The sequence below is a fragment of the Melanotaenia boesemani genome, chromosome 16 (genome assembly GCF_017639745.1).
Source record: "Melanotaenia boesemani isolate fMelBoe1 chromosome 16, fMelBoe1.pri, whole genome shotgun sequence".
NCBI classification, from domain to species: domain Eukaryota; kingdom Metazoa; phylum Chordata; class Actinopteri; order Atheriniformes; family Melanotaeniidae; genus Melanotaenia; species Melanotaenia boesemani.
This window is the reverse complement of record NC_055697.1, coordinates 32,909,401-33,053,579: the sequence shown is the minus strand read 5'-3', so window position 1 is coordinate 33,053,579 and position 144,179 is coordinate 32,909,401. Positions and strand designations below refer to the sequence as shown.

At 43.7% G+C, this 144,179-nt stretch overlaps 2 protein-coding genes across 6 annotated transcripts; one reads left to right on the top strand and one right to left on the bottom strand.

The window, feature by feature from the left end:
• Positions 1-23,428: 23,428 nt before the first annotated feature.
• LOC121655151 (5-hydroxytryptamine receptor 7-like) lies at positions 23,429-34,487 on the bottom strand. Its single transcript, XM_042009598.1, has 2 exons — positions 33,619-34,487; positions 23,429-25,353 (listed from the first exon to the last, which is right to left on the bottom strand). Exons 1-2 carry the CDS (start codon positions 34,200-34,202, stop codon positions 24,447-24,449), a joined length of 1,491 nt encoding a protein of 496 aa, XP_041865532.1. The 5' UTR covers positions 34,203-34,487; the 3' UTR covers positions 23,429-24,446.
• Positions 34,488-49,374: 14,887 nt separating this feature from the next.
• arfgef3 (ARFGEF family member 3) lies at positions 49,375-139,663 on the top strand. Of its 5 annotated transcripts, none has more exons than XM_042010346.1 (42): positions 49,375-49,816; positions 56,535-56,586; positions 68,271-68,352; positions 68,438-68,572; positions 68,682-68,750; positions 80,332-80,448; positions 81,429-81,474; positions 84,450-84,534; positions 84,913-85,017; positions 85,248-85,372; positions 85,627-85,877; positions 85,981-86,093; positions 86,191-86,323; positions 86,875-87,464; positions 89,617-89,969; positions 92,911-93,077; positions 93,154-93,319; positions 93,425-93,532; positions 97,616-97,831; positions 98,448-98,558; positions 100,035-100,185; positions 100,290-100,604; positions 103,541-103,674; positions 103,962-104,107; positions 106,650-106,829; positions 106,916-107,057; positions 107,156-107,278; positions 111,055-111,158; positions 111,242-111,386; positions 111,468-111,596; positions 111,675-111,851; positions 113,163-113,277; positions 114,611-114,713; positions 124,826-124,957; positions 125,814-125,944; positions 127,426-127,434; positions 130,242-130,460; positions 130,583-130,754; positions 133,275-133,376; positions 136,720-137,093; positions 137,165-137,648; positions 138,623-139,663. In XM_042010346.1, exons 1-42 carry the CDS (start codon positions 49,732-49,734, stop codon positions 138,812-138,814), a joined length of 6,888 nt encoding a protein of 2,295 aa, XP_041866280.1. In that variant the 5' UTR covers positions 49,375-49,731; the 3' UTR covers positions 138,815-139,663. The 5 variants fall into 5 exon arrangements, with proteins under 5 accessions (XP_041866280.1, XP_041866279.1, XP_041866282.1 ...); XM_042010345.1 differs by having other exon boundaries at positions 86,875-87,470; XM_042010348.1 differs by lacking the exon at positions 127,426-127,434.
• The last annotated feature ends 4,516 nt before the right edge of the window (positions 139,664-144,179 follow it).

Below are 144,179 nucleotides of genomic sequence, written 5' to 3'. Positions count from 1 at the left end.
CTGGGATTAAAAGCTGCTACAGACTGGTTTATACTGGGATTAAAAGCTGCTACAGACTGGTTTATACTGGGATTAAAAACTGTTACACACTGGTTTATAATGGGATTAAAAGCCGCTACAGACTGGTTTATACTGGGATTAAAAGCTGCTACAGACTGGTTTATACTGGGATTAAAAGCCGCTACAGACTGGTTTATACTGAGATTAAAAGCCGCTACAGACTGGTTTATACTGGGACTAAAAGCTGCTACAGACTGGTTTATACTGGGATTAAAAGCCGCTACAGACTGGTTTATACTGGGATTAAAAGCTGTTACACACTGGTTTATAATGGGATTAAAAGCCGCTACAGACTGGTTTATACTGGGATTAAAAGCTGCTACAGACTGGTTTATACTGGGATTAAAAGCTGCTACAGACTGGTTTATACTGAGATTAAAAGCCGCTACAGACTGGTTTATACTGGGACTAAAAGCTGCTACAGACTGGTTTATAATGGGATTAAAAGCCGCTACAGACTGGTTTATACTGGGATTAAAAGCTGCTACAGACTGGTTTATACTGGGATTAAAAGCTGCTACAGACTGGTTTATACTGGGATTAAAAGCTGCTACAGACTGGTTTATACTGGGATTAAAAGCTGTTACAGACTGGTTCATACTGGGATTAAAATCTGTTACAGACTGGTTTATACTGGGATTAAAAGCTGTTACAGACTGGTTTATACTGGGATTAAAAGCTGTTACAGACTGGTTTATACTTGGATTAAAACTTGCTACAGACTGGTTTATACTGGGATTAAAAGCTGCTACAGACTGGTTTATACTGGGATTAAAAGCTGCTACACACTGGTTTATACTGGGATTAAAAACTGTTACAGACTGGTTTATACTGGGATTAAAAGCTGCTACACACTGGTTTATACTGGGATTAAATGCTGTTACAGACTGGTTTATACTGGGATTAAAAGCTGTTACAGACTGGTTTATACTGGGATTAAAAGCTGCTACAGACTGGTTTATACTGGGATTAAAAGCTGCTACAGACTGGTTTATACTGGGATTAAAAGCTGCTACAGACTGGTTTATACTGGGATTAAAAACTGTTACACACTGGTTTATAATGGGATTAAAAGCCGCTACAGACTGGTTTATACTGGGATTAAAAGCTGCTACAGACTGGTTTATACTGGGATTAAAAGCCGCTACAGACTGGTTTATACTGAGATTAAAAGCCGCTACAGACTGGTTTATACTGGGACTAAAAGCTGCTACAGACTGGTTTATACTGGGATTAAAAGCCGCTACAGACTGGTTTATACTGGGATTAAAAGCTGTTACACACTGGTTTATAATGGGATTAAAAGCCGCTACAGACTGGTTTATACTGGGATTAAAAGCTGTTACAGACTGGTTTATACTGGGATTAAAAGCTGCTACACACTGGTTTATACTGGGATTAAAAGCTGCTATAGACTGGTTTATACTGGGATTAAAAGCTGCTACAGACTGGTTTATACTGGGATTAAAAGCCGCTACAGACTGGTTTATACTGGGATTAAAAGCCGCTGCATACTGGTTTATACTGGGATTAAAAGCTGCTACAGACTGGTTTATACTGGGATTAAAAGCTGCTACAGACTGGTTCATACTGGGATTAAAAGCTGTTACAGACTGGTTTATACTGGGATTAAAAGCTGCTACAGACTGGTTTATACTGGAATTAAAAGCTGTTACACACTGGTTTATACTGGGATTAATAGCTGTTACACACTGGTTTATACTGGGATTAAAAGCTGTTACAGACTGGTTTATACTGGGATTAAAAGCTGTTACAGACTGGTTTATACTGGGATTAAAAGCTGCTACACACTGGTTTATACTGGGATTAAAAGCTGCTACAGACTGGTTCATACTGGGATTAGAAGCTGGTACAGACTGGTTTATACTGGGATTAAAAGCTGCTACAGACTGGTTTATAATGGGATTAAAGGCCGCTACAGACTGGTTTATACTGGGATTAAAAGCTGCTACAGACTGGTTTATACTGGGATTAAAAGCTGCTACAGACTGGTTCATACTGGGATTAGAAGCTGCTAAAGACTGGTTTATACTGGGATTAAAAGCTGCTACAGGCTGGATCATACTGGGATTAAAAGCTGCTACAGACTGGTTTATACTGTGATTAAAAGCTGCTACAGACTGGTTTATACTGGGATTAAAAGCTGTTACACACTGGTTTATAATGGGATTAAAAGCTGTTACAGACTGGTTTATACTGGGAATTAAAAGCTGCTACAGACTGGTTTATACTGGGATCAAAAGCTGTTACAGACTGGTTTATACTGGGATTAAAAGCTGCTACAGACTGGTTTATACTGGGATTAAAAGCTGCTACACACTGGTTTATACTGGGATTAAAAGCTGCTACAGACTGGTTCATACTGGGATTAAAACTTGCTACAGACTGGTTTATACTGGGATTAAAAGCTGCTACAGACTGGTTTATACTGGGATTAAAAGCTGCTACACACTGGTTTATACTGGGATTAAAAACTGTTACAGACTGGTTTATACTGGGATTAAAAGCTGCTACACACTGGTTTATACTGGGATTAAATGCTGTTACAGACTGGTTTATACTGGGATTAAAAGCTGTTACAGACTGGTTTATACTGGGATTAAAAGCTGCTACAGACTGGTTTATACTGGGATTAAAAGCTGCTACAGACTGGTTTATACTGGGATTAAAAGCTGCTACAGACTGGTTTATACTGGGATTAAAAGCTGCTACAGACTGGTTTATACTGGGATTAAAAGCTGCTACAGACTGGTTTATACTGGGATTAAAAGCTGCTACACACTGGTTTATACTGGGATTAAAAGCTGCTACAGACTGGTTTATACTGGGATTAAAAGCCTGCTACAGACTGGTTTATACTGGGATTAAAAGCCGCTACAGACTGGTTTATACTGGGATTAAAAGCCGCTACAGACTGGTTTATACTGGGATTAAAAGCTGCTACAGACTGGTTTATACTGGGATTAAAAGCCTGCTACAGACTGGTTTATACTGGGATTAAAAGCTGTTACAGACTGGTTTATACTGGGATTAAAAGCTGCTACAGACTGGTTTATACTGGGATTAAAACCTGCTACAGACTGGTTTATACTGGGATTAAAAGCTGCTACAGACTGGTTTATACTGGGATTAAAAGCTGCTACAGACTGGTTTATACTTGGGAAAAAAAACCTGCTACATACTGGTTTATACTGGGATTAAAAGCTGCTACAGACTGGTTTATACTGGGATTAAAAGCTGCTACAGACTGGTTCATACTGGGATTAAAAGCTGCTACAGACTGGTTTATACTGGGATTAAAAGCTGCTACAGACTGGTTTATACTGGAATTAAAAGCTGTTACAGACTGGTTTATACTGGGATTAATAGCTGCTACAGACTGGTTTATACTGGATTAAAAGCTGTTACAGACTGGTTTATACTGGGATTTGAAGATGCTACAGACTGGTTTATACTGGGATTAAAAGCTGCTACACACTGGTTTATACTGGGATTAAAAGCTGCTACAGACTGGTTTATACTGGGATTAGAAGCTGCTACAGACTGGTTTATACTGGGATTAAAAGCTGCTACAGACTGGTTTATACTGGGATTAAAAGCTGTTACAGACTGGTTTATACTGGGATTAAAAGCTGCTACAGACTGGTTTATACTGGGATTAAAAGCTGCTACAGACTGGTTTATACTGGGATTAAAAGCTGCTACAGACTGGTTTATACTGGGATTAAAAGCTGGTTTCAGACTGGTTTATACTGGGATTAAAAGCTGCTACAGACTGGTTTATACTGGGATTAAAAGCTGCTACAGACTGGTTCATACTGGGATTAAAAGCTGCTACAGACTGGTTTATACTGGGATTAAAAGCTGCTACAGACTGGTTTATACTGGGATTAAAAGCTGTTACAGCACTGGTTTATACTGGGATTAAAAGCTGCTACAGACTGGTTTATACTGGGATTAAAAGCTGTTACAGACTGGTTTATACTGGGAATTAAAAGCTGTTACAGCACTGGTTTATACTGGATTAAAAGCTGCTTACAGACTGGTTTATACTGGGATTAAAAGCTGCTACACACTGGTTTATACTGGGATTAAAAGCTGTTACACACTGGTTATACTGGGATTAAAAGCTGCTACACACTGGTTTATACTGGGATTAAAAGCTGCTTACACACTGGTTTATACTGGATTAAAAGCTGCTTACAGACTGGTTTATACTGGGATTTAAAGCTGCTACAGACTGGTTTATACTGGGATTAAAAGCTGTTACAGACTGGTTTATACTGGGATTAAAAGCTGCTACACACTGGTTTATACTGGGATTAAAAGCTGCTACAGACTGGTTTATACTGGGATTAAAAGCTGCTACAGACTGGTTTATACTGGATTAAAGCTGGGTATACTGGGATTAAAGCTGTTACAGACTGGTTTATACTGGGATTAAAAGCTGTTACAGACTGGTTTATACTGGCATTAAAAGCTGTTACACACTGGTTTTATACTGGGATTAAAAGTTGTTACAGACTGGTTTATACTGGGATTAAAAGCTGCTACAGACTGGTTTATACTGGGATTAAAAGCTGCTACAGACTGGTTTATACTGGGATTAAAAGCTGTTACAGACTGGTTTATACTGGGATTAAAATCTGCTACACACTGGTTTATACTGGGATTAAAAGCTGTTACAGACTGGTTTATACTGGGATTAAAAGCTGCTACAGACTGGTTTATACTGGGATTAAAAGCTGTTACAGACTGGTTTATACTGGGATTAAAAGTTGTTACAGACTGGTTTATACTGGGATTAAAAGCTGCTACACACTGGTTTATAATGGGATTAAAAGCTGTTACAGACTGGTTTATACTGGGAATAAAAGCTGCTACAGACTGGTTTATACTGGGATCAAAAGCTGTTACAGACTGGTTTATACTGGGATTAAAAGCTGCTACAGACTGGTTTATACTGGGATTAAAAGCTGCTACACACTGGTTTATACTGGGATTAAAAGCTGCTACAGACTGGTTCATACTGGGATTAAAAGCTGTTACAGACTGGTTTATACTGGGATTAAAAGCTGCTACACACTGGTTTATACTGGGATTAAAAGCTGTTACAGACTGGTTTATACTGGGATTAAAAGCTGCTACACACTGGTTTAAACTGGGATTAAAAGCTGTTACAGACTGGTTTATACTGGGATTAAAAGCTGCTACACACTGGTTTATACTGGGATTAAAAGCTGCTACAGACTGGTTCATACTGGGATTAGAAGCTGGTACAGACTGGTTTATACTGGAATTAAAAGCTGCTACAGGCTGGATCATACTGGGATTAAAAGCTGTTACAGACTGGTTTATACTGGGATTAAAAGCTGCTACAGACTGGTTTATACTGGAATTAAAAGCTGTTACAGACTGGTTTATACTGGAATTAAAAGCTGTTACACACTGGTTTATACTGGGATTAAAAGCTGTTACACACTGGTTTATACTGGGATTAAAATCTGCTACACACTGGTTTATACTGGGATTAAAAGCTGTTACAGACTGGTTTATACTGGGATATAAAGCTGTTACAGACTGGTTTATACTTGGATTAAAACTTGCTACAGACTGGTTTATACTGGGATTAAAAGCTGCTACAGACTGGTTTATACTGGGATTAAAAGCTGCTACACACTGGTTTATACTGGGATTAAAAACTGTTACAGACTGGTTTATACTGGGATTAAAAGCTGCTACACACTGGTTTATACTGGGATTAAATGCTGTTACAGACTGGTTTATACTGGGATTAAAAGCTGTTACAGACTGGTTTATACTGGGATTAAAAGCTGCTACAGACTGGTTTATACTGGGATTAAAAGCTGCTACAGACTGGTTTATACTGGGATTAAAAGCTGCTACAGACTGGTTTATACTGGGATTAAAAACTGTTACACACTGGTTTATAATGGGATTAAAAGCCGCTACAGACTGGTTTATACTGGGATTAAAAGCTGCTACAGACTGGTTTATACTGGGATTAAAAGCCGCTACAGACTGGTTTATACTGAGATTAAAAGCCGCTACAGACTGGTTTATACTGGGACTAAAAGCTGCTACAGACTGGTTTATACTGGGATTAAAAGCTGTTACACACTGGTTTATAATGGGATTAAAAGCCGCTACAGACTGGTTTATACTGGGATTAAAAGCTGCTACAGACTGGTTTATACTGGGATTAAAAGCTGCTACAGACTGGTTTATACTGAGATTAAAAGCCGCTACAGACTGGTTTATACTGGGACTAAAAGCTGCTACAGACTGGTTTATAATGGGATTAAAAGCCGCTACAGACTGGTTTATACTGGGATTAAAAGCTGCTACAGACTGGTTTATACTGGGATTAAAAGCTGCTACAGACTGGTTTATACTGGGATTAAAAGCTGCTACAGACTGGTTTATACTGGGATTAAAAGCTGTTACAGACTGGTTCATACTGGGATTAAAATCTGTTACAGACTGGTTTATACTGGGATTAAAAGCTGTTACAGACTGGTTTATACTGGGATTAAAAGCTGTTACAGACTGGTTTATACTTGGATTAAAACTTGCTACAGACTGGTTTATACTGGGACTAAAAGCTGCTACAGACTGGTTTATAATGGGATTAAAAGCCGCTACAGACTGGTTTATACTGGGATTAAAAGCTGCTACAGACTGGTTTATACTGGGATTAAAAGCTGCTACAGACTGGTTTATACTGGGATTAAAAGCTGCTACAGACTGGTTCATACTGGGATTAAAATCTGTTACAGACTGGTTTATACTGGGATTAAAAGCTGTTACAGACTGGTTTATACTGGGATTAAAAGCTGTTACAGACTGGTTTATACTTGGATTAAAACTTGCTACAGACTGGTTTATACTGGGATTAAAAGCTGCTACAGACTGGTTTATACTGGGATTAAAAGCTGCTACACACTGGTTTATACTGGGATTAAAAACTGTTACAGACTGGTTTATACTGGGATTAAAAGCTGCTACACACTGGTTTATACTGGGATTAAATGCTGTTACAGACTGGTTTATACTGGGATTAAAAGCTGTTACAGACTGGTTTATACTGGGATTAAAAGCTGCTACAGACTGGTTTATACTGGGATTAAAAGCTGCTACAGACTGGTTTATACTGGGATTAAAAGCTGCTACAGACTGGTTTATACTGGGATTAAAAACTGTTACACACTGGTTTATAATGGGATTAAAAGCCGCTACAGACTGGTTTATACTGGGATTAAAAGCTGCTACAGACTGGTTTATACTGGGATTAAAAGCCGCTACAGACTGGTTTATACTGAGATTAAAAGCCGCTACAGACTGGTTTATACTGGGACTAAAAGCTGCTACAGACTGGTTTATACTGGGATTAAAAGCCGCTACAGACTGGTTTATACTGGGATTAAAAGCTGTTACACACTGGTTTATAATGGGATTAAAAGCCGCTACAGACTGGTTTATACTGGGATTAAAAGCTGTTACAGACTGGTTTATACTGGGATTAAAAGCTGCTACACACTGGTTTATACTGGGATTAAAAGCTGCTATAGACTGGTTTATACTGGGATTAAAAGCTGCTACAGACTGGTTTATACTGGGATTAAAAGCCGCTACAGACTGGTTTATACTGGGATTAAAAGCCGCTGCATACTGGTTTATACTGGGATTAAAAGCTGCTACAGACTGGTTTATACTGGGATTAAAAGCTGCTACAGACTGGTTCATACTGGGATTAAAAGCTGTTACAGACTGGTTTATACTGGGATTAAAAGCTGCTACAGACTGGTTTATACTGGAATTAAAAGCTGTTACACACTGGTTTATACTGGGATTAATAGCTGTTACACACTGGTTTATACTGGGATTAAAAGCTGTTACAGACTGGTTTATACTGGGATTAAAAGCTGTTACAGACTGGTTTATACTGGGATTAAAAGCTGCTACACACTGGTTTATACTGGGATTAAAAGCTGCTACAGACTGGTTCATACTGGGATTAGAAGCTGGTACAGACTGGTTTATACTGGGATTAAAAGCTGCTACAGACTGGTTTATAATGGGATTAAAGGCCGCTACAGACTGGTTTATACTGGGATTAAAAGCTGCTACAGACTGGTTTATACTGGGATTAAAAGCTGCTACAGACTGGTTCATACTGGGATTAGAAGCTGCTAAAGACTGGTTTATACTGGGATTAAAAGCTGCTACAGGCTGTATCATACTGGGATTAAAAGCTGCTACAGACTGGTTTTTACTGTGATTAAAAGCTGCTACAGACTGGTTTATACTGGGATTAAAAGCTGTTACACACTGGTTTATAATGGGATTAAAAGCTGTTACAGACTGGTTTATACTGGGAATAAAAGCTGCTACAGACTGGTTTATACTGGGATCAAAAGCTGTTACAGACTGGTTTATACTGGGATTAAAAGCTGCTACAGACTGGTTTATACTGGGATTAAAAGCTGCTACACACTGGTTTATACTGGGATTAAAAGCTGCTACAGACTGGTTCATACTGGGATTAAAAGCTGTTACAGACTGGTTTATACTGGGATTAAAAGCTGCTACACACTGGTTTATACTGGGATTAAAAGCTGTTACAGACTGGTTCATACTGGGATTAAAAGCTGCTACACACTGGTTTAAACTGGGATTAAAAGCTGTTACAGACTGGTTTATACTGGGATTAAAAGCTGCTACACACTGGTTTATACTGGGATTAAAAGCTGCTACAGACTGGTTCATACTGGGATTAGAAGCTGGTACAGACTGGTTTATACTGGAATTAAAAGCTGCTACAGGCTGGATCATACTGGGATTAAAAGCTGTTACAGACTGGTTTATACTGGGATTAAAAGCTGCTACAGACTGGTTTATACTGGAATTAAAAGCTGTTACAGACTGGTTTATACTGGAATTAAAAGCTGTTACACACTGGTTTATACTGGGATTAAAAGCTGTTACACACTGGTTTATACTGGGATTAAAATCTGCTACACACTGGTTTATACTGGGAATAAAAGCTGTTACAGACTGGTTTATACTGGGATATAAAGCTGCTACAGACTGGTTTATACTGGGATTAAAAGCTGTTACAGACTGGTTTATACTGGGATTAAAAGCTGCTACACACTGGTTTATACTGGGATTAAAAGCTGCTACAGACTGGTTTATACTGGGATTAAAAGCTGCTACAGACTGGTTTATACTGGGATTAAAAGCTGCTACACACTGGTTTATACTGGGATTAAAAGCTGTTACAGACTGGTTTATACTGGGATTAAAAGCTGTTACAGACTGGTTTATACTGGCATTAAAAGCTGCTACACACTGGTTTATACTGGGATTAAAAGTTGTTACAGACTGGTTTATACTGGGATTAAAAGCTGCTACAGACTGGTTTATACTGGGATTAAAAGCTGCTACAGACTGGTTTATACTGGGATTAAAAGCTGTTACAGACTGGTTTATACTGGGATTAAAATCTGCTACACACTGGTTTATACTGGGATTAAAAGCTGTTACAGACTGGTTTATACTGGGATTAAAAGCTGCTACAGACTGGTTTATACTGGGATTAAAAGCTGTTACAGACTGGTTTATACTGGGATTAAAAACTGCTACACACTGGTTTATACTGGGATTAAAAGTTGTTACAGACTGGTTTATACTGGGATTAAAAGCTGCTACACACTGGTTTATAATGGGATTAAAAGCTGTTACAGACTGGTTTATACTGGGAATAAAAGCTGCTACAGACTGGTTTATACTGGGATCAAAAGCTGTTACAGACTGGTTTATACTGGGATTAAAAGCTGCTACAGACTGGTTTATACTGGGATTAAAAGCTGCTACACACTGGTTTATACTGGGATTAAAAGCTGCTACAGACTGGTTCATACTGGGATTAAAAGCTGTTACAGACTGGTTTATACTGGGATTAAAAGCTGCTACACACTGGTTTATACTGGGATTAAAAGCTGTTACAGACTGGTTTATACTGGGATTAAAAGCTGCTACACACTGGTTTAAACTGGGATTAAAAGCTGTTACAGACTGGTTTATACTGGGATTAAAAGCTGCTACACACTGGTTTATACTGGGATTAAAAGCTGCTACAGACTGGTTCATACTGGGATTAGAAGCTGGTACAGACTGGTTTATACTGGAATTAAAAGCTGCTACAGGCTGGATCATACTGGGATTAAAAGCTGTTACAGACTGGTTTATACTGGGATTAAAAGCTGCTACAGACTGGTTTATACTGGAATTAAAAGCTGTTACAGACTGGTTTATACTGGAATTAAAAGCTGTTACACACTGGTTTATACTGGGATTAAAAGCTGTTACACACTGGTTTATACTGGGATTAAAATCTGCTACACACTGGTTTATACTGGGATTAAAAGCTGTTACAGACTGGTTTATACTGGGATATAAAGCTGCTACAGACTGGTTTATACTGGGATTAAAAGCTGTTACAGACTGGTTTATACTGGGATTAAAAGCTGCTACACACTGGTTTATACTGGGATTAAAAGCTGCTACAGACTGGTTTATACTGGGATTAAAAGCTGCTACAGACTGGTTTATACTGGGATTAAAAGCTGCTACAGACTGGTTTATACTGGGATTAAAAGCTGTTACAGACTGGTTTATACTGGGATTAAAAGCTGTTACAGACTGGTTTATACTGGCATTAAAAGCTGCTACACACTGGTTTATACTGGGATTAAAAGTTGTTACAGACTGGTTTATACTGGGATTAAAAGCTGCTACAGACTGGTTTATACTGGGATTAAAAGCTGCTACAGACTGGTTTATACTGGGATTAAAAGCTGTTACAGACTGGTTTATACTGGGATTAAAATCTGCTACACACTGGTTTATACTGGGATTAAAAGCTGTTACAGACTGGTTTATACTGGGATTAAAAGCTGCTACAGACTGGTTTATACTGGGATTAAAAGCTGTTACAGACTGGTTTATACTGGGATTAAAAACTGCTACACACTGGTTTATACTGGGATTAAAAGCTGTTACAGACTGGTTTATACTGGGATTAAAAACTGCTACAGACTGGTTTATACTGGGATTAAAAGCTGCTACAGACTGGTTTATACTGGGATTAAAAGCTGCTACAGACTGGTTTATACTGGGATTAAAAGCTGTTACAGATTGGTTTATACTGGGATTAAAAGGTGCTACAGACTGATTTATACTGGGATTAAAAGGTGCTATAGACTGGTTTCGATTAGAACAAACAATAATACAAAATGGATTTAATTTTAAAGGGTTAAAGACTTTTGTCTTTGCAGGAAATACTATAAATTAAAGGTGGTTATTTATTAGAAACACGGTTGTGTGGAACCTGTCTGGTGATATCTCTGGAAAATATTTCAATCCACAGCCATTGATCAGTAATATGCAGGAAGATGATGATTAACTTGTTGCCTTATGTTAAGTGTGGAAATTAATACCTAAACTGTGACCACAGAATAATGGACGAGCTTCTTTATGACTGTTACACACATGTAGTTTCATGTTGATTTAATTTGATTTTATTTCAGTCTTGTGATGAATTACAATGATATCTCATCAGAAAAACAGCGAACAACAGCGTTAAAGTTTGGATGGAAGGTAGGTGGTGGTGTACAGGTAGGTGACGCTGGTGGCAGGTAAGTGACGCAAATGCTGTAGGTGACGTAGTTCCGGGGAGACGGCAGATTCAAACTAGGCGCGCCCAAACATTTATACTTTCATTCAATTGTATTTTGTGCCAGCCTAATCAAAATATTCTTTAAAGTAGGAAAATAGTGTCTTTAAAAGGTTAACTCTGGAGCACAGCGGGGAGGATTTGGCCAGCCTGACAGATTTTATAGATCGTTGTTACGACAGGATCGTCATGGGGAAACCAAACAACACCTCCACCCCCTCCACCGCATCTAAGTCCAAGAGACAGCGAAATGAGGATTCACCTGGAGCTATTTCACCAACGGGGAACGACTCAACAGATGTTCTGATCTCTATAGATAAGAAACTCAGTAGTTTTGATGCGCGTTTGAGTCTGGTAGAAATTCTCCACAAAGAGTTCCAGGCGCTACGTGAATCATTAGAATTCAGCCAGAAGCAGGTGGAAACTCTGGCTGTAGAAAATGCTGGTCTCAGAGAGTCGGTAAAATCCCTCACCGAGGGCTTGACCCGTCTCTCGGAGGAAAATAAGAAGATGAAGGAAACGGTGATCGATCTGCAGGCGCGGAGCATGAGAGAGAACCTGGTGTTTGCAGGGATTCCAGAGCAGACGGAGGAGGACCCCGAGACCACGGTGAAAAACTTCATCAAAACCCACCTGAAGCTCCCGGAGGAAACGGTGGAAAACATCTCCTTTCACAGAGTCCATCGGCTCAGCGGGAGGAAACCCGGGTCCAGCAGACCAAGACCCATAGTAGCGAAGTTCGTCAGCTTCAAACAGAAGGAGCAGGTGAAGAACCAGGGCCGCGAACTGAAGGGAACGAACTTTGGAGTAAACTACCAATATCCGAGAGAGATTCTGGACCGACGGAGAGTCCTGTTTCCCATCAGGAGGAAATTCATCACTGAAGGTGCTCGCGCTGTCATCGCGGTGGATAAATTATTTATTAATGGACAGCTGTACCGCGACCCGGACATCACTCCGTGGCTCTACTGACTTGGTATGTGTTTTAATTTTCCTGTTTTCTCACTAGATCATGTTATATCCATAAAACTGCCATAAAAGATAATTTAGTTAACAGTAAATCCACTGCCCGTCTCCACTACACTGCTCTCAGCACAGATGCGTTTTTTAAATTACTTTTTTCATTTGGCACTGTCGCTCTTTTCACTCTTTACACTTCTTCTCTCCGACCCTTTAACGGTTAACGGTAACACTTGTCATTATATTATATACACATCAGCACTTTTCATGATTCACAGGAACACACACAGAACAGCACAAGCGCACACACATCCCTGTCACAACCAGCTGGCACATACACATGCACGCAGAGAAACAGTGGGATGCACGCACACACGCTTCAGTAATATGCATATAGCCCTCATTTCTGTGGTTGGTTCATGAACGAACTCACATTTGTCACTTGGAATGTGCGTGGAGCTGGCACAAGGGAAAAGAGGTTAAAAATTTTTAATCGTTTGCAAGAAATGAAAGCAGATATAATATTACTCCAAGAGACTCATTTATCAAACTCAACAATAGATCTTCTCTCAACAACCCAGTTTCCATACGTGTATTCAGCTTGTTATAATTCTAGGCAGAGAGGAGTAGCAACTCTTATTAATAGAAGGTTAAATTTTGATATAGATAATACAATCATAGATCCAGAAGGCAGATTTATAATAATTACATTATCTATTAAAAATGTTAAGTTATGTATCGCAAATATATATGGTCCAAATGTCGATGATCCGTCCTTCTTTCACTCCCTCTTCACCTCTATGGTCACTCAGATAACACACTAATTATAGGAGGTGATTTTAACATTATACTGGAGAAAAAAAGTACCACAGGAGCTCATCGAGTCTGGAAATCCTCAGAAACTGTAAAACATGAAGGATTTTGGTCTCTGTGATGTTTGGCGCTCTCACCATCCCACACTAAGAGAATACACCTTCTTCTCTTCAGTTCACCATTCCTATTCTAGATTAGATTATTTCTTAACTAGCAGCTCGCTGATGAATGACATGTCAGAAATCAAAATCCATCCTATTTGCATTAGTGATCACGCACCAGTATCATTCACTCTGAGAAGTAAGAGCAATAAACCAGCAACTAGAAACTGGAGATTTAATACGTCATTACTTAAAGATCCTGAGTTTATCAGCTACTTTAAAAGAGAATGGTCCTTATATCTAGAAAATAACGACTTGCCAGAAACTTCAGTGTGTGTTCTTTGGGAAGCAGGAAAAGCAGTAATGAGAGGGAAAATAATTTCCTTTTCTTCTCATAAGAAAAAGAAGGAAACTTTGAGAATTTCAGAGTTAGAACTCAGAATTAAATCCTTAGAGGAGCTTACCATGTCCCCCCAGAAGAACACACACTAAATGCTATAAGGAAAGCTAAACTTGAACTTAATGAAATAATAGATAAAAAGACGCAATTCTTGGTGCAAAGACTTCGCTTGGAGAATTTTGAGCATGGAAACAAATCTGGAAGGTTCCTGGCTAATCAGTTAAAAACAAACAAGGAGAAAACAACCATCTCCTCTGTCAGAGATCCAGAAGGAAACATCAGCCACGACCCTGACAAGATAAATAACACTTTCAAAGAATTCTATAAAACATTATATACATCACAACTAACTACAACAGATGACAATATTGATAAATTTCTTAGTAACATTAATCTTCCACAATTAAAACATGAAGATAAAATGGTCTTGGATTCCCCCCTTTCAGTCGGCGAACTCCATGAAGCTCTCCAGCATATGTCCAACAATAAAGCTCCAGGTCCAGATGGTTACCCAGCAGAATTCTACCAAGAATTCTGGACAACGTTGGCACCCACTTTCTACAATATGATATTAGAAATAAAAGAAAAACAAAAAATACCTTCAAATATGAACCTAGCCAATATTACTCTACTATTAAAACCAGGTAAAGACCCGACACTTCCATCCAGTTACCGTCCAATTTCATTAATAAATGTAGATCTCAAAATAATTAGCAAAGCTTTGGCCAGAAGAATAGAAAAAATAACCCCTCTAATAATACATCCTGACCAAACAGGCTTTATTAAAGGTAGACATTCCTCTACTAACATGCGTAGATTAATTAACATCATAGATTATTCTACTCTACATAATCTGGAATCCACAGTAATTTCTTTAGACGCAGAAAAAGCTTTTGACCGAGTAAACTAGAAATTTTTATTTGCAACGTTAAACAAATTTGGGTTTGGGTCATCTTTCATAGATTGGATAAAAATATTATATAACAACCCAAATGCATGTGTGAAGACCAATGATCAAACTTCTCCAAGCTTCTGTTTGCAGAGAGGAACCAGACAGGACTGCCCGCTTTCTCCATCACTCTTTGCTATTTTTATTGAACCCCTAGCTGCTGCCATAAGACAAAATAAAGAGATTAAAGGAATCCATGCCAAAAAAATATAGAACACAAGATAAGTCTTTATGCTGATGATGTATTACTTTTTCTCCAGAACTCACCGACATCTCTCCCCCAGACAATCACACTTATTAACAAATTCTCATCAATATCTGATTACTCTATTAACTGGTCTAAGACTATTATTATGCCCATCAACTGTGACCTACAAAACATACCCAATACTACAATACAGTCTGGAAACATTAGATATCTAGGCATAAACATTTCCCCCAGGCTATCAGAACTAACAAAGCTAAATTATGTCCAGCTACTTAAAGCAATAGAGGATGATCTCTCACGGTGGAGGCGCTTACCCATATCACTCATGGGGAGGGTTGCCACAGTTAAAATGATGGTTCTATCTAAAGTAAACTACCTGTTTTCAGTGATACCCACTAAACCATCCTCCAGCTGGTTTAAGTCACTGGACTCACATATATCTAAATTTTTATGGAAAAATAAGCCATCACGTATCAGTCTAAAAACTTTACAACAGACTAAAGATAGAGGCGGATTGGAGCTACCCAACTTTAATCATGTTTTCTTAGCTAACAAGCTGCAGTATATCTCCAAATGGCTTAAACCTAGCAGTCTGGATGAATCATGGTTAGATGTAGAGCAAGCATTGTGTGAGGATGTGTTTATCTCTGACCTGCCATTCATCAGCTCAACCATCAAAACACATCAGTGTTTTAAAAGCATCAATATCAGTTCCTCCTTAGTGGCTTGGTGGGATTTTCTAAAAATAACCAAATCCTCACTTTTTCCATGTAAGTTTACACCCCTCTGGAACAACCCTGACATCCTGCAAAACAAAAAGCTTATCAATTTTACTCAATGGAAAAATAAAGGAATAAAACAGTTAGAAGATATAATAGAAAATGGAAACTTCTTATCATTTAATATTCTCACTTCACAATATGGAATCAGTAGCAAAACATTTTTAGAATATCACCAGCTTAAATCTATTATATGTAAAAAATATACCATTAATCAATTAAACTTACAGCTACCTATTAGGGTGGCAGAATTCATGAATCTCAATGCCCCAAAGCTATTATCAAAAACATATAGACTATTATCTAAACTAGAAGACTCAATCTGTCTTCCAACTTCAAAATGGGAGGGTGACTTATCCAGTAACTTTAATAAAGATAAATTGTCACAAATATGTTTAAACACCTTTAAAATGACTAAAAATTCAAATATGCAACTAATACAATTCAAAATTCTGCATAGAACTCATTATACAGGACAAAGGATGTTCAGGATGGGTCTGTCATAATCAAACATCTGCACACACTGCAATGAAAACACACCAGATAACTACCTCCATGCCTTGTGGTCCTGCACACCTGTCCGCAGGTTCTGGCTTCAGGTATGTGTGGACATGTCAACATGGTTTAAATGTAATATTCCTACAATCCCCGCACTATGTCTACTAGGTGACTTGGGTGACATTAATATGGCAATTAACTCTGCACACATGATAAGCACAGCATTATGCATCGCAAAGAAAACTATCCTTGTGAACTGGAAAAACAAAAATAATCTGTGTATTCAGCAGTTTAGGAATCTCTTAGTTGACCACATCAGTAATGAGACAATGTCTGCCTCCTTAAATAACTATTCGGCTGAATCTCATTCCTTCTGGTCCCCTGTGCTTAGTTCCATCACTTAGTGTAGGTGGAGGACTGTGACCTCGTTGTTATGGGGGTTTGAGAAATGGCCAGGAGTGACTGGTGGTTGCGGGTTCTTTGTGGTTGCCCGTGGTGCGGGACCGGGCTGCTCTGCGGTGGGGGTGGCTCTGAGTCTGTCCCCGTCGGGGGCTGTGGGGGCCAGCGGTTGGAATCGCCTCGTGGCGGGGGTGAGGCCACTGGTGGTGCCTGGGTTGGTGGGCGTCGGTCCTGAGCCGGGTGGCCGGGCTATTCTGGGGCGGGCTGGGCGGGGGTTCTGGGCTCTGGTGCCTGGGGGTGGTCCTCCTCCCTCCGGGGTGGTGGGCTCTGTATGTGCCTGGGGTCTGGGCCTGCCCGGATGTGCTGCCATGGTGTGGGTTGGTGCATGCCCTGGTGTCTGGTTGACACCCTGGGACCCAGGGTATGGCCCGGGGGCAGGGGGGGTACAGGGGTTTGAAGGAGGGCTGAGTGGGATTCGGGGGATTATAGGGGGAGGTGCTGGGGTGTGAGACAGGGATGCTTGTATGTTGTGTGTGTGTCTATACTGTGGATGTTTGTGTGAATGGGGGGTATGTTTGTGTGCGTGCGTATGCATGTGTTAGGATGAGTGGGGGTGTGTCTGGGGAGTGAGAGTGGGAGGGTTGGATGCTGTGCGAGTGTTTATATTTTTTGGGTGGGGCTGAGAGGGCATAGGTGAGTTATGATGAGTAGGAGTATGCAAGGAAATAGGTGTGTGCATGTGTTTCTGTGTGTGGTTGGGGCGGGGTTAAGTGCACTTGTGGGGGGGGGCTTGGGCGGGCCTGGGGGTGGTGGGCCGTGGGTCTGCCGCTGTCCCCATCCTCTCATTCCCCGTTAGGGGTGTGGGAGGGTGGGAACTTTCTGGGGTGGGTGGCGGCTCACTGGCTGAGGTCCCTGAATGGCCCGGTCGTGGGGGGCGGCCTCTCCTGGCCTGTCTTGCCCTGGGGCGCCTCCTGGGGAGCAGGGGTGCCTAATGCCACTAAAGGCTCATCATCCAGAGGGAAGTTTGCTTCCCTCTGGACGTACATCCCCGGACCCCTCTTACTTCCCGCTCTCTCTGTCTCACACACACACACACGTAGGGAGTTGGGAGGCGTGGAGCCACGCGGGGTGGAACGGAGGAGACCATTCAGTGGTCTCCTTGGATGCACCCCGTGGCTGCTCGCCTCTCAGTTTTAATTGCACCAAGACACCAAAACACAAGAAACACAACACACAAACAACACCTGGGGGGCATGGCATGCGGTGCATGGCGGGCGGGGCCACTTAGGTGGCCCGGCTCGTGGCTCATTGCAGTCACTGCCCCTCAATTTTAATTGCACACAACACACACTACATAAACAGTCAGGAGCGGGGAGGGAGAGGGTATTGGGGACCTCTTACGCCCCTGCTCCTCCTGTGTGTGGCTGGGGGCGGGCAGGGGGGGCTGCCCCGGGGCCGGGTCCCGGGGTGGCTGCGCTGGTGGGCTGCTGGCTCTATGGGGGTTGGGGCCCGCTGTCCGCTGGTCCGCCTGGGGTGTCCCCCACGGGGCATGGTGGGAGGGTTGGGTGTGGCGTGATTGTGTGGTGGTGAGCGATTGTGGGTGCGGCACGGGGGAGGGTGTGAGTGTGGGGTTATATGGGATGCAGGTTGAAGTAGATGGGGAGTGGGGGGAGGGGGCCGATAGCACCCTGGTTCCCGGGGTGTGCGGCTGGAACATCGGGGTGTGTGCTGGCCTACGCCGGGTGGCTGTCTGGGGGGGCCTGGTCCTCCTGGGCATGTTGCGGGCCCTCTGCCTTTGGGGGGTGGGGCGGCCGCCTCTGGGCTTCTGGGGCCCTGGGCCCTTCGCTTGGGCTGCCCTGGGTGGGCCGGTCCCTGGCGGGGCCAGCGGCTGCTGATCTTGGCCCACTGGGGCCTGTGCCCCGGGACTGTGGGGGGCTCTTGCTGGGGCTCTCCTCTGCCGCCCTTCGGGTGGGGCTGGAGTTGTCTTCGTGGTGGGGTGGCATGGGTTGGTGCTCCGGGTCTGCTGCTGAGGGCCCGGCCCAGGCCCTGGTCTGCCTCTGGCCTCCGTGGAGGCGAGGTCGCATTTGCATGATCTCACTCGCCGCTCTTCATCACTGATCACTCCTTGTTTCTCATGCTCTGCATGCTGACACAGTCACTGAGTTGTCTAGTGGGTCTTTAACATTAAGCGATAATTATTAAAAGAAAGGAAAAAAAAAAAAAAAAAAAAAAAATTTGCATTTTTCCTGTGAGTTAGTATCTGGTCGCTGTTATGTCTTTTTGATTTGATTTGGTTATTATTTAAAAACTCTTAATGACTGGCAGCCCTGTTTTTTTTTTTTTTGTTTTTTTTTTCTGTGTGTGTGTTTCTGTTTTTGTAAAAGTTGTAGGAAATTTTCTGGTGTGTTCATGTACAGGTGTAACAGTTTGTTGTCTGGTGATGGTGTGGATTGAAGGGACGTTTTCCTTCTGTCTGTGATCTTTTTGTCTCCTTTCTTCTTTCCCTTTTGCTCTTTTTTTGCTATTTTCCATCTTTTTCTGTCCCCTCCGGTCAGGTCCAGCAAGATTACATAGATTCCCTGATATAAAGTAAATAAATAAATAAATTAATCACATTATCAAGAGGAGCCTTACCCATAGGCCTCCCCTTGGCAGAGCAAATTTGTTGAGCACGATACAGCAACCAGATTATCATTTTGCTTGCTATGATGCTGGACAGGACAAGTTAAAAAAAAAAAAAAAAAAAAAAAAAAGAAAAACAGTCATAATTAGAGAAAGAAGTTTATATTTTGCATTATAAACTTCTGCTTGTTCAGATGTCCGATCCACTGCTAGTTAACGTCTGTCATAAGTTCAGCAAAACGTTGGTCTCCCAGGGGACTCTGGACCAGTTTTAAGTCCCTGCCAATGTGAAACTCAGCCTACGTCCTTGGTTTCAGCAGCAGCTGTTTGGACGTAGCAGGAAAAGTCTGGAAGTAGATGGAACAGACTGTTGCCATTTCCCAAACATTGCAGGTTTTTATGATGAAACATGATCCGAGTGATGGGGACACTTTAGTTGGTCTTACCTTTAGCTCCAGTGTTTTCTTTATGGGGATCCTTCATGCCGGGGGCTATGCCTGCTCAGTCTGCAGGGTCGTTGCTGGAGGGACAGGCCTTGTCTGGGAGGGTCCTGCACAGCAGCCCTATGGCTGTGGTGTGGACCTTTGCATGTCTTGATCTGGGTGGTTTCCAGTGGTGGTGGTCTCTGTGGTCATGAGTGGGCTGGCTCCTGGTGTGAACCAATCCTCAAGATATCATTTCCTCACAGCAGCGTCACACCAGGCGTTTATTTCCATATTAATATTCAGTTAAAGAGGTCTGATTAGTTGGTCCATGTTCTGGTGAACTGATGAGGTCCAACTGGGACAGAAACTCGGGTTTTAGCAGCTTGTTGTATTTCAGGAACGGAAACGGCTATCTGGCGAAGGTGATAATCAGATGCTTTCATTAATGTTGAAATGGCCGCCCAACCGGGAACGTGCAGCTGAAGACCCTGATGCTCCGTTTTATCTTGGGAGAGGGAACACATCCAGTTTTATTCCCCTCTAAACCAAACTTCTGCCGTACATTCATTTTCTCCTCCCGGCTTCATCACCAGCGCGCTGTGTTTGTTTAACACTGTACTGGCAACCGTTCTCCCGTTATTCAACGAAAGGATGTGGAGCTGGGCCATCATGGCACCGAGCCCAGAGGAAGAGCATGACTGAACGCTTCTTTTTTACAACTCTGTGAGGTCTGAAGCTAAAACCCTGATGCTGGATGGAATGAGGTGGAATCTTTGAAGAGTTTTCTGTGAATAATTTAAGTGAAAGTGAAGCAGCGTTTAGCATCTCTGATGCCGTCCCACTTGCTAATTAAGGCTCAGAGACCGTTTTGTGTTTTATTCAGTCTCACAGAGAGCAGCTTGAATGAATGATGAAAGCAGGAAGTTAATGTTCACACATCCGTTTTCTTTGTCTTACCGCTGCGATTCTCACACAGCTGCTGAATAAAGTCAAGTTAATGAGAGCAAATCTGCAGCAGACAGATGGATGTGAAGATTCCTTATCTCTGCCGTTACGTATTAATACCTGCGCTGCTGCAAGTGTCTGGACGAGACGCAGGAAGCCCATGGAGACACTTCAGGGTCCATGAGAAATAAACAACACCTCCTCCAAGGAGGAGAACTGGTTTAATCTGGTCCATCTTTCTGAGTTAATAGACATGACTTGAGTTTGTATGATGAGGTGAGCCCGTTCAGGTGGTCAGGATTACTACACACATGTGGAAATGGACACGTATGTACATTTAAAATAACTTCTAGATGTGGAAAAGTTCCTCTGATCATCATGTGGAATCCTGGATTTTTCTCTTCCAGATAGCTGGAATTAAATGTTCGCAGGTTTATAGATCCATGGTGATGAGTGAGTTATAATCAATGTGTAAATGAGTAAATATATAAATATGTAAAATAAATTTAATGTGTAAAAAAACAAGAAATAAAATAAAATAAGTTAAAAAAAATATATAGATAAATATATTTATATTAAAATATAAAATTACTGATATTCACAGTTTATAAAACAAATTTAAATCAATTTTTATAAATAAATAAAAAAATGAAACTCAAATTAAAGTTAAAGGAAAAATGTGTAAATAAATTTTACATTTTTTCTCCACAAAAATTTTAGGTTCACAATATTTTCTAAATGGAAAATTCAGTAAGTGTAAACATCTGGATTACTTACTGGAAGTAATCCAGATGTTAAAAGGTGGAATTATGAGTTTTTATCACTTATAGGTTATATTCTGTTATTTAGCTGGTCCAATCTGAACCAGAACCGGAACCGGAACCGGAACCTGAACCTGAACCTGAACCGGAATCTGAACCGGAACCTGAACTTGAACCTGAACCGGTACCTGAACCTGAACACCCTGGTTTAGGTGGTACTTGGTTAAAACGTTATTCCACTGCGGAACAATGTTGAGCAAAGCTTGAGAAGCACAGATGTGGGCCAGAGGTCTGAAACCCATGTTGGGCCGTAACTTACGAGCTCCAGAGTTTCATTCTGCGTGAACAGACTTTGTCCTCGCTGCCACCGATGCTGGCTCGCCTGCATGTTTGTGCCGAGACATTAGCAAACAACAAAAATGTGATGTTGAAAAAACCAGGCACACATTTTCTAAAAGATTAACAAACTCAAGATGAGCCAAAAAGAAAAGAAAAAAAGAAAGGGATCTCAGAACTTCTGTGGTTTTCTCTGCAAACGCCGCCAAGGACAGGACTGTCAATGACTCCACTCGTCATGACTCAGTCATCTGCAATGAGTCCACGATGCTGACGATACCGAGCGGGCAGCGTTGTGTAGATCTGTGAACTGTGATGGTGAACAGGTTCGGCATTTTCTCGTCATAACACACAAAAAGCCATAAAATGTGAAGAGTTTTGCTATTTTAAAGAATTAAATCGGCTCTAAACTCGGTTCATTTGGTAGGACAGGTGGTAAAGATGGCTCATGTATTAGTCAAAGATAAAGAATCCACTCCCAGAATTTAATGTGTATAGAGGATGTACAACGTCTCATTCCAAGCTCATTTAAAGTGTGCCTTAAAACCTTTAAAAAGCCCATATCAAAGCAGCACCACAGAGCTTGTCTCAGTGATGCCACCTATCAGCATCCATCTTCATCCTACCTGTACTCTGAGATCTCTCCACACAGTAAAAGTCAGTCTTGTCTCTTCTTCTGATAATGTCTTCATTCGTGTCTTTGCTGAATCAGCCACGGTGCGCGTTCAGAACGGACAGTGTGTTAATATCCGCTTGCTAGCGCGTTGCTAGCGTGTTGCTAGCGTGTTGCTACCATGTGACGTAGCGTGTAAAGTGAAACTCAACATCACGTGGCGTCCTAGTAGAAAAAGTTGTGAAGTTCGGTTTCTCAGGCTCAGACAGCAACATTTCCAGGATCACTGTCCCATCAAACGAGTCCAGAATGCAGAGTTTTAATGTGGGAACATTACGCAGTGCATCTCTACCGATCTGAAATGTTTGGGGTGAGGGTGAAAGCAGATGGTGGGGTCATCGTTCTCTGGCAGCAGCCACCATGAGCTCAGAATTATGCTTATACTTGCTAGTGTGCAGTTTCATGAGTCCTGAAACTGGAGCCTCAGAATCTGCCGAAATCCCTTTTACCACACAAACGCTGGTGTATGAGGAGCCAACAACAGCAGCACAAGATGCCGGCATAAACAACAGCATGCAGGTTTCTATCAGCTCAGCAGGAACATCCTCTTCACCAAAAGACGCTCACGGTAAAACCGACAGTTCAACATGAAAACCATCAAACCTAACAGCTGTCCGTCTGTGATGTTCAACGTCGTAGAACAAAACTTTTTTATGGTTTATGCATTTAATCATTTGCAAAAATACCAAAGCTGTGCACATATCAGGTGTTTGGAGAGAACATTTGGGCTGCAGCAGGATTTTTACTACAAATTGTGATTTAATAGTTTTTCACAAAATGGGGCAAACTGGAAACAACATAAGTTACAGTCGAGTCGTGCAGCTTGAAATAACAAGAGAAAGCAGAGCGACCTGAAAAGTCGGCTCTTTAACCGCCGTCAACTTCTGCTCAGATTTCGTCAGCTGTTTCGTCAGCTGTTTCATTAGCTGTTTCATCAGCTGTTTCGTCAGCTGTTTCATTAGCTGTTTTGTCAGCTGTTTCCTCAGCTGTTTCTGCTGTGACATGAAGCACAAGGAGAAAGAAATTCCGTAACTTTGAGCCAAATCTAAAAGATGATGCACACAGTGTGAAAGAAGACAACACGGGAAACGGCTCGGGCACGTGCAGAAAGTTTCTTTTTTCTTCTAGAGGTTTGCGACATCTCTGCGTTCTCCATCAGTAAGCTGCAAATCACAAAAACAAACTCACAAACAACAAAACATTGATCAAAAAATAGAAAGAAGTGGGGGTGACATGATGGAGCACGTTTCTGCTCTTTCTACACAGTGAAAAGTGGCCAATAAGCAACAGATATAAACTGGAAACAGGTACGACAGATACCCCCCCACCCCCCCAGCTGGTCCACTGATACAAACATGGATTTTTACATGTTATTAGAGTTTCAATCTGGCTGTGAGCTTATTACGGTGCTTTTTAGAAAATGCAGAGCTGTACTCTGTTGGCCTGCTTGACTTCCAGGAAATCCTCCATTTTTTTTCTTTTCCATCTGCTGAGCTGCAGAAATTCCATCCAGGCTTTTAGCTGAATGCAAAGTTGGAAACATGCCCAAAGAACTCTTCATCCAGGCAGCAGCCATCTTTAAACTGCCGGCTTTCCGTCAACCACTCATTTCAGCTTCATAAGCGTCCAGTCATCGTCTGGAGAAGCAAGCAGTCTGGCAGCATGGAGGCCTCGCGCTCCTCTCTGAGCCCTGTTGGGTCTTTTCCCAGCATTAACGGCTGGCAGAGCCACAGCTTCATGCATCAGCTTCTGGCTTCTCCACCAGTTTCAGAGCCTCGTGCATGCCGGCTGCCGACAGCTTCCGGTTAATGTTCCTGTAACGGCACCGCAGGAGGTTGCTGTACGTCGTCCTCAGGTCACGATTAAAAAAGGCGTAAATGAAGGGGTTGATGAGGGAGTTGGCGTAGCCGAGCCACAGCAGAGTTCGTTCCAGCCAAAGCGGCACGCAGCTGCACTCCACGCCGCAGACGAAGGGCCGGGCCGTGGACACCAGGAAGAAGGGCAGCCAGCAGAAGGCAAAGGCACCGACCACGATGCCCAGCGTGGCCGCGGCCTTCTGCTCCCGCTTGAAGATGGACTGGTTTTTCCTCTTCCGTCGCTGGTGGTACTCGCCGCTCTTCAGCAGGCGGGAGACGCGGCTGCTGCACTCCTCCTCCACCTCCCGCTGGATCTTCAACGCCGCCGCCACGCAGTCCAGGCTCTCCTCCTCTTCCTCAGCTTCCTCCTCCTGCTCGGCCTCTGTCCCTTCAACGCTCCCCATTTCCCCTGATTCCGACTGCTGTAGGGCATCAGGCCCCCCTCTCCCAGCCCGATGAGGCACCCCTGCACGGTGCTCCCCCTCCCTGGGGAAGCCGGTGATGGTGTGTTTGGCTGCGCTGAGCTTGGCTGCTCGGTAGATCCTGTAGTACATGATCAGCATCACCGACATGGGGATGTAGAAGGCCACGGCGGTGGAGTAGACGGTGTAGCCGAAATCCTGGCTGATGAGGCAGACTCTGCCGTCGTTGACGTTCTGCGCCCAGCCGAAGAGGGGGGGGAGGGTGATGGAGGCAGAGAGCAGCCACACGGACAGGATCATCTTCGCCATGCAGCAGCCGTTCTGGCGAACAGGGTATGTCAGGGGTTTGGTGATGCCCAAATACCTGCAGAGACAAGAACGTCCACTCAGTCAGACAATTATTCCTTCAAACTCCAGCCCTCTCATGCAGTGTCCACCACACCTGTTTCAAGGCTGTTTTCTAGTCTATGCATGGGTCATGATGGTTATTAGCCACAACATTGAACATTAGTGAGTCAGAGGCTGTGGTAGCCAGTGGTTCTTGAGGTCCCCTGAGGCCCTGGGCCCCTGAGCAAGGCCCTTGACCCCTAACTGGTCCCGGGCCAGAATCTGGCCTGGCAACCCACTGTTCCCAGTGAAACTAGGGAGCTAGAGTTCATCATTTATAATAATAAATATCCAGTACACTGCCTCTTACTGTAGAACAAATAAATATATAATTTAATACACATACGTTGTAATGACCATATTTCCCTCGGTGATAAACAAGAAAATAATACAGCTGTTTTTTTTTAAATATGACAACATATTATTTTATAAATATTTTTTATACTTAATGAAAATAAATAAGCGGAATAAAGTCCATTTTGTATTTTTTTGATGTTTTACTGTATTTTACTATGCAATGTACCTTTTTAGTTTTTCAGTTAAATGAAAATTATTTTAATAAAATAAATAACAGTGACATCAATATCAAAATGTTTGATCAGAACAGAATTATTTAGGAATTTTAAACTAATTAAAATAATATTTCAACTGAAACAAACATTAAACTAACTTTTATTAAAACAGTTTTTAGAAGAGATCATTTTTCTCCTTAAACCTTAAAACTCCAAAATTTCTTTGGATGTTTTCGGACCATGTGGTTTTTATTTCTTACAAATCGTGTAGCATCTGCAGCTTTTAATCCCAGTATAAACCAGTCTGTAACAGCTTTTAATCCCAGTATAAACCAGTCTGTAGCAGCTTTTAATCCCAGTATAAACCAGTCTGTAGCATCTTTTAATCCCAGTATAACCCAGTCTGTAACAGCTTTTAATCCCAGTATAAACCAGTCTGTAGCATCTTTTAATCCCAGTATAAACCAGTCTGTAACAGCTTTTAATCCCAGTATAAACCAGTCTGTAGCATCTTTTAATCCCAGTATAAACCAGTCTGTAACAGCTTTTAATCCCAGTATAAACCAGTCTGTAGCAGCTTTTAATCCCAGTATAAACCAGTCTGTAGCATCTTTTAATCCCAGTATAAACCAGTGTGTAGCGGCTTTTAGTCCCAGTATAAACCAGTCTGTAGCATCTTTTAATCCCAGTATAAACCAGTGTGTAGCGGCTTTTGGTCCCAGTATAAACCAGTCTGTAGCATCTTTTAATCCCAGTATAAACCAGTCTGTAACAGCTTTTAATCCCAGTATAAACCAGTCTGTAGCATTTTTTAATCCCAGTATAAACCAGTCTGTAACAGCTTTTAATCCCAGTATAAACCAGTCTGTAGCATCTTTTAATCCCAGTATAAACCAGTCTGTAACAGCTTTTAATCCCAGTATAAACCAGTCTGTAACAGCTTTTAATCCCAGTATAAACCAGTCTGTAGCATCTTTTAATCCCAGTATAAACCAGTCTGTAACAGCTTTTAATCCCAGTATAAACCAGTCTGTAGCAGCTTTTAATCCCAGTATAAACCAGTCTGTAGCAGCTTTTAATCCCAGTATAAACCAGTGTGTAGCGGCTTTTAGTCCCAGTATAAACCAGTCTGTAACAGCTTTTAATCCCAGTATAAACCAGTCTGTAGCAGCTTTTAATCCCAGTATAAACCAGTCTGTAGCAGCTTTTAATCCCAGTATAAACCAGTCTGTAGCAGCTTTTAATCCCAGTATAAACCAGTCTGTAGCTGCTTTTAAACCCAGTATAAACCAGTCTGTAGCAGCTTTTAATCCCAGTATAAACTAGTGTGTAGTGGCTTTTAGTCCCAGTATAAACCAGTCTGTAGCAGCTTTTAATCCCAGTATAAACTAGTGTGTAGTGGCTTTTAGTCCCAGTATAAACCAGTCTGTAGCAGCTTTTAATCCCAGTATAAACCAGTCTGTAGCAGCTTTTACTCCAAGTATAAACCAGTCTGTAGCGGCTTTTAGTCCCAGTATAAACCAGTCTGTAACAGCTTTTAATCCCAGTATAAACCAGTGTGTAGCAGCTTTTAATCCCAGTATAAACCAGTCTGTAACAGCTTTTAATCCCAGTATAAACCAGTCTGTAGCAGCTTTTAATCCCAGTATAAACCAGTCTGTAGCAGCTTTTAATCCCAGTATGAACTAGTCTGTAACAGCTTTTAATCCCAGTGTGACCCAGTCTGTAGCATCTTTTAATCCCAGTATAAACCAGTCTGTAACAGCTTTTAATCCCAGTATAAACCAGTCTGTAGCAGCTTTTAATCCCAGTATAAACCAGTCTGTAGCATCTTTTAATCCCAGTATAAACCAGTCTGTAACAGCTTTTAATCCCAGTATAAACCAGTGTGTAGCGGCTTTTAGTCCCAGTATAAACCAGTCCGTAGCAGCTTTTAATCCCAGTATAAACCAGTCTGTAGCAGCTTTTAATCCCAGTATAAACCAGTCTGTAGCAGCTTTTAATCCCAGTATAAACCAGTCTGTAGCTGCTTTTAAACCCAGTATAAACCAGTCTGTAGCAGCTTTTAATCCCAGTATAAACCAGTCTGTACCAGCTTTTAATCCCAGTATAAACTAGTGTGTAGTGGCTTTTAGTCCCAGTATAAACCAGTCTGTAGCAGCTTTTAATCCCAGTATAAACCAGTCTGTAGCAGCTTTTAATCCAAGTATAAACCAGTGTGTAGCGGCTTTTAGTCCCAGTATAAACCAGTCTGTAGCAGCTTTTAGTCCCAGTGTAAACCAGTCTGTAGCAGCTTTTAATCCCAGTATAAACCAGTCTCTAACGGCTTTTAATCCCAGTATAAACCAGTCTGTAGCAGCTTTTAATCCCAGTATAAACCAGTCTGTAACGGCTTTTAATTCCAGTATAGACCAGTCTGTAGCAGCTTTTAATCCCAGTATAAACCAGTCTGTAGCAGCTTTTAATCCCAGTATAAACCAGTGTATAGCGGCTTTTAATCCCAGTATAAACCAGTCTGTAACAGCTTTTAATCCCAGTATAAACCAGTATGTAGCGGCTTTTAATCCCAGTGTAAACCAGTCTGTAGCAGCTTGTAATCCCAGTATAAACCAGTATGCAGCAGCTTTTAATCCCAGTATAAACCAGTCTGTAGCGGCTTTTAATCCCAGTATAAACCAGTCTGTAGCAGCTTTTAATCCCAGTATAAACCAGTCTATAGCAGCTTTTAATCCCAGTATAAACCAGTATGCAGCGGCTTTTAATCCCAGTATAAACCAGTCTGTAGCGGCTTTTAATCCCAGTATAAACCAGTCTGTAACAGCTTTTAATCCCAGTATAAACCAGTGTGTAGTGGCTTTTAATCCCAGTATAAACCAGTCTGTAGCAGCTTTTAGTCCCAGTATAAACCAGTCTGTAGCGGCTTTTAATCCCAGTATAAACCAGTCTGTAACAGCTTTTAATCCCAGTATAAACCAGTGTGTAGCGGCTTTTAATCCCAGTATAAACCAGTCTGTAGCGGCTTTTAATCCCAGTATAAACCAGTCTGTAACAGCTTTTAGTCCCAGTATAACCCAGTGTGTAACAGCTTTTAATCTCAGTATAAACCAGTCTGTAGCAGCTTTTAATCCCAGTATAAACCAGTCTGTAGCAGCTTTTAATCCCAGTATAAACCAGTCTGTAGCAGCTTTTAATCCCAGTATAAACCAGTCTGTAGCGGCTTTTAATCCCATTATAAACCAGTGTGTAGCAGCTTTTAGTCCCAGTATAAACCAGTCTGTAGCAGCTTTTAATCCCAGTATAAACCAGTCTGTAGCAGCTTTTAATCCCAGTATAAACCAGTCTGTAGCAGCTTTTAATCCCAGTATAAACCAGTCTGTAGCGGCTTTTAATCCTATTATAAACCAGTCTGTAGCAGCTTTTAATCCCAGTATAAACCAGTCTGTAGCAGCTTTTAATCCCAGTATAAACCAGTCTGTAGCGGCTTTTAATCCCAGTATAAACCAGTCTGTAGCAGCTTTTAGTCCCAGTATAAACCAGTCTGTAGCGGCTTTTAATCTCAGTATAAACCAGTCTGTAGCAGCTTTTAATCCCAGTATAAACCAGTCTGTAGCAGCTTTTAATCCCAGTATAAACCAGTCTGTAGCGGCTTTTAATCCCATTATAAACCAGTCTGTAGCAGCTTTTAATCCCAGTATAAACCAGTCTGTAGCGGCTTTTAATCCCAGTATAAACCAGTCTGTAGCAGCTTTTAGTCCCAGTATAAACCAGTCTGTAGCGGCTTTTAATCTCAGTATAAACCAGTCTGTAGCAGCTTTTAATCCCAGTATAAACCAGTCTGTAGCAGCTTTTAATCCCAGTATAAACCAGTCTGTAGCGGCTTTTAATCCCATTATAAACCAGTGTGTAGCAGCTTTTAGTCCCAGTATAAACCAGTCTGTAGCAGCTTTTAATCCCAGTATAAACCAGTCTGTAGCAGCTTTTAATCCCAGTATAAACCAGTCTGTAGCGGCTTTTAATCCCAGTATAAACCAGTCTGTAGCGGCTTTTAATCCCATTATAAACCAGTCTGTAGCAGCTTTTAATCCCAGTATAAACCAGTCTGTAGCAGCTTTTAATCCCAGTATAAACCAGTCTGTAGCGGCTTTTAATCCCAGTATAAACCAGTCTGTAGCAGCTTTTAGTCCCAGTATAAACCAGTCTGTAGCGGCTTTTAATCTCAGTATAAACCAGTCTGTAGCAGCTTTTAATCCCAGTATAAACCAGTCTGTAGCAGCTTTTAATCCCAGTATAAACCAGTCTGTAGCGGCCTTTAATCCCATTATAAACCAGTCTGTAGCAGCTTTTAATCCCAGTATAAACCAGTCTGTAGCAGCTTTTAATCCCAGTATAAACCAGTCTGTAGCGGCTTTTAATCCCAGTATAAACCAGTCTGTAGCAGCTTTTAGTCCCAGTATAAACCAGTCTGTAGCGGCTTTTAATCTCAGTATAAACCAGTCTGTAGCAGCTTTTAATCCCAGTATAAACCAGTCTGTAGCAGCTTTTAATCCCAGTATAAACCAGTCTGTAGCGGCTTTTAATCCAATTATAAACCAGTGTGTAACAGCTTTTAATCCCAGTATAAACCAGTCTGTAGCAGCTTTTAATCCCAGTATAAACCTGTAGACCACGGTGTTCCCCACTGTGGGCCACAGGAAACTTGCCATAACTGTGCTGAAAGTCGGCCGCATTAGGCCCAAACATGTCTGCTCTCTGGATAGTTCCCGGTTGTTTTTAATAGCTGGGTCTGTGTGATTTTATCTTCTTTCTGTTGGTGTACTTCTGCTTTTTAATCTGGTGTTACTGTGGGCCTATGTGTAGTTTTTGGTGTTTTATATTTTTATGTTTAACAGCTGTTTCTTAGCTTTATTACATGTCTTTATACTGAGCTGATCCCAGAAAATGAGAGAGGTCTCGAAGTCTTCACCTACCACACTATGTGACGGTGTGGGACAATGTGAATTTCCACCATGGTCAGGTCATCAGGGCCTGGTTCACTACCCATCCAAGGATGCTCATGGAGCTACTACCGAGGTGTTTTTTTTCCGCTTGGAGGTGGAGAGCATCTGAACATCGGGCTCAAGACCAGAGGTCCCTGCTCCGTGCGAGGACATCCCAGGGGATCAGTGAAGAGGGTAGTTGAGGCATAATGCCTCACACATGAAGATAAAAAAATCAGTTTTGATCGTAGTGTGTGTGGTGTGCTCGGAAATGTAATCATGGAACAACACACACATGATGATGCTGTCCAGCAACTCATCTACAATCTAGTCCTCCGAGCCGGACAAACATTGAAACGTAGAAGAAGAACCATAGCAACAACTGAAAAACACAACACCCAGCATGGAAGAGGACATACAGGACGAGGGAATGACGGAGGTCTTGGGACTATTGTTAACAGAAAAAGCCAGAACTGAAAAAAGTAACAGACTGGAGACGGCATGAACACGGACTTTATTTACTTCCTTGTTCCCCAGCCAGCTCGCTCTCTGATTGGCTACGTTCCGTGCCACATCACCACCCACAGTCACAATGCACGAATCGTCGGCGTTCCTCAGAAATCGGCACTGAAATATTAAACATGTTCAATGTTCCCAATTGTCGGCTATGGCGCGTTTCGGAGCGGATTATCGGGATAAATCGGCTCGTAACCTCAGACCAAATGATGATTGGACATGGAAATCTCACGATGATCGGGCGTTTGACGTCCGAGGCCAGGAGGAGGCAAAATCGGGACAAAAACAGACCAAAAATCATTGTGTGTATCAGGCTTTAGGGAGCATAAAGGGTCTTAAGACTGCACCCTGTGGTACCCCATACCACATTTCCACTGGATCCGGTTCATGTGAACACTCAAACTTTTACCTGACAGCTAGGACAGCAACCACTTTATAACTAAACCAGACATTCCACACTGTAAAAACAACACACACACACACACACACACACACACACACACACACACACACACACACACAATCAAAAACTGTACTTTTCCAGCCGCTGAGGCACCAGATTGTGAAAAAGAGCCTTTGTAACTGTAAAACTTAATAAAATTCCATGATAAGAATACAGTTCATACCTTTAAATTGTTTCTTTGGTTTTATTTTGACTTTTAATGTTTAATTAGAGACATTAGCAATTATAATTACAAATAAATAACCAATAAATCTGATTAGAAATGGCACAAATGACAGATTACTAGTATTAATTGTATTGTAATGTAATTAATAGTATTAAAAGTTCTTGTATTTAGCTGATATGTAATTAAATAAAACAACATATCCCACATAATAAATGTATGTAACATTTATACCTTATTTATCCCAGTTGGGATATTCACCCTCTTTTTTTCAAACCCGTGTCTAACCAGTCCTGGGGTTTAGGGCCTTGCTCAAGGGCCCACAGTGGTTTGTTTTCGTTGCCAGTCCAGAGGCTTGAACCTGGGTCCTCCATCCGTGAGACCACCTCTTTAACTTCTAGGCCAACACTTAATTTAGTACAATATGGATAAATAAAGTATAAATAAGTATATAAATAAGTATAAATAAATTAACTGTAAAATAAAGTATTAACTGTATTAAATTTAAATTTATCAGTTTAATTATTTTTCCTTTCAAATCACATTTTATTGCAATAACGATGATTTTTTTGTATTTGTATTTAAAAAATACAGGAAAACTGAAATATTGGCATTTGTTTACAAAGCAGTTAAAATGTGATTTGTTGGATTGGAATAAAGGCTGAAGGCAAATGGAATAAAATGAAGAGTGAGAATCCCCCCAGTCAGCTGCCATCGTCACGTCTCTGCAGACCTTCAGTAGCTGTTCTAGGAAATCTAATTCCAGCGTTTTAGGAATTCCTTGCATTTTGTAAGTGATGCTGATTTGGCTCCTCAGCAAGGTGCCCTTGGGCAAAGATCTGAACCACAACCTGTGATTGCCATATGCTGATCCAGACGGAAACTGGATCATTTTATGAATGAGAAGCCTGAAGATGCTGAGGATGAGCATATGTGTTCAGTAAAGCTTTAGATGCTGACAAAAGCTTGAGGCTACAGTTAGACCACAGTACGGCGCACTGACCCATTTATATCTATTTATTTTCCACATCTCTGAGAAAAACTTCAACCTGCACCAGATTTCATTCAGCAGCCTAAATGAAGCGTGTTGTTTCAGAGGAAAAGGGAGGATTCAATCACTAGTCTACAGGTTTTTCGGAATGTTTTCAGCCTTGCTGACTTTTTTTTTTTTTTAATGAAGATGAAACTTGGCTGTAATCTGGTGCAGAGATGGGTCAGAGGTGAGGGGTCAGAGGCTGGACATCACAGCTGCCACTTTGTTTCCAGCCTCCCCTGAACGAGGCTGAATAATCTCCCTTCTAATATTGCAGAAGTCTAAGAAACTAAACTGTTATCAGTCTGAGATTGGGTCTTTGCAGGACAATCTAATGTGGGATTAAAGGATGTGAAAACATGGTCAGCATGTATCTGCGGCTGCAAAGATTTATTTTCTAACATTGTGGATCAGAGCCACGATGCGCAGACTGGAAGTTTATTAAATCCAGCTGTTTATTAAACATTTTTCTCTCTGAATGATTCTCATGTCTCTCTGTAATCTATGATTCTTTGACATTTTGTTTTAATTTAGCCAGAAATTCACGCCTTTTTGAGGCGAAACCAAAGTAAATCTCACCTGTCGATGCTGATTACGCACAGGGTCATGATGGACGCTGTGCAGCACATCACATCCATGGCGATAAAAACGTTACAGAAGAACTGTCCGAATATCCACTGACCGCCAATCAGGTCCGTGATGCTGACGAACGGCATAACAGCCAGAGCCACGGACAGGTCCGCCACGGCCAGAGAAACGATCAAGTAGTTGGACGGCTGGCGCAGCTTCTTCACAAAGCACACAGAGATGACCACCAGTAAGTTCCCGCAGATGGTGGACAGCGTGAGCATGGTGAGGACGCCGCCGATCAGCACCTTCTCCACGCGCCCGTAGCTGAGGATCTGCTCGCCGCACCGCGTCCCGTTCGTCTCCATGACCTGCGGCTGAGTGGAGGTGGACGGAGAAGTCGCTGCTGCTGCTGCCACTGCTGCCGCAGCCTCTGCGGCGCCCTGCGCAATCTTCAGGAGCCGCGGCGCAAGAGCCTCAGAGATCATGATGTCGATGGAGCCGCCAGGATTCCCACCGCCGACTTTGTCCTCTGACACAAATGAAGACCTCATGTCACTACCCAAAGTTCCGTTACTCGCTCCCGCGACGACCATTCTGCTGCCTGCCGGCGCTTTTTATCCATGGACTTGGAGACCTGTCCGACGCTGACACAGACGCGCACAAATGTGCCGGTGCTGGTGTGAAGAATGACTCATTGCTGTCCACTCACATTCACAACTTACTGCACTGTTTTCCTCGTCCTAATGAAACCTCAGAGTCTTAATTGCTCGATTCGGAGGCACAACCTCTTCGTCATTACGCACGTGGTGCGCCGCGGGCGTTTTCCCAAAATACTTGACCTATAAAACAGGACTTTGTTTAATGTTTTCTGAGGTATTCTTTACCAACATCTGGCTAGTCTCGGGTGCTGGGACAGAGAAACTTGGAATCCGTCTCGCGCAAATATATATCACAAAGAATTGACGTCTGACGTCAAACACACTTTGGATCACGTCCAAACTTGCATTTAACTAAACAGCAGTACACAGATGCAGACGGTGAACACATCATCTCCAGGGATTTTTTTAGTCAGCGTTACTAAAGTAAACCAAGTGTGCGCGTGGATGACGGTGCGTAATTGCGCAGCACATGGAACGTTTGGTCGTCTCTGTGTGTTGGGTGTTCTTGTCACCACGTACACGCACGTACACACACGCGCGCACACACGGAGGACAACTGTAAAGCATCATGTCATATTTTTTGGATGACGCAGAGTCTTGGGTTCAGGATCAACTTGGATTTTCCTGTTTCAGGGGAAAGGACGCGAGACCAGACTGAGATGTTTGATGAGTTTATGTTTCATTAGAAAAGGTTGGTTGGATCTTATGTAATCGAATATAGGAGGAAGCTAAAGCTATGATTTCTACCAACCACCTTCACCCCCACAGATGATGGTGCCTTCAGGTCCCTCTGGATAGAGTTCTGTTGCTGCAGATCATAACAAGAACTAAAACCACTTCCTCCTCCTCCTCTTCGTCACTTATTTATCTACTAAGTCCATTTTTGGACCACAAGTAATATGTAAGTGATCTGCTTCTAACACACTAGAGAGTATCGCCCCCAAGCGGTCAGAAGTCATTACTGCATGTTATTTCATCCTTCATAGAAGAGAATCTGAAGTGTTTATTGGCTGTAGGGGTTTGTTGGTTTAACGTCAACATTTTAAAGTGTGAATTGTATGATTTATAGTTACTATTCTACAGAACTTAATATGCCTTGAGCCATCCCTAATTTCTTTATATATTTTCAGGAAGAAGTTCCAAAATTTTCCTGAATCATGTTTAAACACATTAGTCAGAACCAGTCGGTCCAGTTTTAAGGAGCTTAAAATTTTTTATGCCTCATCCCAGTCTGAACTGTTAGAGGGGCTTTTTGTCATTTCTTTCAGTAGTCTTCAGGAATAGTTTCCAGGATGCTTGAAGGATTTTCCAAAACTCTTCTTTGGATGTTTCTGCCTTTTGTTCTGTTCTTCTGAAGAGCCATCCCTCCATCAGACCAGTCGAGGTTCTCATGACTTCTGATCTTAAATCTAAATTTTCAAATTAGAGAAAAATAATGACTATAAGGAGTCAATGTTCCTGTTTTTACCGTAGAAACTAGCGTACAAACAGCAAAAAAAACAAAGCTGCAGCACAAACCCACACTCTGTCCTGAAACAGGTCACACAGCTTCAAAGAACCTTTAACTTCAAACGTCTTTTTAATCTGCAGCAGCTGGTGCAGAAAACAGCAAAGGCTGCTGACTGAATCCAGCTGAGGTCAATGTTTCAGCTCATTTCACACCAAACTGGAAATCCTGACTTATAAATAATTACAAGCTTGGTAAGGTAAAGTGGTAGAGCAAAGAATAAATATCATGCTGCTCTAGATTCCTTATAAAGTTGATCTATGGAAATGTTCCACTTCAGTTCTCCACAATCAGATAGTCTCAGTACACTACGCTCAGGAGGTGTGTGTGTGTGTGTGTGTGTGTGTGTGTGTGTGTGTGTGTGTGTGTGTGTGTGTGTGTGTGTGTGTGTGTGTGTGTGTGTGTGTGTGGCAAAAGTCTGTTGGTGTGGCCCAAAATAAGAAATAAAAGAAAATAATAATTTAGAAGTCCCTTCAGTGGGTCACATGATCCACTAGACGTGGCTCCTTTAGTGAAGCAGCAGGAGACGGTGGTCTAGAAACCGAGGGAGGAGTAAACAGCTGCTGGGCCGAGAGGAGGTTCTGCAGCAGAATTGGCTTGTGCACGGCGGCTGAGTGAGCATCCCACGTGTGTGCGCATGTCTGACTCTGGACACGCCTCTCTAAGTTATAGCTCCTACTTCACCCCACTGTGCTGAGGGGAAAGCAGGCTTCTCCTTGTTTCTATAGGAAGAGCCCAGAGCTAAAAGTGCCCAAGTCACTCTTTTGTTAGTTTCAAGTTGTCTGCCCTTGATGCAGACATCAGTACCAATGTTCACCGAACAACCAACCTGTTCCTTGAAAAAATGCCAATGTGTTGTTTCAGAGCAGTGGGTTTGGCTGGGATCCTCTATTTGATGGCCTCCTTGGCTGCACCCTGTGGCAACTCGCCTCTCAGTTTTAATAGCACTTAGACACCAAAACACAAGAAACACAACACACAAACAACATCTGGGGGGCGTGTCATGCAGTGCATGGCGGGTTGGGCCACTTAGGTGACCTGGCTCCCAGCATAATGCTGTCACTGCCCCTCAATTTTAAATGCAAACAACCACACTTCATAAACAGTCGGGAGGTTAAAGGGGACCTCTCACACCCCTGTTCCCCCTGGGTGTGGCCTGGGGTGGGCGGGGGGAGGTGGTTGCAGGGGCCGAGATCCAGATTGGCTGGATTGCTGGGCGTGATGGTGTGGACCGTGCTCGGGGCTTGTTGCCCTCTGGTCCACGTCCCCCACGGGGCATGGTGGGTGAGTTCTGTATGATGTGCTTGTGGGTACAGCGCAGGGGAGGGTGTGAGTGTGGGGTTATATGGGGTGGAGCTTGGAGTAGGGAGTAGGTGGAGGGTGGGGGTGGTTTTCTGGGAAGGGGCTGGTCCTCCTAGGCATGGTGCGGGCCCTCTACCTTTGGGGGGTGGGGGGTCCGCCTCTGGGCTCCTGGGACCCTGGAAACTTTGCTCGGACTACCCTGAATGCCCGGTCCCTGGCAGGGCCAGCGGCTGCCGATCTTGGCCCACTGGGGCCTGTGTCCCAAGACCACAAGGGACTCTGGCTGGGGCTTTCCTTTGCCACCCTCCGGGTGGGGCTGGAGTCGTCTTTGGGGTGGGGTAGCTTGGGTTCGTGCTCTGGAGCTGTTGCTGATGGCCCGGGTCTCTGGGCTGCCCTGGTCTGCCTCTAGCCTCCCTAGAGGCGAGGTCGCATTTGCAAAAACAATTCAAGTAAGCTATAAAAACAGAAGAAAAACAACTTATATAAACGTAGCTGAATTAGGAGGCAGAAGTATGGGGACCGACTCCTGACTACAGTAGCTTTGAAGGGACACTCGTCTACTGGTTATTTTATGTTTGTCAACTTAGTCAAAGTCTAAATTTTCTTTTATTGCACATGAAGGAGGTTTGCTGGATAGTAAAACCCCTAAAATCAATCAAACATGCTGCATTTAATCAGATATTAGTTTTTATTTGAATAAGTCAGAAACTTAGAAGTCAGTCTTTCTGAGATTGTTGTAAATCTAATTTATGACCTTTGATGATGCAGTTGGTTGCTGAATATCCCTGCATGCACAGGTTGAACTCGTGGCTAGGTTTTCTTTATTCACTTCATTTATTTATTTCATTTTTAGGCTCTTTTTCGAAGTTAAATGATTTCTGGGCAGGGAGGTATATTCTGAGGTATATTTTTAACTAATCAGTGGCAGCTCATGTTGTATGGTTTTACATGTACAGAATAATAATAATTCTTTTGCACCCGAGGCAGAAGCTCCATCCACTAAGGAATGGGTGACAGTGATGACAGAAACCCTCCATTTAGAGAGTAAGGTATATATTCTGAAATAATGCAGGATTTTGAGCACATTTGGGCTCCTTTTTTAATATTTTTAAATGAGTGGAAGTCATTCTGTGATCTAGCTGTGTTTTAGAAGAAGTATGACTGGCTGTTAATGTTTGTATGGCCCTCTAAAATCACTGAGCGGGCACCAGCGAAAGCCGAATCCTCTCCCAGAGAGGGGCATGGACAGGTACCACTCATGAACATTTAAAGTTTCAGACACAGAAACAGCCCATTCTCATTACAGCTCACTAGAGCCACATCTGGAATGGCTGAAATGTAGGACCAAGGCTGAATTTGGGGTAATACACTTTGACAACAATGTTGTTGGACCTCTGACATCCATATGAAATTGTTGAAAAAATGTGTAATATGGGACCTTTAACACATATATATCTATATATACATAGTTAATTGTATAGCTTTCCATATTTTCTCTTCCTTATAATTTTTGAATAACAGATTATGTGTGGACATTGTTTGAGTTCTTCCTGAAGAGTATTTAATAAATTTACACCCTATACTGTAAAGGCCCATTTATGCTCGACTCAGAAGACGGACACGCAGATGGACACAGGTTTTGTCCACTTTCTGCGCCGGTTATGTACGTAATTTGGTCCGTTTTCAGGGAGCTTAGCTATCTGTCGCTTGACACAGAAAACAGAGCAATACCACCAAAAACAATGGGGGCAGTGTTGAACAGAATAGCTGACATGCGGCCAGGGAAAGACACAAACCAGAGAAGAAGAAGATCAGGAACGCAACAAAAAAGCAGAAGAATGAAGACGAGGTCAACAACTGTAGAAATTGGGCAAGCTTTTGAAGAAAGACTATATGCGAGTGTTTAGGACGTGTTGGGTGCTTGGAAACAACTTCATAGCAACGCATTACCACTGCTGCAGGAGCGAACTCTCAACTCAGCACTGCCCCCTAGTGGAGGGACTGACTTAACAACCATGGCAACAAAAAACATGCATGGAAGTATGAAGAGGGCGACACATGACAGCGTTTGAAACAGACGTCACTGTTCATGTACGTAAGGGAGCAGAAATGGGCCTTTAGGCACATGTTGTTCATAGTTGTTCTTACTCTTAAAATCTTCAGATTTAATTTTCTCCTCGATTAAATCTCCCTTTACGATTAAAAAACATCTTTTGTACGCGATTAGGTAGTAAATTATTTCTATATTTATACAATATTTACGTGGTTTGTAACTCCACCAAATTACTGTATTTAATGTTTTTAACACCAGACAACCAACAACTACACCTGTACAGAAACACAACAAAGAATTTCCTGCAGCTTTTACAGGTAAACTAAGCAGACAATCATCAGGAGTTCCTACAAAATAACCAAGACAGAAACAACATGTATCACAACAACCAAAGAACCAGAAACACACACACCAAAGCATCTCTTAGTGTATAAACACACTGGACACCTCAGTGCTGAGTCAGCATGCAGAGGATGAGGAATGAGGAAGATCAGAGATGAGTGTGATCCTGCAGATGTGACCACGCGTCTACGGAGGCTAGTGGCAGACTAGGGCAGCCCAGAGACCTGGACCGTCAGCAGCAATCCTGGAGCACCAGCCCAAGCCACTAATCCCTGTAAGGGTGTTTGCCATATTATATCAGGTAGACTGACAGATTGAGGGTTTTTATAAAACCGATCTAAACTGAGCCTCATTAAAGGTGCTAATACCACCAACCAGATACACAAAAATGTCAGGAAAAGTAAGAGGAGATAAGGCATTGGGGTCTTGGGTCCACTCTTTAGGCGACATGTCATATGGATGATTATCTTTCCATATAGCGTCTCCTCGCCTCAGGAACAAGCTTGTCCCTGTAGCGCACATTTCGTTTGTTTCTAACTTTCAAACATTATGGTTGCTTAAAAACTTATTGATCTGCAATGGTCATGTTTTTCTCTGTAGCCTCAGAAAGTGGCGCCAGCGTATTGTTTATGTTCCAGAATGCAATGCGCAGTGCCTTCGCTTCCAATGCCCTGTTGTCGCCATGCTTCTCGTTTTGTTTACACCCAACAAATTTGGCAACGCTATCTGGTCTGGTTTCTTTAAGGCGCCTCCTAGTGAAATCCTCTGGTAATGTTATTGAAGGACCTCACAGAGACAGATCACAGTTAACAGGGTTTATTTCACACAAGTGATCTTCAACAACATTTTTCGAATTCAGGTGCACTGGAGTCCAAAGATCCACCAGGTGAATCGGGACTGGGAAGGGGAATGAGGAAGTCCAACTGAGTAGAAACGAGATCCGACGAAGAGTGATTGTGGAACTGGAGTATAATAAGCCTGGCTGAAAATAGATTACAGATGTGGATGATTAGTACTCAGGAGAGTGACTATGGTGATGCATGACTGGAATGGGTGTGTCCAAGCCAGAGCTTGGTCCGGGTGTAACAGGTAACAAGTGTAGTACACAAACAAGTATGTGAAGGATTACGCTCAAAACCCAGGTGGTTGCACACAGGTGCAAGAGATTAACTCCTCTAACACCTGAATTTATTTACAGTTATATAAGAGAAAAGAAATAGACTGGAATAAAATAAAATATAATTGAAAGTTGAATAAATTGATCAAAATGAAAACAAATTAAAGTGAATAACAACAAATCAATTAATAAAATAAAACCAATTATATTTAAAGAAAGAAAAGAAAAATCCATCCATCCATCCATTTTCTGCCTCTTATCCGGAGTCGGGTCGCAGGGGCAGCTGCCTAAGCAGGGAAACCCAGACTTCCCTCTCCCCGGCCACATTCACCAGCTCATCCGAAGGGATCCCGAGGCGTTCCCAGGCCAACCGAGAGATGTAGTCCATCCAGCGTGTCCTGGGTCTTCCCCGGGGCCTCTTTCCGGTGGGATGTACCCAGAACACCTCACCAGGGAGGTGTTCTGGAAGCATCCTGACCAGATGCCCGAGGCTCCTCATCTGGTTCCTCTCGATGTGGAGGAGCAGCGACTCTACTCTGACCACTGGACTTCAGTGAACAACGATAATTACCTGGGCGTTACAGCACACTTTATTAATAACAACTGGACTCTGCAATCTGTTGCTCTAACCGTTAGAAAAACTGAAGAACGACACTATGCTGAGGCTTGTGCTGACCATTTTGTAGAAGTTGCGAACGAATGGAACATTGTGGAGAAGTTGACTACCCTTGGCACCGACAGCGCTCATAACATGATTGCAGCCGCGAGACTGCTTCCATTCGAACACTTGCCCTGCACAGCCCACATTCTGCAGAGAACGATCACAAGTTCCCTTCAAAATAATGGATTTGAAAGTGTTCTTGCCAAATGTCGCAAGATCTTTGGACACTTTATGCACAGTCCAGCAAACGCTCAGGATTTAAAGGAACAGCAAATTGCACACAGAATTAAGGAAGAATCACTCGTCCAGGACATTTCCACACGGTGGAACTCCACCTTGGAGATAATAAAGCGGATTCAGAGAAATAAATCTCTCCTGGCTTCTACCCTGGCACAGCAAAAGAGCAAGATGTTGACTGACCAGGAGTTATCCAAACTCCAAAAGCTGGAGGAACTACCTGAGCCGTGCAGGTATATATATTACATGCCTGCCTGCCTGCCTGCCTGCCTGCCTGCCTGCCTGCCTGTCTGCCTGCCTGCCTGCCTGCCTGCCTGCCTGTCTGCCTGTCTGCCTGCCTGCCTGCCTGTCTGTCTGCCTGCCTGCCTGCCTGCCTGTCTGCCTGCCTGCCTGCCTGCCTGCCTGCCTGTCTGCCTGTCTGCCTGCCTGCCTGTCTGCCTGTCTGCCTGCCTGCCTGCCTGCCTGCCTGTCTGTCTATCGTTACACATCTGTTTTCTAGCTCTGTCCTCACATGACATTGGTAACACAGACTGGAATGTAGTGAGTTTCTTTGTAAGAGTAGTTAATAAAAACTGACTTTTTAAAAACATTTTGTGCTTGTTATTGCAGATATGTCTCTGAACTTCTGGGCGGGGAGCAGTATGTCTCCTGTTCCTTGGTGTTGCCAGCCTTGTGCCATTTGTTCAGAGTGATGGCGCCTTCAGACAATGACCCAGTCTATGTTGTGAAACTCAAAAGGGTGTTTACCACTGACCTAGCTCAACGAAGGGACAGCACTAACCTGACCTGGCTGAAGATAGCCACCACCCTTGACGCAAGGTTTACAGACTTGAAGTGTCTTCCCAAAGATGAAAGGAGTGAGGTGTGGGCTTCAATACATGATCTTATGATGGGAGAGGCTCATGAACCCCAAACATCTGCTCACACAGCAGAGGAACCATCACCAAAGAAGAGAAGGATGTTCATCAGCTTGCTGGGTTCTTCAGATACAGATACTGAGGAAGAGGAGGAGTCTGTCAAGCATTGTCTGGATCGCTATAAAGCAGAAATGGAGATGGGAGGTTTCCATTACAATGGTGGTTAAAGCGGGAAGCAGCACATCCCAGACTGGCGTCTGTTGCAAGTATTTGTCAACCCCTGCAACTACAGTGCCTTGTGAGCGGTTGTTCTCACTCTCAGGCCATGTCGTTCAAAAGAAGCGAGCTTCCTTGTCCCTGATAATGTTAACAGATTGGTCTGCCTCAGTAACTGGCTCCGAGTTAAGAAGCAATCACCTGCATGTAAGTGTAAGGAAGGGATATCACTAGTGAAAAATGTTCAACATTCTGCACTTTCAGCAACACTTCTCCATGTTCTATTGTGTTTGCATTGGCTTTTTTTTAAAGAGCATGATTATGGGACACATACTGTAGTTAATCTCATTTTAAATTACAGTTATTTTCAGTTTGTATTGCCTTGTAAGCTGGCTGATGTCTTATTTTTCTTAACTTTTGTAGTTTTTTATTCCTGCACTTTACCCTTTAAGCCTGGGTGGATTATTATTTCTATCAGCATATACAAGGAAGAAGATTATTAGTCATTGATGACAAATTATTATTACATCACAGGAGATAAACTGTTCAGGTTTACAGAAAGCTATTAAAAACAGACTTTGAATTCAATTGCACATTCTTTGTGTTTATTCTGCATGAACATAATTTTTTTTTTTTTTTGCAGAAATATGTTTTTAATTAAAAAAATTCAACAATATGTAATCATGATTAATCGCGATTAATAACAGAAAAATGTGAGATTAATTAGTTTTTTTTTTTTTATCAATTGACAGACCTAATATATATATAAAACCTCAAAGTTGAAGGAGAGGCTCTGACATGTAGTAAAGCTTGCATATGCGCCTCTATTAGCAGTGGTCACAGTGCAGGGATGTCCACATATTCTGCTCATTTAGTCATTTTTAGCACCACTTTTCAAACACAAATCATGAAAAATAGGCCATGATGACATATTGTATAAAAAGTGATGAATGCATTGCCGGGTCTCTGTTGTCTGGACTCTTTTAACGAAGGTGTCAGAACAGCTTTGATACCACAGACTGCACTTTATGAGCAGTTTTTATTCTGAAGCTGTATAAATCTGGGATTCTCATAAGGTGCTTGACTCTGTAAAGGAAAGCTGTCCTCGCGGATTGCTGGCTTTTTAAAAACCTCATTAATTTCCTTATTAAAGCCATGCTTGGACAGTGACATGTCAGGTTTACATTCATGCTCATCAGTCTGATCTTGTTGCAGCCCTGCCTTCATTGTTGGAGCCTCACGTCATGTTGGGACCTTTTAATACCCGTCTTTCACCCACCACCTGTGATTGGTGCTTTCATTTTATTATCCTATCTTCTTTTGTTGCCTCATTCTTTCATTCTTTCGTCCAATGATCCTGAGTAAAAAAGGGGAGAAAACATGGGGTCAAGCCAATGAATGCATGAATAAATAAATGAACATCTGCACAGCCACAGATGTCACTCAGCACATTAAGCTGTTCTCATGAGGTTGTTTTAGTTGCTGTGATGCTGGAAGTTTTCTTGTTCCTAACTCTAATTATAGAGAATGAACTGCTTATAAAAGAAGAGATTATTATAAAGTTGTGCAGATTACATAACAACCCACTTGTAAACAAACACAGTACATCTGATGATTTGTCTTCTTCAGCTTCCTGGTTCTCTTTTTAACCTTTTAGTTCTTTCAGTAAAAACTTCCCTGATGATGCTGATCAACCCCTGAATCCAACACCAAAACCTTCCAATCAATCAATTAATTGATTGACAGACGGACCGGGATTAGGGATTGGTGAAAGGCTTCTGTCTGAAGACCTGCTAATAAAAGCAAACCAGATAAATAGGTAGGACTAAGCTCACTAACAGCTTCAAAACATGTAAAAAGGTCTTAAAATCAACTCTGAAGCACAGGTAGCCAATGCAGACTTTGGAATAGGTGTAATGTGGGCTCTCGTTCTGGTTGTCAGTAGCAGCTGTAAGGGTAAGATAGGCTTTTCAGGAAGACCAGATTAAATAAAGATAAGTATTTAGATGGACTTCACAGCACTGCATTGATTCTGTAACATCTCCTGGATGGATGGTTTGATAGAATTAAACAAAGCAAGTTGGAAAAGTTAAGACGCTGAGTCAGGCTGGTCATGATGTTAGCTTTATCCCAAACAATCAGGATTCAGGAAGACCATGTGCACAGAAGTTTACTTTTAATTGGTTTAGGACCCCTCTGGCTCCCTGGTTCCCTTCGCCTCTGTTATGTGGGGTCCCCCTGGGCTCAATCTCAGGGCCATTGCTTTGTTTCATTGTATCTTCCTCCTCTTGGATCTATTCCCAGAAAACGTGGCATCTCTGTCCGTTGTTCTGCAGATGACTGCCAAGTTTAGATGAAGAAATGCCAATTAAACCTTTTAGCTTTTCTAGAGGATAATAAGTAAAATCAACATTAAAACCAGCCTGTTGATGCTTCCTTTCAGTTGCATTATTTCTCACTTTGAGAGAAAATATCTTTTAAAAAAACTCAATAATTGAAGAACTGGTAGTGTTACAGTGAACATGGTGTAGTTGGTGGCCAGGTGGTTGGTGGTTCTACTCCCACTTCATCCTGGTCAAACTGGGTTTTGGCAAAAACACTTCCAACCAGTGGCGGCTGATGACAATTTTTTTTAGGGGGGCGCAAATTTTCTTGGAAAGTTGACACTTAAAACTTAGCCACTTTAATTTCAATACAGTTACAGAGTTAGGAAGAAAAGAAAAACGAAGTCTGTGTATGGTTTGTCCACAACGTTTCGGTGGTGCCGACACTTTCAAACAGCAGACAAGGGAAGCAGAAAAAGGCGTTACTCACGGCGCAACCGGCAAGCCAACTCCGTTTTTCATAGTAAGAGCGGGAAAAAGCCCGGGTATAAGCTCTTCCGCGGTCGCCGCTTTGTTGCTGTGCTTGCAGATCAGGCTGGTCAGCCCCGAGCTCCTTTATCCTCTTTTTCTCCTCGAGAGAACATCTTGAAAATGGGTGCTCTTGTAAATATTTTACAGAATTAATTCGCTCGGGAATTCCGGTTCCACTTTCACATGCCATCTTTCTAATCGTACGCTACTACAGACTCGTCTCCAACTCACTCTGCTACTACGGATGTACGTCACACTGGCTTAAAATACAGGAGTGTATAATTGACCATGACATTGTCCAAACACACTGAAGCAACATAATTCAACTATTCTAATTGGCTGACGATGAAAAGTGGGCGTATCCGGGGCGCACCGAGCTGCGCCACAAGCAGATTTTTAACGAACCAATCAAAACGCAGCCTCCAGTGACGTTTTAGTCAAAAGTTTGAGGCTGACAATAGGGATTCATTTGACCGGCGCCCCCGCAACCAGGAAGTGTTGTTCAATGAAAAATCATTAAAAAGAAACACTGTGTAATGCGCTTAACATGCACAAAAAGCTAAAAAAAATACATTATTTTACACATATCTTCATCCGAAATTATTCCTAACAGTTTGTTTTTTTTAATTGTGTAGTAACCAGGAATATGGACTCTTTGTAGGTGAGGGCGGCGCCCCAGCGCCCCCTGCTGGCCAGCCGCCACTGCTTCCAACCATGTAATCAATATACTATATCTTCCTCAACTAAACCAGACTGGTTCCAGAATCTATTTCTCCACATTTTCATTTTCATAGCTACTTTAAAACCAGCTAGCAGCCTTGCTAGCTTCCTGTTTAAATTAAACAGGATCATGTAGCGCTAGCTTAGTCAGTGCTAAGTAACGTGGAAACTGCTTCTCTTTGAGCATCTTTGTACTTTGTTTTCAGCTCAAATGTGAAAATCTTGATGAACTGAGTAGATGTTTCATCCATAATACACTCACTGAAAACCAAATATGACCTGGATTCCCCACATTAGCTTAAAGCTAATTTAGTGCTAGCATAGAACTATTAGCACTGCTACATAGCTTTCATGCTAACATCAGGCTTATGACCTTACAGAAGATTAGGAGTTGGACTAAATATTGTCTATAAATGTGCAGCCACATGTCAGTATTTTAAAGGACGGATAATTAGGAAACTAGTTCAATGTTTATTTCTGAATGGTGTAGTGATACTAGTGATCCATGCTCCAGTGACCTGTCAATCACCTGAAGTGGCCCATGGTGCGTCCAGTCAGATTTTAGAGTTGGCCAGTGCCACCCTGCACATTTTATTTATCTATTTTAATATTTATTTGTCAGGAAACATGTAGAGTAAAACATTCAACTCAGACCAGACTCAGAGATGCACTTCAACAGATTATAGCTTTCTAGCTGGTTTCCATCTGCTGTCCCTGTGGCAGGCAGAAGAGAAAATTAAGAGATTAAGGATAGAAAAAAAAAGAATAACAAAGACAACAAAACGGAAAGAAAATCCACAAAAACTCAGAAGCAAAGACACAAGAGGCCTGGAAGTGGAACAGTCCAGACATTAAGACACATTCAAGTCTGCTGACAGGAGAATTTATTAAAATCTATGTTTCTGTTTCTTTGGAGAAACTTCTGTAATTTGTGCTGTGGTCCAGTCTGTGGAGCTTGTTTCATTCCTTTATGGCTTTATAGAAAAATGCAGATTGTGCAAAAGTAGTTTTACATTTAGAAATGCTACAGCGCCATCTAGAGGTCTTTTTGTTACTCCGTTTGTACAGAGGTAAGGTGATCGTCTAAAGTTATTATTTAACATGACTTAGTTTCCAGGGACAAATGTTTCATAGTTCTGATTACTGATATAAGATCTAAAGACGTGTCTGTCAGTTAAAATTTACACAAGGGACAAAAATAAATTACTTGGCGTGTCTGAAGGTTTTTAAGGTTTTTCTTTGGACATTTTCTGCCTTTTCCCTCATTTCCAGTCCAGTCCTGGTACTAGATCGGTTCCAGAGGAGCTGAAGGAATCTTAAGGAGGGGAAACAAGGAGGAAAGGCCGAGGTAGGTCATATGACAAGAACTGGACTGAAGATCAGTAGCAACAGTTCTGATGGAGGGACGGATCCTCCCCAGAACCGGGACCTCCACGGGTCCGATGGAGGAACGGATCCTCCCCAGAACCCGGACCTCGACGGGTCTGATGGAGAGACGGATCCTCCCCAGAACCCGGACCTCGACGGGTCTGATGGAGAGACGGATCCTCCCCAGAACCCGGACCTCGACGGGTCTGATGGAGAGACGGATCCTCCCCAGAACCCGGACCTTAACATTATTGAAGCAGTGTGGGATCATCTGAACAGAGAACAGAAAAAAGGCAGAAACATCTAAAGAAGAGGTTTGGAAAGTCCTTCAAGGATCCTGGAGAACTATTCCTGGAAAGTCCTTCAAGGGTCCTGGAGACTATTGAAAGAAATGACAGGAAGCTTCTCTAAGAGGGCTGAGAGTGGGACGAAGAATAAAAAATATGGACTTTAAGACTCAGGTTCGGAGTCAGATTCTGGATTTGGATTTATGTTTCCACATAATAATGATAATAAAAAGTAATAAATTCTCAGATCTTCCTGATGTCTCCACAACACTAAAACATCCCACTGAACTGTGTATGAAGCTTTCCTGAGGGAAGCCGGCTGTAATCCTCTCTCTGCACCTGTCACCCTGCAGGGACAGGAAATTCCGGTCCACTGAGTCCTTCCGCAGATTGCAACCTCCGCGTGGCGAAGCGGCGCAAATTCTTTGCTGCCAGGTGGGATAAACATCCGTATTTTAGGGAACAGCTTGGTGGATCATGGAAAAAAAGGGATCTGGTTTCCGCGCATCAGAATCAGACGGAACGGATCTGAAAACGCGGCGGTAGCGATGGGAAGTCCAGATCCTTTCAAAGAGCCGGCTCTTTTGATTTGGTTCTCTTAGAAGAAGCAATGTTCCAACCTTCCTTCCTACCATCAAGACATCATACATCTACTTTCTGCATGTGTTCATGTATTTTTTTATTCATTTTCACAGAGATTGTATAAAATAAATTAAACTATTTTGAGGGTTTCTTTATAATTAATGAATATACATTCATTCATTTACATGAGCAAGAAACAGCATGTTCATTCATTTATTTGCAGTTTGATTTTGATGTAATTTTTTTAAGACTACCTAAGTGGATCATCTGTAAACTAACAAGTGTAAACTGTGTTGTGTATGAAAACATCTATTATTTTCTGATGGGATAACACCTATTCACAGATATATCTATAAATTCAGCCTTTGGTGGGATATTTAGACAGAACACACACTCTCTTTCAAATGGCTCTTTATTTATAATCACTCTGAGTCTCTAATTTAGTCTAATTTATGAATTACAAGCAGTTTTTGTGTTGTAGATTTTATTTTGTGTTTCAACAAAAGTACTATTTTCAATGTGTTTTTATTTAAAAACAAAAACAATAAAAAAAAAACAGTTTATATTGTTTAATATTTTAACTAAATCCTGAAATCAACAACTGAACTAATCAAATCAAAGTGTTTTATTCTGGAGCCCCCCCCGTAATGGTATAATCTTAGTCTGTCCTCACACATGATTGGCTGCATAGTGCCCATCAAATGAAAATCCCTCCCCTTCCTGCATTGAATCTTTTTGCAGAAATTCAGCATTGAAATGTGAAAAGATTCAAAGCAAAAAAGAAAAAAAAGGGGGGGGGCTTAAACGTCATTTTCCAGCAATAACAGGTCTGATTCAACAACCTGTTCTGAGCTACACTAACTTCATTTACCATCGGCCAATAAAACACAACAAGAAGAAGACTGAAAATTCAGCTCTCCCGAACGGGAGTCGGCTCTTGTCGTTCATTTGAAAGAATCAGCATTCAGAATCGGCTCGTTCGCGAACGGCACACCAGCAGGCGTTAGTGCGGAGGAATAAATGTACGACAAGGATGTGCGACGGGCGTTTATTCGTGAAAGCTACGGACAGGAAGATGGGGACACGTTATGAGGGTATTATGGGTGAACGGTGACTTCGCTGCTCCACCTGCGGACACGTCGCGGATTTCTAGTCGGAATCACTTCCTTATTCCCCCTTCAGAGGATTGACGGCTGGCCTGACATCATTGGCTTGAGGTTGGGAATGAATCATCGCCTTCATCATCATCAGGGGGGGTTCAGGGATGCTGTTACTGTCACTGCACCCTTAAATTACCACAGATAGACCCCTTAAACGAGGCTGTGTGTCTGCTCTGATTCCTGCGCCGTGTTTGGAGTCATGGAAGAAATCCTGCGGAAGCTGCAGAAGGACGCGTCCGGCCACAAACACAAAGGCATCCGCGATGCCTGCGTGTACGCCTGCGGTGAGTGAGCATCAGCCTGCGGCTGGAGGCGGTGGGAAGTGGGATGGAGGAACGGGTATGATGGGGTCGCCTGGCAGCTTGAATTGATCTGTATCCGAACAATAATGTGGACGCAGAAGCTTCCAGAAAAGCAATTATTGTTCCCAGGAATGAAATCTGCCGTGGTTTCAGAGTTCATGTGTCTTCATCAGTCTGCGCCCGCTGCTGTTTATACAGGCTCTTTATTTCTCTTTTTTATTCATAGTTTTTAATGTACAACAGCAGTTCCATAAAAGTTGGAACGCTGTGTAAAACGTAAATAAAACCAAACCAGAATCGCATAAACTCATCTTTTAAACCCATAGCAGATAAACAACATGGAGGACGAAACTGAGACGTTTCACCATGTGATGAAAATATGAGCTGATAGTGAATCTGATGGAAAAAGTTGGAACAGGAGCAACAAAAGGCTGGAAAAGTACCTGGTACAAACCAGAAACACCTGGAGGAGCATTGGACAACTAACCAGGTTACCTGGCACCAGGTCAGTAACATAACTGGTATAAAAGGAGCATTTCAGAGAGGCAGAGTCTCTCAGATGGAAAGATGGACAGAGCTTCACCAATCTGAGACAAACTGGGTCTAAAACTGTGGAACAAATTCAGAAAAATGTTCCTCAGACTTTGAACATAATAATAATAATAATAATAATAATACATTTTATTTAAAAGCGCATTTCAAAACACCCAAGGACACTGTACAAAGGAACATTAAAATAGTTTAAAAACGACTATGTACAAAACAAACATTAAAACAGTTAAAAACAATAAGTACAAAACTAAACGGAATGGAGGACAACAGCAAGATGGAGAATGACTAGATGGCATAGGACTGTCTGAACAAATGTGTGTTGAGTTGTGATGGAAGATCCACCATCTACAGTGTAGAATATCATCAGAAGATTCAGAGAATCAGGAGGAATCTCTGTGTGCATGGGACAAGGCTGGATGCTGGTGATCTTCTGCATTAAAAGCAGACATGATTCTCTACTGGAAACCACTGCATGGACTCAGGAAGAGTTCCAGAAACCACTGTCTGTGAACACAGTTCACCCTGAAACGCACAAATGCAGGTTAAAGCTCCATCATGCAGAGAAGAAGCCAGATGTGAACAGGATCCAGAACCAGCTTCTTCCGTCTTCTCTGGACCAAAGCTCATTTAAAACGGTCTGAGGCAAAGTGGAAACCTGGATGAAGATGTGAACTAGTTTGTGGAAAGCATGGACGGTGTGTCCTGCAGACTAAAGAGGAGAGGGAGCATCCAGCTTGTTATCAGTGGACAGGTGAAAAGCTGCATCTCTGATGGGATGGGGCTGCATTAGTGCCTATGGCGTGGGCAGCTTCCACATCTGTGAAGCTCCATCAATGCTGAAAAGTACATGGAGGTTTTAGAGCAACATCTGCTCCCATCCAGACAACGTCTCTTTCAGGGAAGACCTTGCAGATTTCAGCAAGACGATGCTGAACCACATCCTGCATCCATCACAGCAGCATGGCTTCACAGGAGAAGAGTCCGGCTGCTGAACTGGCCTGCCTGCAGTCCAGACCTTTCACCAGTACACAACATCTGGAGCTTCATGGAAGCAGAAATCCAGCAACCAAGGTCCAGGACTGTAGAGCAGCTAGAATCCTGCATCAGACCAGAATGGGACAGCATTCCTCTCCTAAAACTCCAGCAACTGGTCTCCTCACTTCCCAGACGTTTCCAGACATGTTAGAAGAAGAGATGCTACACCATGCTGAACACCACCCTGGAACTACTTTTTACACCGTGCTGAACACCACCCTGGAACTACTTTTTACACCATGCTGAACACCACCCTGGAACTACTTTTTACACCGTGCTGAACACCACCCTGGAACTACTTTTTACACCGTGCCGAACATCACCCTGGAACTACTTTTTACACCGTGCCGAACATCACCCTGGAACTACTTTTTACACCGTGCCGAACATCACCCTGGAACTACTTTTTACACCATGCTGAACACCACCCTGGAACTACTTTTTACACCAAGCCGAACATCATCCTGGAACTACTTTTTACACCGTGCTGAACACCACCCTGGAACTACTTTTTACACCAAGCCGAACATCACCCTGGAACTACTTTTTACACCGTGCTGAACATATCCCTGGAACTACTTTTTACACCGTGCTGAACATCACCCTGGAACTACTTTTTACACCGTGTCGAACATCACCCTGGAACTACTTTTTACACCATGCTGAACACCACCCTGGAACTACTTTTTACACCATGCTGAACATCACCCCGGAACTACTTTTTACACCGTGCTGAACACCACCCTGGAACTACTTTTTACACCGTGCTGAACACCACCCTGGAACTACTTTTTACACCGTGCTAAACATCACCCTGGAAGTGCTTGAACTACTTTTTACACCGTGCTGAACACCATCCTGGAACTACTTTTTACACCGTGCTGAACACCACCCTGGAGCTACTTTTTACACCATGCTGAACACCACCCTGGAACTACTTTTTACACCGTGCTGAACACCACCCAGGAACTACTTTTTACACCGTGCCGAACATCACCCTGGAACTACTTTTTAGACCGTGCCGAACATCACCCTGGAACTACTTTTTACACCGTGCTGAACATCACCCTGGAACTACTTTTTACACCGTGTCGAACATCACCCTGGAACTACTTTTTACACCATGCTGAACACCACCCTGGAACTACTTTTTACACCAAGCCGAACATCACCCTGGAACTACTTTTTACACCGTGCTGAACACCACCCTGGAACTACTTTTTACACCAAGCCGAACATCACCCTGGAACTACTTTTTACACCGTGCTGAACATCACCCTGGAACTACTTTTTACACCGTGCTGAACATCACCCTGGAACTACTTTTTACACCGTGCTGAACACTACCCTGGAAGTACTTTTTACACCGTGCCGAACACTACCCTGGAACTACTTTTTACACCGTGCCGAACACTACCCTGGAACTACTTTTTACACCACGCTGAACATCACCCTGGAACTACTTTTTACACCGTGCTGAACACTACCCTGGAACTACTTTTTACACCATGCCGAACACCACCCGGGAACTACTTTTTACACCGTGCCGAACACTACCCTGGAACTACTTTTTACACCACGCTGAACATCACCCTGGAACTACTTTTTACACCGTGCTGAACACTACCCTGGAACTACTTTTTACACCATGCCGAACACCACCCGGGAACTACTTTTTACACCACGCTGAACATCACCCTGGAACTACTTTTTACACCGTGCTGAACACTACCCTGGAACTACTTTTTACACCATGCCGAACATCACCCTGGAACTATGTTTACACCGTGCTGAACACTACCCTGGAACTACTTTTTACACCATGCCGAACACCACCCTGGAACTACTTTTTACACCGTGCTGAACATCACCCTGGAACTACTTTTTACACCATGCCGAACACCACCCTGGAACTACTTTTTACACCACGCTGAACATCACCCTGGAACTACTTTTTACACCATGCTGAACATCACCCTGGAACTACTTTTTACACCGTGCCGAACATCACCCTGGAACTACTTTTTACACCGTGCTGAACACTACCCTGGAACTACTTTTTACACCATGCCGAACACCACCCTGGAACTACTTTTTACACCACGCTGAACACCACCCTGGAACTACTTTTTACACCATGCCGAACATCACCCTGGAACTACTTTTTACACCGTGCTGAACACTACCCTGGAACTACTTTTTACACCATGCCGAACATCACCCTGGAACTACTTTTTACACCGTGCTGAACACTACCCTGGAACTACTTTTTACACCATGCCGAACACTACCCTGGAACTACTTTTTACACCATGCCAAACACCACCCTGGAACTACTTTTTACACCACGCTGAACATCATCCTGGAACTACTTTTTACACCATGCCGAACACCACCCTGGAACTACTTTTTACACCATGCTGAACACCACCCTGGAACTACTTTTTCCAGACGTGCTGAACATCACCCTGGAACTACTTTTTCCACCGTGCCGAACACCACCCTGGAACTACTTTTTCCAGACGTGTTTCTGCATCAGATTCACTATCAGCTCATATTTTCCATCACATGTAAAATGCCTCAGTTTCATCATCTAACATGTTGTTGATCTTCTACTGGGAGTAAACGATGAGCTGGTGAGGTGTATAAATCATTGCTTTCGGGTTTTGTTTACATTTTGCAAGCCTGCTAACTTTTTGGGATTTGTACACCTCAGTGTGCAGCAGCAGTTCCATAAGCTGCAAGATTTCCTACTCGTACTTTTAGCTCTCCAGAGTACTGAGGTCCAAAACACGGAGAAGATTCTTCAGCCAAGTGTTAAGTTTACTGCCAGCTACACTTCTTTTTCAATAACCAATATTTAATCATGTTAATGAGATCATATGAAGTATGAATTTAAATGCACCCATACAAGCATCAAGCAGATCAGCATGTAGTTTTTGTGCTGTAGTGGGTCTTACACCCGTTATAAGCTGTCCTACAACAGGAATGTAAAGACTGCTGCTGGGACTTCTGTTGGCATAACTTGGAGTACTCTGCTTATAAGGAAATAATTCTAATCCAGGTGATTTATTGAGCACTTTAAACACAACTGTTAATCAGAGAGCTGAACAATAAAACAACAACAAATCATTTACCAAACATGTTTATCCATAAATACACTAAAACATCATCAGTCTAGAAATCATAAAAAGACCAAAGACAATTAAACCTTAAAGAAAATAAAAACATCAGCTGGTGCTAAAAGCCAAAGACAATAAGTGTGTTTTAAGAAGAGTTTTAAAAGGAGACAGCGAGGAGGCAGCTGGTTCCACAGAACCCCGATCCCCTCCAAGTTTCAGCCTCGTCTTAGGAACCACCAGGAGCCGCTGGTCAGCCGAGTCCTGACGGCGTGTCGGGCTGAAGCAGGTCAGATAAATATGGTGGTGCATTCAAGGACTTATGCCTTAAAAGAAGATGGACTCACATCTGACTCTAGAAGACTTTGGTATCCAGAGGAGTTCATGGTCCATCAATGACTGCAGGTGTCCAGACCATCATACCTCCACCACCGTGCTGACAGCTGGTATAAGGCGATTAAGGACCAAACATGTCCAGTGTGGTCTGGTCTGTCCAGAGGACCTTGTTCCAGAAGTCTGGTGGTTGGTTCAGCTTTGCCAGGCTAAGCCGTGCTGCAGCCTTCCCAGCAAGCCGTACTGGTTCAGTCTGTTTCTAACTGGACTCTCGTGAACTTTAACCTCTAACGTGGACCTGGAGAGTCTGAGTTCTGGGTTTTTTGCTGTTTCTGTCAGCTTTGCATGGTCTGAGTTCAGACTGAATGTCCTCCTCTGGGAAGACTGGCTGCTGCTAACCCTCTTAGTTTCACTACAGAGAGGGTGGACTTAGTTCCTCGTAGCTTTTCTTAGTTTTTGTTGAGTAAATAAATAAAGACACGTCTTCATCTGAGGTACGATTTATGAGTAAAACTTCCCCGTGAAACACCACACGAGCATGTGGGAAACATGGTTCCACTACCGGGCATGACGTGGCAGCTGAAGCTCAGTGAGACAGCAAATAAAGAAGAGCTTCAGGTTGTGCTGATGAAGCCAGAATCGTGTTCTCTCACACACAGATGCACACATGTTGCACAAGGACACGTTCAAACCTTACTGGGCATGTCCAGACCTTGAAACCGAACATGTGGCCGCATGCATACTGTATCAGGAGATGTCTGGATAAAACTGTGTTTCTGTTGCATTTCCCTTATAAATCTATCTGGAAACACACAGAGTGTTTACCTGAAGACTCCCACACACCCTGAACACACACAGATGAGTGCAGGTATACAGAACAAACACACAGCTACCGCACACAAACCAGGAAACACACACACATGCAGAGAACATGAAACTCAGGACTTGTTGTGGAGACGTCTGCACGTCTCGTGCCTGCTGGGAAAATTGTTGTTTATCATCTACTGTATGTTGGAAGCATAAAGAGCCCAAACGACAGAAGCTGGGAGAGGATGGAAATGCAGATTAGTACGATTTCATACCTGCACCTTTCCCCACTTTGTACTAGTTTAATTCTTTTCTAATCTAAGATTGAGGAAACCAGGTGACAAAGACTTTCAGGTTTTATTTTGTCCCAGTCTTCGGAGTGGGACGAGTGGGACTCCGGTCCGAGCGCATATACAGATAGAAGAGTAAAAAGTACATTACATAGTTAAATATAGTAAAATAGTAGAGAAAATACAATAAACTTGCAGTAGTAATAAAAGTGTGCTCTTACCTTGTTCAGCCCTGTCCACTGGCCTGTAAAGTTGGGTGTTTCCAGGTTCGTCTTTTTACGTGGGCTCTGAGCAGAGGTTCCTGTAGTTCAGTGTCCGATGGAGCCAAGCTGATTCTCATTGTTTAAGATCTTCCATGATGCAGTTCAGCCTGGTGGTGAAGTCGTGGTAAAAGTCTGGACCACAAAGTGTCTCAGCTTCTTCTGGACTTTGTACATTTGGAGATGACTTGCGAAGAAGAAGCTGTGAAACACAGGAAAGAGGAAACATTTGTGAATTCAGTAGCACATCTGTTTAAGGTTGTTAATCCCAACATTTCCTTCTCTTTGTTCCATGGAACGACAGAAACCCTGGAGTCGCAGAACGGATCAGCCAAGATTTCTCCTTCGCAGCTCCGGTAAGTCCAGCTCATGTCAGCTGCAACGGTCCTCCGTGCTGAAATTCTTTTAACATTTATACCCCGAACCAGAAGAGGGATGGGTTGAAGTTTATTGGGTCTGATGGGGTTCAGTCTGTGGATTAATGTCCTCATTCCTTCTTAAATATAGCATATTATAGCATATAGCAGTACTAGAGTATTAACCTGACCTTTACATAATATACAGGCATAAAAAGACATTTTTATCTGAGACAGATATCTTCAAAAAATAGAACATAACTAATTTAAAATGTTAGATTTTTTTTTATTGTGAAAACCACAAACATGTTTAATGAACCATTTTAGAATTTAGGATGCAAATATGAATAGTTAAATAAAAAAAAAACTTTTTGTACAAATTTAGTAAACAACAACATTATAAACAACTATTTACATCAACATGCAGCTAATGTCTCAGGGGGGGTGTTTAGCCATTTACAGAACAATCAGATTTCACCAGAAGAAGGTTTGTTCCAGTCCACAAACCAGTTCCTGTCCACTAGAAGACAGAGAGGACGTCACAGGCTGGACATGTCCAGGGTTGGTAGTCCTCCTGTCCACCAGGAGGCAGCACTTCGATCTGCTTTTGGTCCCTCCCACAACTTCTCCTCTTCCTCAGCAACCAGATTCATCATGTTGCCATAGAATTTTCTGATTGGCTGATGTGGAGCATTATACCACCAATAGGAAAGGGGTTGTTATGGGTCTTTTTAGGCTTTTTTTCTCATTGCTTGTGGCTGTTTCCTTACAATCAGCAGTTTTTACCGTTTCTTCCTGCACCAAACATAATAATTATATACACAGAGAAAGTACAGCATGTTTTATCAAAACGCTGGTTTTACCGGTTTTTAAACACAATTTAAAAACTTGTTTATAGTTTGAAGTCTGTACTGCCGGCAGATGGTGGAATGGAGGCTCAGCGTGGCGGCTACGTCATCTTAAATCGGGCATGCTATCTGGCGCCGGGGGGCAACATTCCTCTGAACCCAGATGGCGATCACAATACACTTCAGCCAAACGAGCCAAACCTTTTAAATAACATGTCTACTTCCTGTATTTGGTATTTGAAGCTGGTGTAGACCTGCATATGTAGGCGAACCGAGTCCTCTTCTTTGATTCCAATCATTCTGTTTGTGCTTTCACAATGCCCCAAATGAAGGAAATGGTCTCAGATGCTGTGAAGGCTCTTTTATGCTAGACGGAGAAGATGTCTACACAGACAGGTGGACAGTTTCATCCGTCTTCTTCATTGGTTATGCATGTAATTTGGTCCGTTTTCACGTAGCTTAGCTAACCGTCACTGGACGCAGAAGATGAAGCAACACTGGAAATCGTGGGGGCAGTGCCGAGCAGAATAGCTGACCAGGGAAAGAAAGAAACCATAGAAGAAGAAGAACAGGAAAGGATTTTAAAAAAGCAGAAGAAGAATGAAGACGAGCACAACAACTGTAGAAACTGTGTGAGCGTTTAAATAAAGACTGTATGCGAGTGTTTAGGGCGAGTTGGGCGTTTGGAATCAACTTTGCAGCGACACATTACCGTCACTAGATGGCGTCTGAATCTGACGTCGACTCATCAGTTAACTCTGAACTCAGTACTGCCCTCTAGTGGAGGAACTGACTTAACAACCATGTCAATGTGAAACATGCATGGAAGTATGATAGAACAGAATAGAATAAAATAGAATAGAATAGAATTATGAGGATGGTGACATACGTTTGAAATGTACATCTTTTTACACATGTGATGGAGCATAAATGGGCCTTTAGATGCACCAGTGCAACCAAAGCAGGAAGTTCGTCTGGAGTCCTGGAAACACACTGAACAGCCTGAACCTTAAATTCAAGGTGGTTTGAATTCAAACTGCTGATGTCCAAGCGAGTCGTATGATTTGAATAGATTAAAATGATCCAGTTACTCCTCATCTGATAATGCAAATGTTTAACATCGGCTCTGAAGCGGCTGTGGCCTGCCCGAGGTTTACAACGTTTCTGTGTTCCAGTTTAAACTGGTCATCAGCCTCATGCAGGTCGGCACCTTTTCACCTGGAAATCCACCGTGTTCCAGATGAGTCTGTGTGTAGTTGGAGTCTGTGTTGGATTCAGCTTGTTTCTCCATCTGTTTAGGGATGGTCTGATAACAGACAGGTTTAATCATTAGGTTCCAGCTTGTCTGGAATTAACTCCCATAGGTCTCTTTAATTTATCACCCTTCCAGGTCCTTAGAGGACACTGTCCTCCTTAGAGGACAGGCATTATATGGCAAATAACTGAATTTATGTTGTTGTTTTCCATTAAAACAACAACATCATGTCATCAAACTGGCATTTAACCCCTAAATGTTTGATTTTATTTCCAGTTATATAAAAGGAAAAAGTTAGGAACAAAAGGGAAAATGAAAGACTGGGATAAAGTAAAATAGAGTAAAATATTATCTCCATCACAGAAGGTTTGGAGAGGAAAGTCAGCAGCTTCCTTAGGAGGTGGCTGGGACTTCCTAGGAGCCCCATCAGCATCGCCCTCTATGGACAGAGCACCAAGCTTCAGCTGCCCCTGAAGTCACTTGAGGAGAAGTTTAAGGTGACAAGAGCAAGAGAGCTGATGACTCCGGCGACCCCAAGGTGGCCAGGCAGGGGTCATGGTGAAAACCAGGAGGAAGTGGAGAGCCGACGAAGCCGTTTTGCATATCGCGGATACGCCACAGAGCCCTGGTTGGAGCCATGACCCGAGGTACAGCTGGTCTGGGGACCTTTCCAATGCCACATTATGAGAAGGCCAAGGGGAAAGAAAGATGCAGATGGATCCGGGAGGAAGTGAGGTGGAGGAGCTGAGGACCAGTAGAGCTGTCAATAGCCGCAGGGTGCCTGGACATGGTGGCAGCTGGCCATCGACCGGAAGGTCACATGTACTGATCACTGGGGGGCAGAACCACAGCACATAAAGTTCCTTGTACAGGCAGTATATGACAATCTGCCCAGCACATCAGATCTCTTCATCTGGGGCAAAGTTCCCCAGATGGGGATGGGGAGCAGCAGCAGTCGGCCCTACCACACCACCCAGGCGATCGCCTTCCTAAAGGGTGGAGAACAGCTACGAAGAACTGCAGGAGTCAGAATCCCAGCAGGACTCCAGGCAACTGTACAGTCTGTGGTGCGGTCTGTTGACATGGAGAAACAGCTAAGTTCCCCCAGCACACCGTTGCCACCACCCTGAGGCCAGACATCCTCCTAGTTTCAAAGCATCATCCTGATGGAGCTGACGGTGCCGTGGAAGGACCGTCTGGGCGAGCCCCACGGGAGAAAGAGGACTAAATATGAAGAGCTGGTCATAGATTGCCACAAGCAGGGCTGGAAGGCAAAGTGCATGCCCACTGAGGTTGGGTGCAGAGTTACGGGCAATCACTCCATAAAACCTTGAGTGTTCTGGAGACGAGCCATTAAGAACATCACGGAGGAAGCAGAGAAAGCCTGGAGATGGCTCTGGATCAGGAGACGAGACCCATGAGGGGCAGCGAATGCCACCTGAACACAAGCCGGGTCTGATCACCCATGGCTGCACCCAGCTGCACCCAGAGCCTGCATGCACACACGATTTATTATTCAGCTGGATTTATGATTACTTGATTGATTCTGGGTTTGTTTTGATTTACCTCGAGCTGTTCAGTCATGAGAAGGAAAGTCAGCGCCAGAAGAAAATACAGATGACACAGCAGCAAGGATTGTTTGGAGCTACATCACAGCTCAGCAGCATTTAGTTGCATTTCATCAGACGATGTAAAAACTTCAGATTTAAGCGACAGGAACAGAATGAAAAATATTCATCCTGTTTAAGGTGACCAACATGCTGCAGAGAACCATAGCAATGACTTTACAACCTGCTGAAAGCCAACCTGACTGAGTATGATCCAGATTTTGGTCTCATCCCATCAGATATGATGATGATGACGATGATGATGATGCCAGCTTGTTTGGAGACATTTGCAGCAGCTGAAGTGAATCACAGCTTAGTCACTAAGATGAAATGAAGCATTCAGGGGAGGGAAGAAGGCTGGCCACACAACAATGACTTAAATCTGCAAACATTTACACTCCCCATCCACCTGTTCAACTTCCTGTTAACACACATATCCAACCAGCCAATCACACGGCAGCATGGAGTCATGTAGACGTGGTGAAGACGACTTGATGAAATTCAAGCTGAGCATCAGGATGAGGAAGAAAGAGGATTTAAGAGACTTTGAACGTTTCATGGTTGTAGGTCTGAGTATTTACTGGGATTTCCATCCACAACCATCTCCAGGGTTTCCAGAGATGGTCTGAAGAAGAGAAAACATCCAGAGCAGCAGTTGTCTGGACCAGGATGCAGCAGAAGACACACCGGGTGCCTCCTGCCAGCTAAGAACAGGAAACTGAGGCTACAATTCACACACACTCACCAACACTGGACAATAGAAGATGGAGAAACGTTGCTGGTCTGATGAGTCTCCATTTCAGCTCCACATTCAGATGCTCGGCTCAGAATCTGCTGGAAACATCATGAAAACATGGATCCATCCTGCCTTGGATCAACGCTTCAGGCTGCTGCTGGTGTAATGGTGGGGGGAGATTTTCTTGGTCCACTTTGGGCCCCTTAGTACCAACGTGGCCTGGTTTAACCAGCACAGCCTACCTGAGTATTGTTGCTGACCATGTCCATCCCTTTATGACCACAGTGGAGCATCTTCTGATGCTACTTCCAGCAGGATAATGCACCATGTCACAAAGCTCAGATCATCTCCACCTGCTTTCTAGAACATGACGATGAGTTCACTGGACTCCAACGGCCTCCACAGCCACCAGATCTCAGTCCAGTAGAGCAGCTTTGGGATGTGGTGGAACGGGAGATTCTCATCATGGATGCAGCCGACAAACCTGCAGCAACTGTGTGATGCTGTCATGTTAATATGGAGAAAACCTCTGAGGAAGGTTTCCACCACCTGCTTCATCTATCACACCAGGATTAAAAAGGTCCGACCCGGTACTAGAAGTATTTCCTATTAACCCTTTAACCTCCATCAGGTCTCCCTGAGCTCCATCTCCTCCACCAGCAGCGGTGGTGTGTAGCTCTGTGGGGTAAATGTGATGGATATTTTAACCTTTAGCTGATTTACGGAAGTTTTCCAGCATTTCTATCCCGTCCAGGAGGTTTACAATCCAGCCACTAAATTTATTCAGAGACTCTATCTGGTAAATCCACAATGATCCATGATAACAGCATTATTTATCACATTTCACCATAAAAACATCACCATCACTACTATGTTGCTAAGAGACCTCTATTTAGACCTGGACATGATGATGAAGCCACTTCCTGTCAGACTTTCCACCAATCAGAGAGCTTAGATTGACGGTAACGTCCAATCAGGAGCAGCCAAAGATCAACCAGTGAGCAGAAAGTTCTATGTGTGTGTGAAAAGAAGAAAAATAATGCTCCTCTATGGCTGGAATAAAGCCAAGAAGACGTTTCTGATGCACGGTGGCGCCACAAAGCAGCTGAGCTGGAGTTGGTTTAGTGAGGATAGCAGGTAAATAGTAGCAGGAATAACTGGAAATGAGGAAAAAGTGGAAACATGGAAATAGTTTCTGTTGTGTGTTTGTTTCAATAACAATATTTTTTCTCCTGAAAGCCAAGACTTGAGAGAACGATGAGATGAGAAAAGGTTTGGTCACTGTTGATCTGTGTGTTATTTCTACAAAGTTCTGTTAGTGATAAATTCTGCTTTCTTCTTCTGGTCGACCTTTATGCTGCTATATCTATTCATACATTCATTTTACATCATTTTACCTCCCAGTCTGACAGCTGCTACACACTGGTTTATACTGGGATTAAAAGCTGTTACAGACTGGTTTATACTGGGATTAAAAGCTGCTACAGACTGGTTTATACTGGGATTAAAAGCTGCTACACACTGGTTTATACTGGGATTAAAAGCTGTTACAGACTGGTTTATACTGGGATTAAAAGCTGGTACAGACTGGTTTATACTGGGATTAAAAGCTGCTACACACTGGTTTATACTGGGATTAAAAGCTGCTACACACTGGTTTATACTGGGATTAAAAACTGCTACACACTGGTTTATACTGGGATTAAAAGCTGTTACAGACTGGTTTATACTGGGATTAAAGCTGCTACAGACTGGTTTATACTGGGATTAAAAGCTGCTACACACTGGTTTATACTGGGATTAAAAGCTGTTACAGACTGGTTTATACTGGGATTAAAAGCTGCTACAAACTGGTTTATACTGGGATTAAAAGCTGTTACAGACTGGTTTATACTGGGATTAAAAGCTGTTACAGACTGGTTTATACTGGTATTAAAAGCTGCTACAGACTGGTTTATACTGGGATTAAAAGCTGTTACAGACTGGTTTATACTGGGATTAAAAGCAGCTACAGACTGGTTTATACTGGGATTAAAAGCTGCTACAGACTGGTTTATACTGGGATTAAAAGCTGTTACAGACTGGTTTATACTGGGATTAAAAGCTGTTACAGACTGGTTTATACTGGGATTAATAGCTGCTACAGACTGGTTTATACTGGGATTAAAAGCTGCTACACACTGGTTTATACTGGGATTAAAAGCTGCTACATACTGGTTTATACTGGGATTAAGAGCTGTTACAGACTGGTTTATACTGGGATTAAAAGCTGCTACATACTGGTTTATACTGGGATTAAGAGCTGCTACAGACTGGTTTATACTGGGATTAAAAGCTGCTACACACTGGTTTATACTTGGATTAAAAGCTGCTACAGACTGGTTTATACTGGGATTAAAAGCTGTTACAGACTGGTTTGTACTGGGATTAAAAGCTGCTACACACTGGTTTATACTGGGATTGAAAGCTGCTACAGACTGGTTTATACTTGGATTAAAAGCTGTTACAGACTGGTTTGTACTGGGATTAAAAGCTGCTACAGACTGGTTTATACTGTGATTAAAAGCTGCTACACACTGGTTTATACTGGGATTAAAAGCTGCTACAGACTGGTTTATACTGGGATTAAAAGCTGTTACAGACTGGTTTGTACTGGGATTAAAAGCTGCTACAGACTGGTTTATACTGGGATTAAAAGCTGCTACAGACTGGTTTATACTTGGATTAAAAGCTGCTACACACTGGTTTATACTGGGATTAAAAGCTGCTACACACTGGTTTATACTTGGATTAAAAGCTGCTACAGACTGCTTTATACTGGGATTAAAAGCTGTTACAGACTGGTTTGTACTGGGATTAAAAGGTGCTACAGACTGGTTTATACTGGGATTAAAAGCTGCTACAGACTGGTTTATACTGGGATTAAAAGCTGCTACAGACTGGTTTATACTGGGATTAAAAGCTGCTACAGACTGGTTTATACTGGGATTAAAAGCTGCTACAGACTGGTTTATACTGGGATTAAAAGCTGCTACACACTGGTTTATACTGGGATTAAAAGCTGTTACAGACTGGTTTATACTGGGATTAAAAGCTGTTACAGACTGGTTTATACTGGGATTAAAAGCTGCTACACACTGGTTTATACTGGGATTAAAAGCTGCTACACACTGGTTTATACTGGGATTAAAAACTGCTACACACTGGTTTATACTGGGATTAAAAGCTGTTACAGACTGGTTTATACTGGGATTAAAGCTGCTACAGACTGGTTTATACTGGGATTAAAAGCTGCTACACACTGGTTTATACTGGGATTAAAAGCTGTTACAGACTGGTTTATACTGGGATTAAAAGCTGCTACAAACTGGTTTATACTGGGATTAAAAGCTGTTACAGACTGGTTTATACTGGGATTAAAAGCTGTTACAGACTGGTTTATACTGGTATTAAAAGCTGCTACAGACTGGTTTATACTGGGATTAAAAGCTGTTACAGACTGGTTTATACTGGGATTAAAAGCAGCTACAGACTGGTTTATACTGGGATTAAAAGCTTCTACAGACTGGTTTATACTGGGATTAAAAGCTGTTACAGACTGGTTTATACTGGGATTAAAAGCTGTTACAGACTGGTTTATACTGGGATTAATAGCTGCTACAGACTGGTTTATACTGGGATTAAAAGCTGCTACACACTGGTTTATACTGGGATTAAAAGCTGCTACATACTGGTTTATACTGGGATTAAGAGCTGTTACAGACTGGTTTATACTGGGATTAAATGCTGCTACACACTGGTTTATACTGGGATTAAAAGCTGCTACATACTGGTTTATACTGGGATTAAGAGCTGTTACAGACTGGTTTATACTGGGATTAAAAGCTGCTACATACTGGTTTATACTGGGATTAAAAGCTGCTACACACTGGTTTATACTTGGATTAAAAGCTGCTACAGACTGGTTTATACTGGGATTAAAAGCTGTTACAGACTGGTTTGTACTGGGATTAAAAGCTGCTACACACTGGTTTATACTGGGATTGAAAGCTGCTACAGACTGGTTTATACTTGGATTAAAAGCTGTTACAGACTGGTTTGTACTGGGATTAAAAGCTGCTACAGACTGGTTTATACTGGGATTAAAAGCTGCTACACACTGGTTTATACTGGGATTAAAAGCTGCTACAGACTGGTTTATACTGGGATTAAAAGCTGTTACAGACTGGTTTGTACTGGGATTAAAAGCTGCTACAGACTGGTTTATACTGGGATTAAAAGCTGCTACAGACTGGTTTATACTTGGATTAAAAGCTGCTACACACTGGTTTATACTGGGATTAAAAGCTGCTACACACTGGTTTATACTTGGATTAAAAGCTGCTACAGACTGCTTTATACTGGGATTAAAAGCTGTTACAGACTGGTTTGTACTGGGATTAAAAGGTGCTACAGACTGGTTTATACTGGGATTAAAAGCTGCTACACACTGGTTTATACTGGGATTAAAAGCTGCTACAGACTGGTTTATACTTGGATTAAAAGCTGCTACAGACTGGTTTATACTGGGATTAAAAGCTGTTACAGACTGGTTTATACTGGGATTAAGAGCTGCTACAGACTGGTTTATACTGGGATTAAAAGCTGCTACAGACTGGTTTATACTGGGATTAAAAGCTGTTACAGACTGGTTTGTACTGGGATTAAAAGCTGCTACACACTGGTTTATACTTGGATTAAAAGCTGCTACAGACTGGTTTATACTGGGATTAAAAGCTGCTACAGACTGGTTTATACTTGGATTAAAAGCTGCTACAGACTGGTTTATACTGGGATTAAAAGCTGTTACAGACTGGTTTGTACTGGGATTAAAAGCTGCTACACACTGGTTTATACTTGGATTAAAAGCTGCTACAGACTGGTTTATACTGGGATTAAAAGCTGCTACAAACTGGTTTATACTGGGATTAAAAGCTGTTACACACTGGTTTATACTGGGATTAAAAGCTGCTACACACTGGTTTATACTGGGATTTAAAGCTGCTACAAACTGGTTTATACTGGGATTAAAAGCTGTTACAGACTGGTTTGTACTGGGATTAAAAGCTGCTACACACTGGTTTATACTGGGATTAAAAGCTGCTACATACTGGTTTATACTGGGATTAAGAGCTGTTACAGACTGGTTTATACTGGGATTAAAAGCTGCTACAGACTGGTTTATACTGGGATTAAAAGCTGCTACAGACTGGTTTATACTGGGATTAAAAGCTGTTACAGACTGGTTTATACTGGGATTAAAAGCTGTTACACACTGGTTTATACTGGGATTAAAAGCTGTTACAGACTGGTTTATACTGGGAATAAAAACTGTTACACACTGGTTTATACTGGGATTAAAAGCTGTTACAGACTGGTTTATACTGGGATTAAAAGCTGTTACAGACTGGTTTATACTGGGATTAAAAGCTGCTACATACTGGTTTATACTGGGATTAAAAGCTGCTACAGACTGGTTTATACTGGGATTAAAAGCTGTTACAGACTGGTTTATACTGGGATTAAAAGCTGCTACATACTGGTTTATACTGGGATTAAAAACTGCTACAGACTGGTTTATACTGGGATTAAAAGCTGCTACATACTGGTTTATACTGGGATTAAGAGCTGTTACAGACTGGTTTATACTGGGATTAAAAGCTGCTACAGACTGGTTTATACTGGGATTAAAAGCTGTTACAGACTGGTTTATACTGGGATTAAAAGCTGTTACATACTGGTTTATACTGGGATTAAAAGCTGCTACATACTGGTTTATACTGGGATTAAAAGCTGCTACAGACTGGTTTATACTGGGATTAAAAGCTGTTACAGACTGGTTTATACTGGGATTAAAAGCTGTTACAGACTGGTTTATACTGGGATTAAAAGCTGCTACAGACTGGTTTATACTGGGATTAAAAGCTGCTACAGACTGGTTTATACTGGGATTAAAAGCTGCTACAGACTGGTTTATACTGGGATTAAAAGCTGCTACATACTGGTTTATACTGGGATTAAAATCTGTTACAGACTGGTTTATACTGGGATTAAAAACTGCTACAGACTGGTTTATACTGGGATTAAAAGCTGTTACACACTGGTTTATACTGGGATTAAAAGCTGCTACACACTGGTTTATACTGGGATTAAAAGCTGCTACAGACTGGTTTATACTGGGATTAAAAGCTGCTACAGACTGGTTTATACTGGGATTAAAAGCTGTTACAGACTGGTTTATACTGGGATTAAAAGCTGCTACAGACTGGTTTATACTGGGATTAAGAGCTGTTACAGACTGGTTTATACTGGGATTAAAAGCTGCTACAGACTGGTTTATACTGGGATTAAAAGCTGTTACAGACTGGTTTATACTGGGATTAAAAGCTGTTACACACTGGTTTATACTGGGATTAAAAGCTGTTACAGACTGGTTTATACTGGGATTAAAAGCTGCTACATACTGGTTTATACTGGGATTAAGAGCTGTTACAGACTGGTTTATACTGGGATTAAAAGCTGCTACATACTGGTTTATACTGGGATTAAGAGCTGCTACAGACTGGTTTATACTGGGATTAAAAGCTGCTACTCACTGGTTTATACTGGGATTAAAAGCTGCTACAGACTGGTTTGTACTGGGATTAAAAGCTGCTACAGACTGGTTTATACTGGGATTAAAAGCTGCTACAGACTGATTTGTACTGGGATTAAAAGCTGCTACAGACTGGTTTATACTGGGATTAAAAGCTGCTACAGACTGGTTTGTACTGGGATTAAAAGCTGTTACAGACTGGTTTATACTGGGATTAAAAGCTGTTACAGACTGGTTTATACTGGGATTAAAAGCTGCTACAGACTGGTTTATACTGGGATTAAAAGCTGCTACACACTGGTTTATAGTGAAATGATCCAGGACAATACTGCCTGAAATGCATGGATTTGCTGGCCTGTGATTGGATGATTACCACGTTAGCATAATTGGATCGGGTGTACCTGTGGATGTTTCTCTGGTTCATCCTGTGTTCTGACAAATGCTTCCAACCCCAAATTGTTGGATAGTTTTTGGGATAATATATTTATGAAATTTGTGATTGTGACAGTTCACGTCGGGGTTTTCTCTGCGATGATCATTTTTCAGTCATATTTCGTTTCTTGGTTGCCAGTTTAGATTTGCTGTAAATGTGTTTTGTGTACAGAGAGCGCTGTCTGCTGCCTCTCCAGATGGCTCTGGAATCTAAAAACACCAAACTGGGACAGACTGCTCTCCTTGGCATGCAGGTACAGAAAGAAAATCCACTGATTCTCCTTCTCTGGCTCAATGTGAAGTCAAAACTGAAGCTCTGTGGGTTTTTTTGTCCTTCAGAAGCTCCTGTGTGACGACCGGCTTGTGGGTGGCGTCGCTGTGGAGGTGCTGGAGAAACAGCTGCTTTACCAGATGTTGGAGGCCATCAGAGTCACCCCGTCTCTCCATGAAGACTTGCAGGTGGAAGTCATGAAGGTAAAAATCAGATTCTCCCCAGAGCCTTTAAACTGTGTCCCTCCATGTCATTGAGAGCAACAGAGTTCAGTCTTCTAGATGAAACGGTGTGTCTCTGGTGTGTGTGCAGGTCCTGCTGTGCATCACTTACTCACCAAACTTTGACATAAATGGCGACTCCATCCTGCGGATTGCTCGGGTAAGTCGGCCAGAGATGGTTTTCTGCTTCCTTATCTGTTATTTGGAAACTAATTTAGCTTCACTGCTGTTCAGAAGTTCCAGAGGTTCCTTTTTTAGCTGGATGAAAGTTCCTCAAAAACAATGAAGACTTAAAATATTAATTTTTTTTACATGCAAATAATTTTATCTGTCTTAAGTGAGCAACTGTGTTGTGAAAATAATCTTTATAAATGATGCTGCAACACAGCCAAAAAAGACAAAGTTTTATAGATTCTCCAATCAGTAGAACATTAAATACCAGTGAGGGTGTCAGGGTTGGGTATAAAAGCGTCCATAGCAGTCTTTCCATCAGGAATGGGTCATGGCTCAACAATCATGTAAGAAACGTCAATAAATTACAAAAAAAGAGAATTATAACGTGTTTGCCCCTCTGAGACAAATGAAGTGTCTAAGTGGGTATTTGATAAAGCAGCAGAAATGAACCCTATTCTATTCTATTCTATTCTACAGTCATTTAGCAGATGCTTTCACTTACATTTGAGAGGAAGAACAACACAAGCAAGAATTCAAACAAGATGGACGTCATAATTAAGTGGTCGTCAGACCGCTTTGAGTCCAGGTTGAACCAGGTGCTGTCATGTAGCGCTAGAGGCAGTTCATATAATATTTTTTCTCTTTGTAAGTCATTTTGTTTAAATACAAGATCACGATTTCATCAAACAGCATCAACTTGGGCATAAGTGCAGCAGCTTCTTCAGTACCTGGTTGAGCCAAAGAGCTGGACAAATCTTTCTAACTCATTCTGAGTAGAAGAGTTAAGCTAAGTGTGGAAATGCTCCTTAAACAACTGAGTCTTTAGCTTGCTTTTAAAAGTGGATAAGGACTCTGCGGATCGGATGGAGTTTGGTAGATCGTTCCACCACCGGGAACAACAGAGGAGAAGAGTCTAGCTACTGATGTGGCGCCACCTTGTGGTGGGAGCACTAGGCGTCTTTCACTGGCAGAACGTAACTGTGGAGGGAGTGTAGCTCTGGATTAAGGAGTGGAGATAGAGGGAGAGTAGTTCTGGATTAAGGAGTGGAGGTAGAGGGAGTGTAGCTCTGGATTAAGGAGTGGAGGTAGAGGGAGTGTAGCTCTGGATTAAGGAGTGGAGGTAGAGGGAGTGTAGCTCTGGATTAAGGAGTGGAGGTAGAGGGAGTGTAGCTCTGGATTAAGGAGTGGAGGTAGAGGGAGAGTAGCTCTGGATTAAGGAGTGGAGATAGAGGGAGAGTAGCTCTGGATTAAGGAGTGGAGGTAGAGGGAGTGTAGCTCTGGATTAAGGAGTGGAGGTAGAGGGAGAGTAGCTCTGGATTAAGGAGTGGAGGGAGAGGGAGAGTAGCTCTGGATTAAGGAGTGGAGGTAGAGGGAGAGTAGCTCTGGATTAAGGAGTGGAGGTAGAGGGAGTGTAGCTCTGGATTAAGGAGTGGAGGTAGAGGGAGTGTAGCTCTGGATTAAGGAGTGGAGGTAGAGGGAGAGTAGCTCTGGATTAAGGAGTGGAGGTAGAGGGAGTGTATCTCTGGATTAAGGAGTGGAGGTAGAGGGAGAGTAGCTCTGGATTAAGGAGTGGAGGTAGAGGGAGTGTAGCTCTGGATTAAGGAGTGGAGGTAGAGGGAGAGTAGCTCTGGATTAAGGAGTGGAGGTAGAGGGAGAGTAGCTCTGGATTAAGGAGTGGAGGTAGAGGGAGTGTAGCTCTGGATTAAGGAGTGGAGGTAGAGGGAGAGTAGCTCTGGATTAAGGAGTGGAGGTAGAGGGAGAGTAGCTCTGGATTAAGGAGTGGAGGTAGAGGGAGAGTAGCTCTGGATTAAGGAGTGGAGATAGAGGGAGAGTAGCTCTGGATTAAGGAGTGGAGGTAGAGGGAGTGTAGCTCTGGATTAAGGAGTGGAGGTAGAGGGAGTGTAGCTCTGGACTTCACAACGAAGCTGACATGGCGTCTGGTGTTGCGTCTGGTGTTCTCATGGCTCAAGAAACTAAGACTGAATTCACTGTGGTTACTCTAAAAAACAATAATAAAATCATTTCTGACCTGCAAGACGATGTTCGCCGGCTCTCTGCGGAGTTACAGGAGAAAGAAGGACTTATTTCCAAACTTATGGACGTGGCATGTAGTCAGCACAAGCGCCTGGCCTCAGCGCTGCCTACTATGACACAGTTGTTTGGGATCGATCCACTGGTCCACGGCCCTCTTCGTGCTCAACTCCAAAGCAGCAGTTGGATGAAGAGGTTATCGTCCGCGGGAGTAGGAGATTGGTCGGGGTTCGGAATCCCGGCTTGAGCCTCTCCAATCGCTACGCGGCCCTTGCCACGGACTCACCGGTTTCCCCAGCTGCTGCTTCAGCGGCACAGGTGCTTCCCGACCAGGAGTCCTCCTTGGAGTTCCCGGCTCTGTCGAGAAGTGATCCTGGCTGTCCACGGGTTCCGACTGCGGGTGTACCTCGTAGTGTCACTTCGCCAGATCTGGATGATATACCGCCAAGTCCTGTGTGTAATGCTCCGCCGACATCAGAGTCGCTCCAGTCCGCAAAATCCACCAGAGAATCGCAATGCCGCCGTACTAAGTCTTCTGCTCGGAGGAGGTTTCTCAAGGAGGCTGTTCTGAGGCGGTCCAGTGGCCTCCCCTCTCGGACACCTCCAGTGACCGAGCCGCCCAGTCCCGTGGCTGTTCTTGCTCCGTCAGATGATCCGCCTCAGCCTGACAACTGCCTGGACCAACAACAACATGGCAGTTCATCCAGCACCAAGGTACCACCACACTCTCCCTCCCTGCCTCGTCCACTCTTTGTCCCGTCCACACTTATAGTTGGTGACTCCATCATTAGAAACATTCGCTTTTTCAATGCAGTCACTCACTGTGTTCCTGGAGCCACAGTACCAATTTTATTGAAGCAACTCCCATCTCTCCTCAACTCTATCCCGGACACAATCCATAGGGTAGTTGTCCATGTTGGTACGAATGACACCACACACCAGCAATCCGAAATAACTAAGAAGGATTTCCGTGAACTTTTTTCTCTCCTTCGTTCCCACGGATTATCCGTGTTTGTCTCTGGCCCTATCCCAACTCTTCACCGGGGCAGTGGCAGGTTCAGCAGAATCTTGTCACTTAATACATGGCTCCAGTTCACGTGCAGATCTCTTAACATGTGTTTTATTGATAGTTTTAATCTGTTCTGGGGGCGTTCGTCTTTATTTCGCTCAGACGGTTTGCATCCCAACAAGCTTGGTAGCCGTTTGTTAGCGGCTAATCTGCAACACGCCGTGCAGGTTTTCCCACGTGATTGACTATTTACACCACACACCCCCTCAGCACATGCTTCTTCATTGCCTGACACCATAACACTCAACCGGCCCTTTAGCGCCCCCTGTATGCCTGACGCACTACAAACGCGTCCCATAATAATTATCAACCACAACACCCTACCTGCACCATTGAGCACTGTATCCCCTGCCAGCGCCCCCTATCTGTTCCACTTGGCATCACCACCCACACCTGTGTCTCTCCCCATACAGTCCATAATCACGAACAGAACACAGATACTCAGTAAAAAGTCCCACAGAAACCCTGCTAACCTCACGTCAATACAGACACTCAACAGGCCACCCAACACACACCCGGTTTCTAAGGACACTCATCCTGGTCCCCTGAATATGGCCCTACTGAACGTCAGATCACTTTTAAATAAGTCCTTTCTTATAAATGACCTGATTTTAGACAACAGCATTGACTGTATGTTTTTAACAGAGACATGGCTCAGCACAGATGCTCCCATCACCCTAATTGAAGCATCACCACATAATAACATGTTCACACATACGGCCAGGAAAGGCAGAAAGGGTGGTGGGACAGCCTCTATCCTGTCATCTTCCATTGGTTTTAAAGACATTTTGTTTGATGAATACTCCTCTTTTGAATATCACACCACTGTTATTAGCAGCCCACCTGTCCTTGGAGTAACGGTATATAGACCTCCTGGAAGGTGCTCATCATTCATAACAGACTTTTCAGAGCTGCTTTCAATCATTCACAACCAGTATGAGAGGATTGTTATTTTAGGTGATTTTAATTTGCACATAGATAATCAGTCTGACTCTTTCTCCCAGGACTTTTTAAATCTTTTAGACTGTATGAATTTTACCCAGCATGTCAGAGTACCCATGCACAACAAGGGCCACACATTAGACCTTGTTATTACTTATGGACTATCTACTAACATAACATCAGTTGTTGATTTAGGTATTTCTGACCATTTCTGTGTCTTTTTTAAGGTTGAAGGTTTTATGAAACAAGCTATCCCTGAACAGACCATTAGGAAACGCTGTCTTAATGCTGAAGTAGCTGCAAACTTTACTGATCAACTTCACAGCGCCCCAGCTTTTATTTCCCCCTCATCCTGTGATTTTATTGTTGACCATTTTAACAGTAAATTACGTGCTACCCTGGACAAAGTGGCCCCACTAAAACTGAAGAAAGTAACAACAAAACCAGCTCCTCCCTGGAAAACTGAAGATATCAAAAAGTTAAAAAGGAACTGCAGAATAGCAGAGCGGAGGTGGCGAAAAAGCAAACTAACAATAAATTATCAAATTCTACATGAACACTTATGTATTTACAACAAAGCTGTTAGAATATCAAGACAGGCCCACTTCTCCAAACTCATAACTGACAATAAAAACAAACCACGTGTTCTCTTCTCCACCATCAACCGCCTAATTAACCCTGTTTTTAACAATCCTGCTGGTACACCCACTGATGCCAGGTGTGAGGAGTTTGCAGCCCACGTCACAGATAAAATAGAGAAAATCAGATCTGACCTGTGTCAACATCATATTGTAGATTTTAAACGGTCTGGGGCTTTGTTTACTTGTGAGGAAACACTGGAGAGTTTTGCCCTGGTTGATGCAGCAATGCTTAGGGATGTTGTTTCACAGTTAAGATCTGCAACTTGTTTTTTAGATCCCATCCCTACTGCCTTTTTTAAAACTGTCTATGGCTCTTGTGAGGAGGATTTGCTGAGCATTGTGAATTGCTCTCTCCAGACGGGCGTCTTCCCTTCCTCCCTAAAGACAGCCGTGGTGACCCCTGTTCTGAAGAAGAGCGATTTAGAAGCCTCAGTCCTCAACAACTACAGACCAGTATCCAACCTGTCGTTTTTAAGCAAAATTTTAGAGAAATCTGTTTTTTATCAGTTAAATTATTTTTTAATCTCACACAATAAATTTGAGAAGTTTCAGTCAGGTTTTAGGACCAATCACAGCACTGAGACGGCACTGGTCAAGGTTGTGAGTGACCTTAGGCTCAATACTGACATGAAAAAACTCTCTGTCTTAGTGGTGCTTGACCTTAGCGCAGCCTTTGACACGGTTGACCACACTATTCTTTTAAACAGACTCCATGACATGGTTGGCCTCACTGGTACTGTTTTTAACTGGTTTAAATCCTATCTAACAGAAAGAGAGTTCTTTGTTAGCATGAAGGAATCCTCGTCCAAGAGCTATAGACTGACCTGTGGTGTACCCCAAGGCTCAGTTTTAGGCCCCACCCTTTTTAATCTTTACATGCTTCCTCTTGGTGATGTCATCAGGAGACACGGCATAAATTTCCACAGCTATGCTGATGACACACAGTTATATGTTGCCGTGACTCCTGATGAACACGGGCCCATTGATGCCTTGTTAGATTGTATTTTAGATATCAGAGGGTGGATGGCAGAAAACTTCTTGCAGCTCAACCAGGACAAAACAGAAGTTTTATTGATTGGACCTGAAGCTGAGAGAGAGAAACTGGAGGCCAAGCTGAAAACAGTAGCACTCAACCATTTTAATCAAGTAAAAAAGCTGGGAGTGATTTTAGATGCAGATCTCAGTTTTAAGCCGCATATTAAAAACATAACTAAGACTGCTTTTTATCATCTAAAGAACATCTCGCGCATCAGGCCGTTTCTCTCTCGAGCCAGTGCAGAGACACTGATTCATGCTTTTATCACATCAAGATTAGATTACTGCAATGCTCTTCTTTCTGGTCTTCCAAAGAAGTACCTGAACCAGTTGCAGCTTGTACAGAACGCAGCTGCACGTCTGTTGGCAAAGACCAGAAAGAGGGCCCACATTACACCCATTTTAAAGTCTCTGCACTGGCTCCCCGTCAGCTTCAGAATTGATTTTAAGATTCTTTTATTGGTTTTTAAGTCTCTTAATGGTCTTAGCCCACCTTATTTATCTGATTTGCTTTTATCTTATGAGCCCACTAGACCCCTCAGGTCCTCTGGTACTGGCCTTTTAACTGTTCCCAGAGTAAAAACAAAAACCCACGACGAGTCCTCCTTTTGTTTCTACGGCCCTCGTATGTGGAACAGCCTGCCTGAGGACGTGAGGGGAGCACCTAGTGTGGATATCTTTAAAAACAGACTCAAGACCCACCTTTTTAGTTTAGCATTTTAATCATTTCTTTTATTATTACTATTGTATTTATTCATCTCTTTATTCTTAACACACAGGCTGTATTCAGCTTCTATTTATTTATCATTTATGTATTTGTTTTATCATTCTGATTCTCTTATTTCACGGGTTCTTTTATTTTATGGGTCTTAGCAATATTACTATTACTTTTATATCCAGGGTTGGTTTTTAGATTGTTTTAGATTTGGTTTTACAGTGTTTTATCTCAGTGTTTCCCCACACCACTAGACCCCAGAATTTATGACAGCGTTTCCTTGGTCCTTTTAACTTGCTTTTATCCTCTGTGATGTGTGTGTGTGTTTGATGGGAAGTGGTGGGGGGTGGGCTTGCTGCTATTGGGTTGGGGTTCTGGGGGATTTTACTCTCTGTAAAGCACCTTGAGTTCCTATTTCTATGTATGAAAGGTGCTATATAAATAAAGTTTGATTTGATTTGATTGATTTGATTAAGGAGTGGAGGGAGAGGGAGAGTAGCTCTGGATTAAGGAGCGGAGGTAGAGGGAGTGTAGCTCTGGATTAAGGAGTGGAGGTAGAGGGAGTGTAGCTCTGGATTAAGGAGTGGAGGTAGAGGGAGTGTAGCTCTGGATTAAGGAGTGGAGGGAGAGGGAGAGTAGCTCTGGATTAAGGAGTGGAGGTAGAGGGAGTGTAGCTCTGGATTAAGGAGTGGAGGTAGAGGGAGTGTAGCTCTGGATTAAGGAGTGGAGGTAGAGGGAGTGTAGCTCTGGATTAAGGAGTGGAGGTAGAGGGAGTGTAGCTCTGGATTAAGGAGTGGAGGTAGAGGGAGTGTAGCTCTGGATTAAGGAGCGGAGGTAGAGGGAGTGTAGCTCTGGATTAAGGAGTGGAGGTAGAGGGAGTGTAGCTCTGGATTAAGGAGCGGAGATAGAGGGAGTGTAGCTCTGGATTAAGGAGCGGAGGTAGAGGGAGTGTAGCTCTGGATTAAGGAGCGGAGGTAGAGGGAGTGTAGCTCTGGATTAAGGAGCGGAGGTAGAGGGAGTGTAGCTCTGGATTAAGGAGCGGAGGTAGAGGGAGTGTAGCTCTGGATTAAGGAGTGGAGGTAGAGGGAGTGTAGCTCTGGATTAAGGAGCGGAGGGAGAGGGAGTGTAGCTCTGGATTAAGGAGCGGAGGTAGAGGGAGTGTAGCTCTGGATTAAGGAGTGGAGGTAGAGGGAGTGTAGCTCTGGATTAAGGAGCGGAGGTAGAGGGAGTGTAGCTCTGGATTAAGGAGTGGAGGTAGAGGGAGTGTAGCTCTGGATTAAGGAGCGGAGGTAGAGGGAGTGTAGCTCTGGATTAAGGAGTGGAGGTAGAGGGAGTGTAGCTCTGGATTAAGGAGTGGAGGTAGAGGGAGAGTAGCTCTGGATTAAGGAGTGGAGGTAGAGGGAGAGTAGCTCTGGATTAAGGAGTGGAGGTAGAGGGAGAGTAGCTCTGGATTAAGGAGTGGAGGTAGAGGGAGTGTAGCTCTGGATTAAGGAGTGGAGGTAGAGGGAGAGTAGCTCTGGATTAAGGAGTGGAGGGAGAGGGAGAGTAGCTCTGGATTAAGGAGTGGAGGTAGAGGGAGAGTAGCTCTGGATTAAGGAGTGGAGGTAGAGGGAGTGTAGCTCTGGATTAAGGAGTGGAGGTAGAGGGAGAGTAGCTCTGGATTAAGGAGTGGAGGTAGAGGGAGAGTAGCTCTGGATTAAGGAGTGGAGGTAGAGGGAGTGTAGCTCTGGATTAAGGAGTGGAGGTAGAGGGAGAGTAGCTCTGGATTAAGGAGTGGAGGTAGAGGGAGAGTAGCTCTGGATTAAGGAGTGGAGGTAGAGGGAGTGTAGCTCTGGATTAAGGAGTGGAGGTAGAGGGAGAGTAGCTCTGGATTAAGGAGTGGAGGTAGAGGGAGTGTAGCTCTGGATTAAGGAGTGGAGGTAGAGGGAGAGTAGCTCTGGATTAAGGAGTGGAGGTAGAGGGAGTGTAGCTCTGGATTAAGGAGTGGAGGTAGAGGGAGAGTAGCTCTGGATTAAGGAGTGGAGGTAGAGGGAGAGTAGCTCTGGATTAAGGAGTGGAGGTAGAGGGAGTGTAGCTCTGGATTAAGGAGTGGAGGTAGAGGGAGAGTAGCTCTGGATTAAGGAGTGGAGGTAGAGGGAGAGTAGCTCTGGATTAAGGAGTGGAGGTAGAGGGAGAGTAGCTCTGGATTAAGGAGTGGAGGTAGAGGGAGAGTAGCTCTGGATTAAGGAGTGGAGGTAGACCGGAGCCGTTTGGGTTATTGTTTTGTAAGCTAGAAGCAGAGCTTTGAATTCTGTGGAAATGAAAACAAGCTGCCATTAAAGTAATGTTTAAACGCTCAATCTGCTTTTATAAATGCTTAAAACACATGGCCTGTTTACAAAATGAGGTTTTATTGATTTTATTAACGTACATTTGTTTATGTAAAAATATATTTTTTTCAAACTTCTTGCATTATGATTTAATGATTTTCATTATTTTCTTTTTGTATATAGTTTTCTCTTTTGTCCGTTCATATGAAATAAAAAAAATTCATTTCATTCATTCATTCATTCACTCGTTCATTTTCTCATTCATTTATTTAAACTTTTGTATAAATAATATACAATAAAAATCTAAAATAATTTAAATAAAACATGTAATTAAATAGAAGAAATTAAATATGTGTAAATAATGTGAAGTTTTCTCTATTTTTAGGTTACTTTGCTGGTATTTCACTGGAGTCCAGGTTACGCTATATATATATATATATATATATATATATATATATATATATATATATATATATATACAGAATATCAAAGTCTAGTTTTCATAGTTCGGTGTCCTGTATATTAAAGTTTTATTTCTATAGTGTCGTCCCATGAAAAGATATACTGAAATATTTTGCGAGGGGTGTACTCACTTCTGTGAGATATTGTGTATATACTGTGTATCTCAGTAGAAAATATGTCAGAAAGAAAAGAACAAGTTCTGCTGCCTTGGACATGTTTTACATTTGAACAGAAAACATGAAACCTCACCTGGAAACATTAGAAACTACAATTTACTTTTATTAAAATATTACAGTTAATATCTTGTGTGTTATTTTAATGTTGCCTAAATTCACCCTGCAGACCAGACTGGACCCTCTGGTGAGCTGGTTTTGGTCCCTTTGCCGTAGGTTTGGCACCTCTGGTTCACAGCAAAAGTCGTAAATTCAAACCCACAAATAAAACGATCTGTAATAAAAATTATCCGTGCAGCAGCTTTGCTGCTGTTGATCTGCTTGTACAGGTCGTTTTAAGGGCTTCCTTCTGCGAGCGTTTCCAGTTGTGATGTGTATAGACGGTAACGTCACTTTCCCCAGCAGCAGCAGCAGCAGCAGGAGGAGGAGGAGGAAGGTTTCCAGTATGGAGGAGATGTTTGGAGCCCATTAACAGCTCATAAAAACCTGGTCAACAGGGCGTGTTAATGGGCCGTGCGCCACCAGGCCTGGCCATCTGGTGTGTGTGTTTGTGTTGGATCATGACTCAGAGTGGCTGGAAAAGGTTGTCAGCAGCTTCCATTATGACTAACATCCCACAGCAGCAGTGCAGGGTTACATGGGAGGCCGGCCGCACTCTGGATTCATTCATGATGTGGAAACTAACCGGATGAGTGTTTCCACCAAGCCACGTTTCAAAGGAAAGCTTTTCATCTGTTTGTTTGTCAGATGGAAATATGGCGCCACCTGGTGGACGGAAACATAAAAGCTGTGCTTTTTCTTCTCCTGTAGGTGGAAACAATTATAACTGCAGAGATTTGAGTGTTTTTTTTAAACATGTTCTGACATATAAAACGCACTGTCGCTCTAACATGTAAAAACACGAGGATGTTTGATTTTTGCAGAAAACTGTTTTAGATCATTTTCTGTTTCCGGTGTGTGCCTCTCTCATTGGCCCCCTCAAACTAATAGCACTCTAATCCACCGCCATGATACAGCACTAAAGACTGATTCTAATAAAGGAAAATTAGTCAGAATGAGACGTACTTTAATAATCCCAGACTAAGAAGTTTCCATGTTATAGCAGCATAAATGTCAGAGGAAAAAAAGAGCAAAACTAAACATTAGGACACAAAATTACTTTATACAAAAATAAAAAAGATAAGAGATGTAAAAGAAGCATATATATATAATATATATACATATATTATATATATGTATATATATTATATATATATATACATATACATGTATATATTATATGTATATGTATATGTATATATATATAATATATATACATATATATATATACATATACGTGCACGGACGGGGGAGAAGAAGGTTCTTTGTGGTACACCAGTCCAGATCTTAATTCTTGTTTAATTCTTGTTTTATAACTGAACCTGCTCTGTATACCAAAAACGTGATATAATGGACTCTTTTTTTTATTCTATTTTTACAAATAGAATAAAAGTTTGATGAGTGTCAGTCTGTTTTAAACGTCTGAGCTGTCTGGTGGAGGAGATTGTATTGATGTGTTTTTTAGGATCAGGTGGTCAAACATCCTGCAGGCTGCTGAGAAATTAGATCTGAATAGAACTAGCTTCGTTGTTGTTCAGCCTTCACATGAGGTTGCTGACCACTTTGTGTACAAACCAGATATTTGGTAACTGGTTATGTCATCTTTACATGTTTATTATTATTATTATTATTATTATTATTATTATTATTATTATTATTATTATTATGAAGTGATGAAATATAAGCAGCTACACTAGTTTAAAATAATAACTGTTCTGTCTGTTTTGAGCTCAGGACAAATCGCAGTCACCCTGACTTGAGTAAATCCCCACAGTCTCCTCTGTGTCCATCTAAACCCGGCAGAGCTCCGTCTTTCCACAAATAACAATCTCCCAAAACTGTTCCAGGCAGGATTAAAGCAGACAAACAGAGCTGTGACCTTATCTGACAGGAGGATGTTTGACACGCTGACAATGCATCCCTGCTGCTCCTTAGTGTGGTTACCGTAGCAACCTGTGATGCCATGGAAACTTCATATGCATCTTCTTGATGGCGTTTGTCTGTGATGCTTTTCTCGGGACTGTGCGTCACGGCTTTTCTGACATGACAAATATCACCCACTGACGTGTGTGTGTGTGTGTGTGTGTGTAGGTGTGTATTGAGACCTACGTGTCCAGCTGTCACCAGCGCAGCATCAACACGGCGGTTCGAGCCACCCTGAGCCAGATACTGGGGGACCTGACGCTCCAGCTGAGGCACAGACAGGAGGTCAGGACGCACATACGGACACACACATGTAAAAGCTCTGCAGGCTTCAACACACATTTAACCTGAAAACATTTCTTAGGTGCAGTCAGGTGTGCAGCTGTGTGTAATCTGCAACTCAGTGAAGAACACAATATAATTTGTACTGTAGAATATATAATAACACGGATCACACGTACATCATTTTATTTTATACACTATTGTTTTAAATGACGTCAACCTGCCCAGAGACAGCAGATGGAAAGTGGTCGATGGCTAAAACCCGACACATTTATGCAAAAGTATTCTTTAATGTATGCTGTCCCTACTGTAAGAAATAAACAAAATAAACAAAATGAGGTTTTACACCTCTGGAACAAGGTTTGGTCCTCAAACGCCTCATACCAGCTGTCAGCACGGTGGTGGAGGTTTGATGGTCTGGACACCTGCAGTCATTAGTGGACCATGAACTCCTCTGGATACCAAAGTCTTCTAGAGTCAAATGTGAGTCCATCTGTAGACCAGACCAAACCAGGAACCAGACCAAGTTCTGGTCTACACCAGAACCAGGTGTTGATCTGGTCCAGTCAGAGTCCAGACCTCATCCTGACTGAGATGTTGTGGTGGGACCTTCAGATGCTGCAGACCTGGATGAGCTGAAGCAACGATGGAAAGACGAGTGGAGCTGAATTCCTCCTCCATCATGAGAGAGACGGATGACGTCATCCAGGAAACCATGACTGCAGCTTCCTGCTGGAGGAGCTTCTAGAAGCTGCTGGTCCTGGAGAGGAAGCAGTTCTAACAGATTCTGACTTTCAGTTAAATTTTTGATGAATAAATGAAGACAGATAATCTGAGGTTGTATTTACCTCTTTTCATGACCTGATTTTTTTATAATTACATCATGTCTTTGTTACGTTTTCATGTTCTGGGGTTTCCTTCAATATCTGGTAAACACTCCAGCCGAACGTCGTCAGTAAAACGTCTCCTGTGTTTCTCCACAGGGCGCAGAAGGAGATGAAGTTACTGCGACGCCTTTGCAGAGAAGAGGTACAGCAGAGCATCCACTTCCTTTAAAAACCCCGGGACCAGAACAAGCTTTTTAATATGAAACATCCCATAAAACACTGTTGATCCTTCTCCTGACACTAACAGGGTTTTCCTCTCTGGTTTAACACATCCTCACAGGAAATGTTAGAATCAGCTTGTTTAGTTAGAGAATAGCGAGAAGGCCCTTGTGGTCCTAACCTCCAGAGACCTGGCGTGCTGATACCAGGACTTCACATATGTGGTCGTCTGCAGCATAACATGAAATTCTGTGTAACTGGAACCTGTTACACAGTTTAAACTGATATTAGATGGTGTCAGAAGAAATTTTGTTTTTCATTTTAAATTTATACTTATATCTACATCATGTATTATAAAAAATATGTATATTCATGAAATTGGTTCTTCCTAACCCCAAACGCCCAAATAGCTAGTAGAAACCTCTAACGCAGGTCAAACTAAAGCTGGGGTCTGAGAAGGAGCTGAGCAGAGTCTGGTCTTAAAGAGACCAGCTGATCCTGACGACCTCCAGCAAACAAGGATCTGCTTAAATGAACATTTTTTATTATAAAAAGAAATGAGGAGCATTCTGCATTCACTTAAAGAAATAAAGCTCATTAGATAATTTTACTAACTAAAAAGTCAGTTTCTTCTTAAATAATTTGATAAATTTTAAAAAACCTGTTTCTGGTTTTTCTGATGAGATCATTTTGTAAAAAAAAATTAATTTATTTGGATAGAAGACATAAACAGAAATCTTTGTTCTTCTGAAATAATTTAAGAAATTCTGAATTAATTAGATTATTTTACAATGAAAACTCCACTTTCTCGAATTTTTTTTTTCAATAAACATAATTTCTTCTATATTTTTCTGAAATATGGACATACTTCCAAGTTCATTGGCCATGTTCTCACCTTTAGAATTGAAACCTTTTAGAACGATCCTTCAGCTGCATCAGAATCTTTGTACCGTAGACCTACAACTCAACTCTGCAGGAAGAAATTACTGCAGAGTTACTGGTCCAGGAGCATCACGTCTGACACATTTGACATATCTGATACATCTGACATGTCTGATACGTCTGATACATCTGATACCTCTGACACGTCTGATACGTCTGACACGTCTGATACATCTAATACCTCTGACACGTCTGATATGTCCGATACATCTGACACGTCCGATACATCTGACACATCTGATACGTCTGATACATCTGACACGTCTGATACATCTAACACGTGTGAAACGTCTGACACGTCTGATACATCTGACACATGTGATACGCCCGATACATCTGGCACGTCCGATACATCTGACACATGTGATACGTCTGACACGTCTGATACATCTGACACGTCTGACACATCTGACACGTCTGATACGTCTGACACGTCTGATATGTCTGATACATCTGACACGTCCGATACATCTGACACGTGTGAAACGTCTGACATGTCTGATATGCCTGACATGTCTGATACATCTGACTTGTCTGATACATCTGACACGTCTGACACGCCTGATACATCTGATACGCCTGACACGTCTGACACGCCTGACACGTCTGACACATCTGATACATCTGACACGTGTGAAACATCTGACACGTCTGATACGTCTAATACATCTGACACGTCTGATACATCTGCTACATCTGACACGTCTCAGGTGTCATTTATACACATCAAGTTAACAGATTCATGTTAACTTGTTGACACCAGTCTAGAAATAGTCAAGGTTAGTGTGGACGTCCAGGGCAAGGTTGTCATACTCTTAAATTACACAGCATGAACTCTACGATTCTTAGTATTTATTCTTTCCTAAGTTGGGAAAAGTGAGGGTTCTGGTCCTGAAGCAGTCAGCTCTCGTTCTGCAGATACATCCTACTCATCATGCTGGACGTCCTTGCTCTTAATTTATCCATCCATCCATTATCTGCCGCTTATCCAGAGTCAGGTCATGGGGGCAACTGCCTAAGCAGGGAAACCCAGACTTCCCTCTCCCTGGCAACATTCACCAGCTCATCCAGAGGGATCCCGAGGCGTTCCCAGGCCAGCCAAGTGATGTAGTCCATCCACCGTGTCCTGGGTCTTCCCCGAGGCCTCTTTCCGGTGGGACGTGCCCAGAACGCCTCACCAGGGAGGCGTCCAGGAGGCATCCTGACCAGATGCCCGAGCCACCTCATCTGGCTCCTCTTGATTTGGAGGAGCAGCGACTCTACTCTGATCCCTTCCCAGATTACCAAGCTTCTCACCCTATCTCTAAGGGAGAGCCCGGCCAGCCTGCAGAGAAAGCTCATTTCGGTTGCTTGTATTCGCAATCTTGTTTTTTCGGTCACTACCCACAGCTCGTGGCCATAGGTCTGATGTTGACTGTCATCCTATCGCTTGCTCTGTCCCTTTCTTTTCCTCTGATAAAGTCCTTTTTATGGCAGTGCCATAAAAAGAAACTATGCTGTGACATAATGAACCTCGCCAAAAAAAAAGAAAAAAAAGCTTTGAAATGTAGTTTCTCATCCTCGGGATGCTGCAGGGCAACAATGGCCCCATGAATATACATAATAAATGTCACTGTGGCATCAAAACAAGTCAGAAACAGAAATCTAAGGTTAAAACTGTTGATTTATATCAGAAAAACAGCCTTTTTTAAGTGAATGCAATGTGCTTATTTTCTTTAAGTATAATGATGGAGAATGAATTTCTGCTGTTTATTGTGCAGGAAAACTGTTTTGATCTGTAATCATTGATTCATAATCAGACACAAAGACTAAACAGTCACCTTCTCATGAACGGTGTAGTCTAACGTCTGCACAGATCCAAACTGCTGCACACTGAGAGCTGATTCATTACATTTCATACAGAGTGAAAGGCTTTGAGGATTAATGTGTGTGTTTTTTTTTTTTTTTTATTGCTTCATGTACGCACTGGATGAAGAAGCTGCCAAGAATGAACCTTGTTAGCATGTGTGTCCGCAGATATTTCTCCAACCAGCCAGGCGCTGTGTGAGGACGTGGTGACGGTTCTGACAGTTTTCTGTGAAAAGCTGGAGTCTGTGGACAGGTAACAATCCAGACTTTAGAGCAGAAGCCCCAAAAGACCATTGGGCGCCGTGAATGCCAGCTACATGCAGGATCTGAATTCAGCTTGTTTTTAATCCATGCTGCTGTTGAAACACAGCTGTTCTTTAAATGGTAGAAAGTTCTGGTTTGGCCAGAACTTTGTACAGAAATAATTCCATAAATCTGTAAAAACCATCTCAAGCTCAAAGTGTTAAATGAATCCAGGAATCAGCTCAGTAGCGGAGGTAACTGTGGCCTTCCACTGTGGCTTTTTATTTGAAAACTTGTCAATAAATGAAAATATTGTGGATCATTTTGAGGCTCTTGGCATAACGAGATCTTTGTGACAGTGATTGAAAATGCTTTTTACTTTTTTTAGCGACAACCAGCTTCTGCAGCTGCTCTACCTGGAGTGCATCCTCTCCATGCTCAGCAGCTGCCCTCCCACAATGCACCTGTCCAGAGGTTTCACCGACCTAGTGTGGTAAGGCTTCTCAATGCATCTATAATTCCCACGGAAATAAAGTGGCAAAGCGAAAATATTCTGACAAACTGTACTTGATTTTTAACTTTCCTTTTAGATAGAGTACAGAAAAAAGGTTAACAGAAACAGGTTTATTAATTTCATCAATATTCACTGATTTCCCAAACCAAAGCTGTTAAATGAAACGAGACAAATGAAACAACTCAGTCTTTCGATATTCCTGCTTCCAGGAAGCAGCTGTGTCCCTCCCTGGTGGCCATCATGGGGAATCCCGTCAATGACAAAACAATCACTTCTCACCATAGCCACATGGGGGCGCCAGACCGAGACCGGCTCTCTGAGAGACTCAGTCCAGGTATCCAGATTTACTACAGAAACCCCTGCAGGAGGTTTGGGGTAGGGATCCTTAATCCTGATCCTGGAGGGCCGGTGTCCTGCAGGTTTTAGAAGTTTCCCTGCTGCTACACATCTGATTCAGACTCATTGATTAGAGTTAAGTGTGTTGCAGCAGGAAAACTTCTAAAACCTGCGGAACACTGGTCCTCCAGGACCAGGACTGAGGATCCCAGGGTTAGGGGTGATGATTTAAGATCTGCTTCCCCCTCCCAGGAGTCAACCCAGAGGTGGAGTCCTCCTCCAGTGGAGGAGTGTCAGATCAGGGCCGAGGGTCCGGGTGCTCCTCCAGCGCCCCTGCCAGGATCGCGCCTGTGGTGAGGACGGTGTGTTACATCGCAGCGGAGCTGGTTCGCCTGGTGAGCTGCGTGGAGTCCATGAAGCCGGTGCTGCAGTCGCTCTACCACCGGATCCTGCTGTACCCACCCCCACAGCACCGAACCGAGGCCATCCGCATCATGAAGGAGGTGGGAGGACACCTTTTCCCTCATCTGTAATGAGTGAATTTAGATGTAACATGTCTGTAAACATTTCTGGGGATATTTGGATCTTTTTGCTGGTGTGTGTTAGATTCTAGGCAGTCCACAGCGCCTGTTTGACCTGGCCGGACCTTGCGTGGCTGAACCTGAAACCAGAAAGCGCTCCTTCTCCAAGAGGAAGTCCCATCTGGACCTTTTAAAGCTGTCAGTAACTTATCTCTCTTTATTCGTTAATTGCAAATGAATGTAAAGAGAGCCTTTTAACGTCAACCATTTGGTCTGTTTCTGCTTCCTGTGGCAGAGTGATGGACGGGATGATGGAGGCTTGTGTTAAAGGAGGCATCGAGGCATGTTACTCCTGTGTTTCCTGTGCCTGTGCTCTCCTCGGTGCGCTGGATGAACTGTCACAAGGCCACGGCATCCAACCTGAGCAGGTATGTAGAAACTCCAGTTTTACATGTAAAAACCTGAGAAACCAGTTTGTTTTTCACAGCGGGCTGGTGTCTTTCACCCTTACACAGTTTTGATTTGGCACACCTCATTCATGCTTCAGTTTTCACCACATTGAAGGGTATTTTCCACCTCACTGTCCCCTTGATGCTTCTATCCGAAGCAAATGTAACGCTAATTGTGTGGGACAAATGAGGAGTACAGGCTGGAGACATATGAAGAATATAGATATTGTTGTTGTTGACGGACCCCAGAACCAGAACCTCCTGCTGCTCCTTCAGCTTTGCTCTTTCAGCCTCTCTGATCAGTCTTTTGTCTTTTCATTAATTCTGGGGGGCGTCCATTTTATTGTGATGTCCCTGGAAAAGGAAAATGGATTTGAATAGAAATTAGTTTTAAATAATTTATTTAATGCCAAGAAAGACTTTCAGGTAAAACAGTTTACTGAAATGCTTCAGAGAGCATAGGTTAGTTTGGAAGCTCTGAGCAGCAGCATTGGGATCAGGTGACCCACCAGCTGTGTCTCCGGCTGCAGGCTCGGCTCCTTCTCAGGCGCCTGGACGACCTGAAGGATGGAACCGAGTCCACTCGTGAGTCCATGGAGATCAATGAGGCCGACTTCAGGTGGCAGAGACACATCCTGTCCTCAGAGCAGCCTCAGTGGGACCCCAGCTCTTTGTCCTCTGTCATGGGCACCCCCGGGGCCGCCGAGCGCAGCCCTGATATCAGCATCAGCATCACCACAGACACGGGCCAAACCACATTGGACTTAGAGATGGGGGAGCTGGGCCTGGGTCAGGGCCAAACCACTCCTGGGGAGTGTGGGGAGGATGTCCGACTCCCCTTGCCTTCATCCTTTGGCGGCCTGGAAAACAAACAGGAGGCGTGCCTTAGGACGGACCAGGGTGGAGAGAGGGAGGGGGGAGGAGGAGGCAGTAAGGGGGAGACTGAGGTGCGAGGAGAGAAGGAAAGAAATAGTGGAGAAAGAGGAGGTGTGGTTCCCCCCGATGTGGTGCAGAGGAGTCACGCGCTCGTCTACCCCGACATCACCAACTTCCTGTCTGTGGAGTCCAGAACGAGGTCGCACCACGGAGGGGGATCACGTTACAGCGAGAGCAACTTCAGGTACAGGTGCCCTGAATTCTAAAACACTTGATTTTTTTTTTTTTTTTTAGTTTTTACTGGAAAACAGGAAAAACTGATGATGTCCCATATATATAGATATATATATAGATATAAATATGGAGTATAGAACAGTGATCCTACTCCAGTCTGACTTACAGATGTTTGGTGAGATCTTAGCAATAGTACGCAACTGAAAGGTTTCCTGCATCTTTTCTGTCCAAAATCAGCTCCGCTCACCAAGATGTCGCCACTTTCAGATGGTTTCACTCACCATCAAATTACATTCACCTGTAAACTACACTATTTAGCAGCTTATTACCTCCCACATTACCTCTTAATTCTAAAACTGTAGGCTCCCACATTACTTTCTAACACTAGTACTGTAGGCTCCTACAACAGCAGCTATCGCTAAGACTTTAGGCCACCACATTACTTCCTACACTAAGACTGCAGACTCCCACAACAGCAGCTCACGGTAAGACTGTAGGCTCCCACATTACCCGCTAACGCTAAGACTGTAGGCCACCACATTAGTTTCTAACACTAAGACTGTAGGCTCCCACATTATCTTCTAACACTAATACTGTAGGCTCCCACAATAGCAGCTAATGATAAGACTGTAGGCCGACACATAGCCCACTAGCACTAAGACTGTAGGCTCCCACTTTACCCGCTAACGCTAAGACTGTAGGCTCCAACATTATCACTTTACACTAAGACTGTAGGCTTCCACATTACCTTCTAAGACTGTAGGCCACCAAATTATCTTCTAACACTAATACTGTAGGCTCCCACAATAGCAGCTAACGCTAAGACAGTAGGCCGCCACATTACCCGCTAACGCTAAACTGAAGGCCCCCACATTACCAACGCTAAGACTGTAGGCTTCCACATTACATTCTAATGGGCTCGACACACGGGAGGCGACCAACAACAGCGACGGCAGCAGTGCCGTGCATCGCGCTATAAGATTGCTTTTCTCCAAGAAATTTGATAGGTTATGATATTGGTGGGGAGCGTCAGAATATTTTGCATGAATTAACAGAAATCATGCTGTTTACTGTATAAAAGAAAGACAACCCTGGGTTCATCCGAGTTTACAAAATAGGGAAACAGCATCGTGAATGTCATCATTTGATGGACCTCAAGGATGATCGAGATAAATCCAGAGCCTACGTTTGGACTAATTTACTCTGACACCACGCGGCTGCCTTTTATTCATCTAAAATATTCTTCCACGTTCAAAGTGTTTGCAGACGGCGCTGTCTAGGCTGCTCTCATTGGTCAGTCTATGAAGCCCCTCGCTGGTTGGCTGTAGTGCCAGCGACAAAAATTGAACATTTTTCTATTTTCTTGTGTCGTGTCGGAAGCCCCGTGTGCACGTCTACATGAACGAGCGCAACATTCCACATGCATGAATGTCGTCTGTCGCTTGGCTGGAGGAGGGCAGCGATTTTCACCTCAATACGCAGGTTCCATAGAAAATGATGGAGGAGGAGCGACGTCGCCTCCCGTGTGTCGTGCCCATAAGACTGTAGGCTCCCACATTACCTGCTAATGCTAAGACTGTAGGCTCCCACATTACCTGCTAATGCTAAGTCTATTAAACTGATAATTGACTAGTAAATGTACACAACATTCTTTATCTTTCAAATATTGTATTTCAGAAGTGCATGTAGATGTGTCAGATCAGATTATTACAGTAATCTGATTACACCCAGATATCAGATTATTACAGTAATCTGATTACACCCAGATATCAGATATATTTTGATCATGTAAATTGTCTGTGAACTGTATGGGCTATACAAATAAATGTGCCTCGACATGTAAACGGGTTCAGTGTTTCATAAAAATAGTTTTCTGAGAATTTCTATAATATTCAGGAAAAATTGGTGTTGTTACATAAATATCTGTAAATGAATGATATCAAATTAATTTTGGACATTAGCGGTGATACCAACCCTAAAGTCTCATGAGATTTTTTCTTCAAACAAGAAATTCCAACGGAGCTCGTTCTTGTTTGTGTGAGGCCGTCAGAACCGACCAATCAGAGCCAATCTTTCTGTTTTCCCAGTAAAAATATCACAACTTCCAAAATATTCTGGTCATTGTTAGAAATGATGTAACGTCTTTGCCTGTTGTCCACTAGCATGGAAGAGCAAGACTTGTCTCGGACAGAGTTCGACTCCTGCGATCAGTACTCCATGGCCGCTGAGAAAGACTCTGGCCGCTCCGACGTGTCCGACATCGGCTCCGACAACGCGTCTCTCACCGAGGAAGAGCAGCAGACGCCTCGTGACTGCCCGGGCCACCGCTCCCTACGCACCGCCGCCCTGTCCCTCAAACTGCTCCGCAACCAGGAGGCCGACCAGCAGAGTGCCCGGCTGTTCGTCCAGTCGCTGGCAGCGCTGCTGCCCCGCCTCCTGGGACTGGCCTCTGCCTCCGAGGTGGACCTGTCCCTGCAGAACTTCTCCTCCACCTTCTGCTCCGGACTGCAGGCTGGTGAGAGGGGGAGGGACGGGTTCATGACTTTGTTAGTGCATTTGAAGTCTGAAAGCTGGATTGAGTGAGTGTTTGTGTTTGCAGGTCAAACAGTGTGTTTGCTGTGGGAGGGGTGGTGTTACTCTGGGAGTACACACAGGATGAAATGAGCAGAAAACTGCAAACCATGTCAGAAATTACAGTAGAATATAGTGTTGTGCATCTTCACTGCCCTTACCCTTCGATTAGATGGACTCACCAGTTTATGAATTTAGGAAGGGAATTTCCTAAATGTGGACATTTCTAGCAAACGTGACTCACAGAGTCCAAACACACACAGAAAAAAGAAAATGCTAGCCTATTTAAATGTGTACTTGTTAATTATTTTAAAGAACTCAACAAATCTTTTGGCAGTGAGCTTCAAAATAAAATGAATCACATTCTGTCTGTATGTGAACAACATCATCATGCTTGACTTAGTGGCACCGTTTCCCAGATGTCGTTACCATAGTAACACCACAGACGTCCATGCGTCGCGTGTTTACTACATTTAATAAAAAGATTTTGTCTTTAAAGGTGTTGCAGAGTGCAATAAAATCAAAGGTCAATGATAAAACATCAATAAAAACTGTTTCTATTGGTATGTTATCACTTTACTGAAACAACTGTTATTTTCTATTCTCTTAAATGACTGGCTGTGGGTCCACACACATGGCAGCTGCCACCATTTTTACTATGGAGTCTCTGAATGGACAAACAGCCATTAAAACTGGCTGACAGGAGGTAGAGCTCCGTTTGGGATAAGTAACGCCTTAACAGCACCATAGAAGACAGTACACAGGTAGTTACCTGTAGTTTAATCATCACTGCACCTGAGGCCAATGGATCTACTCACACATGAAACGTCTTCATGTCTGGAGGAATTTTGACCACTGACGGCCACCGTACATTCACTACTCTGCTATATCCATCCTTACCACTAGTAATTGTTACACACTGGACTTTTTAAGGAGTGATGTCTGCATAAAATTAGAATATAAATAAAATAAATTGAACTCTCTGTTTATTGGACTTGTAGAATGTAGCTGCAGCTTCGTTTCTGCAGTTTTTTGATGAAAATATTTGACTCATCAGCAGCTGACAGTTGAATCCCACAGCATCTTCTCATCTTTATGCTCATTTCCTCCATCACTCCTCTCCTCCAGGCCTTACTTTCTACCATTTCTTGGACCCTTTCTACATCTTCCCCTTTTTTCTTTCCGTTTTCTTTATCACCTCTTTTCTGTCTCGTTTTGTCTTTTCCTCCCTTTCCCTCTTTTTTTTTTTTTAAATAAAGGATCATATTGCACATCAACAAACATAAATAAAAAAGCGAAATGTAAACATGTGCAGCATTAGCATTACTGCTAACCTACATCTGTTGTCCCTTGGCAGGTCACAGACAAACTTCAACAGTACGTATAAAACAGCCAGAACATATCCCAGTCAAACCCGCCTCTCCTGCTTATCGGATCCCAGTCACCGTCACCAACAGGCGTTCCTAACACCTCCATCATCCGATGTCTCTATTAGCCCCTACAACTCTAAACATGGCCCTTTTAAATGTTCGTTCTCTTTTAAACAAATCATTTACCATCAGTATTGACTGTCTCTTATTATTATTAAGGACCATGTTGCCTCTTTTACTCGGTCTTGCCGATTTGCTCTCTACAACATCAGGAGGATCAGACCCTACCTGACTGAACACATGACCCAGCTCCTGGTCCAGGCTCTGGTCATTTCACGCATTGACTACTGCAACTCCTTACTGGCTGGCCTGCCTGCATGCTCAGTTAAACCTCTGCAGATGATCCAGAACGCAGCAGCACGTCTGGTCTTCAACCAGCCCAAAAGAGCTCATGTCACTCCGCTGCTAATCGCTCTCCACTGGCTTCCAGTTGCAGAGCATCAGATTCAAAGCTCTGCTTCTGGCTTACAAAACAATAACCCAACCGGCTCCGGTCTACCTTCACTCCTTAATCCAGAGCTACACTCCCTCTCCACAGTTACGCTCTGCCAGTGAAAGACGCCTAGTGCTCCCACCACAAGGTGGCGCCACATCAGTAGCTAGACTCTTCTCCTCTGTTGTTCCCCGGTGGTGGAACCATCTACCAAACTCCGTCCGATCCACAGAGTCCTTATCCACTTTTAAAAGCAAGCTAAAGACTCAGTTGTTTAAGGAGCATTTCCACACTTAGCTTAACTAAATGAGTTAGAAAGATTTGTCCAGCTTTTTGGCTCAACCAAGTACTGAAGCTGCTGCACTTATACCCAAGATGATGTTGTTTGATGAAATTGTGATCTTGTATTTAAACAAAATGACTTACAAAAACTACAAAAAAAACTTTTAAAAAAATTATATGCACTGCCTCTAGCACTACATGACAGCACCTGGTCCAACTGGACTCAAAGCGGTCTGACGACCACTTAATTATGACGTCCATCTTGTTTGAATTCATGCTTGGGTTGTTCTTACTCTCAAATGTAAGTCGCTTTGGATAAAAGTGTCTGCTAAATGACTGTAGAATAGAATAGAATAGTAGAATAGTAGAATAGCTGAAACATGGCCTCGACTTAAAACTAAAATTATACAATCCAAATCCAACCACCATGGAGAAATGAAGAAATCATAGACCTGAAAAGCAACAGCTGGAGAGCAGATTGAGCAAGTCAATCTGCAATAAAACAGTTAAACATGTGCTTTGTTTGTTTGTGTGTGTTCAGTGCAGGAGTTAAAACACACAAAGAAAAATAAGAAGAATAAAAGGCTGAAATGTTGTAGAGCTACATATGTTTCTGTTTCTGCTGCAGAGCCTCTCTCTGGCTGTGAGAACAGCTTTGGTTGTATCTCCCCTCCATCTGCAGGTTTACGTTAGTACTGTAGACGGATTTTGTGTTTTCTGATGAAATCTCTCCTGCTCAGGCGGGATCCACTCTCCAGGTTTTGAAGCAGGCGACTGTCTGAGCTGCCAGTCCCTGATGAATGCAGATGGTCTCTACCTGGTGTCGTACTACGCCCTGCTGCTTAATCTCAAACTCTGCTGCTGTGATTACTACAGGCGGCGAGCACTCGCACCCGTCCTTAGTCTGGTGAGCCCAGCAGTGTCGAGGTAAGAATCCCTCCAAGGCCGACCGGAGCTGAAGGTTTTCTGTTCTTGTGGTGCAGAAGGAGTTTGTGCGTCTGATCCAAAGCAGCGGCGTGCTGGTGGTTCTATCTCAGGCCTGGATCGAGGAGCTTTACCAGCAGGTTTTGGAGCGCAACCTGCTGGCCGAGGCCGGGTACTGGGGATCCCCAGGAGACCACGCGCTGCCCCTCACCACCATGCTGACAGGTGCACGTTCAGGCTGGATGGGTTCTGTCTGTCTGGCACTGGATTACATGCAAAGGAAATGTTTCCTTATTTTTTACATTGTTGTCCCTCCATCCGTCCTTTCAGATATTGACGGCCTGGGTAGCAGTGCAATCGGGGGTCAGCTGATCAGGAGGCCGTCCAGCCAATCACCGCTCACCTGTGACAAGGCTGGCAGCGACACTGTGACAGCAGGTCAGTAACTCTGCAGGTGAAACCTCCAAATCAGACGGAGAGGTAATATAACAACATCCTCTTATGTTTCTTAATGAGTCGTCACAGTGGGCAATTAAAACAGATGTGTTGATATCCAGTTGCTAGCATGTGAAATGGTGCATAAAGAGCATCTAAGCTGTCAAAACAAAAGTAATGAAGTTCGGTTTCTCAGCCCTGTGACGCTGAAGGACAACAGCTCCGGGAGTGTACGTAATAAATATCAGTGTGCCATCAAAAGAGTCAGGAACAGAAAGTTACATCGTGCTGCTTTACTGTGTCAGGACAACCATTTACATCCCATGTTCTTGCTAATAGAGACCGCACGATTTGAAGAAGTAACTCCTTCCATTAAAAATTCACACCATGTTTTTGGGTCTGGTTAGAGATAGTGATGGTGGTTAGGTTAGAGATAGTGATGGTATTGATGGTGGTTAGGTTAGAGATAGTGATGGTAGTGATGGTGGTTAGGTTAGAGATAGTGATGGTGGTTAGGTTAGAGATAGTGATGGTGGTTAGGTTAGAGATAATGATGGTAGTGATGGTGGTTAGGTTAGAGATAGTGATGGTGGTTAAGTTAGAGATAGTGATGGTGGTGATGGTGGTTAGGTTAGAGATAATGATGGTAGTGATGGTGGTTAGGTTAGAGATAGTGATGGTGGTTAGGTTAGAGATAGTGATGGTGGTGATGGTGGTTAGGTTAGAGATAGTGATGGTGGTTAGGTTAGAGATAGTGATGGTAGTGATGGTGGTTAGGTTAGAGATAGTGATGGTGGTTAGGTTAGAGATAGTGATGGTGGTGATGGTGGTTAGGTTAGAGATAGTGATGGTGGTTAGGTTAGAGATAGTGATGGTGGTTAGGTTAGAGATAGTGGTGGTAGTGATGGTGGTTAGGTTAGAGATAATGATGGTGGTTAGGTTAGAGATAATGATGGTAGTGATGGTGGTTAGGTTAGAGATAGTGATGGTGGTTAGGTTAGAGATAGTGATGGTAGTGATGGTGGTTAGGTTAGAGATAATGATGGTGGTTAGGTTAGAGATAATGATGGTAGTGATGGTGGTTAGGTTAGAGATAGTGATGGTGGTTAGGTTAGAGATAATGATGGTAGTGATGGTGGTTAGATTAGAGATAGTGATGGTGGTTAGGTTAGAGATAATGATGGTAGTGATGGTGGTTAGGTTAGAGATAGTGATGGTCGTTAGGTTAGAGATAATGATGGTAGTGATGGTGGTTAGGTTAGAGATAGTGATGGTAGTGATGGTGGTTAGGTTAGAGATAGTGATGGTGGTTAGGTTTGAGACAATGATGGTAGTGATGGTGGTTAGGTTAGAGATAGTGATGGTGGTTAGGTTAGAGACAGTGATGGTAGTGATGGTGGTTAGGTTAGAGATAGTGATGGTGGTGATGGTGGTTAGGTTAGAGATAGTGATGGTGGTTAGGTTAGAGACAGTGATGGTAGTGATGGTGGTTAGGTTAGAGATAGTGATGGTGGTTAGGTTAGAGACAATGATGGTAGTGATGGTGGTTAGGTTAGAGATAGTGATGGTGGTTAGGTTAGAGATAATGATGGTGGTTAGGTTAGAGATAGTGATGGTAGTGATGGTGGTTAGGTTAGAGAGAGTGATGGTGGTTAGGTTAGAGACAATGATGGTAGTGATGGTGGTTAGGTTAGAGATAGTGATGGTGGTTAAGTTAGAGATAGTGATGGTGGTTAGGTTAGAGATAGGGATGGTAGTGATGGTGGTTAGGTTAGAGATAGTGAAGGTGGTTAGGTTAGACACAATGATGGTAGTGATGGTGGTTAGGTTAGAGATAGTGATGGTCGTTAGGTTAGAGATAATGATGGTAGTGATGGTGGTTAGGTTAGAGATAGTGATGGTGGTTAGGTTAGAGACAGTGATGGTAGTGATGGTGGTTAGGTTAGAGATAGTGATGGTGGTTAGGTTAGAGATAATGATGGTGGTTAGGTTAGAGATAGTGATGGTAGTGATGGTGGTTAGGTTAGAGAGAGTGATGGTGGTTAGGTTAGAGACAATGATGGTAGTGATGGTGGTTAGGTTAGAGATAGTGATGGTGGTTAAGTTAGAGATAGTGATGGTGGTTAGGTTAGAGATAGTGATGGTAGTGATGGTGGTTAGGTTAGAGATAGTGATGGTGGTTAGGTTAGAGATAATGATGGTAGTGATGGTGGTTAGATTAGAGATAGTGATGGTGGTTAGGTTAGAGATAATGATGGTAGTGATGGTGGTTAGGTTAGAGATAGTGATGGTAGTGATGGTGGTTAGGTTAGAGATAGTGATGGTGGTTAGGTTAGACACAATGATGGTAGTGATGGTGGTTAGGTTAGAGATAGTGATGGTGGTTAGGTTAGAGACAGTGATGGTAGTGATGGTGGTTAGGTTAGAGATAGTGATGGTGGTTAGGTTAGAGACAGTGATGGTAGTGATGGTGGTTAGGTTAGAGATAGTGATGGTGGTGATGGTGGTTAGGTTAGAGATAGTGATGGTGGTTAGGTTAGAGACAGTGATGGTAGTGATGGTGGTTAGGTTAGAGATAGTGATGGTGGTTAGGTTAGAGACAATGATGGTAGTGATGGTGGTTAGGTTAGAGATAGTGATGGTGGTTAGGTTAGAGACAGTGATGGTAGTGATGGTGGTTAGGTTAGAGATAGTGATGGTGGTTAGGTTAGAGATAATGATGGTGGTTAGGTTAGAGATAGTGATGGTAGTGATGGTGGTTAGGTTAGAGAGAGTGATGGTGGTTAGGTTAGAGACAATGATGGTAGTGATGGTGGTTAGGTTAGAGATAGTGATGGTGGTTAAGTTAGAGATAGTGATGGTGGTTAGGTTAGAGATAGTGATGGTAGTGATGGTGGTTAGGTTAGAGATAGTGATGGTGGTTAGGTTAGACACAATGATGGTAGTGATGGTGGTTAGGTTAGAGATAGTGATGGTCGTTAGGTTAGAGATAATGATGGTAGTGATGGTGGTTAGGTTAGAGATAGTGATGGTGGTTAGGTTAGAGACAGTGATGGTAGTGATGGTGGTTAGGTTAGAGATAGTGATGGTGGTTAGGTTAGAGATAATGATGGTGGTTAGGTTAGAGATAGTGATGGTAGTGATGGTGGTTAGGTTAGAGAGAGTGATGGTGGTTAGGTTAGAGACAATGATGGTAGTGATGGTGGTTAGGTTAGAGATAGTGATGGTGGTTAAGTTAGAGATAGTGATGGTGGTTAGGTTAGAGATAGTGATGGTAGTGATGGTGGTTAGGTTAGAGATAGTGATGGTGGTTAGGTTAGACACAATGATGGTAGTGATGGTGGTTAGGTTAGAGATAGTGATGGTCGTTAGGTTAGAGATAATGATGGTAGTGATGGTGGTTAGGTTAGAGATAGTGATGGTGGTTAGGTTAGAGACAATGATGGTAGTGATGGTGGTTAGGTTAGAGATAGTGATGGTGGTTAGGTTAGAGACAATGATGGTAGTGATGGTGGTTAGGTTAGAGATAGTGATGGTGGTTAGGTTAGAGACAGTGATGGTAGTGATGGTGGTTAGGTTAGAGATAGTGATGGTGGTTAGGTTAGAGATAATGATGGTAGTGATGGTGGTTAGGTTAGAGATAATGATGGTGGTTAGGTTAGAGATAGTGATGGTAGTGATGGTGGTTAGGTTAGAGATAGTGATGGTGGTTAGGTTAGAGATAATGATGGTAGTGATGGTGGTTAGGTTAGAGATAGTGATGGTCGTTAGGTTAGAGATGCTGATGGTCATTAGGTTAGAGATGTAGTAAGAAATAAGATTGCAGAGAGTTAAGGATGATGGCAATGTGGGAAAAGTAAAAGGGTGGATGGGCATGGAGAGAATGAGTCAGGCACCACCTGTATCCCTACTAAACAATGTGCAGTATCAATGATTGGCCACTATTGCCATGGCAGCCACAGCTGAGGCATCCATGATGACATTATTTGTGAATAACATCTACGTCTACTTGTTGCCATCAGTGACACAGCAGAGGGATATTTTCTGGTTTTTAGATCATGTCTGGTTCTTCACTCTGTTTTCCAGGAGCTGTGTTTGCTCGCTTTATCCTCACCGGTGTGTGGAAGAACCTCATTGATGTGCTGTCTACACCACTAACGGGACGCATGGCGGGCAGCTCCAAGGGCCTGGCGTTTATCCTGGGGGCAGAGGGGCTTAAAGAGCAGAGCCAGAGAGAAAGAGACACCATCTGCCTGAGTTTAGACGGTCTACGCAAAGCTGCCGCACTCAGTTGCGCCCTGGGTGGGTAACAAGTCTCAACCCAACCTTTCTAGTCCAGGTTCAAGTTCATCCGCTGGACTGATTTTAGTCCAGGTTCAGGTTAGTCAGGCACTTTACAGCAGGGAAAGATCTAAAACCTGTAGGACCCTGTCTCAAGAGGTCCAGAGTTTCTGATCCCGAATGTAGATTGTATGAACTAATCAATGAAACTTTGTTGAACTTCAATGGACCGTTAAGGTTGTAAAAGTTGTATGAGGCGTTCACTGACCTCCCGTGTTGACTGTACACAGCAGGATGGTGGAGGACTCCTCCAGCTCCTCGGAGGTCTGAAAGAAAAGATTTCACATCTCTGCTTTTTCCTGCTTGATATGTTTCACTGTTTCAGCTGCGTTAGACAGAAGCATCACTGGAAAAAGCTTGCAGAGAAAATCCATGTCAGTATGATTTTATTACAGCCAGCCGGCCTGAAACATGAAATGAGCAGCAGAGGATGACTCATGAGTAGGAACGAACAGATGGTGTCGAGTCTGAATCTGAAGTTTTACTTGGTGTCAGCTGACAGTTTGCAGGCAGAGGAGGAGAAAATGTCCAGATGTTCTTAACCTGGTAAAGATGAATGAGACTATGTTTCCATCAGGTGTGGCTGCAAACTGCGCGTCGGCTTTGGCTCAGATGGCCGCTGCTTCCTGTGTGCAGGAAGAGAAGGACGAGAAGGAGGCGGGAGAGACGGGGGATGCCATCACACAAGGTAGCCAGACCAAACCAAGGCAGGTGGTCAGGTGATGATGTCAGTGCTGCACGCAGCTTCAATCCCGGAAAACAAGGAAAATCTTCTAATTCTCACACTTTAGTGACACCTGGTGGCAACTTTGGAGAACTACAATATTATCTGAATAAATTTTTGTTGTTCGTTGGGAAGGAAATTACCGACTAATTCAGAGGCAATAAAGTTTGTCTGTCATGTGGGAGTGTTTAGATATTGAAGCAAACATCTGGGTCATTAAACAGAATTCATTTTGTAAGCTGCGTTACAGCGTCTGCAAACACAACTCGTCTAGAATTCATCATACAAATGTTTTCATACATTTTTCAACCTGTTGCATCTCATTTATTTACAAAACCATCCAATTAAAACTCTGGCCAAGAGGATTATCTTTATAAAGTCAGTCAGTTTATTATAACATGGCAGCATTATTCAGCCGGGATGTCGTTTAAAATGGTGAACTGGAGCATTAACAGTAGTGAATTAGGTAAATATGTATAAATAAAGGCTGTTTGTTAAGTTTAAAACATGAGCAAATACCACAAATACATAATATTTATCCAGTTTGGGTACATGGTGGAACCTGAAATGATGGACATATGCCCTTCCAGAACTGGTGGATGACGTTTCTGTGTTCCAACAAGATCTGAAAGTATGACCTGATACGATGCACGTGTTTGTTTTTCTGTTTTCTTTCGTTTCGGTTGGATCTCAGCTCCACGTGACTTTAACCCGACACTGAGGTCACCTGCTGGTAAGAAGGTTCAGGGCTTTACATTTACTTTATATAAGTATAAAACCTCCACTGCAGCGCAAGACACGACGAGAGCGTGGCTGCAGTCGTACAAATACATGACCCAGACTTCCTGCAGTAAACCTGTAGTATGTACAGCATATACAGCTGCGTAGGAACTAAAGAAACTCTGGAAAAAAAAAGACTGGAATAAAGTCAAATTAAAAATTAAATAAATTAATAGAAATTACTAAAAGAAATCAAACATAAATATATTAAAATAAAAACATTAAAGAAAAACATTAAGTAAATAAATAAAAATGAATTAAAAAATCTCATTTTAAACGGGTGAGAAGGGGTTAAAGTCGTCTGTTTATACTATTAATGGATTAACATTAGCTGAGTTTATTATTTATTATTAAAACTAAAATGAGCTCCTTTATTTTCCGTTTATTGCATAATCGAACCTAAAACTCTGATTTCTACATTAGTTATTTAAACTGAAATAACCTTGTAGATTGTCATTTTCCTGTTTTAATGAATGCGTTTGAAAGACGAGGAAAGCTTTTGACGTCTGATCTCTGCAGCGTATCTGTACGTTTCAGGATCTAGAACAAAGTTCTACGGTAGGATGATTATTACCAGCTGAATAATCGTCCTTAGAGATTTACTGATTGAGGGTTTCCCAGGTTTGAGGTCAGTTGTGATGTTGTGGCGTCTTTGTCCAGTGAAGCAGCGTGTTGAGCAGCGTCTGGAGCAGATGGGTCGTCCTGCGGGAGTTCGCCTCCACACGGCTCATGTGTTGTGCATGGACGCCATCCTGAATGTGGGGCTGGAGATGGGCAGCCACAACCACGACTGCTGGCCTCATGTCTTCAGGTACAAACACACAAACATCCACAGGTGGAGGCGTGGGTGTGAAACGCCGCTAAAACCAGACTCATTCTGCTGGTGAAAGCTCTGACGGTGTGAATCTCTGTCAGAGTGAGCGAGTACATCAGCTCGCTGGAGCACACCCACTTCGGCGACGGCTCCTCGCAGCCATCCTCCCTGACCACCATCACCCAGCAGAGCCAGCAGCCGGCCGGCGTGGACCTGGGGCTGGAGCTGAGCTGCGAGCCCAGCCCGGAGGCGGCGGAGCTGGGCCTGAGCCGGCCCGTCATCCAGCCACTGACCATCCAGGAGCTGCTGAAGGAGGGCTGCCGAGGAGGCCGAGGCCTGGAGCTGAGGAGCGGCAGCCTGATGAGCGGGACCAGCGCCGCCAAGGCCGTATGCACGCTGTCCACCCAGGCTGACAGGTAGGACCGACACCTTCCTGCTCAGGGATGAACCCAGACACCATCTCACACTTCAGCGCTTCTTCTAACGCGTGTTCGCGTGTTCTTCATATTTCATTTCACTGATGGACCGATGAGTTAATAATTATTTAAAATGAATGAAATCACAAATACCTTAATAATCCCTTATGTAATAACACAATATCTATATCTAAATATTATAATATATAACAATATTTTATATTATTATATTATTTATAAATTAATTTGTGTTTTATTTAATTTAATTGGTCTCATTTCACTGTTTTACTGAACACTTTCTTTTATTCTGATTTTATCCTGTAACATCCTGCAGAGATGTTTATCACCTAATTCAACAGTTTTATCTGTTTCTGGTGTTTCCTCACACTCATTTCTAGGATTTTTAAGTTTATTTAGTTATTTTTCCAAAATGCAAAAGAATTTTCTCCTTTATAAGCTTTTGTTTAGTTTTTTTTCTTTTTTATTGTTAGTTGTATTAAATGTAATGTGTAAACATAAAATCTACTGCATAAAACAAGACAACTACATAATATACAGTATAAAACGTAGAATATGACGTATAAAATATAAAATATACAGGATAAAACACATTATATTAAAACATAATTGTCGCTGTTGGTAAATAAACCTGCAGGACAACACGGTGACTGAATGGTGTGTGTGTGTGTGTGTGTGTGTGTGTGTGTGTGTGTGTGTGTGGGTGCGTAGGTGTGAGTGTGAGTGCATGCATGCAACATATACAGAATGAGAATTATTTAATGATCGGTGCAGCCGTGACACCCTGAGCCAGGAGTAGCCAGAGAGGGCTGTAGCCCTGCAGCCATGGTCCACCTCCCAGGAGAAGCTGAGCAGCATGTTGGACACGAAGCGGCAGCTGGTGATGGTGTTACCTTCCAGAGCCACATTTCTCCACATCTGCTCAACCGCGGCTGCAGGGGTTGATGTTTAACACCACAAGATGGCAGCAGGCCATCTCAACCAACATTAGGTCCCAGCTAATCGTGTCTTCTGTCACGTGTACAAATGCAAATATGTTGAAGTGTGTTCGTGCCACAAGCATGACACAGGCTTAACCAACACACACGGCTGGAGAGAGTGAGGGTGTGTGTGTGTTCTTGTTCCAAGGATCATCTCTTATGTAACTTGTTATCTAGGCTGCTTTTGGAGGGAATAAAAAGAGTTCCCTGTGATCTTTTAAACCAGATGGATGGAACACATTTACAGGCTGAAGCGTAGTAAATACCTCACAGGACCCCAGAGAGCCCCGCTTAACGGGCAATGCTGCGCAACTTCTGCTTAATGTGTTTTTTATCATGTATTTTACCTGGAACACTTTCTTTTGATCCACCTAACATCAGTTTAATGGAAGCAGCAACATTCATTGTGAAGGAGAGATTACCCTGCTTCTCTTCTCATGTTTATACATCAGGACATAAAATTAAATCAGCTGATCTTTGTCAGGTCTCAAAATGAGTTAGTATGACTCCAGATGAGCAACAAAACATGATGTTTTATAGCCTATGATCAGGTATTTGACATAAACTGAGACAAGGTCCAGAATCCATGGTAAAAACCTGCTTCCTCTCCATCTTCCAGCTTCTAGAAGCTCCTCCTGGACGATGTCATCAGTCTCTCTAATGATGGTGGAGAATTCTGCTCCCCTTTCTTTTTAGTTCGTTGAAGTCTGCAGCATCTGATGGTCCAACCGCAGGTCCTGCAGTCAGAATGAGGTCTGGACTCTGACTGGACCACGCTGAGACCTCCTCCCCTCCCCCTCCAGCCGGTCTGGTTCCTGCAGTCAGGATGAGGTCTGGACTCTGACTGGACCACGCTGAGACCTCCTCCCCCTCCCCCTCCAGCCGGTCTGGTTCCTGCAGTCAGGATGAGGTCTGGACTCTGACTGGACCACGCTGAGAACTCCTCCCCCTCCCCCTCCAGCCGGTCTGGTTCCTGCAATCAGGGTGAGGTCTGGAGTCTGACTGGACCACGCTGAGACCTCCTCCCCCTCCAGCCGGTCTGGTTCCTGCAGTCAGGATGAGGTCTGGAGTCTGACTGGACCACGCTGAGACCTCCTCCCCCTCCAGCCGGTCTGGTTCCTGCAGTCAGGGTGAGGTCTGGAGTCTGACTGGACCACGCTGAGACCTCCTCCCCCTCCAGCCGGTCTGGTTGCTGCAGTCAGGATGAGGTCTGGAGTCTGACTGGACCACGCTGAGACCTCCTCCCCCTCCAGCCGGTCTGGTTCCTGCAGTCAGGATGAGGTCTGGAGTCTGACTGGACCACGCTGAGACCTCCTCCCCCTCCAGCCGGTCTGGTTCCTGCAGTCAGGGTGAGGTCTGGAGTCTGACTGGACCACGCTGAGACCTCCTCCCCCTCCAGCCGGTCTGGTTGCTGCAGTCAGGATGAGGTCTGGAGTCTGACTGGACCACGCTGAGACCTCCTCCCCCTCCAGCCGGTCTGGTTGCTGCAGTCAGGATGAAGAAGCAGCTGGAGAGACTGAACCAGAACCAGGCTGCAGGTCCAGATCTTAACGTGTAGATTGTGACAACTCTATCGATGTCGATGAAGCACACTGTTTATTTACTTGGTATTGGATCAATAGCAGATCTTGTGGTATTACACACCCTTACTTTGCAGTTTGACTCACGGACTGATTTTAATGTTTAGTGATTAGTTTCCAGGCGTTTCTTCCTCGTGGTGCCCACTAATATTTTTAGAACTGTCCTTAGACGATTATTTATTAGTAATGATTTATTACTAAATTATTTTCTACCACTCTACAGCTGCTGCTGTGAAACATCATCGTCTCTCGTAGAAGATTTTATATTTACCAGATAAGGACCTGATTATTTTTTATTTTATCCTGAGACCTGAAGGAAGGATTTTCTTGATGAACTAGTTCTGCGTGTGTGTTTCAGGCTGTTTGAGGAGGCGGCTGCCAAGCTGAACCTGGTTGGTCTGGTCGGCTTCCTGCAGCAGCTCAGAAAAGCTTCGCAGTCTCAGCTTTTTGATTCTGTGACAGAAACCGGAGACTATTCTCTGGCGATGCCAGGTAACATTCACACAGTTTCAACACTTTTTCTGTAGATTTACACTCATCCCAAACATATTTACCTCTTAGTGCAGCACACCCAAAATCGTACCCAGACTTATACCAAGTCTGTCATCATGTATATAAAGAAGATCTCCTCTTCCACAAAACTGACTTGAAACACGCAGAACAACGTCCACCTTCGGACATTTTCATTCTTTCTAAAAGAAGTGCATTTCCTGTGTTGAACACCAGGGGGCGCAGTGTGCATGAAGCTGAACGTTTCTTCGTCCTCTCTGTGTTTGCAGGAGAAGCCAAGTCAACGTCAGAGCAGCGCAGCGCTCTGCATCTCTTCCGCCTCGGCGAGGCCATGCTGCGAATCGTCAGGAACAAGAATCGACCCCTGCTGCACATGATGAGGGCCTGGAGTGTGGTGGCGCCACACCTGGTAGAGGTAGGGAACTGCAGCCTGAGCGGCCCACTGTGGAGGATTTCACCAGTAATAGAGAATAAGCATGTGACGTCACCGCGGCTTTCTCCGCCATGTTGGGGGAACCCGGCTCCTGTTTCCATAGACACGTTCAGGTTTCTGCTTCAGTCTGAGTCGTCGGTGTTTACCTGGTGTTTGGTGGACGGTCCTACACCTGTCATGGATCTATAAACTACTGATCATAAAATGCTCATGCAGACCTTTACAAACAGATGGATTAAAGCTGCCAGTCTACAAACTGCCGGCTTCACCATCAGAAAATGTAGGTATTAGTTAAACACATTTTATTCGCTTCTGAATAATCTGGTTCAGAATCAAATAAATGATCAGTTCATCCGTGTGGATTCGTTTCTGATAAATGAATTTATTTCTGGCCTTCTGTGAGGAAAAGACAGACATGCAGGATTAATTAATCTAATACAGCTTGTAAAAGAAGCTGAAAAAGTCTGAGGAAGTATATTTATTTATTCCAAGAACAATAAAATATACAAAAAGTTTTACTGGATCTGATGGTGGATCTACAGTGAAACCAGTGAAACCAGTGAGCAGTCCTGACTGTGGGACAGAACCAGACGGGGACTCACATTAACCAGAGTTCACCGTTTATGTTCTTGTTTCCTGTGTTTGCTCTTTGTCATGTTTTTGGTTAGATCTTGGTTTTAGGGTCATGTTCTGTGTTTTTTGGTTTCTGCTCATTAGCTCACCTGGGCCCCGTTTCAGGAAGTGGGTTCAGTGAAAACTCTGAGTTAGTTGACTCCAAGTTAAGGGAAACTCTGGGTTTTCGGTTTCACAAAGCGAGTTCAGAGTAACTGAGTCAGTTACCACGGCAACAGACTCGGTGAAGCTCGCCGGCAGGTTTCCTCCTCTGTAGCTGCAGACTGAAGGAAGTGTCAGACATGCCAGATGTCTACGTCAGGAAAGGATGATCAGACCCCGCTTGGATGTTTTATCATTCCCTCACGATTATTTGTTTGAGCGTTGCCGTTTTTCTACATCAATCTTGTATCTGAACAACATTCTCAGCCCTCATATTGTTCATATGACACATTGTGGACATGCTCTCAGGTCGGAGCAGGTTCTTTCTTTATAACATACCCCGTTACACCTGTCATACCTGTTCCTAACTGTCACCGTAGGATGTGATCGTACTCTCAACGAGAACAATCTGCCTACAATCAGGGACATTCTAGCAGGGTTGCAGTGCAAAAACAATTATAAAACACCAAATTCAGAAATATCTTTTGAGAATATTAATACCAAGGTACACTGAAGCAAAGATACACATGTTTAATAAGTAGAACACTCGAGATAAAAATACTGATTTCTGCCTGCTCTCGTTCTTTTGCTGCCGCTACTGTATTGCTTTTTTTTCCAAAATATATGGTCATATCCTGCATTCATTAATATTTCTGACTCAACTGGTGCGAAATGGGCGGAGCGACTCTGCTTTTCACCTGTTGCCATGGTGAATCATGTTAACCATTGATGAGGGCTTTTCATCTGCCCACGCACGCGCTGTTCTCAACTGTTCAATCAACTCAGAGTTGATTGGACTAATAATTATCACCTGTTCTGAAACTGAAAACTTTTTAATTTAAATTGATCAAACTGTACGTAGCAAAGCAAACTACAGGCGGCATTTGCTGCACAAAAAGGAAATTTGGCGCACTTATACTTTCCGATTTATCAAAGCGTGCACACGCACGTCCTCCACCTGTTTCTGTTTATAAATCAGAATCAACTCTAAAGCAGGTGCACGTGAGGGAGCCCCTTGCCCCGCCCACATGGTGGCTATAAATGGCCTGTAACACATATTCATCACATCATTTCCATGACGGCTCAGGAGGGAAAAAGACGGAAGCAGGAATTTTTCGGGGTGTGAGACAGAGATCCTGATGGAGCACGTTGGAAAAGGTAAAAATGTTTAACTGGTGGACACGGCGTGGACGTTACTGGTGTCAGAAAGACAGAAAAGCAGCAGCAGGTGGAGATGCTGTCATCACAGAGTCAGAAGGGAAGAAACGCCAGAGGAGTCGGAACGTACGGATGGATATCTCAGTCGGTAGAACATCCGTCTGTCATGCAGGAGACTGAAGTTCGAATCCCAGAGCGTTGAATCGTTTTGGAGAAAAGCGTCTGCTAAATGACGGTAATGATGCCAGTAATTTGTTTAAATTATAAACTAAATATGTACAGATACATCTGAGATTGGTAGCAGTTTATTTAGTGTTAAATAATATTTCTTATATATTGCTATATATATACATATACTGCTGGACCAGGAGGTGATGGAGCCGGTACCAGGTGCATGGTGGTGGAGGAAGGCCAAACTTCCTGAGTCTCCTCAGAAAAAAACAGCTGCAGTTCATTTCCATCCACTGATCAATTTATCTCAGATAATAGCAATAATTCTAGGAGTAACAGCACATGATGGGTGATGCTGTTGGTGTGTTTTTAACCAGTGTAATCATTTCATTTTAAAAACTCAAATGTTTGTTCCTTTCAGGCGGCGTGCCACAAAGAGCGCCATGTATCCCAGAAGGCCGTTTCCTTCATCCACGACGTCCTGACGGAGGTGCTGACAAGCTGGGCGGAGCTTCCACACTTCCACTTCAACGAGGCGCTCTTCCGACCGTTTGAGCACATCATGCAGCTGGAGCTGTGCGACGAGGACGTCCAGGACCAGGTGAAGTTAGACGCATCACAGCAGAGCCAGTTTTCCACGTTTAAACTTGGCTTACCTTCAGTCCCGTCCTACTTCCCGCCCTGCAGGTGGTCACATCCATCGGGGAGCTGGTGGAGATGTGTTCCCCTCAGATCCTGTCAGGATGGAGGCCTCTGTTCAGCGCTTTGAGGACCGTCCACAGCAGCAAATCCGATACCAAAGACTACCTGCTTGGGGAATACTCTATGGGTAAATGATGAGCTGTTCCACAAGAAAATAAATAAATACTTCAGTAAATAAATATGTTGACGTCTTTCCTTCTTCCCTCCCCTCGCTGCCTCCCCCAGGGAAGTCTCAGGCGCCGGTGTTCGACGTCTTTGAGGCTTTTATCAACACAGACAACATCCAGGTTTTTGCCAGCGCTGCCACAGACTACATCATGTGCCTGATGAAGTTCGTCAAAGGCTTGGGTTGGTTTCATCTTCACATGTCATTGATTTAGTTTTCCTGGAATTAGGACCTGGTTTTGGAATCAGACAGCCATGAGATTCTGTGTGTGTGAACTGTGTGTGTCAATCCCAGCATCTGTTTCTTATGTCAAGATTTCAGAGAAAATTCCATCTTCTCATATATATATTCGGGGCGGCAGTGGCTCAGGCGGTAGAGCAGGTCGTCCAATGATCGGAAGGTCGGCGGTTCGATTCCCGCTCCCGCAGTCATCTGTCGTTGTGTCCTTGGGCAAGACACTTAACCCTCCTTGCCTCCAGTGTTGGCATCGCTGGTGTATGAATGTGTGGATGAATGTTCGGTGATGGTCGGAGAGGCCGTAGGCGCAGACTGGCAGCCACGTCTCCGTCAGCTTGCCCCAGGGCAGCTGTGGCTACACACGTAGCTTACCATCACCAGGTATGAGTGAGGAGTGGATGAATAATGGATTCACACAATGTAAAGCGCTTTGGGTGCCTTGAAAAGCGCTATATAAATCTAATCTATTATTATTATTATTATTATTATATTTAGATTAAGCTGCATGACCAATCACATGACCTCAGGGCCCTGCAGACCCTGATCACGTGACCTCAGGGCCCTGCAGACCCTGATCACGTGGCCTCAGGGCCCTGCAGACCCTGATCACGTGGCCTCAGGGCCCTGCAGACCCTGATCACATGAGCTCAGGGACCTGCAGACCCTGATCACGTGGCCTCAGGGCCCTGCAGACCCTGATCACATGAGCTCAGGGACCTGCAGACCCTGATCACGTGGCCTCAGGGACCTGCAGACCCTGATCACGTGGCCTCAGGGCCCTGCAGACCCTGATCACATGAGCTCAGGGACCTGCAGACCCTGATCACGTGGCCTCAGGGCCCTGCAGACCCTGATCACATGAGCTCAGGGACCTGCAGACCCTGATCACGTGGCCTCAGGGACCTGCAGACCCTGATCACGTGGCCTCAGGGACCTGCAGACCCTGATCACGTGGCCTCAGGGCCCTGCAGACCCTGATCACATGAGCTCAGGGACCTGCTCAGGCGTATGGCTGCAGAAGTTCTCTGATATATGTTGGTGTTTGACCATTTAGTCAGGGCAGGAATTACATTTTAAAGTAAAGGTGCACATGGCAACAAAATGACCATCAATAATAATTTAGATGCAAAACCCAAATTTATTAAATATTACCCTTAAATTTAATCTTAGAAAAATCCTAGAAATCTAAAACACATGTGAGAAAGCAAGTGATGTTTAAGAGACTAAATAAAGACAAAGATCTAAAGTGACATCTAGGTGAAGGTGTGTTTAACCTGTACAAATGTTATTTAAGAAGTTTTTAAAACTTAAAATAAAAATATTTAACTCTCAGTAGTAATAAACATGTTTTAATATGGTGCACACTTCTTTCCTCGGGTGGAGAAGTCAACAGACACCTGTTCAGGTGATGGTGCAGGAAGGGGTTCACATACAGATGACCTCGCTGACTGAGATGCAACAGGACGTCCATGCCCAGCCAAACGTGTGCTAAATATAAATGTTGACGTAAAGTGATAATGATCCATCACCGTGTCCTAGCTTAAATAGATACAGTAAAAAATGTTTAACTTTTTAAATGCGTTTATCTGCAGTTTTCATTAACGTGACCATAAGTTGGGGCGGATCGGCCAGTGGCGGCTTCACATGTATACGTTTCATTTTCATTCTGGGTTGGTTTAATGTCTGTGGACTCTGACCGCTGCTGGTTTAACGTCTGTGGACCCTGACCGCTGCTGGTTTAACGTCTGTGGACCCTGACCGCTGCTGGTTTAACGTCTGTGGACTCTGATAGCTGCTGGTTTAACGTCTGTGGACTCTGACCGCTGCTGGTTTAACGTCTGTGGACCCTGACCGCTGCTGGTTTAACGTCTGTGGACTCTGACCGTTGCTGGTTTAACGTTTGTGGACCCTGACCGCTGCTGGTTTAACGTTTGTGGACTCTGACCGCTGCTGGTTTAACGTTTGTGGACTCTGACCGCTGCTGGTTTAACGTTTGTGGACTCTGACCCCTGCTGGTTTAACGTCTGTGGACCCTGACCGCTGCTGGTTTAACGTTTGTGGACCCTGACCGCTGCTGGTTTAACGTTTGTGGACTCTGACCGCTGCTGGTTTAACGTCTGTGGACCCTGACCGCTGCTGGTTTAACGTCTGTGGACCCTGACCGCTGCTGGTTTAACGTTTGTGGACTCTGACCGCTGCTGGTTTAACGTCTGTGGACTCTGACCGCTGCTGGTTTAACGTCTGTGGACCCTGACCGCTGCTGGTTTAACGTCTGTGGACTCTGACCGTTGCTGGTTTAACGTTTGTGGACTCTGACCGCTGCTGGTTTAACGTTTGTGGACTCTGACCCCTGCTGGTTTAACGTCTGTGGACCCTGACCGCTGCTGGTTTAACGTTTGTGGACTCTGACCCCTGCTGGTTTAACGTCTGTGGACCCTGACCGCTGCTGGTTTAACGTTTGTGGACCCTGACCGCTGCTGGTTTAACGTTTGTGGACTCTGACCGCTGCTGGTTTAACGTTTGTGGACTCTGACCGCTGCTGGTTGGAACAACAAAATGTTGCTCCATTCTCGTCTCTCCTGGACTGACGGAGGCCAATAAGCCTGTTGCCACGGTTACGAGCTACCGTTTAGTCAGCGCAATGATTTACAGCAATAAGGCTATTTGGCCTTCTTTCATAGGTGTCCATTATCACTTTTTAAAAGACACCCCACAGCCAATCAGAATTGAGTATTCATCCAGACCATGGTATAAATGAAATATATCCATCCATCCATCCATCCATCCATCCATCCATCCATCCATCCACCTCCGCGGGGGCAGCTGCCTAAGCAGGGAAACCCAGACTTCCCTCTCTCCGGCTACATTCACCAGCTTGTCCAGGGGGATCCTGAGGCGTTCCCAGGCCAGCCAAGAAATTTAGTCTTTCCACCGTGTCCTGGGTCTTCCCCAGGGTCTTCTCCTGGTGGGACTTACACAGAACACCTCACCAGGGAGGCGTCCAGGAGGCATCCTAACCAGATGCCCGAGCCACCTCATTTGGCTCCTCTCGATGTGGAGGAGCAGCAACTCTACTCTGAGCCCCTCCCGGATCACCAAGCTTCTCACCCTATCTTCAAGGGAGAGCCCGGCCACCCTGTGGAGAAAACCGCTTGTATTCGCGATCTCCAGTGAGAGCTGAAGATCAGGGCCCGATGAAGCCAACAGAACCACATCATCTGCAAAGAGCAGAGACCCAACCCTGAGGCCACCAAACCGAATCCCCTCAACACCTCGGCTGCACCTAGAAATTCTGTCCATAAAAGTTATGAACAGAAACGGTGGCAAAGGGCAGCCTTGACGGAGTCCCACCCTCACTGGAAATGATTCTGATTTACTGCTGGAAATGTGGACCAAGCTCTGACACCGGTCGTACAGGGACCCCCGATTCGTACAAAGGGGTCCGTCACAAAAGTGACCACAACAGATTAAATATGATCTGGGACTTGTTTTTGAAGCATTTCAGTTGTTAAACGGGTTGAAACTTAGCTTTAGTGATTAAAAACAAGGTAGTTCTGCCACAGGTGTTATCCAAGCTCATCACCAGCTTGGAAATGATGTCACAACAACTAACAAGTTGCACAAAGTCACATGACTGAAAAGGTCTCTTTGGGACTTTGACTCTATCTGGCGAGTAGTTTTGTGTAGCAGGAATGATTTTCTGTGTGGTTGTTTTCTGCAGGAGAGATGGACTATAAGGAGATCGGAGACTGTGTTCACGTGTCTGGTTGCAGCTCCACTGACCTCTGCCTTCCTGCTCTCGACTACCTGCGTAAATGTTCGCAGGTAGGAGCTTTGCTGTTCGTGCTACAGGTGTGTTTTTTTTCCATCCTGTGACTTAACAAAGTCACGTTGTGTTTGATTGACAGCTGCTGGCGAAGATCTACAAGATGCCGTCGAAGCCAGTGTTCCTGGGAGCGCGGCTGGCCAGCCTGCCAACCAGATCCCAGGAGCGCTCCATCAGCAGTGAGGACGGGATGGACTGCGTCCTGCAGGAGTTCGATGACGACACGGGTAAAAACCGTTTAGTTTCTCATTTTTGTCTTCTTTCCTTCACATCCTGTCAGATTGTCTCTGTTCTGTCGTGTCCTTTAGGTCTGATCCAGGTGTGGATTCTGTTGTTGGAGCAGCTCACGGCGGCCGTGTCAAACTGCCCCCGACAACACCAACCTCCAACCCTGGAGCTGCTGTTCACTCTGCTCAGAGAGGTCACCACTGTGCCAGGTCTGGATCTCCAGTAAAACCACAATGAGAAAATCAGTCACATGACCGTAAATGGATGATCTCATCTTCTCCCTCCAGGTCCGGGGTTCGCCATCTTCTGCGTCATCCAGCTGCTGCTTCCTGTGATGTCATTGTGGCTGCAGCGTAGCCATGGCGACCACTCGTATTGGGATGAAGCTGCAGCAAACTTCAAACACGCCATCGGCCTGTCGTGCGAGCTGGTGGTTGAGCACGTCAACAGTTTTATTTACTCAGGTGTGTTCACCTCACCGCCTTACCTCATCTACTCCTTTATTCCTGCAGCTGTCTAGTTTTACACTAAAGAGATTCCCCCATCACCCCCGGGGGGGGGGGGGTGAAAGTCTCTTGGGGCCCTGGGCTCCTGCGCTCTGGCTGGCCCGGATGGACAGTGCCTGGCGGCCCGCCGGGGCCTGTGACCTGTGACCGTGGGGAACTCTGGCTGGGGCCTCCCTCTGCCACCCTCTGGGTGGGTCTGGAGTGATTTTATGGTGGGGGGGCTTGGGCTGGTGCTCCAGGATTGCTGCTGATGGCCAAGTCTCTGGGCTGCCCTAGTTTGCCTCTAGCCTCCGTAGACGCGTGGTCACATCTGCAGGATCACACTCATCTCTGATCTTCCTCATTCCTCATCCTCTGCATGCTGACTCAGCACTGAGGTGTCCAGTGTGTTTATACACTAAGAGATGCTTTGGTTCAGGTGTGTGTGTTTCTGGTTCTTTGGTTGTTGTTGTGATACATGTTGTTGTTGCTGACTTCGTTATTTTTTATAGGAACTCCTGATGATTGTCTGCTTAGTTTACCTGAAAAGCTGTAGGAAATTCTCTGTTGTGTTTCTATACAGGTGTAGCAGCTGCTTGTCTGCTGTTAGTTTGGACTGAAGCTCGTTGCTTCTATCTGCTGGATCTTTGTCTCCTCTTCCTTTTTTCTGCTTTCCTTTAACTTCTCTTTATTATTCTCCTTTTTTCTGTCCCCTCCGATCAGGTCCAGCAAGATTACATAAATCCCATAATTCAAAATAAATTAATAAGATAAAAAATAAATAAATAAAAACTGAGCTTATCCAGAGGAGCCTCATACCCATAAAGCTCCCCTTTGGCAAAGCAAATTTGTTTGGCACAACACAGCAGCCAGACCATCATTCTGCCGCCACCATGCTGGACAGGACAGGTTAGAAAAAAAATTTACTGACCCAACCCCACAAATTATTAGTCAATCAAATTTATTTCTAGAACCAAGAAGAAGAAGCCCAGTTGACTTTATTCAAGCTCCTACGATCAGCTGTTTGAAATGATTATTTTACCTGATTACAAACTGAAATGATCTACGGTGTTACAGCCTGAAACGTACAATTGGATGCACATAGACAAGTTAAACTACTTTGATAAGGAACATCTCGGTTCATATTGTCTAAAAAAACAGCTCAAATGAAAGAATCACTGCATGTTCTGATTTATTTCTATCTGGTCGTGACTGCTCCTGCTTTGTGGTTGTGAAAGGTGTGTTTATGGCTGATTGATCACCTTTCTATCTGCTGTGTTGGTTTTTCAGACATCGGCTACGAGTCGCTCATCAACCTGATGCTGAAGGATCTCTTCAAGCTGCTGGTGGCCTGTGTGTCCGAGCCTGCAGAGACCATCTCCAGGGTGGGCTGCTCCTGCATCAGGTGACAAAACTTAACTCACCTGAATTCAAATAACACAAAGGCCCTTGAAACAATCCTGCTCCTCACAGCAGGGTGGAAGGCAGGCAAAGAATACATGGAACACCATGACCTAGGGATAAGCAGCAAATGGAAAGCCGTAGTGATGGATGTAGTCATCCCCACGGATGGAAATATCAGGAAAAAGGAACACGAGAACCTGGATAAATACCAAGGACTTAAGGAAGAGCTGGAGAAAGCCTGGAAGGTTCTGGAAGCTCCGGGGGCCATGTCTCCCACACTGGAGAAGTGGCTCCAAGAGCTGCATTAACGCATTAATTTTCGGGACAGTGGATCCCGGTTGTTCAAAGCAAAACAGGATTGGATCACCCTGATCCACAATCCGGTGGATCTGGATTTCCAGCATGTAAATGAGTGTGAGCTGCCGGCCACGTGAAGAACAGCCGGTAGAAGAGACGTCTGCAAGCCTGAACTACTGGCGAGTGGAACCACCGGGAGCATGTAACATCATACGAGCATGTGATGTCCTGCATAACACTGCGACCAGGTGGACTGTCCCTCTCCTTGACCATGTTAATGACGCACCTGAGCCCCATGTGGAGGCCCAACCTCTGGCTTTCTGTCAGAAAGAGGGAGGGACGGGACGTGTAGTGAGGGATGCGATCGGTAGAAATTTCTTCTTGCGACAGGTTCTTTTCCGGTTATACAGTAATGAATAACAGGAAAATATTTTATTTGTGTTTGTTATTGAATTTGTTTGGGGGTTTGACATGATGTCATGTTTAACAGGTAGCCTGTTAACCACTTTATCCCTGTAACCGTTAAACAAGCCAGGTGCAACAAATGAATATTAGCATATGCACCGAATTAAAAGTTCTATTTTTTGATCAACTATATAACTATATATATATATATATATATATATATATATATATATATATATATATATATATATATATATATATATATATATATATATATGTATGTATATGTATTTTACTCTTGTAAAATTGTGTTTTTCTCATAAAATTGCGACTTTATTCTCATAATATTATGAGATTATCCTCGAAATCTGTGAAAAAACGCTCCTTCGTAATATCTCAGTAACAAGCTTTAATGTCATATTGACATAGCTCAGGACCAAGAAACCTAAAAGTAGAGCTCTGGTCCAAACAATAAACACAGGGTAAGATCTCCTGATGAACCAGAAGATTTAATCTGCTGGTAAAAACTTCCCAAACCATGACCAGACTCACTTTCTACCAGCAGCTGCATGTTAGAAAGCTGGAGCAGATGTTTCTCTGTCTCATCGCTTGTTTCTGTTCTGCTTGTTCAGGTATGTGTTGGTCACAGTGGGTCCGGTGTTCACAGAAGAAATGTGGAGGTTGGCCTGCTGTGCTCTGCAGGACGCTTTCTCTGCTACGCTAGAGCCGGTGAAGGTAAACACCGGCACATTTACACACATGTAGACAACAGGTGGTGTGTAAATCTGACATTAGACAAAGGAAGTGATATAGAAACACATGGTTAGTCCAACAGGCCCATTCTCTGCAGCGAGCCACATAATCCAGCTGCAATCTGAGGCTGGTGGTGGGGACAGAAGTAATCTGAAAGCCTTTGCTGTTAATACATCCACCAAGCTGACGTTCCACACTAAGCTTTAGAAACACAGTTCAAGCAGCAGCTGAGGGCGACAACTCTTCATCAGCTCACTGGCTGAAGGGGAAGCAGGCCAAACAATCTGTTTAAGCTTTTAATACTAAGAATAATAATTAGAGTCATACAGTGCATTTCAAGGCATGGTATCCATAATTCATTTGCTCCTGGTGATGGTAATAAGTACACGTTACTACTACTACTACTACTTCCAGACTGACGAAACATGGCAGCAATGCTGATGCTGGAGACAAGGACAAGGTCACGACGACAGATGAAGAAAGCCATAAAATAAATGTATTCTGCCCCTTTTTCCACATGTTAACGCGTCTTCCCGAAACATCTGATACACGGTGGTTTGAGTGCTGCAGAAAAACAACAGAGCTCGTTGTCCAGCATCAACTGAACTGATTTTATTCATTTTTTTTATTTTTTAAAAATAAAACAGAAAATAAAATGCATAAATATGTGTGTATATATATGTGCGTGTGTATATATATATATATATCCATCCATCCATCCATCCATTCTCTTCCGCTTATCCGGAGTCGGGTCGCGGGGGCAGCTGCCTAAGCAGGGAAACCCAGACTTCCCTCTCCCCGGCCACATTCACCAGCTCATCCGAAGGGATCCCGAGGCGTTCCCAGGCCAGCCGAGAGATGTAGTCTGTCCAGCGTGTCCTGGGTCTGCCCCGGGGCCTCCTTCCGGTGGGACGTGCCCGGAACACCTCACCAGGGAGGCGTCCAGGAGGCATCCTAACCAGATGCCCGAGCCACCTCATCTGGCTCCTCTCGATGTGGAGGAGAAGCGGCTCTACTCTGAGCCCCTCCCGGATCACCGAGCTTCTCACCCTATCTCTAAGGGAGAGCCCGGCCACCCTGCGGAGGAAACTCATTTCGGCCGCTTGTATTCGAGATCTCGTTCTTTCGGTCATTACCCACAGCTCATGACCATAGGTGAGGGTAGGAACGTAGATCGACCGGTAAATCGAGAGCTTTGCCTTTCGGCTCAGCTCTCTCTTCACCACGACAGACCGATGCAGAGCCCGCATCACTGCGGACGCCGCACCGATCCGCCTGTCGATCTCTTGCTCCATCCTTCCCTCACTCGTGAACAAGACCCCGAGATATGTAAACTCCTCCACTTGGGGCAGGACCCCATCGCAGACCCGGAGAGAGCACTCCACCCTTTTCCGGCTGAGGACCATGGTCTCGGATTTGGAGGTGCTGATTCTCATCCCAGCCGCTTCACACTCGGCTCCGAATCGCTCCAGTGCGAGCTGAAGATCACGTCCCGATGAAGGCAACAGAACCACGTCATCTGCAAAGAGCAGAGACCCAATCCTGAGGCCACCAAACCGGATCCCCTCGACACCTCGGCTGCGCCTAGAAATTCTATCCATAAAAGTTATGAACAGAATCGGTGACAAAGGACAGCCTTGGCGGAGTCCAACCCGCACTGGAAACGATTCTGATTTACTGCCGGCAATGCGGACCAAGCTCTGACACCGGTCGTACAGGGACCGGACAGCTCTTACAAGCGAGTCCGGCACTCCATACTCCCGGAGTACCCCCCACAGGAGTCCCCGGGGAACACGGTCAAATGCCTTCTCCAAATCCACAAAACACATGTAGATTGGTTGGGCAAACTCCCATGCCCCCTCGAGGACCCCAAAGAGGGTGTAGAGCTGGTCCACTGTTCCACGACCGGGACGAAAACCACACTGCTCCTCCTCAATTCGAGGTTCGACTATCCGACGGACCCTCCTCTGCAGCACCCCTGAATAGACCTTACCGGGGAGGCTGAGGAGTGTGATCCCCCTGTAGTTGGAGCACACCCTCCGGTCCCCCTTTTTGAAGAGGGGTACCACCACCCCAGTCTGCCAGTCCAGGGGGACTGCCCCCGATGTCCACGCGATGCCGCAGAGGCGTGTCAACCAAGACAGCCCTACGGAATCCAGAGCCTTAAGGAACTCTGGGCGGACCTCATCCACCCCCGGGGCCTTGCCACCAAGGAGATTTTTAACCACCTCAGCGACCTCAGCCCCAGAGATAGGCGAGCCAGCACCAGCTACCCCAGACTCTGCTTCCTCATCAGAAGACGTGTTGGTGGGATTGAGGAGGTCTTCGAAGTATTCCCTCCACCGCCTCACAACGTCTCGAGTCGAGGTCAGCAGCCCCCCATCCCCACTGTACACAGTGTTGACGGAGCACTGCTTTCCCCTCCTGAGCCGCCGGATGGTGGACCAGAATCTCCTCGAAGCCATCCGGAAGTCATTCTCCATGGCCTCTCCAAACTCCTCCCACGCCCGAGCTTTTGCCTTAGCGACCGCCGAAGCCGCGCTCCGCTTAGCCCGCCGATACCCATCAGCTGCCTCTGGAGTCCCACAGGCCAAAAAGGCCCGATAGGACTCCTTCTTCAGCTTGACGGCATCTCTTACTGTCGGTGTCCACCAACGAGTTCGGGGGTTACCGCCACGACAGGCACCAACGACCTTACGGCCACAGCTGCGGCTGGCCGCCTCGACAATAGAGGCACGGAACACAGCCCATTCAGACTCAATGTCCCCCGCCTCACCCGGGACTTGGTTGAAGCTCTGCCGGAGATGGGAGTTGAAACTCCTTCTGACAGGGGACTCTGCCAGACGTTCCCAGCAGACCCTCACAACACGCTTGGGCCTGCCAGGCCTGACCGGCATCCTCCCCCACCATCTGAGCCAACTCACCACCAGGTGGTGATCAGTTGACAGCTCCGCCCCTCTCTTCACCCGAGTGTCCAGGACAAGTCCGACGACACGACTACAAAGTCGATCATCGAACTGCGGCCTAGAGTGTCCTGGTGCCAAGTGCACATGTGGACACTCTTATGTCTGAACAAGGTGTTCGTTATGGACAATCCATGACGAGCACAGAAGTCCAACAACAAAACACCACTCGGATTCAGATCAGGGGGGCCGTTCCTCCCAATCACGCCCCTCCAGGTCTCGCTGTCATTGCCCACGTGAGCATTGAAGTCCCCCAGCAGAACGAGGGAGTCCCCAGAAGGAGTGCTCTCCAACACCCCCCCCAAGGACTCCAAAAAGGGTGGGTACTCTGAACTGCTATTTGGTGCATAGGCACAAACAACAGTCAGGACCCGTCCCCCCACCCGAAGGCGGAGGGAGGCTACCCTTTCGTCCACCGGGGTAAACCCCAACGTACAGGCGCCAAGTTGGGGGGCAATGAGCAGGCCTACACCTGCTCGGCGCCTCTCACCGGGAGCAACTCCAGAATGGAAGAGGGTCCAGCCCCTCTCGAGGGCAGTTGTTCCAGAGCCCAAGCTATGCGTCGAGGTGAGTCCAACTATATCTAGCCGGAACCGCTCAACCTCGCGCACCAGCTCAGGCTCCTTACCCGCCAGAGAGGTGACATTCCACGTCCCTAGAGCTAGCTTTTGCAGCCGAGGATCAGACCGCCAGGGTCCCCGCCTCTGGCAGCCGCCCAGCTCACAATGCACCCGACCCCTATGGCCCCTCCCGTAGGTGGTGAGCCCACGGGAGGAGAGGCCCATGTCTCCCTTTCGGGCTGAGCCCGACCGGGCCCCATGGGCAAAGGCCCGGCCACCAGGCGCTCGCCTCCGTGCCCCACCTCCAGGCCTGGCTCCAGAGGGGGGCCCCGGTGACCCACGTCCGGGCAAGGGAAACCTTGGTCCTTGTTTTTTCATCATCATAAGGGTTTTGTATATATATATATATATATATATATATATATATATATATATATATGTATGTATATATGTATATATGTATATATATGTATGTATGTGTGTGTGTGTATATATATATATATATATATATGTATGTATATATGTATGTATGTGTGTGTGTATATATATATATATATATATATATATATATATATATATATATATACATATGTATGTATGTATATATGTATGTATGTGTGTATATATATATATATAGATATATATATATATATATGTATGTGTGTATATATGTATGTATGTGTGTATATATATATATATTTTTTTATATATATATATATATACATATATAAAATTTTATAAAAATGCATACATGTATATATAATAAAGACGGCCTGGATCTGAGAATTATTTTAACACTAGAAGTGCATAAAAATGATAACGATGACGTTTACAGAGGCCATTTTTTTTCCATTGAATCATTTGTAAGTAGACAAAGTTTCAGTAAATAAATAATAAAAAAGTAATGAGCATGTGGGATTACTTGGGGCATGTATTTCAAATAGAAAATGGTAGAATACTTCCTAGGTTACAACATTATCAGCTAAAATATAACAAAGTTAAATCATTTTTAATGGATTTAAGTTCTTATCAGTTACTTGAGGGGGAACCGTTAGAAGAGGAGCTTCATATAAAGCTGAAGCAAGCAAACAGAGCTGGGACTGGTTAGGGTATCCATGGTGAAGGCACGGCGGCTCATTCTGGCTTGGATGCGGCTCCGGTAGAGGACCCTGCGTTCAGGTGAACGCTGCCTCTGCCTCGGGTCATGGACGTCCATTCCTACCTTGGTCCTGTCGTGGGTAGACGGGCCGATCATTTCTCCCCATCTGCAGCAGAGCCAAAGCTTCTTCTACTTTCATTCTTCTGCTCCTCTTCCTTAGTCGGTCTAACAAAACTTAAAAGTTATGAATGAAGTTTGATTAAATGTTCAGGAAATGTTAGAAATGGAATGAAGGAACGAGGGGTTGGATTTTGGGGGTGACCCAGATCACCGTCTGGATCCAGGAGATTTCTTTAGGACTCTTTACTTTGGGGAGATATCAGATAATGCCTCGAGTCACTGGCACAAAAACTAATAATAATGTTCTAACCCGACACTGTTTGACCCGATCATGTTGGTGATCTGGATCTCAAACAGAGGGGTACTGGGTGGGCTGAGTGGCCCTGTGGCTTGGTGGAGGTCTGTGCTCTCTGAGTGCTTCTAGTTGTATTTATCAAACAGAATAGTTAAAAAAGTCTTGTGGGAGTTTTAAGGGTTACCTTGAACCAGTGATGCAGAGTGTTTAATATTTGGTTAAATCTCAGCATGCTCAGCTTTACCAGCACTTTGTGTTAATTTGCTGATGACAGCACCTGCTGCGTGGGTTTCAGTAGATTTCCAGCCTCGGCCTGAGTGCCACCCCTGCTGTTTCCCTTCAGTCCCATCCCGTCCTGGAGGCTACGGGTGCCTGGATGGCTCCGGAGGCAGCTGCCTGCTTGGCTGCAGCTAAGCAGCTTTACAGCTTAGAGCCTGTGTGTGCGCTGCAGAGGCAGAAATGATGATGAGGATCATGGTCCTGCAGCTTTCTTTGCTTGTTTCCAGGATTCCCAGCAGACCGAGTGAATTTACGTTCTGTTCTGGGTTAAAGTCGCAACGTTCGTAGGAAAGAGTTAAAAGAAAAAAAAGGAAATGAATTTAAAACTGGATCACGTCTGAATCTGAAAAAAGCCTCGATTGATCCAATATCTTGTTTATCTGGACAGAGTATTGGAACTTTTTAGAGCTTAAATCATTTCTATCACATAGCTTACGTACTCCAAACATGCTGGACTTGATGGACCAGATGAACTTTTATGTATATGTTTGTGGCTGCGTTGTAGAGGTTAATGTCATTGTCTTTACTTCATTTCACATTTATTAGGTCTTTCAGCCATTTATATAACAGCTAAAAGACATCAAAGTTTAATGGCTTCTCGAGGTTCATTTTAATCTACATTTTACTTCTATCTCCATATTTTTCAGGGTAATATTGTACTCTGTTACAGTGTTGGTTGATACTAGCTGTTGACAGCATCACCAGTCAATAATATTTCTTTCCAAATTCTTCCCTGAGTACATCTAATCAGACGTCAACAATGAGAAAAAACAGTGTTTCTTTTTTTCCTAATAATCACCTCATGACCCGTTACAGTTATCAGCTGCCCCTGCATATGAAAATGACCGTAAAGTAGATTAAATGGCTCCGCCTCCTGCAGCTTTAACAGTGAGGAGCCGTTTACAGATTTAACCAAAACCTAGACTGTAACTTGTCACCTGCATTTAGCTGCTATGTGCATGACTTTGTAAATGTCTTTATTTATCTCTGATTTATTCATGAATGTTTTGAATGAACAGAAATAGCTGCAGTTATTTACCGAAACAAGCAAATATACTGTAGATATAATATACGAGGTTTAAGGCAGAACCAGAGTCGGTCCAGGTCTAAGGAGCTTAAAGTGAAGTTTTTATCCTTCATCCCATTCTGAGCCCTCTTAGAGAAGCTTTCCGTCATTTTCAGGAACAGTTCTCCAGGATCCTTGAAGGACCTGCCAAACCTCCTCTTTAGATGTTTCTGCCTTTTGTTCTGTTCTCTGTCCAGATGATCCCACACTGCTTCAGTAATGTTGAAGTCCAGGTTCTGGTGAGGATCCGTCCCTCCATCAGACCCGTAGAGGTCCAGGTTCTGAGGAGGATCCGTCCCTTCGCCAGACCCGTATAGGTCCGGGTTCTGGGGAGGATCCTTCCCTTCATCAGACCCGTAGAGGTCCGGGTTCTGGGGAGGATCCGTCCCTTTGCCAGACTCGTAAAGGTCCGTTTTCTGGGGAGGATCCGTCCCTTCGCCAGACTCGTAGAGGTCTGGGTTCTGGGGAGGATCCGTCCCTCCATCAGACCCATAGAGGTCCAGCTTCTGGGGTGGATCCGCCCCTTTGCCAGACTCGTAGAGGTCCGGGTTCTGGGGAGGATCTGTCCCTTTGCCAGACCCGTAGAGGTCCGGGTTCTGTGGAGAATCCGTCCCTCTGTCAGACCTGTTCCCACTGATCTTCAGTCCAGTTCTTGGATCATGTGATCTACCTCAGCCTTTCCTCTCTGTTTCCCTTTCTTACGAACGACTTCCTGACAGCCACGTTTCCATGGAGACCGTTTCTGATGAGGTTTCTGCCAACAGTAGATGGATCAGCTCAAGGTCCAGATGCATTTCTCAGGTCCTGGATCTGGTTTTTGCTGGATTTGTTCATTTTCCTTCAGGACTTTCAGATCCTGTTGATCTGCTGTAGACAGTTTTTAGTCCTGACTCTTCTTTTGTTTCGGCCTCCATGCTGAGAAACGCCCGGTTTCCAGCTACCAGCTGGTTGGGAATCGCCTTGTTTTCTGTCAGACCGTCGCAGTGAGCCGCTGTTACCTCATAGCGTGTTTGTACTCATGACTGCAAAGACAAAGGTTGATTGGTAAATGTTGAATGATTACACAGAGTTTAAGTTAATTAGTTTATTGATTATGACGTGTGTGTTTTAATGTTTGTACTTCTGGCTGTTTTCTGTCTCCCAGGAGGGGTTCAGGGACAAAAGATGTCCCCAGGTGTTCGTGTGTGATTTATTGGTTCTGGGGGGGACTCAAGGTTGGACATTAATTAAGGGGGTGGGGAATAATTTTCTGTAGTTTGGTTAATCATTGGTTGGGTTATTTAGTAAGATTTTTGAGTAGTTTGGGTTTGTGTACATGTATGTAACGTTCTCAGTATAAAGCTGTCATGGTATGATCCAGCTAAGCTTGTCTATGTGCAGTCAGGTGTAGTCATTCTGGTGGGTGGTGTATGGTGTCCTGGTGGAAATGTCGACTTCGAAGTAACTCAGTATCGTTTCCAGTCGTTTTGCCTCTTGTGTGCGTCCCTCCATGATGTTTGCCTCTGAGACTGCGTACTGAAGCTGACTGTCTGATCTTTGCCGGTTTTACTCATGAAGCTAACAAAATGGGAACAAATGAAGCGTTTTTCAGACAAAGAGCCTAAAGATCCAGTTTTAACCAGTTCTTTGCTAAGTTTTCTGTTATGTGTCGACACAACTCTGGTCTATACCCTGAGTTTGGAGCCTTTTTTATTCGGAAGGATTCAGAGGTCAGTTAAGATCCTCTGAACTGGTCCGGTACCAGGACTGGACTGGAAATGAGGCAGAATGCAGAAAAAAATAAACTATAATCTTTATCTGTAATAATGATAATGAAACTAGTAATTATATCTATTTCTTTATTTTTATATGTGACATTATTTGTATGCTAATGTAAGATGTTATTAGTTGTCAAGCTAAAATCTCATTTGGAGGTTCTGATGTTGAAAACACAACCTAATACAAGTGGAAATGATTTCTTAATGATGGCTCGCCTTCAAGAACGATGGAGTCTGTAAATGAATGTTGGCATGGAGCAGGTTGACCACCAGACTCAACTGATCCCTGGACACAGTGAAGACTGTACGATGTTAGATGGCACAGCTGGACAGATCAGCCCTATAAAGGCGACCAACAACCTCCATCCTCATGTGTTTGGTTAAGTTAGGAACAAAAGAATGTTTCATATTTCAGCTGTGTGAGGTCTCCTGTTCAGTCATGTTCATTTTCACAACAAACTGCAGAATGACGAGCGTGGACGAGCATGTTTGGAGTTGCCTGTTTGTTAAAGTGTGGAGGTGTAAATAAAATCTGAGCTGTTTGTAGGTCACCATCAGACCTTTGCATGCAGCTTAAACCCGTAACATGTAGCTTATGTTTTTAGACAAACGTGGCGTTTGACTGGGTTTATAGAAAAGCTGCTTTTGTTCATCACAACACATCCAGGTCACATGTGATGTAAAGAGGCGCCATTTTACTTCACACTTGTAGTGTTGATGTTGTTGATGCATGTGATCTCAAATGTAGTTAATGATGGAGTCACAAACTAAAAGATGCTGTGTGTCTTCTTCTTTTGTCCAGCATTGATTATCATCCTAAAAACCCAACTGTATTTCTCTTATAGAAAAAAATGACTTTTTCCCCTGAATTTATTCCCATGAGCATGCTAGTTTACTCAGCTAGCTAGCTCATGCTAGCTACCTGCCAGCTAGCCTTTTCTTAGCTTTGTTAGCTTCTCATCTGACCTCTTTTGAGAGAATAAAGAAGAATAAAGGTGGTGGTCTGCAGCTTTAAAGCAGAAATCCTCCGTTTTGGTCCTTGATGATTGATTTTGTTCATGTTTTGTCTTATAATACACAAAAAACCTGACTTTTAACTGGGCTTGTGTCTGGGACGTAGTTATAGAGTGGTGGAGGTTTCAACATATTTTCCTTGACGATTCCCTTCATGCATCTACCAAAAAGCCTTGGATCCTCCTCCACCGGTGCTAAAACCATGCGAGGCTTTATGGTTTCATTAGCTAGCTCCTCGCTGAATGCTGCCCTTCCATTAAACCAAAAGTTAAGGTAACTATCAACATATAGACTTTCTACTTTTTTCTGTTTTAAGTGGGATGAATCGTGGTCACTGTGGTGTTTCAGAGCTGGATGCCCAAGGTTTGGCCTACGAAGTAATTTTTTTATTTTTTACTAAGGGCGTACGTTTTAAAATATTGTATAGCAGATTTTGATGACCCCTTGTGACCTGGTTAAAGAATGTTATCAGGTTCCTAAAATGCCAGTTCCAATCAGGATCCTTAACTGGTGGATAAGTTTTGGGTCTGATAACGACCGTTCTGTGTGGTTTAGGTTGATGCTGACAGACTCCATGCCACCACCTAATAAGTGTTTCCTGAAAGCATCTTCATTATTTCACTGGATTTCTGTGGAGGACTTCCCTGGTGCTTGCCTGTCAGGTTATGAAGGAATCTGAGCTAAAGAAGACTCTGATGCTCATTTCCATCACTGTCAGAGATCTCAACCCAGTTTAGAACAAATATAATAATAACCAGACCATTGTTTTGGTTTGTTTCCATGTTTCCACCAGACGGGTGGTCTACGGCATCTTTGGATATAAACTGCTGGTTTTAACGCGCAACTTTTCCTATTTTTGCTCACATCTGAAGTTCTGATGTTTTATTCGAATTGTGGACCAGTTCATAAGACCTATGTGTTTGTTTTATCTCTCTCTGTAGAACCTTCTAGCCTGTTTTCATAGCGGCTCAGACAGTTTTTCTGGAGATGCTTGCGAGGTGAAGGTGGCGGCTCCGTCTCACTCGCCATCAGCTGAGGCAGAGTACTGGCGGATCAAAGCGATGGCTCAGCAGGTCAGTTCAAGACTTCCTGTCAGAACTTTAGCTACCTGGAAAAACTAGTCCAGCTTCCATCTTTAGTCGGCTTGATTATTGTAACAGAGTTTTTACAGGTTCTACCTAAAACATCAGTCAGACACCTGCAGCTAATCCAGAACTCTGCTGCTCCAGTCCTCACTAAGACCAAGAAAGTGGACCACATCAGTCCAGCTCTGAGGTCTTTACACTGGCTGCCGGTCCGTCAGAGAATAGACTTTTTCTAATACACCTTTTTTCTGCACCTTGCTGAAATGTTTTTATGTTTTGTGTAAAGATGTCTTGTACCTGAAATGTGCTACACAAATAAATTTGCCTTATCTTGCTTCCCAAGACGAAAAGTCCAAACAAACATCTGTTACCTGGTGGGTTGTGAAAGGACAGGCCGGGTACAAAGTAAATGGTTTCAAACCAATCTGGTTTCAGTAAATGTACTCTGAGAGTACTCGGTATACTTTAGTTACAGGATGTTTTATCATCCTTGAACCTGGAAGTCCATGGATACTTTCTGCCTGGATCTAATTGAGGAGACCAGTATTTTGGAGGTCTACTGCCCCCTCCCTCATAGATCTTCCTTTAAAGGATGCTCCCACAATTTATATGAACTGGAGATCATGCTTGATTATGTTGATGTTAGTTGTTCATTCATGCAGCATAATTATACAGCCAAGTTACTCGGAAGTAATCAATATTTTAACCACTGAAGCTCAACCTGCGATCAAATAGAAGCTTATAGAGCAAATGATGCAGAAATACAGCTGCAGTTGGGATCTGCACTTAAACCTTCTCCGTCTGATGCTGTTTAGTTTGTTAGCATGTCTTCTTTGTGTCCCAGGTCTTCATGTTGGACACCCAGTGCTCTCCCAAGACGCCCAACAACAAGGATGGCTTTGAGCATGCTCAGTCCTGTGTGCTCATCATTGAGCTGCCGTCTGACCAGCAGTCCAACGGACATGCTCAGAAGAGGTGAAGACACACAAACACACTGAAGCATGGTTTTCTGTCTGGGTGACAACGGTTCACTCGCATGCATTCATTCTCTGAGCTCAGACTAAACTGCACCAGTGTTAGGGTTCAGACCTGTTCTCCTAAATCAAAGATTCCTAAATCAAAGATTCCTGAATAAATGATTCCTGAATAAAGGATTCCTGAATAAATGATTCCTGAATGTGAGGCGACTGGTGAGGACAGCAGAGAGGATCATCCCTGTGCCGTCCATCTAGGACTGTTCTCAGAAACACTGCGTGTCCCGACCTAGGAAGATCCGCAGTGATTCCTCTCACCCCCACCGTGGACTGTTTACCCAGCTGGCCTCTGGAAAGAGGTTCCACAGCATTCAATGCAGAACCACCAGGTTCTGCAGGTCCCCCAGGCCATCACACTATTCAAGTCTTAAAAAGATGAACAGCTCTCACTGTGGCTGGATATTACTGCTCTACCTGCAGCACAAAATAGGGGGAAGAAGTTGCGCTGCTATTGTAAATCCTTTGTAGAGCATTTTCTTTGGAGGCTCTGAGCTGAAACATGTAACTTTATCTGTGATGTGAGCCAAATAACGCAATGTGAGTATTTTGTTCTCCTCCATCCAGATACTGACATGCCACCCTCTTTTTCATTTTTCCTGAATAAACTGATTCCTGAAGAAACCCATTCCCGAAAAAAAGTATTCCTCAATAACCCGATTCCTGAATAAATAGACTATGCAGTAGTCCTGATCCAGTCTTGTCTTCATCTCTAACTTTGTTGTAATCTTCTAAAGTAGCTTCATCAACAGTCTTCCGATTCCTGAATAACCTGATTCCTGAATGAACAATTACAAACAAACAATCCCAAAAAGATTTTTTTCCTGAATAAATTGAATACCAAATAACCTTAATCCTGAATAAACCGAGAGAATTCCTGAATAAACTAATTCCCAAAAAGAAACAATCCCTGAAAAAACAATATTCCTGAATAAACCGATTCCTGAATAACCTGATTCCTGAATGAACAATTACAAACAAACAATCCCAAAAAGAATTTTTTCCTGAATAAATTGAATACCAAATAACCTTAATCCTGAATAAACCGAGAGAATTCCTGAATAAACTAATTCCCAAAAAGAAACAATCCCTGAAAAAACAATATTCCTGATAAACCGATTCCTGAATAAACCGATTCCTGAATAACCTGATTCCCAAATAAACTAATTTCCGAATAAACCAATTGCTTAATAAATCGATGCCTAAATTTGTGGTTTTTGTTAAAGCTGGCCAGTATATTTTTATTTCTATGTCTAGATATAGAAAGAATTATCTATTTTTTAATTTTTGTTTTTTTTCCATGTGACTGTAAAGACGTGTTTTTTTTAAATATATAGTTAAAAAGCAGGAACAGTCATTTCATACCATCACTCTAAACATGTGTGTCATGAACTCTTTTCTTGTCTTTCTGCTGCTGTATGACAGGAAAATTGGGTAAGGCTGTTTTCTGTGACATCAGTGACATTGTGTCTGTCGGATTGTCGGATTGCATCGTGTGACAGATGTTCGCATGCAGCAGCCATCTGCATCATGTCCGTAATCAGACTACCTCGTCCACCAGCAGAGCTGCACAGCATTGTGTGACACTCAGTTGTGTTTTAGTGAGATGAAATTTCCAGAATCCTCTCAATGGAATTTACAGCTGACTAAATAATAAGTATAATTAAACAAAAACAGAAAATCAAACTCTACATTTCTAGGATGCATTCAGAAAATTAAATCCTGAACTGCCCGCAGTGGTCAAATGCAAACAGACACTTGAACCGCCCACTTTTCTCAGATATCATGCTTCCTGGTTTCCTGCTTCAGGCTGCTGCAGAAATACTGCACACGGGAAGAATTTCATTAATCTCTGAATACGAATCAGTTGCCTAAAATAAAACTGAAAATGAAGCTATAACAGTACTATGCAAAAGTCCTGATCCAGCCCTCTCGTCTCCATCTCTAACTTTGTGGTAAACTTCTGAAATGATCTCCATCAGTAGTTCTCCAGCTTTCTGAAGTTCTTTTAAACTTTTCTGTTTTCCTTATTTCCAGTTCAGTCCTGGTACCGTACCAGTTCCAAAGGAACTTAATTCTGAACTATGAATCCTTCAGGAAGAAAAAGGCTCCTAACTCCAGGGATAACGACACACAACATAACTTAGCAAAGAACCGGTTTAAACTGGATCTTTAGGCTCTTTGTCCCAAAGACGTATCATTTCTTCTAATTTCTTTAGTTTCATGTGTGAAACCAGCAAAGATCCAACAGTCTGACAGAAAACTGGATTTCAGCAACAAGGTGATTCCCAAACAGCTGGTAGCTGGAAACCTGGATTATCTCAGCGTGGAGGCAGAAACCAAAGAACTAAAAACTATCTACAGCAGACCAACAGGATCTGAATCCAGCAAAGACCTGAACCAGGACCTGAATAATGCACCTGGACCTTCAGCTGATCCATCTACTGTTGGCAGAAGCCTCATCAGAAACGGTCTCCATGGAAACGTGGCTGTCAGGAAGCCGTTCATAAGAAAGGGAAACAGGGAGGAAAGGTTACATGACCCAAGAACTGGACTGAAGATCAGTGGAAACAGATCTGGTGGAGGAATGGATCCTCCCCAGAACCTGGATCTCAACGGGTCTTATGGAGGGACGGATCCTCCCCAGAACCCGGACCTCAACAGGTCTGATGGAGGGACGGATCCCGTCCCCCCAGAACCCTAGAACCTCTTCAACATTACTGAAGCAGTGTGGGATCATCTGGACAGAAAACAGAACAAAAAGCAGAAACATCTAAAAAATAGCTTTGGAAAGTCCTTCAAGGATCCTGGAGAACTATTCCTGAAAACTATGTTGAGGATTTATGTGAACTAGTTTAGATGTAATCACACGCCCAAGGACAGTTATTAAAATGAAAGAAAAATATTAATGAAAAACAATATTTACAGGGCATTATGGCAGAAAATGAGAAACTAATGACTGAACACCTGTAGCAGTCTCAAAGGTCTTTTTAGTTTTAGTTTTAATCTGGGAAACTTTTCCAAAAATGAGTTTTGGAAAGTCCCTCACGGATCCTGGAGAATTACTCTTGAAGACTACTGAAAGAAATGACAGAAAACCTCTCTACGAGGGTTCAGACCAGCTACTCAGACCAAGCCTTCACTTTCAGGATTTTTGGAAATGTGCAAATCAATCCATTTCCATTTGATTGGACATGTTTCAGAAACTCATTTTATGTATTTGGTGATTTCAGGACATAATGAAGAAATGAAGGGTGGCTCAAGGCTTTTGGACAGTGTGGGATATTCCCTGATTTCTTTTTTAAGAACACACACAGAACACTGAATTTAGTTAGTCAGACTTGAAGCTCATGGCTCTTTAACCCATCCAGAGTGTTACTGTTTTCAAGATTTGATATAAAATTATAAACATTCATTTTTATAAACATAAGATCAGAGTTATCTTTATAGAATATGATTGTTTAAGCTCTTAATATTTTCAACTTCTTTAGAAGCTGAAAAATAAAAACAGATTCTATCAGCTTATTTTCAACCAATTTTTTTTAGCTTTATGTTTTAAATTGTAGATGCTGTAACTTCACACATGACTGAAACCATGCAGGGATGATGCATCATGCAGCTCTGTCCATATTTTATACCCACTTTCAGTCAAACACATCAGCTGTACTCATCCACAGCTTTGTCATGTAGAACTTCCTGTCCACAGCATGCATTATGAGCGTCTAATGATGCTTTGTGATGGGATTTAATTTTCATTATGACATTTTATAATATATCATTTCCAGTTTGTTACATTTATATTGATTTATGAGTTAAAATGATGAATATTTATGTAATATTTCTACTTTTTATTACTGTAGAAACATATTAAATACATATTGCATTTACCTTCAGGTGATGTGAAATTTTGTTCTCACAGTCTTGTTTCTACAGTAGCCCAGAAGAGACAAACAAACACTGGCTGTAGAGTTTGGTTTTTGCATTTTCATTATTATTGTTATGTTTTTTTTTTGTTTGTTTGTTTGTTTTTTTCCTGTGTGCTTTCAAGGCAAAGATGGACGGGGAATAGTGAGTTGGTTGCAACCTGCAACTTTACCGCTAGATGTCGCCAAATGCTGTATTCTGGAGCTACATTTTGATTTTTAAGCAGTAAATTCTTCGAATAGCATTGACTGGAAGGTGTCTTCTGCCTGTGTAGAAATGCTTTTCAACTTACTGAATGATTTTTTACTACAATTCAGGATCCCCTTCCGGACCATCGTGGTGAGCCTGCTTTCCCACCAGGTTCTGCTCCAAAACCTCTATGACATTCTGCTGGAGGAGTTTGTCAAGCAGCCTGATGGCAACGAGAGGGTCACGCCAGTGACCGCTGACCCCAGCAGACCCACAGCTGGCTTCCTGCGCTACATCTCTATGACAAATTTAGCCATAATTCTGGATCTACTGCTGGATTCTTACAGGTCACTAAGAAAGTCATCGTATATGCAGATGATGCATTGCTCTTTCTCATAACATTGACTAGTTTTACATACTAGTTTAGACCAGTTTAAATGCTGAAAGCGTGTTGGTCTGGTCTCTGCAGAACAGCTCGGGACTTCGACACTCGGCCGGGTCTGAAGTATCTGCTGATGAAGGTGTCAGGTGTTTGCGGAGCAGCAAATCTTTATCGTCAGTCCGCCATGAGTTTCAACCTGTACTTCCAGGCCCTGCTGTGTGCCACATTGAGCCAGGCTGAAAGCATGACAGCACAGCAGGTGGGAACCAGTCAGCAAAATGTCTCAAATATTTATTTAAGCTCTGCTGTTGGTTCAAATGTGAAATCTCCTCAAGTTTACAGTGTTTTACAGTCCAATCCTGGGCCCTGATTTATTAACCACAACGTCCCTGGTACTGAAGGCAACGGGGTTATCATCCAGTTCATGTAAATATAGAAGTGTGGTATCCACAGAAAGTCCAGAAACTCAGCTAAAAGCTCATTAAAACCATTTTTTTGAACACCAAACACAGTTAAGACAACAAACAAAAGCACAGGTAAATACAAATTGTGGCTCCACCTGTTCATCCGACGGCATGAACTCAGACAAACAACATACCTACTGAATGAAAAAAACTGGAAGTTTCATCATCTCCAACCAAGATTCACTGAAGCAGAAACATAAGAAGCTAAACTATGCTTCATGTAAGAAAAACATCATCATGAATTCTGTCTTAACTTTACTCTAAAACTTCTATCCACTGGGATAAAACATATTTACTGAAAAACTCCATTTCCCAGATTCGTCTGAGAGCAGTTTCCCATCTGAAATTGCTATTTTCCAGCTTGTTAAATGGAGTTGATTGGACGGAGACAGGTGGCAGTCATTCTGTGTCCCAGATATTTCCCTCTTTATTGTTGCTGATTGGTGAGATGGATGTAAACATGGCGACAGTAATTCTACTGGATCACACAATTAAAAGGAGGATAAATCTTGAAAATCAGCTGATCGAAGCGGAAGTTAGGACGAGATTTACCCCACGTAGTTCAGATTAAAGAACATATTCACTGAACATATTTCCATGTTTATGCAGGCATTCTCCTGTTTGCAGTGTTTTCCTACACTTTTTTCTACTTCTGGATAAAGTAACATCCCAAAAGAAACACTCCACCACAGAAGAAGAGCTGGAGCATTTGGAATTACATAGAAATAATATAATATTTTGGGTTATGACATTAAATACAACGGAAACCCCATAAAGGCCCTTGGAGCTTAAGAGGATAAACCTTCATCTATCAAACATGCACAGACCAGTCATACAAATGCTGCTGATAAATCCTGCATGTTCCCAACCACCGTCTTTGAGTTCATTCATTTACATCCCCAAATGCTCTCAATTAACCACAGATGGAAACAGTTTTTTTAAAAAAAAGCTCTGTGGTTCAGTTCTCAGTCAAGTCAGCATTTTTAATGCGGCATATATTATGTACGAAGCAATACAGTGTTTCCCACTAAAGAAAATAAAAGTAACTTGTTTAGCAAACTTGTCAGGGTGAATGTGCATAAAAAAGAAAGAATAAAATGAAAGAAAAAGACTAGAGTAAATGCTGCATGAGACATAAGAATACAATAAATACAATTGGATCAGAGAGGGTGTGAAATTACATTGGATCACTAACCTCCAATGAGATACCAACAGAACACAGGTTGTCAGCATCAATAAGTCGCAGCTCTTTTCTGTTTGAGTCCTGCTTGATGTTGTTTCTTCTAAGGGAATTAAAGTATTTTAGGCCCAGAGAAATGACAGCATCCAACCCTGATGGTATAATCCAGCTCAGTGATGACTGGGACATGCCTGATCTGGCTCCTAACTCATTTCTGTGCCCAAAAACCCATTTGGATGTTCAGTGGTAGAGCTTTTAGATAGATAGATCCTTATTGTCATTGTATGATATCCAGCAGAATTCTGTTGAAGCGACCCGGTTGCAGCTTATAGAACTATATAAAAAGTTGGTGATCCTTTATCTAAAACCTGCAGGATGGTGGCCCAAGAGGTCCAGAATTGGTGACCCTTGATCTGAAACCTGCAGGATGCTGGCCAAAAGGTTTAGTTAAGCTAAAGCTAAGCTAAATGTTAAGGCCGCCATGTTTAATCTGCTTTATTCAGGAGAGAAGAAGAAAATAATGAAGCAGCAGCAGTAAGTGAGCTCAGTGCTGCTGTTTGTTGAATCTCACCAACGTCTGTGAACTCAGCCGAATGAGCTGCATAGAGCTTTACTTTAGAGAAGATGTTTAGAGTCATGGTGGTTCTCTGGCTGTGGAAAACTGAACCAAACCAGAACTGGAACCTCTTTGGTCAATAAGTTGCATCTGGCTCTTGATTAAGATGAATGAATCATCTCAATAGTCATTTTGTTCCAGCTTGAGACGGTGAGCAGAGACCTGGTTTACAGTTACAGTGTGTTAATAATAAATCCGATGAAAATAACATGATATTTATTTGTCATTGTTATTTAATCCTGTGAATGTTTAATTCCAGATTTACATCTTCACATTCTCTGTGTTTGTTAGGTATTAATTAAAGACGTTAAGTGAAGGTATTCAACATGTTTTATTAAATGCATAAAAAAATAACAGATTAACATGAATTCATATAATCTAATAAAATATCTGTAATCTGGATGCCATAGCAACCATTTTTATTAATATTAACATCAGTTGACATCCTGTAGCCGCCACTACTAATAAATATTTCTTCTGAAGGCTCTGACTCACATTTGACCCTCTGATTGTGTTCAGGTGAAGAGGATCCTGTATGAGGAAGAGGAGGGGAGCTCTGACTCCTCTCATCCTGGCTCCGCCTCCTCCGAGGACGAAGACATCTTTGAGGAAACGGCTCAGGTAACACACAGACTCTTAACAGATGTCATACTGTCACCTGATCACACAACTCTAGTGCAATGACATCATTTAACTGCTTCTCAGCCCATTCAGCACCAGCAGCTCAGCTGAGCCAGTAAACAAGGAAACATGGCAGAGCAAAAGAAAAAAAAAACGGTGATATTGGCACAAGATGGATGGATGGATGGATTGGTGGATGGAAGGAAGGAAGGATGGAAGGAAGGAAGGAAGGATGGCTGGATGGATGGATGGATGGATGGATGGATGGAAGGAAGGAAGGAAGGAAGGAAGGAAGGAAGGAAGGAAGGAAGGAAGGAAGGAAGGATGGATGGAAGGAAGGAAGGAAGGAAGGAAGGAAGGATGGATGGATGGATTGGTGGATGGAAGGAAGGAAGGAAGGATGGATGAATGGATGGATGGATGGGTGGGTGGGTGGATGGATGGATGGATGGATGGATGGATTGGTGGGTGGATGGATGGATGGATTGGTGGGTAGATGGATGGGTGGGTGGGTGGGTGGATGGATGGATGGATTGATGGGTGGGTGGGTGGGTGGATGGATGGATGGATGGATTGGTGGGTGGATGGATGGATGGATGGATGGGTGGATGGATGGATGGATTGGTGGGTGGATGGATGGATGGATGGATGGATGGATGGATGGATGGATGGATGGATTGGTGGGTGGGTGGATGGATGGATGGATGGATGGATGGATGGATGGATGGGTGGATGGATGGATGGATGGATGGATGGATTGGTGGGTGGATGGATGGATGGATTGGTGGGTAGATGGATGGGTGGGTGGGTGTATGGATGGATGGATGGATTGGTGGGTGGGTGGGTGGGTTTGGATGGATGGATGGATGGATTGGTGGGTAGATGGATGGATGGATGGGTGGATGGATGGATGGATTGGTGGGTGGATGGATGGATGGATGGATTGGTGGGTGGGTGGATGGATGGGTGGGTGGTTGGGTGGATGGATGGATGGATGGATGGATTGGTGGGTGGATGGATGGATGGATGGATGGATTGGTGGATGGAAGGAAGGAAGGAAGGATGGATGGATGGGTGGATGGAAGGAAGGAAGGAAGGAAGGAAGGATGGATGAATGGATGGATGGGTGGGTGGGTGGGTGGGTGGATGGATGGATGGATGGATGGATGGATGGATTGGTGGGTGGATGGATGGATGGATTGGTGGGTAGATGGATGGGTGGGTGGGTGGGTGGGTGGATGGATGGATGGATTGGTGGGTGGGTGGGTGGGTGGATGGATGGATGGATGGATTGGTGGGTGGATGGATGGATGGATGGGTGGATGGGTGGATGGATGGATGGATTGGTGGGTGGATGGATGGATGGATGGATGGATGGATGGATGGATTGGTGGGTGGGTGGGTGGGTGGATGGATTGATGGATGGATGGATTGGTGGGTGGGTGGTTGGGTGGATGGATGGATTGGTGGGTGGATGGATGGATGGATGGATGGATGGATTGGTGGGTGGGTGGATGGATGGATGGATTGGTGGGTGGGTGGGTGGATGGATGGATGGATTGGTGGGTGGATGGATGGATGGATGGATGGATGGATGGATGGATGGATTGGTGGGTGGGTGGGTGGATGGATGGATGGATTGGTGGGTGGGTGGTTGGGTGGATGGATGGATGGATGGATTGGTGGGTGGATGGATGGATGGATGGATGGATTGGTGGGTGGGTGGATGGATGGATGGATTGGTGGATGGGTGGATGGATGGATGGATTGGTGGGTGGATGGATGGATGGATGGATGGATGGATGGATGGATGGATGGATGGATGGATTGGTGGGTGGGTGGGTGGGTGGATGGATTGATGGATGGATGGATTGGTGGGTGGGTGGTTGGGTGGATGGATGGATTGGTGGGTGGATGGATGGATGGATGGATGGATTGGTGGGTGGGTGGATGGATGGATGGATTGGTGGGTGGGTGGGTGGATGGATGGATGGATTGGTGGGTGGATGGATGGATGGATGGATGGATGGATGGATGGATGGATGGATTGGTGGGTGGGTGGGTGGATGGATGGATGGATGGATGGATTGGTGGGTGGGTGGTTGGGTGGATGGATGGATGGATGGATTGGTGGGTGGATGGATGGATGGATGGATGGATTGGTGGGTGGGTGGATGGATGGATGGATTGGTGGGTGGGTGGATGGATGGATGGATGGATTGGTGGGTGGGTGGTTGGGTGGATGGATGGATTGGTGGGTGGATGGATGGATGGATGGATGGATTGGTGGGTGGGTGGATGGATGGATGGATTGGTGGGTGGGTGGGTGGATGGATGGATGGATTGGTGGGTGGATGGATGGATGGATGGATGGATGGATGGATGGATGGATTGGTGGGTGGGTGGGTGGATGGATGGATGGATGGATGGATTGGTGGGTGGGTGGTTGGGTGGATGGATGGATGGATGGATTGGTGGGTGGATGGATGGATGGATGGATGGATTGGTGGGTGGGTGGATGGATGGATGGATTGGTGGGTGGGCGGGTGGGTGGATGGATTGATGGATGGATGGATTGGTGGGTGGGTGGTTGGGTGGATGGATGGATTGGTGGGTGGATGGATGGATGGATGGATGGATTGGTGGGTGGGTGGATGGATGGATGGATTGGTGGGTGGGTGGGTGGATGGATGGATGGATTGGTGGGTGGATGGATGGATGGATGGATGGATGGATGGATGGATGGATTGGTGGGTGGGTGGGTGGATGGATGGATGGATTGGTGGGTGGGTGGTTGGGTGGATGGATGGATGGATGGATTGGTGGGTGGATGGATGGATGGATGGATGGATTGGTGGGTGGGTGGATGGATGGATGGATTGGTGGGTGGGTGGATGGATGGATGGATGGATGGATGGATGGATTTCTGATTGAATAGAATCCCACACAGTTGACTTGATAACTTCTTGGTCTGAGTCCGAGCTGCAGGGTTGTAGCAAAATATCTTCCTGGGTTTCCAACATCCTCCTCTTTGCGTACAGGAGACTTAAAGGAACTGGTCTAGACTGGTCTGCTGCTGTTAGTGAACTGGTTCCCAGCTTGAGATATAGCCTGTGTGTTGCTGAATGTGTGCATTTCTCTATTTTCTGCCTCCATTTTTACATTCACTACAATCTGTTGGATTCATGTTGACGTGGATGTAAATTTTTTGGGGGAAAAAGATCTAATCAACTAAAAATTTTGGAACGCCCCAGCAGCACCTCCGCTTCCCCCTGTTGACGATGGCTGTGCTAGAGGATGTGTAAATGGAATCAGACACGTCCCTCCATGTGTCCTCCTGCAGGTGAGCCCTCCTCGTGGCCGGGAGAAGCGGCATCAGTGGCGAGCCCCCGTCCCGTCGCTCAGCGTGCAGCCGCTCGGCAGCGCCGACTGGGCCTGGCTGGTCAAACGCCTCTACAAGGTCTGCATGGATCTCTGCAACAGCTACATCCAGATGCACAGAGACCTGGAGAGCACGCTGGACGAGGCGCCGCTGCTGAGAGGAGGCGACCACGTCCTCTTCCTGCCTCTCTTCCAGTCTGAAGCCTCCACCCCGACATCAGCCGGCGGCTTCTCTGCGAAAGGGACGCCATCAGACGAAGGCGGGTACAGGTATCAGATGGCAGACCTCAGTGCAGCGTCGCCAGGGGATCCTTCCACACCGAGCCCCAGATTCAGGTCTGACTTCCGGTGCAGGTTTGTAGTCCTGATGATGGTCTAAAGTAACCTTGAACTATTGTTCCCTGCAGCTTCACGGGCAGCCTGCCCCATCACTTCCGGACCGGAGGACAGAGGAGTGACTCCAGCTTCACAGGAAGCTCGGTGGGAGGAGCCTCTAGTAGCGCTGGATCAGGAAGGAGGAAGGAATGGTGGGAGAGTGCCGGCAACAAGCTGTACACCATCGCCACGGACAAAACCATCAGCAAGTTCATGATGGAGTACAAACGCAGGAAGCAGCCGCAGCAGCCGCCGCCGCCGCCGCCACAGAGCCACATCAACCTGTTCATGAAGGAGCAGGGCCGGGCGGCGGCAGGAGGAGGCGAGAGGAGGGGCCCCGGGGAGCCGCAGAGACCTCTGCAGAGGCCCCAGCAGCTGGTGGACCAGCAGGGGCCCCCACTGAGGCACTCGGTCAGCGCGGGGCCGGAGGTGCTGAGGCAGGAGAAAAGGCCACGGTCAGGGTCCACCATCAGCTCCCAGAGCATCTCTCTGAGGGACTCGGAGGCGCAGATACAGGTGGGGGCGGTCGTGTGAAAACCAAAAGGTTTACATAAGAAAGTTTTACCACGTCTCTTACATGGGACGGCTTTTTGCTTTCTTCTATTTAACTATCGTAAAGCACTTTGCAGCGTTTAACCTGTGAAAAGCGTTTATGAAAAACTGAAGGGAAACAATCTAAAATCAGGTTTTTCTCTAATTCTGCCTCCTAAATGATAAAATCCTGAATTCTTTTTATTCGTGCTGCTAATCGTGGTTGTTATGCACAAAATCCAGCAATAAATCAAAAGTTAAGCACTGCAAACTTTCTGTTACAAGAACAAAAGTTTAGATTTTTCAACATTTTAAACAAATAAACTGGTTTTTAAACAGCAGAGTTCACTTTATACGTCAGCAGTTTCAACTTAAAGTAATAAAATCAAATGACAAAAGTTTCTTTGTTAAAAGAAAACAAGTCAGCATGACTGTAAATTTCATGCAGAATTACAGAATTTTCCTCCAGAGCCAGGAAGGAAGGCTGCAGGCTGCAGGCTGCAGACGGCTGTTCTTCATGATGAGGCGACTTTTTAAAACCTTAAAATAAAAAGAAAATCTGTAAGAAGACAGATTTTTTTGGGCTTTGTGTAGTAACTCTGGGTTCAACACGTTGGTCTGATTGCTGCTCCGACTTAATTGTGACACAAAAATATATATATATATATATAAAAAGAGTCTTAAAGGAAAAACTTGAATTCCTCCGAATCCAAACGTGTCCAGTTACAGTCATGCTTCCTAACAGTGGCTGTGCAGGCTGCACATCTAGGGATAAACCAGGGTTACACACCTGTACAGGTGGTTGCCAGTTCTGATCAGTTAAAGGTTTTTAAGGCCAGAGAGGAAAGGATTGAATGGTTTAATGTAAAGCAGAAAATCCAGAAATGTTGCATGTTTTCAGGACAAATGTCGGCTTGTTTGTGCATCTGATCTTCAGACCGTCTCCCTTCCCTCTGCAGGCCTGGACCAACATGGTGCTGACTCTCCTCAACCAGGTCCTCCTGCTGTCAGACTGCTCCTTCCTGGCTCTGCAGCCGGCGCTCTACCCCTGCCTCAGCCAGCTGTCCTGCCACGTGACGGACGGCCGCGTCCGCCAGGCGCTGCGTGAGTGGCTGGGCCGGGTCGGCAGACTCTATGACATCACCGTGTGACGCCGCGGCGACGCAGACGGCTGGACGGAGAGAAACGTGACGGGAAGTCGCATCAGGCTGGAGGGAGGAGATGGATCCAGTTGGCTTGGAAAGGATTCTTTATAGGAGGGTGTAAATGTGCCGTTTATGCTTCTGCTCCTCGGTTTTTAACCTTTTCTTGCTGACCTCAAAATATTCAAGAAAACTTCAGAACTTTTGGGATCAGGTGTCGCTACATGTGCATCGTTGCTCTTCTGGTTTTGCTGATGTTAGTGAGGTTAAGATACTTTCCAGCTCCACCTTTCAGATGTTTGACCTCTGCAACGTCTCCCGTGCTCCGTCGCCGCTCTGGTCCTGTGTGTTTTGACAGTTTTCCTCTCAGCAGCCTTGTGTGAAGTCACGACATCAGAAAAATGGCCGCCGCAGTCTTTAAATGTTGGGAGATCGGGTCTTAAATAAATGACTGCTGGGATGAAAAATCCCTGTTTCAAAATGAGGTCAGTGGGTTTCCGGCTGGAAATAGAAAGAGTTTATTTCTGTTACTGCTTCAGAACCACAGCGAGCATCTAATCCGATTCTACAGCCTGGATTTTCTGGATTCAGCTTTAATGTCGTCACGTTCACTGCAACGCTGAAGCTGGAACCATCACCTCTTTCTTCTAACCCAACACAACACACACTTCCTGTATGCTCATGCTCGATGTTACTTCCTGCTGACGTACACATGTACATGTATTTATTTGCGTTAATGAAGATTGTGGATGTTTTGTGAGCAGCAGGTTAAACTAAATGTGTTTGACATCCTGGGTTTTACTCTGTTTCATCTGAAGTGGAACCAAATACAGCGGCAGTGATGGATGGTGGCGTCTCTGTTGTCATTAATCCGTGTCGGGGGTCAAACTTATTTTAGCTTGGTCCCACATTCAGAGCAATCTGGTCGGACCAGTAAAATACCAGCAGAACAACTTCTAAATAATAATTCTACATTTTATTTAAGAGGAGCCGAAACACGAGGACGATGTGCATGAAAAACACAGCCTGAGGCAGAAGAAGCACAAGATAGACGACAATAAAATCAAAGATAAACAAACGGAAGAAAAGTTAGTCCAGATCCAGATGTTTACATTTAACCCCTTCATGCCTGGTGTCACAGATATAGACTTTTTATATTGTTGATTTAATCAGTTTATTTATTGTCATTAATGTACTTTTATTTATTTCATAGATTTTTTATTAAATTATTTTACTGTTATTAATTTACTTAATATTTAATAATAGTTTATTTTATTCCAGTCTTTTTTCTTTTTTCCTGTATTTGTTTATTTTGCTTTAATGAATTTTCTCTAAACAAAGTGAAATTTCATGAGAAAAATAATAAGTGTAGTTTCAACAATATTATGCCTCAGTTACACATGCCCATATTTAATTAATATATTATATATATTCTAATATTATATATAAAACATGATCAATTTTTAACATTTATTACTTTTAAATTAGATTTTTTTAACTAAAAAACATTTTTTATTTAGTTATTTTATTCTATATTTTATTTTATATTATATGTAATATTTACCAATTATATATACCAAATTATCAAATTTGATATTTTTTACTATTAAACATTAGAATTAGTTTCAACTTAACATAAAAATATTTTATATTTTATTATATTTTTATTAGTATCTTTAATTAATTTTATTTTTTAACATATTTGCTCATTTTCTCGTATATAACAGCTTATAAACAGCGTATAAAACCAGCAAACATTTAGTTCCAGACATCCGGAAGGAAAAATCCAGTATTCCACACATGATCAGAGGAGTTATTTTAAATGTACGTGTGTGTGTGTGTGTGTGTGTGTGTGTGTGTGTGTGTGTGTGTGTGTGTGTGTGTGTGTGTGTGTGTGTCTAGCAACCCTGCCCACCTGGACTGACTCAGCTCATCATACAAACTAAAGTCACATAAAGTCAGAAAGTTGGAACCAGTTCTCCTCCCGACCCGGAAACGTTTCACATTTAAACAGAAAACATGGAATCTGGAAACATTACAGATTACAGTTACTTTTATTATTATACTAGTTACTTTTATCAAAAATAGTTCTTATCTTTGTTATTATTATTGGAGCCTCTGGTGGGCCATTTTGGACTCCGGGCCTTATGTTTGACACCCCTGATCTGTCTCATGTAGGTAATGCTAATATGTCAATGTTTACGTAAGGATTCCACGTAAGGCCTCGTCCGACATCGTGACCGGGAGGCGGACTCGGACCTGCTGACCTGCTTTGAGGACGGTTGTCTGACTTGTTGCGAACAAACAAACCAGTAAATTCTGTAAAGCTTCGCTTGGCTGAGGCGGCGATGGAGGAAAAGAAGAGAAACAGCCAATCTGAGAGCAGCATAGTCGGCTGTAACTGCATCACGCCTGCTGCTGGTCCTCTCCACCTTCAAACAATTCCACATCTTCTGTCTCTTTTAAACAAAACTCGTGAAATCTAGTATTTGAATCTCTGGCAGGTGGATTACTGGAGTTCTACTGAGCAGCTTCAGGGAGGATGAGCCTTTTACATGTCCTGATGACCATCAGCTTCAGCCAGACCTGACCTTGTTTAACCTGCTTATGGAACTTATGTAACAGAAGTCATGCCATTAATCTCCGTTCTGACTGACCGTCATATCTGAAGACGATGAGTTTTACATGCGACCTTTTTATTGGCTCGGATCTGCAGCTTCTGCTCCCACCTGCATGCAAACAGAGATGTCATCATATGTTCATCCCAGCTGGTTAAAAAGAAAACAAACCAGAGTAGAAAACCTTTACAGACATGAAGCTGCTCTGACCTCCATTCGTCTAAGTGTGCATTTTATCATAGATTACACAAAGTGTCACACTCACGCTCGCTTCAACAGCTGGAAACATATTGAGGGCAGGGGGGCGGGGCTTCTGATGTTCCTGAGGAGATTTACTCATCTTTTTTCACCCACTTCATCATCTAAGGATTTTTCCCTTTTATTTGCACTCATCGCTCCCTCCTGTTTCCTGTCTGCAGCTTCATTCACTACTTTTGCACCAGGTTTTCCTACAAACCACCAGAAGTCGGAGAGAAGTCTGTCTTAATCGGAGCGCCGTGGAACCTGGAGTGGGAGTTTCTGCTTCATCATTTCTGTTTGGTAGTCTCATTTCCACAGCTTTTCTTCTGCTGAAGGCTCTTTATCTTCAATGAAAACATTAAAAACAGAATTAGGTTTCTGAAACTTTAAAGCAGGGCCGGCCAAAGCCTTTATGGGGCCTCAAGCAAAATTTGATCAGGGCAGGGGGGCTAGACCACCTCAGCCAAAAACCTTTACCATTGCTTCATTTCATACACTGTGAATGTTATACACCCATTCATGTGCACTGGTTGTAGCTGTTTATAAGGTTAATGGGGAAGCAAACTGAGACAATAATGGTCCAGTTTAAATTTGCACTTTTCAACACTAGAATCAGAAATTTCCATACTCAATAATTTTGTCAAATAAAATGGTAGTCTTGTTGGTCCCTGACTTTTCTTGCGTGGAAATTTTGCTTCAAATTTGCTGTGTTTTTGTCAGAGATGCCGCTCTGCAGTTTACAAAGTGCCTTTTTTTTCTTTTATGTGCGTTACAAGATAAGACAAGACGAACTTTATTCATCCCCAACTGGGGAAACTCAGGTGTCCAGCAGCAGACAACGTTTACCATCAACAAGAACTCTCACTAAAACCACAACATGACAACAGTAAATAAAATAAGTTCAAATCTTTTATCAATAGTAATAAAGTGCACATTAACAGGATTTACGTCTTACAGCAGCCGGATGAGCCTCTCGGTCCTGCAACAAATGGAGAGGAGTCGCTTCTCTGGGCGACCACACGTCATACAGGGGGGACAACTGGTCCTGAGAAAGGCCTGCACCAGGCTCCTAATGCACTTCTCCAGTAGAGTCCGCCCCCCTCCCCATCGCTGAAACACACTTCCTGACCAGTTTGTGGAGCCGTTTCCCCTCTCTGGCCGTCATGCAGTTCCCCCAGAACATAGCAGCAACACCTGATGGAAGAGGTTCAGCTTTTCACTGCAGACTTCAAGGATTTCAGCTTCCTGAGAAAGAAGAGTCTGCTCTGTTCCTGTCTGTACGCTGCATCTGCACGACTAGATTATGATCCACCCAGATATTTATAAGTCTGGACCACCTCAATGTCCTCCCCCTCAGTTACCACAGGTAGGTGATGTGCCTGCTGCCTCCCAAAATCCACCATCATCTCCTTTACATGTATTGAGGATTAGTTTGTTGCACCTGCACCAGTGTGTAAAGTCCGACATGACCCTCCCGTGGTCCCCCTCATCCTCCTTTCACGCAGGCCACCACAGCCGTATCATCCCAGTATTTCTATATGTGACATGATGGGGACCTGTAGCCTAAGTCTGATGTGTCCAGGGTGAAGACAAAAGGGGATAACACAGTTCCCTGGGGGGCTCCAAAGCTGGTGCTCACAGTCTCAGAGATCGAATTCCCCAGTTTTACATACTGTGGTACTCCATCAAGTAGTTACTGATCCACGCAGTGATGGCAGGCTCCATGCACAGATTCCCAAGTTTGCCTCTCAGGATCTGAGGCTGGATAGAGAAACTGAAAAACATCAATCTTACATATCCCCCAGAGCTATGGAGAAAAGAGAGGGCCCATGAATCATGTACAATGTTCTCTAGATGGGCAAACTGTAAGAGATCTAGTGTCTGCTGCAAGTGTGGCCCCAGGAGGCAGAGAAGGAAACTTTCAAGACTCTTCATGATCACAGAGATCAGGGCCACTGGTCTGTAATCCTAGATGCCGAACGGCCTCCCAACCTTAGGCCCTGGCTCAAAGCAGGATGATCCTGATGTTTGCTCCAGCTAAAGATCATGCAGAGCAGCCGCTGGGTGGAGCAGGACAGGAGGCAACAGCAGAGGCGGAGCAGCCGCTGGGTGGAGCAGGACAGGAGGCAACAGCAGAGGCGGAGCAGCCGCTGGGTGGAGCAGGGCAGGAGGCAGAAGCGAGGTGGAGCAGCCGCTGGGTGGAGCAGGGCAGGAGGCAGAAGCGAGGTGGAGCAGGACAGGAGGCAGAAGCGGAGGCGGAGCAGCCGCTGGGTGGAGCAGGACAGGAGGCAACAGCAGAGGCGGAGCAGCCGCTGGGTGGAGCATGACAGGAGACAGAAGCAGAGGCGGAGCAGCCGCTGGGTGGAGCAGGACAGGAGTCGAACCTGCTGTAGAAGCGGGTAAACTCACCTGGTGCCTCCTTCCCGTCTCCTCACAGCCAGTAAAGGCTCTCATGCTCCTCCACACCTCCCTTTTGTTATGCCGCGGTTTTCTCTCCTTGCTTTTTCGTGTCTTTG

What these genes read in the sequence shown, in the direction of transcription:
- arfgef3 (XM_042010345.1), top strand. Translation starts at nt 49,732, where the DNA reads ATGGAAGAAATCCTGCGGAAGCTGCAGAAGGACGCGTCCGGCCACAAA. An exon ending in TGCAGGTGGAAGTCATGAAG is followed by an intron (nt 68,573 to 68,681) that starts GTAAAAATCAGA and finishes GTGTGTGTGCAG; the next exon opens with GTCCTGCTGTGCATCACTTA. An exon ending in ACCTGCGTAAATGTTCGCAG is followed by an intron (nt 111,159 to 111,241) that starts GTAGGAGCTTTG and finishes TTTGATTGACAG; the next exon opens with CTGCTGGCGAAGATCTACAA.
- LOC121655151 (XM_042009598.1), bottom strand. Translation starts at nt 34,202, where the DNA reads ATGGTCGTCGCGGGAGCGAGTAACGGAACTTTGGGTAGTGACATGAGG. An exon ending in TGCGTAATCAGCATCGACAG is followed by an intron (nt 25,354 to 33,618) that starts GTGAGATTTACT and finishes TTGTCTCTGCAG; the next exon opens with GTATTTGGGCATCACCAAAC.